The 144,179-nt window shown below is 42.4% G+C and overlaps 7 protein-coding genes across 7 annotated transcripts in view; 3 read left to right on the forward strand and 4 right to left on the reverse strand.

The window, feature by feature from the left end:
• Positions 1-3,201: 3,201 nt before the first annotated feature.
• Positions 3,202-13,911, reverse strand: arxa (aristaless related homeobox a; the record flags this gene model as incomplete). Its single annotated transcript, XM_080418068.1, has 5 exons — positions 13,644-13,911; positions 11,809-12,394; positions 9,417-9,462; positions 3,781-4,109; positions 3,202-3,487 (listed from the first exon to the last, which is right to left on the reverse strand). The coding sequence occupies exons 1-5, from the start codon at positions 13,858-13,860 to the stop codon at positions 3,202-3,204; spliced, it is 1,464 nt and encodes a 487-aa protein (XP_080274194.1). The 5' UTR covers positions 13,861-13,911.
• Positions 13,912-35,641: 21,730 nt separating this feature from the next.
• Positions 35,642-47,348, forward strand: hgd (homogentisate 1,2-dioxygenase). The gene is made up of 14 exons (XM_080417275.1): positions 35,642-35,780; positions 37,582-37,653; positions 39,035-39,123; positions 39,665-39,770; positions 40,345-40,404; positions 40,487-40,578; positions 40,689-40,723; positions 40,829-40,908; positions 41,080-41,179; positions 41,531-41,655; positions 45,085-45,189; positions 46,046-46,172; positions 46,426-46,607; positions 47,059-47,348. The coding sequence occupies exons 1-14, from the start codon at positions 35,766-35,768 to the stop codon at positions 47,188-47,190; spliced, it is 1,320 nt and encodes a 439-aa protein (XP_080273401.1). The 5' UTR covers positions 35,642-35,765; the 3' UTR covers positions 47,191-47,348.
• Positions 47,349-47,474: 126 nt separating this feature from the next.
• Positions 47,475-51,436, reverse strand: ndufb4 (NADH:ubiquinone oxidoreductase subunit B4). The gene is made up of 3 exons (XM_080417276.1): positions 51,259-51,436; positions 49,032-49,175; positions 47,475-47,628 (listed from the first exon to the last, which is right to left on the reverse strand). The coding sequence occupies exons 1-3, from the start codon at positions 51,433-51,435 to the stop codon at positions 47,566-47,568; spliced, it is 384 nt and encodes a 127-aa protein (XP_080273402.1). The 5' UTR covers position 51,436; the 3' UTR covers positions 47,475-47,565.
• A 1,299-nt stretch (positions 51,437-52,735) lies between these two features.
• On the forward strand, positions 52,736-62,418 carry spag16 (sperm associated antigen 16; the record flags this gene model as incomplete). Its single annotated transcript, XM_080417469.1, has 5 exons — positions 52,736-52,853; positions 53,535-53,782; positions 55,904-56,527; positions 61,095-61,430; positions 61,903-62,418. 5 exons carry the CDS (start codon positions 52,736-52,738, stop codon positions 62,416-62,418), a joined length of 1,842 nt encoding a protein of 613 aa, XP_080273595.1.
• Positions 62,419-72,796: 10,378 nt separating this feature from the next.
• On the reverse strand, positions 72,797-81,082 carry LOC308077170 (uncharacterized protein). Its single transcript, XM_080417764.1, has 6 exons — positions 80,805-81,082; positions 77,990-78,031; positions 76,396-76,506; positions 75,177-75,290; positions 74,338-74,409; positions 72,797-73,725 (listed from the first exon to the last, which is right to left on the reverse strand). Exons 1-6 carry the CDS (start codon positions 80,925-80,927, stop codon positions 73,621-73,623), a joined length of 567 nt encoding a protein of 188 aa, XP_080273890.1. The 5' UTR covers positions 80,928-81,082; the 3' UTR covers positions 72,797-73,620.
• A 14,035-nt stretch (positions 81,083-95,117) lies between these two features.
• LOC308076950 (protein NipSnap homolog 1-like) lies at positions 95,118-97,941 on the reverse strand (the record flags this gene model as incomplete). Its single annotated transcript, XM_080417470.1, has 2 exons — positions 95,118-95,218; positions 97,092-97,941. The coding sequence occupies 2 exons, from the start codon at positions 97,939-97,941 to the stop codon at positions 95,118-95,120; spliced, it is 951 nt and encodes a 316-aa protein (XP_080273596.1).
• Positions 97,942-115,811: 17,870 nt separating this feature from the next.
• myripb (myosin VIIA and Rab interacting protein b) overlaps positions 115,812-144,179 on the forward strand; it is a gene marked incomplete at both ends in the record, with an annotated part of 199,782 nt that continues 171,414 nt past the window's right edge. The window contains one exon of the mRNA XM_080417471.1: positions 115,812-115,921. Within this exon, the coding sequence (XP_080273597.1) occupies positions 115,812-115,921 (110 nt within the window). The remainder of the gene's footprint in view (positions 115,922-144,179) is intronic.

Here is a 144,179-nt window from a genome sequence, read left to right on the forward strand (position 1 = left end):
TGTTAGAAAATATTTCACGTTTTTCACTTTTTCTGCAAGATTGTTTTGAAATAGTTGATGAATTATAGATTTGGGCTTGTTTTCATAGACCTGGTTGCTTATTTCTCTCACACAATCTGGCAACACTGGAATTAAGTCTGCAAGGTGGGGGGGGGGGTGAGGAGAGGGGAGAGGGGGGGAGTCCACAGAAAGACTTTTTGATAAAGTGGTTTGTTACTTCATTAATGACAAAGGGACTCGCTTCCACCGACATGGCATTACAGATGTTAAGACCAATTTAGCGCCTTTAAAAGATGTTAAAGGAAGTTTTGTGAAGGGGCCCCCTTGCCTTCCCGGATAAAGTGGGCGATCTAATTGAAAACCCTCGCCTTTTGTCGCGCGTTTCGCATGTGGGGGATTAGGATTAGGCCATGAATATATGGGCTGTATTTTGTCAACTCCACACTAGAGAGTAGACGCACGCAGCGAGCGGAATTATATTTACCATTAGGAAGGACCCTAATACTTTTTCTCGCTTATTTATTCAAGGTGGCCCGTTTTACAATGAGCATAGGCTCATTGTAAAACGGACCACTCCCATATACCTCTCCCATGCTAAATTCATCCGGTATGTTTTCATTCCACCCCATTCATTGGCCTAAAGGCACAACAGTACAACCTTGTATTCAATCTAGACAAGCTAGCCTGTTTTACGAAAGTGTATTTTCGTAATTCTGTTATATACTTGTAATTATGTGCATAGCTCACTGAGAGCAGTGCCCTTATAAATTGTATTTGTATTTGGGCATGCCATTATATTAGAAATTGTTCAGAATCTTTCGAAAATAGCAGATCGAATTTTTGATTTATTTCATTTATTTATTTGACTATTTTGACTATAATGACATGCTCAAAATTATAGATCAGTGTTTTTAAATGTTTAAGTATAAAATAGGGCATACGTGGTTAAGAGTTGATAATGCAAGGTCAACATTATTCTTATGGCAATGTAAGACAAAAGACATAGGTTCTTTATAACAGTTTTTATTAATAGTTATATAATATTCTATTTCACATATTTTCCTGGTTTGGGCCTATGTCAGTCGTAATGGAATTTGAAATAAAGAATAAGTCATTTTACCAGTGTAATTTATTCAAATTAGCATTAATAAACCAGGAAATGTACAATCACTTTATAAGAAAACAAAACTGTCCTCATCACTCAGTTCCTCTGGAAAACAGATATGACATAAATAATTAATAATCTAAAAACCTAATATTTCATAAACACGGGAGAAATTCTACACAGGGTAAACACTGTCATAAAACACTACACCAAGTGCAACTGATCAAAACATGGTCTCTTCTCAAATATACATTGACCCTGTTCTGAAAATTAACCTTTTCTTTGTTGCCTCTTTTTGCCTCTTTTCCCCTTTTTTTTTCTTGTTTTGTTTTTACACAATATGTACAGTTTTTCTCTTGCACAGTTCAGCCAAAAGAGACACTGGTCAAATCCCAACTTGGCATGTTTGTCCTGTAGTCAAACTCAGTGGAAATTCAAATCCTTAGTTATTATTAAGTGCTGAACAACAAATTCAAACATAAGATACTAGGCCAGTATCGTTTTTAAAAAACAATGTCATAATCAGTTTAAGTATTTGGCGCAGAAATATTGTAGGTGGTATAACACCACCCCAAAATATATTTTGACGTGTAACGAAAGCTAACTTTTTTTTTAACCAATTAAACCCCATATACTGTACTTCGTTGACCGGAGTCCCCCAGGGATCTACGTTAGGCCCCCTCACTTTCCCCCCTCTACACCAAATATATTCACCACAAATAGCCGATATACAAGCTCACAACGCATCACGTTTGCAAAGCATTGCGTGTAGATCTGCTATTTCGCTCCAGAATATGAATGCTAGGGTTCAAGTGGTTAAGAATACAGTAGGGTTGAGTTTGACTAGCAGACAAACGAGAAGTGAAGACTTAGAAGCAGGCTTGTGAAAAGGCTATGGAAGGTCTATGGACAGTTTTCCTTTGGTTTCGGTTTTGTTTTAAGTAACAGTAATATGGTGAGCACTCATGTCCAGATTCAAAGTGGCAAGCTTTGTATCCCCTTTGGTTCCTGGGTCTTATCTCCCCGTGCATATAGGTGTATTTGTGATGTGTGCACACACGCACGTGAATAACCCCTCATGGGAATTTAGCTGTATAAAATAAAACAAAATATTGCGACCACTAAACATCTCAACCAACAAGTAACATTTTCAGTGAAGGTCATAAAACTCAATCTCAAAATTTCAACCTGATCCTGTTGCTTTTTTGTTTTGTTTTTTTACATTGGACATTGTAAATTAATTCAAATCACTGGAACCTACAACTCAGAGAGGTGTACAGCAGGTGCGTATGCGTGCATGTGTGTTGGTCGGATTGGTTTTAATCCTCTGGCGTCTGGCATTTTGTGGGTCATGGGTGGAATGGACGACTTGGTTTAAACCAGGTTTAGACTAGTGAGCAGTCATCCGACTTACACATTAGTTTAGGCAGCGCTCTGCCTGAATTTGGTCGTGCTATTTTGTTGGGGGGGGGGTGTATGACGTTTCGAGGGGTGCACAGCAAAATACTCTGTGTTAATTCAACAACATGAACCAATAGCATCCCTATTCTGGGGGCGAACATTTGCCAAAAATAGCCGATCTACAAGCTCACAATGCGTCACTCGCTTACTCGTGTTGTGAGCTTGTAGAACTGCTATTTTTGGCAAAGAGATTTGGTTCAGGGGGGGGGGAAAGGACTGGACCTAGTATAGAGCCCTGGAGGACACCGTTCAATTATGGTACAGTTTATAGGGTTTAAGTGGTTAAGAGTGTAAAAACATTTTACACCAGTAGAGTAAATGAACACCGAGGATTTTGCTGTGTTTTGGGGGCTCGTCCGGATGAGCTTACTGCTCTGACTCCAGGAGTATGAAGGGGTTTGGGTGTTAACCACATTAACCCCAGCATCCATATTCTTGTGGGAATTCATGTGAACCAAAAATAGCAGATATGCATGCTCACAACGTGACACGTTGGTGAAGAGATTTGGTGTAGATGGGGGGGGGTGGAAAGCGGTCCCAAGTACAGAGCCAACTCGGGGTCCAGTTTACTAAGTCTAGGGGGTTTAAGTGGTTAAATGTGGGTGGGTTGGGGGGGGCTAGCTGGTGTGAAGTGTTCAGCACACCTCCTTCCCCGGGGCTCCTGTAGGCAGCAGTATGTTGAGCTGGGTGAGCTGAGCCGAGTGTTCCTTGGCCTTGAGGCGCAGCGCGGCGATGCTGGACGCCCTGCGGTCGGCTGCACCCACCGTGGTGGTGGTGGAGGATGAGGAGGAGGAAGAAGAGGAGGACGGGTCGGACAGGATGGGGCCCGGGTGGGAGGGGCTCTCCACGGGAGGCATGGGCTGCCGGAGCAAGGCCGCGGCGGCGGAAGCACTCGTCAGTGGACCCATACTGGAGAAGAGTCTGATAGATGGAGCAAGCCAGGAAGGATGTTAAGGCATGAGAAAAAAATACCGTTGCTGTCAGTCAGAAACCTTGTCTCCTGTCCTATAATCTCCATATTTCAGCGTATGTTTTGTAAATTATGACATACTTCATCGTACAAATCAATCAATAAAATCTTAGTGATTTGCCAATTATTTTGGGGGCCCCCCTTGCAATGTCCTCACAGCCCACCAGACAGTGGACCCTGGCCCCACAGGTTGGGATTTTGCTGCGTCCCAGCGGGGGGGGAGGGATGTCTGGGATCGTCTCACCTGCCGAAGGTGGGTCCAATGAAAGCGGGATGGCGGAACATGGCGGCCGTGCCCAGAAAGGTGCTCAGTCCTAACGGAGTGGCCAGGGGTCCCGAGCCGTTGTGCGGCGGGTGTGCCAGTCCCGGGAAGGCGGCGGCCGCAGCTGCCGCGGCCGTCCAGGCGGATTCCAGGGCAGCGTGAGGATGAGGAGGGAAGGGACCTCCGTCGAGGTAGTGGCTGAGAGGGTGGGCCGCTGCCATGGGACCTGGGAATGGCAGGCCGGACGGGTGGACCTGCACCCCGGCTTTCTCTCGTTTCCGCCACTTGGCCCGGCGGTTCTGGAACCACACCTGAGAATGGACACCATCGCGCACAGGTGAGAGAGCAGCAGAAAAACACACTGATATACTACAAGTCCCGTTTGGCTCATGCAGGCTAGATTGTATGCACAGTGGTTCTCGAACATTTTCATGTCCCAGTATGTATTTGGCCACGGACCGCCATCGGAAAATATTTCCTGATAGGGGACCCCCATACAAGATTTGTGTTGTTAAAATGCCTCAAAAATATTCTATACACATTTTCAAAATATTTCAAGATTTTTTAAAATAGAATGTATAAGGTAAAGTGGTTAAACTGATTTCTGCTAGGGACCCCCTGGAAACCCCTCAAGGACCCCTGGGGGTCCCCGGACCCCACCAAATACAGGTCCCTGACATGAAAATGTTTGCGAACCACTGACTTAAAGCAAAAAAGGTTATTTGAGGTGCTGACATCAATGCAGCCATGTCCATGTCCCATTGTAGCCTAATGACCCCATGAGGAATACCCTGTGGTGGACCATGCATCCCGGTTTGGCCGGGATTGTCCCGGTTTCAAGCTGGGTGTCCCGAGAACAAATATCTCTAAAACACTCAAATGTCCTGGTTTTCAACACAGTTAAAATAATAACACTTGCTTTGAGTGCCTGCTTACATACAGATACAGTAGATGTTTAACATGTTTGTGTTCGGTTTAAAGGTGCAGTCAGGTGTGCTAAGCGCTAAAATAATTGTCCCCCATCCTGATGGAAACAATTGAAATAAAAAACGATGTCAAAGAAATTGTCAAAAGTAGATAAAGTAGACAATCTACATAATTTGTTTTGCCTACTATTATAGGCCTACACTTCTTATATGAGGGTACCTGCTACAAGATATTTTCAGATGGGTGTCTGTGGCCAAATAGCCTTGCATATCATTGATATGCAAATTGATCAATTTGGGGGTCCTTGACATGAAAATGTTTGAGAACCATGTTGAATAGGCTATAGCCCAGTGGTTCCCTAACTTTTTAGCTCAAGACCCAAAGGAGAAATTAGATGTTTGCCCAGTACCCAAACTAGTAAAAAATAGCAGGGCTTGTAGATCAGCTATTGTGAGTCCTACTTCTCAAACATTTGTTTTCTAATTTATGGAATTTCTTAGATTTTTATTCTTGTATTTATTCAAAAATGTAATTCATGAAAAATGTTGATTTTATTTTATTTTTTTATTTTTTTTGTTTGTTTATTATTTACTCGTGACCCCTACAAATGTGTCTGCGACACAAATGGGTCCCGACCCAGTGTTTGGGAAACAGTGGGCTAACCAGTGTCAATTGTTGACAGGTAGCCCTAACCGTTGCTGTGTTGCAGGTGGCGGCCACCAGACTGTGTACAGGTCAACAGTAATTACACGAGAGGGAAAGTCCTTTCGTCTAACGTTATAGCTAATTAAACCCGTTCGCTCCTTTCAGATCCGGCTTTGCCAGGGTGGGGAGAGATAATTAAGAGCGGCTGTTAACAAAAGCTGGATAAAACAGCCGCCGAACTGAACTGGCTCTAAAATGGCAATTAATGCGCTTTAAATTAAAATTCTTAGAATCGTAGAAACAAACTGAAAACTGACTTCCATCCGGGAGCGTTTATTTAACTTTCCCACGCATCCCCTTGTTGCAGCAGTTTGCACTGTAGAAACACTGTGTGTGTGTGTGTGTGTGTGTGTGTGTGTGTGTGTGTGTGTGTGTGTGTGTGTGTGTGTGTGTGTGTGTGTGTGTGTGTGTGTGTGTGTGTGTGTGTGTGTGTGTGTGTCTCACAATGAGCAAAATGTCAACACGAGCAGAGTGATTGAACGGGCAACTTGAGCGACAGTCAGTGACCACACACACCAGTGGTGTAAAGTAACTAAGTACATTTACTCAAGTAGGCCCAACTGTAGCCTACTTAAGCACAATTTTGAGGTTTTGGTTTAGTGGAGTATTATCAATTTTCAATACGTTTAGGAAAGTATTGTAGGCTACTTTACTCCACCATTTGAAAACTTTAGTTACTTTGTTGATTTTGATTATTATTACAAAACAATAAACATCCATTAATATATACTTTTGTACCTTTACTCAAGTAAATTCTGAATACCAAACTTTTACTTGTAACGGAGTATTTCTACATTGTGGTATTGATACTTTTACTCAAGTAAAAAAAGGAGAGTACTTTTCCCACCACTGAGACAGACACACACACACACACACACACACACACACACACTGTACACACACAGGCATTATTCCCGGAGGGGCTGTTTAGCATTACATGGCCCCTGGGGAATTTATGAGTTTTTATCACCTCCTGATGGCGCCCGTTAAGTGATTTGTTCACCTTACGGTCCCCTAAAAGCGACATCTGTTGTTTTACCGTCGGCCATAATAACCATCGTATGTTTGAACTGTCTCTTTGGTTATGAGCCCGGGGTTTGGACATGCAAGACACGCTCTCAATCAGGGTTGCCATGTCCGCTTATTATAAGCGACGTTGGGCTTGTTTTTCTGTAAAGTTGCATTGGTAGCTATAGTTGGTGGTTGCAGCTTTTAGCCTTAGGGCTTGTTTCTAAAGTATAGTTGCTTATTTATGGGCTTGCTTCGTGTTGTTTAAACCAGTGTTTCTTAAACATTTTCATGTCAAGGACCCCCAAATTAATATGTATTTGTATTTTGTCGCAGAAAACATGTTGTGCCAGAGACCCCCATACCAGGTTTGTGTAAATGGTGGTTAAAATGTTTATTTTGAAAATAATAAAATAAAAAAGAATAAAATAACCAATCTCTAGCTCACAACGCGTTGCGTTGCGTTGTGAGCTTGTAGATCTGCTATTTTCAATTAGCCGATAAGGAATACCAAAACGCTCGCCCCAAAACACAGTCGCCCCGGGGCAAATCCGGCGGTATTCACCTGGTATTTATAAACGTAACCTCAGTAAGCTATGCCTAAACCTAACCTTATTCCTAAACGTAACCTCAGTCAAACTATACGCCTAAACCTAACATTATTCCTAAACTTAACCTCAACTATGCCTAAAAACCATAACCTTATTCCTAAACGTAACCTCAGTAAAACGGTGCCAAAACCTAACCTTATTCCTAAACTTAACCTCAGTCAAACTATGTCTAACACTAAACTTATTTCTAACAAATGCAATAACACAAGAACCGCTGGCCTGCGAAAAAAATGGGGGTGAGCGTGTTTTGGGGCGAGGCTTCTGGTTACAGTTGAAAGTTCTTATGTGGCCTAAGTTGCTTCTTTTGGGCTTGTTTTCATAGACCAGGTTGCTTGTTTCTCTCGCAAAATCTGGCAACACTGCATGCAAGCCACGCTCTGAATGGAGTAGGGCGGAGGAGGGGGGAGCAAACACCTTTAATGGTCTCCCATTCGTTCCCAAGTGCAAAGCATCGGATCAATGCAGGCCTATTGCAATCACATAATGGGAAATCAAATAGCATTATCGTCCCGTCATCCCCCCTCTCTCTCTCGCTCTCTCTCTCTCTCTCTATCTACACCCCCCCTCTCTCTTTCTCTCTCTCTCTCCCTCCCTCGCTCTCTCTCTCTCTCTCTCTCCACCCCCCCGCGCTTTCCCTCCCCTCTCTCTCTCTCTCTCTCTCTCTACACCCCCATGCTTGCCCGCCCCACCTACCCCCCTCTCTCTCTCTCTCTCTCTCTCTCTCTCTCTCTCTCTCCTCTCTCTCTCTCTCTCTCTCTCTCTCTCCTCTCTCTCTCTCTCTCTCTCTCTCTCTCTCTCTCTCTCTCTCTCTCTCTCTCTCTCTTCTCTCTCTCTCGCTTTCACTAGTGGTGGACACAGAGTAAGTAACGTAGGCTACATTTAGTTGAGTAGGCCTACTGTACTTAAAGCACATTTTTTTGAGTATCTGTATGTCACGGACCACGGTGCGTCAAGAATTTAACCCAAGGGTGGAGCAGAGGCACACGATTAGTGGCAAACAGTCACATCAGCGACACAACAAGGCCGTGATCATCATGATCACTGTATTTTACTTGAGAGAATAGGCTATTTTTGGATACTTTTAGGCCTATACGACTTTCACATATTTCAAAGAGCAATTTTGTAGTTTTTACTACATATATGTTTTACTCCATTATATATAAAGTACATATATATCAACTTGTGAAAATAGAAGATCTACAAGCTCACAAAGTGTTGCGATGCCACTTGAGCTTGTGGATCTGCTATTTTCACTATACAGCATTTGAATACTTGAATAGTTTTTAAAAGCAAGTAGTAGGCCTACTTTAACTCAAGTAAGAATTTTGACTGAGGGGTATTTGACTCAAGGCTACTGAGGTTGAGTAGCCTACTTTGTCCAGTGTTGCCAGAGTTTGCGAGAGAAATAAGCAACCAGGTCAATGAAAACAAGCCCAAAGGAAGCAACTAGGGCACTATATGCCATTATAAGCACTTTAAACCTATATATACTCTATAGGCCTACATTGAAAATATCCGATCTACAAACAGAGCTTGTAGCAGATCTACAAGCTCACAACGCTGCTTTGTGAGCTTGTAGATCTGCTATTTTCAAGAAATCTTGAAATAGAATGTGGAATATTTGGCACAAAACCTTTCCAGATGGGGGTTAACAAATGCATATTAATTTGGGGATCCATGACATGAACCACTGGTTAAAATAATTTAAAAAATGGTGAAGCTCAAGTCCAAAAAAGCAACTACACTTTAGAAACAAGCCCAAAAAACCGCAACCACCAATATTTACAAGCAACCTCACAGAAAAATAAGCCCAAAGTCGTTTATAATAAGCAGACTTGGCAACACTGACCACCACTGCTCTCTCCTCTCCTCTCCTCTCCTCTCCTCTCCTCAGAGAGAGACCCCCCCCCCATCTGATGTGAATTCAAGCAACAGTCCTGTATCCCAGGAAATACAACAGTGTTTGTTCGGACTCGGAGGAGCCACTAAGTGAGCGTTTATGAATCTCCAGCGTTGGCTTAATTGCCACTAAAACGTCCCCAATCGCGCGGTAATAACATTCAATAACAGGAAAAAGGCTGCAGCAATTGGAGCCATTTAACACATTTCAGAGTCATAAATTACGGTCTCAAATAGGCCTATACCGTCGATTCAAGGCCAGAGACGCATTTTACCGTTTATCATCTATGGCAGCGTAGATTAGATAGAGAGCTGACGTTTTACAGGGGGATATAAAACATTAAGAGGATATATAGTTTCTGATTTCTCTGTTTACGAGAGTCATGGGTTAAGTTAAGCTTATTGTGTTTCAGCTTATTGTGTTTAAATAAATCTTTCAGTTAGAGCAATAAACAGAAGGCCACTTACTTGCACACGCGCCTCGGTGAGGTCCAGACGCATCGCCAACTCTTCTCTGAAGGAAAGAAATAAAGAAAGAAAAACGGATATACGTGGTTATAAGCCACAATTTGGTAGGGATGTAGAATTGCTGTTTCTTTCTCCACCTGGAAAAAGTCCAAGCAGAAATGCCCCCCCGAACGGTTTACTGTACATATTTTCTTTTTTATTATCGTATGATGTTTTTGCATATGTCTATTGTATATTTGGTTGTCATTAAATGTATCGATGAATAGAATACACAGGATCCCATGGAAACAAGCCATATAGTGCTTTCTTGGGTTTAATCCTTTTAGCATCCTTTTGTATAGAACTCTACTTTCTGTGCTTTTCCCCCCCCCGCAAACTGCTAAATAAAGTATAGGCTATTCAATCAATCAATCAATCAATCAAACAAACAAACACCTGTTCGCTGTCAACAATAGACGATGGAAATAGGTTTTTCCTGCCTGCACCAACCGCAGAAAGACGCCATATAGTAGCCTATTCTATGTCCTGCCTTGGATGTGTAGAATAGAAAGTGATTGTCACTGTAACAACATAATGGTTGAAATAATGACATCTGAACAAGGCAATTGACGTTCCCTGAAATAGCCTATATGGGCTGGTGTGGCGCAAATTAGACCATCAAGGCCCCTGGAAATAAATTAAATCAATTCAGTTCAAATTTGGGATAATACCAAATCAAATGGTGAAAAATAATACAACTCAAACGACAAATAGCTTTTTTTGGGGTGTATTTTTAGTAGCCTATGTTGGTTTTTAAAAATATCAGTGTGTGCATAACTGCCATGCTTTGCAGGCTGTAGTGTTTTGAAATAACATCAGCGATGTAGTTTAGCCTAGAATGTAATTATATAAAAAATAAATATAGTTATATAGAGAGTATATGAGTCTAAAATAGTTATACAGTGGCTACAGTACATTTTGTTGTGGTTGTGTGTTGTGGTTTGTCGAGCAACAAACTCCAGTGTGTGTGTGTGTGTGTGTGTGTGTGTGTGTGTGTGTGTGTGTGTGTGTGTGTGTGTGTGTGTGTGTAAGCGCCCTTGAGCTTGTGGAGGCCTCAAATTGGTAATGTGAGCCCGGCGGATCCGCTAATTCTTATGAGAATAACATGGATGCCATGTGTAACAATGGGGAGGGATAAATGTAGCTAAACGACCTTAGTGTTTCCACTTAGACCCAGTGGTTCTCAAACTGTGGGTCGGGACCCCCAGGGGGGTCCCCACCAGATTTTTGGGGGGTCCCCAGATGACAGTGAAGTGACATTTTAAGGACCTTTAAGACATATTCAACACCAAAGAAAAGCAAAAGACTGCATCAAAAGTCATCAACAAAATATAAAAACCGGTCAAATATTGGGCAAATTGTCAATATAAGAAAGAGGCAAACATTGAGAAAATAGCCGATCTACATACTCACTTGTGAGCTTGTAGATCTACTATTTTCACAATATTTATCTGTGGAACCGAGTCAAACTAAATTGAATGCCCCAATTCCTACATTCCAAGTGCTTGTCAGAGTGGGGGTTCCCCATGGTTCAAATAAATATGATGGTTTCTAGGGGGTCCCAGGCTTTAAAGGTTGAGAGCCACTGCGCTAATTCTTATGAGAATAATATGGATGCCATGTGTAACAATGGGGAGGGATAAATGTAGCTAAACGACCTTAGTGTTTCCACTTAGACGCATTGTGTTCCCTCATGCCAGGCACGGGCGCGTTTATGAGGTGCGAACTCCGCAGTGTCCAATTACGCATATGGAATGGGATTTATGCTCAGGCTTTTATGTAAGCCTGGTTTAATCAAACTTGATAATTTATTACATTTATTTAGGCCTATTTACAAATAATTATTTGTAAATAGGCCTAAATAAATGTAAGGAATTATTACGTTTAATTAAACCATTTATAGTCTTAGTGAAACGGACCTGAATTGTAACTATGGCCTATTTTGGACCGCTTTTTTTTTCCGTCTACAAAACTCAACACCAAATCTCTTTGCCAAAAATAGCCGATCTACAAGCTCACAACATGTTGTGTGTTTTTTTTTTCTTTTCTGGGAATTTTGTGTTAAATTGTTTAATAGACATTTTAAATTAGTAGGCCTACAGCCTAATTATTAATATTATTTTGTTCTGGAATCTGTATTATTAATAACATCATACACATTTCTTTTTAATAACATGCCTATTTGTCTAATAGGCTAATAATAATATTAATAATAATGCATTTTATTTATAGGCTAATATCTAAATCAAGAAAGGAAATATTATTTGAATGTCTAAGTTAAAAGTAAATGAATATCTGTGCGCTATAACACATGCTATCTAATACATCGGTATAATATGATAGTATGTCTGACCTAGTGAAGACGTCGGGGTAATGTGTCTTCTGGAAGGCTCTCTCCAGCTCCTCCAGCTGGTAGCTGGTGAAGGTAGTCCTGTATCTTCTCTGTTTGCGTTTCAACATGCCCTCCTCAGAGTCACTGCCCGCTGACAGACACACACTGTCCTCCCCGTCCCTCACGTCCCCGTCCCCGGCGGTCAAGCTCTCCCTCTCCCCCTCGTCCTTCGGAGAATGGCTGACCACCGCAGGGTTCCCGCAGTTCTCCTCCTCTTTCCCCGTCGTGTCCTCCTCGAACTTCAGCGGCCCCAGCTCCACCATGGAGCCACCGTCCTCCTCGGAGCCTTCCCCACCGGGGCTCTTGTTGCCCTCTCCCCGGCCCAGGGACGCGTTCTCCCGGTAGGACTTGCTACGGCTGATGCTGACCTGCGGCGCCTGGCTGATCTTCAGGTTGTCGCAGGCCTGGTCCACCAGCAGCAGTCGTTCCCTGTCCAGCTTCTCTCCTCCGTGGTCGTGGAGGTAGGACTTCCCTCCCGGGCCGTACAGCCTACGGAGCTTTGGGGGCATCAGGTGCATGTCGGTGTCGAGAGACCCTTTAGTTGTGCCTGAGTAGGATAATTAGTATACACCGTTATTTATGCGAAAAGGACAACAAATAAGGCAGCTCCTGCTGAAGGACCCCCAAATTAATATGTATTTGGCTGCGAGCTTGTAGATCTGCTATTTTTGAATAGCCATCGTATAAATGGGTAAAGTGGTTAAAATGATTGTGATGCTACATTAAATACTTTTGCTGTGCCCCCCCCCCCCCCTCAGAACCCCTGTTCTAGAAAGTTAAACATTTCAGGCCTGCTTTGCACACCTTTCATCAGCTCTAGAGCATGCAGCTATAGCCTATCCCTACACTTTTGGTCACAATATGCGATATATTATATTATTTTATATTATAGAACGCCTACTTTCTGTGCTTTTTTTTCAAACTGTTAATACAGTATTCAATCAATCAATCAATCAAAGCAGTTTGACGATTTTCGAAGTTATGAACTTGAAGAAGAGTAATGAATTAGGCAATACACACACATCACATAATTGGCCCATGATGCCACAGAAGTTTAATAATCACGTTTAGAACCCAAGACTCTAAAACTAGGCTACATCAGCTCTCCTAATATGTATTCTCGCTCTTGTTTTCTTTTCTTTTCTTTTCTGTGTATATTCAACCCACATTTGGTTCATAACATGGGTCATCAATGTGTCCGTACATGGACAAATGTTTCTGTGGCAAGACTTGTCCTTGTCTGTGGCAAATTTTCGTTTTTTAGTGTTTTTACATAACATTATATAATGTTCCTATTTTGATCATAAGACCCAATTACTGAGTGTCAGTCTCCAGGTTTTCTTCAGAATATGTATGACACTGATTTACTATGACCCATAAGGAGTCCACTATAGTGGTTCTCTAACTTTTTATTTTCAAGGACCCCCATAACTCTGAGAGTGCACACATTCTACCACTTTAACCATTATTTTATACTTTGGCTATTCAAAAATAGCAGATACAAGCTCATAGCGCGGAACCAAGTTGCACACTATGAGCTTTAGATCTGCTATTTTAGAAAAATGCATTTGTGCACTCTCAGAGTTAGGCCTACAGACCTGTAAAGGTCATTTAAGGCTATAGCTCTTTATGTGTTTCTGGTAACATTATTGTCAAATTGGGCCCTGGGTTTATAAACATAAATAACATAAACGAACAAAGAGCACTGCAACAACAGCGTTTACGCGTCAACAACTATATAAATCCAAATCCAAGTTATTATTATTATTATTAACAACTAACGGGCTTCTCTTTACCTTCAGCTGTCTTGTGGAGCAGACCCTCTCTGTCCGGCAGATGACCGGTCAGTGTCAAACTTGTCGCTCCTATGAGCCTGACTCTGCAGGGACTCCTTCGGCCCAGAATGCTGTCGATGCAGTAGGACGACAGCAGCGTGGGCGACCTGCTCTTCATCCGCTGCTGCTGCTCTCCCCGGATCTCCTGGATCTCCTCTTCTTCAAACTGACCGTTCATTTTGACGCGACGCGGCGGCTCGGTCTTTATTTTGACAGAGAGCAACTTAAAGGTGTCACTCTCTCTCTCTCGCTCTCGCGAAGTCCCACCACGCTCTCTCTTCACTTGTTGTCGTCGCGCTGCTGCCTCTGACTTGTTGGCTCCAGTCAGTCCTCTCTCTCTCTCTCTCTCTCTCTCTCTCTCTCTCTCTCACTCGTTCATTTTTTTCTCTCTCTCACTGGTTCTCTCTCTCTCTCTCACTCTCTCTCTCTCTCTCTCTCTCTCTCGTTCTCAGACTCTCACTCTCTCGGTTTCTCGTGGTTAATGACAGACGGCGTTCGGGTCCGCGCGCTCGCACCGACGGCGACGTGTCTAGGCTATTTACCGCGCACCTGATTGGCTCGTGTGTGTGTGTGTGTGTGTGTGTGTGTGTGTGTGTGTGTGTGTGTGTGTGTGTGTGTGTGTGTGTGTGTGTGTGTGTGTGTGTGTGTGTGTGTGTGTGTGTGTGTGTGTGTGTGTGTGTGTGTGTGTGTGTGTGTGTGTGTGTGTGTGTGTGTGTGTGTGTGTGTTTTAGCCATTAAAGTTAATTTGAAAGAAATGGAGGGGCAAAACTTGACATGGAGTTTTCATCCCTGTGGAATGAACTCGTTTGTCTGCAGCGACGTTGTATTATTATTAATATTATTATTATTTATTATTTTATTATCATTTTGCTGAGAGCGACGAGAACAGACTCATATTAAATACTACTGTGCGGCCTACACGTTTTTTACATATACATTTTAGTTAAATGAACCGCTCTATTGAAATACATTATTTAACAGCATGCAGAGGACATATAACTATAATTAGGATATACATTTGTCATACATACCCAAGATAAAAGGTAAGTATTAACATTAACAACAACAACCATAATAATAATATCAGCATAAATAATAATAGTATTGCAGAATGTTCCATTTCCAAGTTTTCAAATGTGTAAAAATCATTTGAAAATAGCTTGTAGATCGGCTATTTTCAAATGGCCAAAATGTATATATAGGGCTGAAGTGGTTAATGTATGTTTTGTAATAATAATCAAAATCTACAAAGTAACTAAGTTTCAAATAATTGTTGTGGAGGAAAAGTGTAATATTTAATAATAACAGTTTTTTTTCCAAATGTAATGAAATTATTCCTAACTTTGGTCCTAATAACCAAACCTTGTATTCTCTAATAATCCATTTAAATATGCAGTTGGATGTTTAGGGCCTATATAATATATAAGTCTTCCAATTAGAATAAGAAAAATGAATCTGGGCCAGAGTTTGTGTTTAACCGCGGGACAGCGCCTGCAAAACTATCTCAGCGATTAATATAATAATACATCTTAGAATATCTGTAATATCTGTGTAATTAACATTTTGCACATCAGCTTTCACGCTACTGAAAAACCAAAACAACAACAATTGTTTAGCTATAATGATATGGAAATATTTTAACAATTTGAGTCTGATGTTTTTTTTGTTGTGTAAATTAATGTTTTTTTGTTAATTTCAGACATTTAACCACTTAAACTCAATACTTGGTACTTGATTTGCTCCTTTCCCCCCTACATCAAACCTCTTTGCCGAAAATAGCCGATCTACAAGGCACAACTTGCGCTGCTTGTAGATCTGCTATTTTTGGCTAATGTTCCTCAGAGATGGGTTCAAGTGGTTTAAAAAAAGCCTATATCACAAAGATTTGGTGGACCCCCTGGAGTAACTCTGAGGGCCCCCTAGCTGTCCTGGACCCCCTGTTGAAGACCCCTAATCCTCTCTCTCTCTCTCTCTCTCTCTCTCTCTCTCTCTCTCTCTCTCTCTCTCTCTCTCTCTCTCTCTCTCTCTCTCTCTCTCTCTCTCTCTCTCTCTCTCTCTCTCTCTCTCTCTCTCTCTCTCTCTCTAATTGCCCGTCGCTCTGTCCTGGAATTGTGGAGGCGATCAACTGGCTGTTGTGTGATTGACTTCAAAGTGAAGGTGGGTATATAGAATATAGTGCTCAGACACCGGGCCTCCGCGCCGGGCTCGCTCTGTCTGGAGAGGGATGGATGGATCGAGAATGTAATTTTAAATGAAAGTCTATTTAACCTGCTGCTGAATGGCCTGACCCCTCGCATCAGAGCCCATCACTGTTAAAAGCATCATTTTCACAATTCGATCCAAAAAAAAACCTTCAACAAGCTGCAATTTACTCTATCGCCCCCCCCCCCTTTATGTATCAATCTGCCCGGTTAGGGCATCGCAACAAACGAATTTTTATTTTTTGTATTTTAAGTGATATAGCCTTATATCATCTTTTTGAGAGTCGTTTGTGGTCTTGGGATTGCTATAAGAGTGCAACTACTATGATGACTGATCTTAAAGGAGTAGTTCACCCAAAAAATACTTATTTTCTATATAAAACACCTATACACCCCATGAAGCCTTACATTTTATAGAATCTATAGAAAATAATTTTTGGGGTGAACTACTCCTTTAAAAAGGCTCAGGCCCAACCTATTTTGTCATCAACCAACAGTAGACCTTTTCAGTTTATTATTGTGATAGCTATACATTCCTGATTTACATTATAACATTGTGTCACTAGTCACACTCACACTGTAGCCCAGCGGTTCTCAAAGTGTGGTCCTTGAGGGGGTTTTATGGGGTCCCCAGCAAAATGACTCAATATAGCATCAACATTTGTTTATAATGTTTAACCACTTTAGGCTATTTGATGCTTTTTGAGCTTGTAGATCGGCAATTATCTAAAAAATCTGGAAAGGATTTGGGACATTTTGAATATTTTTAACAACACAAATCTTGTATGGGGGTCCCTGGCATACAATATTTTCAGAGGGGGTCCGTGGCCATAAATTACATGAATTTGGGGGTCATTGACATGAAGGTTTGAGAACCACCGGTGTCTAGCCTATGCTACAACAGTACTGCATATATTGGCTTTTAGGCCCATGCAGTGTATTGGCTAGGCTGCAATTAATCAGTGTTGCCATATCCACTTATTATAAGCGACTTTGTGCTTGTTTTTCTGTGAAGTTGCTTGTAAATATTGGTGGTTGCGTTTTTTGGGGCTTGTTTAGTGTTGTTTAAACCAGTGTTACTCAAACATTTTCAAGTCAAGGACCCCCAAATTAATATTTATTTTTCTGCGTACCCCCATCTGAAATTATTTGATGCCAGGGAGTGGGATAGATTTGTGTTTTTTTTTTTAGATAGCAGATCTACACGCTCACAACACGTTGCATAGCTTGTAGATCGGCTATTTTCAAAAAGGGGCGAAGGGCTCGCTTCTTTTGGGCTTGTTTTCATATACCTGTGTTACATGGGAGGGTTCTTTCTATTTCATTATATTATTTATTGCAAGGTTATTTGGTAGTCCATTTAGCATGCAGTGCATTCAGCTCAGGATCTGCATGGGAGAAGACCTGGCTGGGAGCAGACCTTCAATCAGGAGATGGACCAATCAGAGGACGCCTTCCTCCCTACTTAAGAGCTGGCAACCCTCTGTATTGTATGTGACACCTTGTTTGAGTTGTACCCTGTTTAAGTTGAACCTACTGAAGTAGTGTTGAGATGCATCGGTGTACCTATAGGGCATAGCAGTGGCGGCCATTTTCTGGTTCCACTTCAAAATACTCAATGCATTTTTCCCATTGACATTTCCAAAAATATTTATATCAATTCATTTAAGCCTAGAATCAAGCCATCCAGGGTCCTGGTGAATCATGACCATAAAACATTTGATTCTGTGAAAAAACTTTTTTGAAAACGGCAAAACAAAGGGTATTTATTAAATATAGTATATCATATAATTAAATATAAATTAAAAAAGATCACAGAAAAAATGTTGTTATGGTCATGATTCACCAGGACCCTGGATGGCTTGATTCTAGGCTTAAATGAATTGATATAAATATTTTTGGAAATGTCAATGGGAAAAATGCATTGAGTATTTTGAAGTGGAACCAGAAAATGGCCGCCACTGCTATGCCCTTCATTTCCCCAACCAACCAGAGTGCATTGGGCGTAGCTTGTAATGTTGTGTTGACGGGGCGGGGGCTGACGGACAGATCGGTGAACCAATGGGATCACACGCATTCTCTCGCCGGAGATGTTAAACCCGCCCCCCTAGGCACGAAAGCAGGAGGGCTAGTGCAGCCTAGTTTGACCACCAGTGCCAGCTTTTTGTCAACCAGCCACCTTTTTGGCTTCAGTTTAGATTAGGGAAATTAGTTTAGATTAGGGATTTAATATAATTTTGATTTGGTAGAGGTTAGGCTAGATAGCGGTTTAAAAATAATAGGTTAGCGTCTTATATTTGTTTATTGTTTTTTTTGCACTGGGGTCACTTTATAAGTTTGTATAATTTAAGTTCACTGTCACTCACCTGTATATCTGTATTATTTGTCACTTTCTGTACTTTAACCAAAAAAGGGTCAAAAATTATAAAGCTGCATTTCACTCACCGTCACCAACCTTATGTCATGGTCCTTCACTCCCTAGACCTAGGGATCGTAACAACCTGGTTGCTTGTTTCTCTCGCAAAACCTGGCAACACTGCTATTGCTGCACATTGCAAATCAAAGAGACGGGTTGAAGATGCCATAAAAGCACAATTAATTCCCTACATTTACGGTGTCAGAAACTTCTGGATTCGTTTATTTGCACTCAAGTCAACGTGGTATAATGAGAGTAATAACAATATAAAATGTTATGTATTTTCCTCACAAATAGACGTGAGTAATACAGAGGGTCTGTAGTCGCTCTGTGTAATTTGGGGGGGCCACAATTTGATTCATTTATTATCCGCGCACTGTTATTAACCCCGTGGAAAAAAGAGATGTCACGCAGGCATTTCTGCCAGCAGGACATCCGTTCTTTGTTTAAAACGTACTAATTACGTTACGTGCACTGCACATAGCCCACATTATAGGAGGAGCAGAAGGAATAAATTTCACATTTTCAACGTGACATTTGTTGAAAGTTGATCCTCGGGAAGCACCAGGAATGGATGTGTGAGTTGTGATCATCACTGGTGTCATAGGGTCTACAGGTTGGTGGAGATTGGGTCATCTGACAGAAAGTAACATAAATAAATCAAAGTTATAATTTAATTTAGGCTATTTAATTATTTATAATTAATTAAATAGTATTTCTTTGTTTGTTTTTTAGGTTATAGGGGAGAGCCGCCACGATTGTAACGCTTCATAGTTGTAACATGCAGGTTTTCTCTTGATTGGTCAATGCCATCATAACGTCATCACATCAGTATGTGACCAGTGCTGTAATGAACGTGCCCAGGAAGTACATAGTATTTTCTTCCAGGCCAGAAAAACTGATTTAGTAAGTTAGTAAAACATTTCACCTTGAGTATCTTTGGTCTACAAATCTTTCCTTTAATGTTGCTGAGCTAAAATGTTGTCTGCATGTGTCTGTTCTTCATCAGTTTACATAGTTTTATTACTCTATGCACGTTCGTTCTGTTCTGTAAACAAAGCCAAAGCAGTGGAGCGCAGAGCGCCCGATTGTAACACGCATCTGTTAGATGTAATCAATGGATTTTCCCATGGAATTCACTCAAACTGCCATCCGGTAAGATTTAATAAATTCCTTATGTTTGATACATCTTATCACATCCTTGGTATGAAAACAATGTAAAACAGTTGCTTGAAATAAATATAATTGATTTAAGCTGAAAACGATTTGTTTAATGCTGTTTTTTAGCAGTGTTACATTAGTAACTCATGCTGTTACAATTGGTCTCATATGCGCTTAAAATGTAACATTGGAACAGCGTCCACTTTACGTTTAATAACTCACAACCTGTTTTATCAATTGAAAAACTTTAAGTGGTTTATGATAGCAGACATGTGTAGGTCCTTTGCTTGAAAATATTACATATGTAGGTAAAACAATCCCTGCGTAAAAGAGTGAAACGTGAAAAACGTTACAATCGTGCAGGCTCTCCCCTACCGTGTGTGTCTTCGTTCAACAGGTTTTCCGTTACCTTTCAGGCTTTTCAGCTGGCGCCATCTCCTGGTCTGAGGTGTAACTGCAACGTCTGCCTATAGACTACCAAAATGATGGGCAATTAGCCCCGTTTGTGGGGTTGAGGTGAGCAGTAAATAGCGTATAGCCTAAATGGATTATGTCATGTCATGAACCTAATTTATACTCCTTACAACAGCGTCGCTTGTCAAAAAGAACAGAGCTTGTCAATCTGTTCTTTTTAGCAAGTGACACCCTAAACCAGTGGTTCTCAACCTGTGGGTAGGGACCCCCAGGGGGGTCCCCACATGATTTTTTGGGGGGTCCCCAGATAACAGTGAAGTGACAATTTAAGGACTTTTAAGACTTTTAATACCTCAACAATAAAAATAGATAAATAAAAAAGACCATTAGGCCTACTAGCCTGACACTTGAATTTTCATTTCGTGTCCCTGAATGCGAGGCTAGCGATTTCAGGGGCTGTAGCCAGGCTCGCTAGACCATTACTGCATCAAACTATAGGCCTACTATAAAAGCTGGTCAAACATTGGTCAAATTGTCAAATAATATAAGAAAGAGGCAACATTTTTGAAAGTGGACGATCTACAACTTGTAGATCGTCTATTTAAAAAAATGTTGCCTCTTTCTTATATTATTAGACTACAAGCTCACAACGGCCCACGTTGTGAGCTTGTAGATCAGCTATTTTCACAATATTTATCTGTGGAACCGAGTCAAAATTTAATGCCTCAACTCCTACATTCCAAATGCTTGTCAGACTGGGGGGTCCCCAGTTCAAATATGATCATTGTGGGGATCACGGCCTGAAAAGGTTGAGAATCACTGGTTTACACTGTAGGCCTCTGCCTTATATGCCCTGTTTGAACTTAAAGGTTCTATGACATTCATTTTCACTTTTTTTATTTTGTATGTTTTTTGGGGGTTTTATGACCTCAATTACACCCAAAAAATCTGAACTTTTAACATTCAGTGGATTTTCTGTGGTCTGGGGTTTTCTGAATAATTAGGCTGAAAAGTAATCTGAGCTTGGCCCTTGGGCAGTGAAGTCACAGGCCATTAATCCCGCCCACTCTCCTCCTTGCCCCTCCCCTCCCCTATCCTTTCCTTGGGGGGGGGGGGGGGGGGGAGCAGAGGTGATGATTGACAGGCAAAATCCCTCAACAGCGACACCCGCAGGCAAAGATTTATTTTTTCATTGCAGTTGAAAAGGCTTTAGAAATGTGAGAGAAAAACACCTGCCATGGATCAATGGAGTGGACTTTTTTGTAAAAACTTTTTATACGCGTTTGAAGGACCATGACAAAGACTTTTAATGTGTGGTAAAACTGAACGTCATGAAACCTTTAATGATCATTTTACTTGCATTAGACCCCTGACCCCTGGTCTAAGGCCTCTCTCCCTATTTTCAGTCATCTAAAATTGTCAGAATGCTTGCTTTGTAAAGAGAAGAGGCAAATCCGAATGTTTTATTGAATGTTGTTTAAAGTGTTGTTGTGTTATTGTGCACTGCACTGACGTGACGTCCAGATGTGTTCTATTGGGAAGTTCCACGTGCTTGTAGGAGTGGGAACTATACAATTCACTCTGATTTACTTCATTCAGGCGGCTATTGTGTGATCAATTGACAACAACAGGGTAATTTGAGCCATTAGCCACCCCTGCGTGTTTAAAGGAATCAAAAGCAAAATGCAGTACAGTGAATGAACTAGAATGAACCGAAATTTAGTTTTTGCCATGTGAATGTGGGAACACAATGAGCTTTTTTTGGCGTGATCAACTACTCCTACGCCAAACATATTTTCTCAGTGATCACTGTAAAGTAGGCTAGGCCACTCTAAGCAAAATGTTTTTGGTTCACAAGAAGTTGAAAGTTGTATTTTTCTGGCCGTGATAATGCAAAATACAAGAATGTGTGGTTCATCTTACCTCGTTGGGTAAGATGTCAGATGGGAACACATGCTAGTGGTTTTCAAAGTATACAGGGTCCCCCAGGGGTCCTTGAGGAAGTTCCAGGGGCTCCCCAAGTGTGTGTGTGTATGTATGTATGTATGTATGTATGTATGTATGTATGTATGTATGTATGTATGTATATATATATATATATATATTACTGCCCTATGCAATGGGTCTCTAATCAAACATGACCCTGTCTCCATGGCCTTCGACATGTCCTCCATCCTCCATCCTTGCTGCTGCTGCTGCTGCTGGGACATAATAATTGGATGCTGCTCTACAGGAACAAGAGGGGAGGGGGCGCGAGGCGGAGGGAGGGAGGTGGGGGGGGGCTTTTAAGACGCGCGTAAGCAAAGTTAATTAGCGGTTATTAACAGCCGGCATAATGAGAGCACGAGCGAGTCAATTTAATGACTTTGTTAGCGCGAGTTCAGAACGACAGGCGATGATCGGAACAACAAAGGCAGTCATCATCCGTAATCTCCAGCGGTAATGTGGTCTGATAAAAAACAAAGGGCTCTAATTTCGCTCAACGAACTCGGTAATTTGGCCTTATGTAAGTAAAATAATTAAGGACTGTGAATGCTTCAGCCGAAGTGTAGCTTTTTTTGGGGTTTCGCTGGCCTTCTTTGTTCCTGAAGGCCACATGGAAAGCAATCTTGCAAGCCTATAATCATTTATATCATGTATTTAAAATCTGCCTTTCCCTCACAACAACTAAGGAAAACATTAATGTGCAATGATTCTATTATACAAACGATTAGGATCAGATGTCTGATGTGTCTCCCAGTACTACTTCAGACCGATATGGGCCTAGTGGTCCTTAAACGTTTTCATATCAAGGACCCCCAAACTGATGTTTTTGGTTGAGAACCCCCATCTGAAAATATTTTAGGGGGAAAATCATTCAAAAATGTTCCACATCTTTCAAGGTTTTTCAAAAATGGGTTGATAGCAGATCTACAAGCTCGAAGAATGGCTATTTTCAAACAACCGAAGTATAAAATAGGGTTAAACTGTTCCTCATTTTGCTGCTGGGGACCCCCCCAAGGACTCCTGGGGGTCCCCGGACCCCACTTTGAGAGCCACAGGGGCAGGGCTATGTCACTGCCACTGGGGCTATTAAATGAACTCATTCTAGACCTAATACACGTCCATCCACTCCCACAGTATACTGTAATACTGGGTTATATCTGGCTATTGCGTCAAGAAATGATCGAAGGCGGCACGCACACGCATGATTTCACCATTCCACAGATGAGTTGAGTTGGAGGAAAACTGTGCGGCTTCTGTCGAGCGTTATTATCAATTTCGGGGGCCCATGAGCCGCGTTGGGGCCACTCATTACATTCAATGCAGGTGGATAGGTCACATTCCCATTGTCTCCAATCATAACTGCTTTGTCTGATCCCATGAATCAAGAGCTCGAGACACTCGTGTACGGTGTGCTGAAAAGATAGGTTACTTCACTGGTTCTGCAACGTCGGGTCCGGGGACCACCAGGGGGTCCCAAAGAGTTACAGACTCATAAGGGTCAATTATTTGGATCCCTGGTGGGCCCCGGACCAGATGTTGAGAAACAGTGGGCTACATCAGTGGTCCTCAACCTTTTAAGTCTGCGACCTGCTAAAACCATCATATTTGAACTGGGGACCCCCCACCCTGATGATAAGCACTTGGAATGTAGGAGTTGAGGCATTCAATTTAGCTTGACTCGGTTCCACAGATAAATAATTATTGTGAAAATAGCAGATCTACAAGCTCACAACGCCTCGCGTGAGCTTGTGAGCTTGTAGATCGTCTATTTTCAAAAACGTTGCCTCTTTCTTATATTATTTGGCAATTCTGCCAATGTTTGACGAGTTTTTATAGCATAGTTTGTTGATTACTCGATGCAGTAATGATGGTCTTCTTTTCTTTGTTTTTGAGGTATTAAAAAGGTCTTAAAAGTCCTTAAATTGTCATGTGGGGACCCCCCTGTGGGGCCCGACCCACAGGTTGAGGACCACTGGGCTACATCATCATTATCATCATCAGCATCACCACTGTCACTCTCGCCGGTTGACCGCACAAGCAGAGTGGCTTGTGTTTTCAAAGCCACGTTGCCCTTTTATTGATTGCGGGCCTTCGTTTTTAATTCGATTGCAGGAGGGACAAAAATCCACAAGAATCATCACGAGAGCTAATCAAAGTAGCTAAATATGCAAATCAGTGATCTTGCCAGCTTATCAAAACCAGAGAGCACTCCCCACACACCCCCACCCCCGAGACTGAAGAATTCCATTTATTCAGTTAGTGCAATACCTTGCTCAAATGGTGTGATGCAAATTACATTTGATTAGACTAAATTAAGAACCATGATTCCTCCCCTGACCTTGTCTGAATTTTATGTAAATTCCCCTTTCTTGATTTAATGTGATAAAATCAATTTCAGAACTAGGCCTCTATTAATCAGAACAATATTTTCCATGAGCTACCATGGTCAGACTCCCACCCCCCCCTCTCTCTCTCTCTCTCTCTATCTCTCCATCCCTCTCAGTCTAAAATTCCAGTATACTTTGACCCTACAATGCAACCCCTGCTGAGAGGGAGTGTGCCTTGAAGATAGACTAGGGGTGTGTGTGTGTGTGTGTGTGTGTGTGTGTGTGTGTGTGTGTGTGTGTGTGTGTGTGTGTGTGTGTGTGTGTGTGTGTGTGTGTGTGTGTGTGTGTGTGTGTGTGTGTGTGTGTGTGTGTGTGTGTGTGTGTGTGTGTGTGTGTGTGTGTGTGTGTGTGATAGAAATAGATATTGTTAGGACCATTTTCCTGGTCTTCACAAGAGAAAGATTCATTGTTTTAAGGGTAAATCTGACGCTTTACAAATCTGTTTACGTTCTCCGTGAATTCGGAGTGTTGTGATTGGTGGAAAATGATCGTTATACGTACGACGGAAGTCCCACCCCTATAGACACTCTCTGCTTTAGGTCGTGACCAGGCTTTTCTGAGGTTAGGTTTAGGAGTTAGGGTTAGATTTGTCCCTACTGTATACATACAGTACCTCAGACTCTGCATCTATGAATGTTTGTTTATAGGACTATGTGCTCATGTGTGTGTTATTGTAGGACAGAGAGAGCTGGAGCAGTTGAGACTTCCTCTCAGTGGGTTGTGTTGGGCCTGTAGATGGGAAAGGAATGAATCCAATATAGATTGCAGGGCTGCGCTGCCCCCCGCTGGGGAGCCTCACACTAGCAGGCCATGATCGAAGTGCTTTTCTCCCCCCAAATTGGCCTGAGAGACCAGGGGAACGACTGAGGAATCACCCCCCTGCGTACACATTGAGACTGCGTACGCTGCTGGATGCACACACACACACACACACACACACACACACACACACACACACACACACACACACACACACACACACACACACACACACACACACACACACACACACACACACACACACACAATAAATATATAATATCTGTACACACGCAAAGACATGCATGTACACACTACACATACACACATGCATGTACGCACACACGTTTTATAAATGTATGGCCAGACACACACTCCTAGTTTCAAAATTGCGGTGACATATTTGGGCCAAAAACAGACATAAACATGCAATGAACATGCAATGTTCTCCTGTGCTCATGTTCCCTCTCCACATCACACACTCTATCTGTATAGCCCACCTATCAAACTACCATTTCAGAGGCACCTTTTCTTGTCTGTCTGTCTGTCTGTCTGTCTGTCTGTCTGTCTGTCTGTCTGTCTGTCTGGCATGCCTCCTTGCTCCAGTCAGAGTGGAACAGGATAATACTTCATTTATGCTCTGTTGTGCGACAGTGTCAAAGTATAAATCAGGTTTAACTGGCACCCTCATTACGTGGGCTAATGCTCAATCCTATGATGGACATTACAGTTTTAGCACCAACAGGTCACTGCTCATACAAGTATGAGTATGTGACAAATAAAGCATTTGAATCTTGCTTCTACACCATATAATCCAGACTTTGAACGTAAACATTGATCCATAAGGGTTCATATTTGGTAGCCCAAGCTCTACCCAGCCGCTGCCATTTTGGACCCAGACAGGGAGATGATTCTAGTCGCTAAGATGCTGCACAGACAGTTCAACTGCTTGTCCCACGGGTGGCCATTGTGGCTCAACCTGCCTGTTACTGCAGCATGTCACCTCTCATCTCCAAAGGGCAATACATTGCAGAGACTACAATGGCATAGAGCTATGTATTGATATTCACAACCTACTTTGTCAAATTGACATAATTGTCTTTTTTTTTGCTGCTTCCTTAGAATAGAATAAGTGGTACCATATGCATTCTGGAATGATGCTCAATCCTACACAGTAAAATGGAGTTAATGGACCCTTATGGTCAATTTGTATACACTCAGAGTTAAAATTGACACTCCAGATTGTAGATCTGCTATTTTCATCATTATTGATATCTTTTGCAAATTTCTGGAAAATCTTAGAAAATGTCAGAATTTTAATACTGCAATGCTTTCATAATAAAAAAAGATGTAATTTGTACTTTTGAATACTTAAGTATTTTTTAAAAGCAAGTACTCCTTTGCTTTAGCTCAAATTTGACAGAGAAACTGTAAGAGTAATATTTGACAAGGAGTGTATATACTTTGACTCAAGTACTGGAGTTGAATATTTGTCTACCACTGGTTGAGAGGAATGGCTAGGATGCAGCCGTGCATCGGAACACTTGACCACATGCAGTACACTCTCCTACATTGCACCACCTCACCCTTTTAACTTTCGTTCCATCTTCTCTGCTGTGTTCTCCAACACCTTTGTCAGACCCTTTGCTGTCTCTCAGACCTGACACATTCATCACTCAATCATGGTTTCTTCTGCTTCCTCTCTATTAATGGCTGTGTTTGCCTGACATTGTCCAGACATATTATCATGTCTTATTTGGCTTAACATCTCAGCTGCAGCAGCATGTATAGACTAGAGCAAATGACGCACTTATACCTGCACTTATACCTGCTACAAGCTAAGCCAAGAGATCGTTAATGCCTGTAGAACACATGGACACACTGATGCTAACTAAAGAGAAATATGCACACTTGTAGGTACGGGTAAGAGAAATGCATGCATTTTCAAAGTGCATACAAATACATAGCAATATGCAATTGACAAGAAAAATCCCTTTTGACATCAATAATTGGTAAATTCTCTGATTAAGTTGTAAAATTCGTCCTAGGAGAGCTTAAGTAATTGTGTTTGTGTGCCTTTTTTTCTCCTTTTTTTTTTTGCATGCACCCCCCCTCCCTTTAAAGCACATCTTTATAACCAAGCAATTCCAAAGCAATTTTCTCTGTGGGAGGAGAGTGTAATTTTCTATTCTGTGACACTGTGATGTGTATAAGGAACTGGGAGCTGGTGCTAAAAGGCGTCTGTAGTGTGTGTCTTGGTGTGGGTGTGAGGAGCAGCTCTTAATGGCCAATGCGGGTTGTTGGTGAGGGGGTGCATGTCAGGAAGGCCATCATTTAATGACTCCCGAATAATGCCTTCGTCGCTCAATTATTGTTGTGGAAACGTAGAGGCCGTGAACCAGGAGAGCGCCGTCTTTATCTTCATATTAAACCATTTGCATATCATTAGTGGGGATACAATTCAAGGGATAGTCAACTGACGCAGAGAGGGACATGGACGGAGAGAGAGTAGTCACAGGAGACATGGAGCTGTTGTACTACATGTCCTTGCAAATCTAATCAGCCTTAAATGGAGCTGCCAGGCAAGTGTGTGTGTGTGTGTGTGTGTGTGTGTGTGCGAGCGCCTATGTGTGCACGCACGCACGCAAGCACGCACGCACGCACGCACGCACGCACGCACGCACGCACGCACGCACGCACGCACGCACGCACGCACGCACGCACGCACGCACACAAACACAAGTGTGCTTGTTTGTCTGTGTGTGGATATTGCGTGTGCACGCATATGTGCACAAACAACACAATTGGATAGCTTATGCCAAGGGTAATTTAACATTAAACTGCATTAGTGAGTAACAGGTCTGTAATTATAAAACCCAAGAATCCAGGCTACTTGCTCCCAAGGCGTCATATTTCGCCACTTGGTCAGTACTGTACCTTTAGTCTGATGCTGACACAGAGGGAACTAGAAAAGTGTGCTCCTCTGAGTGCAAATCTCTGCCAGGCCCAGGGCCTGAAAATTTGGAAGCCAATAATATCGCCACAGCCATAGCGCCACCATGAGGCCAATTAGAACAATTTGGGGAAGTTGTTCTTCCTTGGCCTAGTGGGAGTGTGCATGCAAAGTTTCATGGCAATCGGATGCTGATGATTTGTGGCAGTTTGCGCAAAACAGGCTATACTCACACAAAACTTAGAAGCCAGTGGTAGCCAATCGGAAGGGAATCTGAAAAATCAGACCTAATGTGTACCAATTTGCATGAGTTAGGGAAAAAATCTCTAGGACTATAGCAAAAAGTGTGTTTTGTAAAAAATGCTAAATGGTGGAAAATCTTGCCAGGTGGAAATATGGGGAGTTTTTTGGCTGCTGTAGATTATCATTATCTCAACTCACATTAAGTATAATTACGTAAAATTATGAACTATAACATACAGTAGCTGATATAAATGCACTGACCTGAAGAGACAATGACATTGGATTGTGTTAAATTACTGGTAAACCATACTGTACATATGGATTATAACACTATCACACTCATCTCTCTGCTTAACATATTATGGACCCTCCTAATAGTCTACTCACGCTAATCTTCCCATTGATTTAAATGAGAAAATTAGCAAAGGCAATTATTTCTGATTAATGTTTCATCATCAGTGTTAGACTGACAGTGCGTAAGTTGGTAGCCTCTGAGACTAATGTTTGAGTTCATAAACGGGAAGAAAAAGTGTGCCTTGTTGGAAGCCTTTTTACATTACTGCTGTGAGCATGCACGTATAGCATGCATGCATTCAGCGTGTCTGTTAAGTGTAAGTGTAATGCGCTGTGCTGTATGCAAAGACTATTGACGATGAACATACAACAGATACATTGTGTCTCTGTTTGACTCTGAGACAGTAAAGGCAGCTGCATGCTCCAAATTAATCCATTCTCACTTATCCAGTTTGGTGGGTGGATGGATTGATTTGGAGCATGTAGCTGCCTTATAAGGTATCCCTTTTATGGACTCCAACTACACAAAGAGTATGATGTTGTCCTGCAATCAGGTCATAGATCAGGAAGAAAATATAAGGCGTGCGTGCGTGCGTGCGTGTGTGTTTTTGGAGGGAGGGCAAAATAATGTCATCTCACAGAATGATGGATGCTATGCTCTCTCTCTGTGTGTGTGTGTGTGTGTGGTTGTGTCATTGCTTGTTTATGCATATATATGTGGATCGACTGTGCCAGGTGAGTTCAAGAACACCATTTCAAACCACTCCAGTCCAGCAGGCATCTAATAACAAAGCATTTATGGCCCACTCATGCATGCATAGATATAAGTGTCAGTATGCAGTAGGCTCCTTTCTCCCATCTACAACCGCTTTTGCCCTTTAAAGCACACGGACCCCATTCGGACAGCAGCCCAAAAAAAATCTAAAATTCTATCAGTCAAGTCGAGAACGAAATTAAATTCACTCATTTTCTGCCTCCATACAAGGAGCAGATCAATTTCCTCAGACTGGGTCGTGATATTTTCTTCCTCGTCTTTGGCACAGCACCCTAACTGCCTGCCAGCGGGGGGTCCGGGTTGTGCTGTACGCTCTACTGGAGAACAGTTACTTCTGCTGCGCCGAGTTTATTTGCGCCTCCACTATGAGAATTGCCATCATTTACCCCTTTCCAACACCTCCCCAAGAGAAAAGAAAGACAAAAAGGGAATAGAAGGAAGAATGAGAAAGGGAAATTGATTATTTTTTATGGTACCGCTGGGAATATTAGACACCCCTCTGGTCCTCTTTAAAAAGAAAAGAAAAGACAAAGAACTGAATAGTCTACATTTTACGTAACTGTCTACAGTCTTTTGGCCATGCTGTTGTTAACTAAAGCAGGACTCATGGTGATTTAATGCGTGAATTAATGGAGAATCTATAATGAATTCCCGTTGCTCACCATTAACAAATGATTAAGTCACTATGACTTTATGTGATTAGTTTGTACATTAATTGATATACTACCAAATTAACGAAAAACATCACATGGATGCACCTGGGACGTATCATCAGTGTTGTAGCCTGGGGTCATAGGATGTTTCGGGTCTCGCAACATACACCCTCACCCAGGTGACCCAGCCAGGGTTGATCAAGCCCCGACTTACGTCCCAGTAGCTACCCACGGTCAGTCCTATAGGGCAAGACAGGGCCACTCAGTCCGCTTCTCCGGAAATACTCTGCCGGGACTCGGGGAGGCTCTGGCACGTGGAGGGACTAGGCTCTGTGGGTTGTCTCCTGGCCGGGCTCCTCCTTCGTCTCACCAGGTCCAGGACCTGAGCGTTGCACCAGACTCCCCTGCTCCAAACATTTCATTCTGGTGTGATGGTGTCTTGGCCCGTGACACCATCACATTGGTGGTACTGCAGGCTGGTGGTACTGCAGGCTCCCTTGCGTCTTACTTGAATGGTCCTCCCAAAGGCCTCACCGTGGATTTGTTGGGCTTCTTCCTCACGGAAGACACAGACTGGGGCGCCAACCCAAACTGCTCCCGGATGCCGTCTACATTCCGGCTGTCACCCGTCTCTCCGGTGGTCACCAATCTATTCCTGGTTGTCACGTAGTCTATAAATTCCTATGAGCCACTATAAATAGAATAACTATAACGAAAAACATCACATGGATGCACCTGGGACGTATCATCAGTGTTGTAGCCTGGGGTCATAGGATGTTTCGGGTCTCGCAACATACACCCTCACCCAGGTGACCCAGCCAGGGTTGATCAAGCCCCGACTTACGTCCCAGTAGCTACCCACGGTCAGTCCTATAGGGCAAGACAGGGCCACTCAGTCCGCTTCTCCGGAAATACTCTGCCGGGACTCGGGGAGGCTCTGGCACGTGGAGGGACTAGGCTCTGTGGGTTGTCTCCTGGCCGGGCTCCTCCTTCGTCTCACCAGGTCCAGGACCTGAGCGTTGCACCAGACTCCCCTGCTCCAAACATTTCATTCTGGTGTGATGGTGTCTTGGCCCGTGACACCATCACATTGGTGGTACTGCAGGCTGGTGGTACTGCAGGCTCCCTTGCGTCTTACTTGAATGGTCCTCCCAAAGGCCTCACCGTGGATTTGTTGGGCTTCTTCCTCACGGAAGACACAGACTGGGGCGCCAACCCAAACTGCTCCCGGATGCCGTCTACATTCCGGCTGTCACCCGTCTCTCCGGTGGTCACCAATCTATTCCTGGTTGTCACAAATTAGCTCTTACATAAAAGCTTATTTCAAGAGATGAAGACCAATTAGGGAATGATCAGACATGTTTAAGCTCAACAGAAGTGCCATAGGGCCTGACAAACTGACAATAGCTTAAAATGTATAATGTATGAATGGTTACTTAACATTAGTTCTGTCAAACTAAGCAAAAGAAAAAGGACTCAACCCAGGAGAAACGTAATAGTATCGTTATAGTAGTATATTTTATTGGTCCTAATCATCATATAGTACAAGTTTACCATCATGAATTTAGTGGAACATGGTGGCACGGTCTTGGTAATATTGTGTTAAATATTGCAGGGTCTATGTACAATCAAGTGTCAAGTTTTTTAGGTCAATCATTTCAACAAAACACAAAGAAAATCCAGAAATGGTCATTTTGCGTTGCATGTGAGGGGTCAAACTAGAGTTGTTTAATGATTCTGAATCCACTGCCAGCCTTTATTTTGCACCATAACCACTCCTTGGTTGAATAACAGCCTGTAGAGGGCGTGGAGGTCAATGCAGAGCTATCACAATGTAAGTGTCTACTGGGTGTCTTGGCAGGGGTGGTGTCACTGGTGGAGGAGTGTAGCGGTAGGGATTACGGTTCACTTTTGCTTGTCGTAAGGTTGTATATCCAACAGACAAGCATTGCTTTCTGCATACATCTGCTGGTCAGACTCTGTCTTTCTGTTCTGGAGCTTTTTAACTATGGAGAGGGGAACAGCCAGGGCCCTTTGGGCCATAATGATAAGTCACTGGGGACCCCTGGGAATATCTATTGCTCCTATAACTTTGCTCTTTCCATCCATCCATCAATCCATCCATCCATCCTGTTTAGCTTAATGATCATGTCTGATTCATTCTCTAATTGTCTCCAACAGGCCGAAGTTGTGGCCGAGACTATGTATTCGCCCCTGTCAGTCTGTGCGTCCTTGTGTGTGTGTGTTCGTCCGTCTGTCTGTGAGCAGCTAATCTCCGGCCCAGTTGGACCGATCGGTGTGAAACTGTGCACGTACACTCCCTGGAGGCCAGAGCAGAACCAGTGGCCCAGAATTTTCACATCGGCCCGTTATAGTGCCACCAGAAACTTTGCGCGCAAGGAAAAACCTCTGCCCTGCATTTTTCACATCAACCTTTTATAGCACCACCAGGAAGCCGATTTTTGTTTGTAGGAGTGGCTCGTTTTGAGCAAAAGGCCTCAAATCATGAACGCAGCGACGGATTGCTGTGAAACTTTGCACGCACATTCCCACTAGGCCGAGGAAGAAATGCCACCCTTTTCACATTGGCCTATTATAGCGCCACCAGGCCAATTTTTGCAAAACAAATACACATTATCTCTATAGCCATGTGATCATGACGGATCTGTCAGATTTTTTATATTCCATTCTGATTGCTAAGAATGGCAGTTTGCAGGAGTGGTCCGTTTTGAACAAAATGCCTCATATCATGAACGCAGTGTCCGATTGCCATGAAACTTCACATTGGACTGTTAAAGTGCCACCAGGAGGCCGATTGTCTTGTCATGTCATCAAGACGGACCGTCCGATTTGTCATATTTCATCCTGATTGGCTGAAATCTTTTTTATTTACTTTTTCTACCTGGCCTGGCAGAGACCTGTGCTCCGAGGACCACATTTTTCCAGTTGGTCCTGAAATAAAGTGTTAAATGTATGAAGATCAGTCACAAATCAATGAATTTATGTAGTAACTGTGAGTTAACATTAGGCCTATGATCTTGAAGCGTGTGAACTAATCACATATGGGATAAAGTCATAGTAATGTGTTAATGGTGAGCAACGACAATTCATGAGCCTACATCCTGCATTAATTCATGCAGGATCATCATTATTCTTAGTCTACTAGTTATATGAATAGGCTATACTTTATCGTTTAGTGCATGCGTTTATGATGCACAATGACTGACAATTGTTTTTGGGAGATGGAATCAATTAATGAATTACAGCAGCATGATTGATAAGCACACAAATAACTAGAAAAAGTGCTCCTCGGAGCACAGGTCTCCGCCAGGTCAGGTAAGTTATTGTGGCCTCCTGGTGGCGCTATAATAGGCCAATGTGAAAAGGGTGGCATTTCTTCCTCTGCCTAGTGGGAATGTGCGTGCAAATTTTCACGGAAATCGCACGCCGCGTTCATGATTTGAGTCAACCTTAGCCAATCAGGATGGAATATGAAATATCGGACAGATGCGTCTTGATCACATGACTATAGAGATACTGTGTACCGATTTGCGTGATGTTTGGATCAAATCTGAAGGATTAATATCCAAAAATGTATTTGACATAAGTCGGCCTCCTGGTGGCGCTGTAAAAAGCAGATGTGAAAAATGCAGTGCAGATGTTTTTCCTTGGCCTCTAGGGAGTAGGCGTGCAAAGTTTCACGCATATCGGTGCAGTTATAGTTAAAAATGCAAAACGGCCTGTTATAGCGCCACCATGAGGCTGATGTGAAAAGTTTTAAGTGCCATTTATTCCTCGGCCTAGTGGGAATGTGTGTGTGCAATTTTATGGAAATGGCAAGCTGCGTTCATGATTTGAGGCAGTTTGTTCAAAACGGACCAATCCTGCAAACTTTGGATGGTAACCTTAGCCAATGAGGATGGAATATGGGAAATCGGACAGATCAGGGTTGATCACATGACTATAGAGATACTGTGTACCGATTTGCATGAGGTTTGGTTAAAAACTGTAGGAGTAAAGGGAAAAAATGGGTTTTGCACAAATCGGCCTCCTGGTGGCGCTATGAAAAGCCCATGTGAATAATTTGAGGCAGAGGTTCTGAATTGGCATCCAGGGAGTGTGTGTGCACACTTTCGCAGCGACCGGGCCAACGGTGCCGGAGATTTGGTGCTAACACACAGACAGGACACACGGACGGACGGACGGACACACGGACGGACAGGGGCGAAAACATACTCTCTCGCCATGCCTTTCGGCCTGGCGGAGACAATTAAAGCTATCACTACTATTACAATGATATGAAGTGAAACGAAATGGAAATTCAGGCTGTAGGTGACAACGGCCAAAGGAGCAGCAAATTGTTGGAGGCTAATGAAATGAGGCTAATGAAATCTTGGTGACACGTTTTTGTTTGTTTTTTTGTTTGCACACAAGACTTAACAACTTGCAATGGGCCTGGTCTTCAAGATATGCAAGAAAGCAGGGATACCCATTGTCAGGATCTGTCTGTGTTTTAGTTTGTAGTGACACGGCTTCCTGTTCTGTGGTGTTTTTAGGTTTTACCTTACTGTTGTGGAATTAACAGTCACACTTTTGTGGATTACAGTACACTTGTAATGACAATCACATTCACAATCACTTAATTCTGAAGTGCACTCTGCGGCCGCACTGAGGCACTTAAAACGTTGGAAAAAAAACAACAACAAAAAAACTACACCCAACGTTTGCTTCATACGCTCTAGCCTTTGATTGTCTTTCAATAAAACCATGTTTGATAGACGTAAGTATCACCTATGTTACTGATTGTAGAGAATATTAAAATATTGTAATCTGTTCTATATTTCCTGCACAATGGATTGATTAATGAAGATGAATAGACTATCATCTTATATAAACACAATTGACACAAGGAATTCACACTTTCACTTATGCTGATTATAGGAAAATTAGAATCACAGACATTCGCTGAGAATTAGGAGAGAGGGAGCGTCTGAATGTTGTGCCGTTGTGCGCCCGGCCCGCCTCTCGACAGTGCAGTCCAGTGCAGGCGCGCTCTACCAAACAAATTTGGCATAGCGGTTGGTTTTAGAAACCGCTATGCGCTTTCCCAAACGTGTGTGAGCAAGATAGCAATTTTAGGGATAATGTAACAACACGCCCACGGCCACACCTCCAGGCGCAAATAATGGAGTCGGCATGATGTATAGCGCGTAGTGCGGCCGTAAGATATACCGTTTAGGGACATGCAGTGCCAGCTGCCTTGTGCGAAATTCACGGGTAGTGGGTAGTGGGTAGTGCGAAGGGGTAAGGCACCGGCCAAGATAGGGCCCAGTGTATAAAATAAAGTATTCAACCAATCAATCAAAAAACTTGTATTTCTATTTTCATCCATTATGTAATCATATTATATAAGGTGACACGTTTTTAATTGATGTTCTTTATTATTTATTTATTTTATTCTTGGGATCCACATTCATCACTTTGTAATACCTTTTGATTCACGTGGTTTTAAAAACAGCTGCTGTGCTGGTCTTGTTGACACTAGGGGACTTTGTTGACCTACTGGGTTAGATTCGACCTCATGCACCCTGCCCCTTCTGTGCAAGAGAACCCCATGCTGACGTCACGGACGAGGTCTGTACTTAATTAAACCCATATTGAGAAAGTCTATAAATCCATCCCCCGGCCCCCTTCCCTTCCCTTCCCTCTTCCCTTCACCCAGTTGTGTGTTGGACGTTGGTCGAAGAGCACTCATCTATAAGGACATAAGTAACAATTTAACCAGCAACCATAATAACAGAAACCTTTTTTGGTGGAGAAAAGCACACAGCCAGCAGCACCATGGCCGGACTGAAGGTAATCAATCAGTATGTTTTCTTTGTTTGCGTCCTTCAAACCTTTTTTCTCTAGCCTGCTCATTTCATGAAGAATAGCCTAACTTGGCTGCACGGTGCATGACAATGCAAAAGTATGTATATAGCCTGTGCTTTGTAATATGTTAAAAGTTTATCAACTCTGTACGAGTTGAAGTTGTTATTGTACATGTTGTTCGCATAGCAGTGGATGATCATCATTTGACAGTGGCATGCTGGCTTGCTGAGGGGTGTTCCCTAACAGGCCAATCACAGTGCAGTATTCAGCAGCTGCCCAGATGTGGTCGGCTGCCTTGAAAAAGTTTGTACACTGGTAGTTCAGAACTTCAGTAGGTAGGCAGTGGTGGAAAATAACTATGTACATTTACTTAAGTACTGTATTTAAGTACATGTTTGAGGTACTTTTACTTTACTGGAGTAGGTTATTTCCAATTTTGTATACTTTTACTTTTACTCCACTACAATTATTTGAAAACTTTAGTTACTTTGTAGATTTTGATCATTATTACAAAACATACATTAACCACTTCAGCCTTATATACATTTTGGCCATTTGAAAATAGCTGATCTGCTATTTTCAAAAGATTTTTATACATTTTAAAACTTGAGTACTTTCTACTTTTGGTACTTTAAGTACATTTTGATACCAATCCTTTTGTACTTTTACTCAAGTAATTTTTTAATACGGGACTTCTACTTGTATCAGAGTATATCTACATTGCAGTATTGATACTTTTACTTAAGTAAAACCTTTGAGTACCTTTTCCACCACTAACACTGGTAGTTCAAAATGCAAATGCATTTAAGAGATTAAATTATTATTATGTGTGGTCATTACTGTTACTGTTACTGTTTATGTCTCTTTGTACACATGATTCAGTTCAGAGTCCCCTGGCCTTGGCGTGGCATTATGGGACTTTGTATTATGATGATTATGATTTTATATATGTTTTTGTCTAATAGCCTATCACAAAATCAATATGAAATGGAACAGGAGAGGATTACCCTATTTGATTTATCAACAGGTTTACGCATGTCCGGTATAGGCTATAGTACAACAGGACAGCACACAGTCTGTGCTTTTTGCAGAGCAGGAATGACTCAGCAACATTTATTTGGTTTGTGCATGGGCCAGTTTGTTGGTGTTCAGTCATAAAGAGGGGAGGGCGACATATCAGTGCAAGTCCACTGACTGACAATTTTGGAGAATAGCATAATAATAATTGTACCTTAACTGAGATTCCAGTTGCACCAAAAGTTGTTTTGGCAGAAAAAACATATTTCCCACATAATGCCATTGGCAAAAATGCAATCAGCCCATTCCCAGGGTGAGGTTCTCTCTCTTTTTATTGAATAAAATGTAATTTTGTCCAATCTGTATGTTAGAGTATGTTAATCCAGTATAATGTATACAATTGGGATGGTGGTATTTTGTCTCCCTGCTCTTCTATTGAAACATTTAGATTGTGTCAAAAGGTCATGTCTCACCTAGACACAGGATCTGACACAAATTTTGACCTGATGGTCAAGATTCAATGTATCCCCTGAGTAAGCATGCAGGCTCTATTAGTTCAATGGTAAAAACTTTCAGCACTTCTACAGGAAACCGGGTTCAAATCCGGGGTAGAAGAGGAAAGTTACTGTAGTGCAGCTTTAATAACACGCCTTCAGATTTGATCATAATAACCAACATGAACACACATCCTGACAGAAATGAAGCTGCACGGGTTGCACATTATTTATCATTTAAAGTGAAATACATCAACATCTTCTCTGTATTTCAGTACATAAGTGGTTTTGGGAACGAGTTCTCATCTGAAGATCCTCGCTGTCCGGGTTCACTACCTGAAGGACAGGTAACTCTCTCTGCTAGTCTGCATCTCTGTCTGTCTGTCTGTCTGTCTGTCTGTCTGTCTCTCTCTCCCCTATTCCCCCATTCTCTTTTTCTTTCTCCGCCAGTGGTGGAAAGTAAGGTACGTTTACTCAAGCAATGTACTTTTGTACAACTTTGATGTATTTCGTTTGACTTTACTTGCAAATTTCCGTTTTTCAACTTTTTTGCTTTATTGTTTTAATTACGGGACAGTGCACGCTAATATACATTCAATACATGTACAAGAATTCAATCAATACTTATACCCCATTACATCTTAGAGGCAAATATTTTACTCCTCCTCCTACAATTATCTTTAAACTTTAGTTACAAGTTACTTTGTAGATAGATTTTTTTAAATTCTTTTATTAAACCCTATTTTTCGTCTATTCAAAAATAGTGTCTGAGTAAATCTGAGTAATTCTTCTAAATCAACACTGCTTTCCTTTCGTCTCTTTCACGTACCCACGAGTGCATGTACACATTAGCTAATTCACAACGCTCAATTGGTTTGTTAATTTGTATCATCTTGCCCTTCATCTCATCACCAGTGAATTACATTAAACACAAATTGATTAACAAAACAGCCACGTACAGTAGAAGTAAGCTGTGACAGAGCAAACTGACTGACTCAAACGGACTGTTTCTACATAGATCTGTGGTTAACCACTTAAATAGCTACAATATAGGATGATGTTAAAGGAATAGTTCACCCAAAACATTACTTATTTTCTATCAATTACACACCCCATGAAGCCTTGAATTCATGGAGATTTTTTTAGTTTTTGTCGCATTCCTAAGCCAATAACGTTATTACCGGCGGTCTCTCCGGTAGGAGACTCAAAGAGACTCCTTACCGGATACATTAGCATTTTTCTGCCAATAATCAAATTATTGGCTTAGGAATGCGACAAAAATCTCCATGAATTCAAGGCTTTGTGGGGTGTGGATTTGATAGAAAATAAGTCGTTTTTTTGGTTGAACTACTCCTTTAAACCATGTAAAAAGGTCATACTACATATTAAACCAGGTAAAAAGATCATACTATAGTATGACGTTAAACCATGTAAAAAGGTCATACTATAGCATAATGTTAAACCATGTAACAAGTCAATACTATAGCATACTGTTAAACCATATAAAAAGGTCATACTATAGTATGATGTTAAACCATAGGTTGCAGCTGTACTTGGTACGCTCTTGTTTGACTCTACACCAAATCTCTTCGGCAAAAATAGCAGATCTAGAAGTGAGCTTGTAGATCGTCTATTTTAACGTTGAGGTGCCCACAAGGTTTATGTGTCCACTGGACCTGTATCCCTACATTCTGTCTAAAAGTCTTGTACTTTTCTGTGTCCCCCCAGAACAATCCTCAGGTGTGTCCCTATGGCCTCTATGCTGAGCAGCTCTCTGGCTCCGCCTTCACCTGCCCACGGCCAGCCAATAAGAGGAGGTAATGTGAACCATCTCTGTCTGTCATTGTGATTAGACCAAGCCTCCAGGACCGCAGGGATTATTGAAGCAAGCCTGAATTAGTGGCCAAATCTGGTATTGCAATAAACGACACTACAAAACTGTAGTGTGCATGCTTCCAAATTGTGACACCTTAGTGCGCCTGCTCTAATGACGCCAACATTGGTGTCAATCCTGGAAGGAGAGTGTACTTCCGGGGGAGCATGCGCTGGGTGAGCAACTTTCATTGAAATTAATAGGTGGGGTGGGGCTGTACGTACTCTAGGTTTTATTTTAACTCTATGGATTAGTCTGAACACTGTGTTCCCTAGAATAAGCATGATTCCTTCTCTTGCAATCTTTGTGAATTTTTTTTTGCAAGTGGGTTCGTTCTGTTAACAATTTCAGTTGGCCCTGGACAATTCTGTAGCAGCAAGATGGCTATTCTTTTATTTTTTTCAGTTAGTTATTTTAATTCATGTTTTACATGACGTTCATCTCGTACGTGTTATTGTTTTTTTTGGGGGGGGTTTTGTGTCCAGCTGGTTCTATCGCATCCTGCCCTCTGCCAAACACAAGCCTTTCACCTCAGTGCCCTGCGGAGACTTAACGGAGAACTGGAATGAAGTGGAGCCTGATCCTAACCAGGTACTTGGATGGATGGGTGGATGGATGGATGGATGGGTGGGTGAGTGAATGGATGGATGGATGGATGGATGGGACAGAAACATATGCACATACGTTGATCTTGCATCATGTGTCATTGTGTACCGTGGTGGATAAACACATGCACACATCACACCTTGACCTTGTTGTTCTTACAGTTTGCACTCAGGGACCTACCAAGTGCAATGTCTATACATATCTAATAGGTGCCATAGTTAATATGTACAACATCTGTGCAATGCCATTATTATATTTCTAACTGGTTTGATTGATTGAATACTTTATTAGCAGTTTGCAAAACAAGCACAAAGTCTGATGATGATACAGAACATTATGTCTTGTTTCAGCCCAGCTTACAGTTCCAATACTGTTCATACTGCTCACACCTGGCCTGACCCTATGCTCCTTCTAAACTATACAATGTTACAAGTGTCTTGGCAGCAATGCTTGTGAACATACTTGGCCAATTAAATCGATTCAGTCTGGTTGTGTACTGCCACCACAACAAGGTCCTGTCCTTGTTAAATAACATGATTATGTGATTCCTGTCATATAGATGCGGTGGCTGCCATTCACCATCCCTAAATCCTCTGAGAAGAAAGTGGACTTTGTGTCTGTAAGTGTCACAGTTACAGAAGTAGTTATAAATGGTGTCGTTGCAAATTTGTTGATTGAGACTCTTTGTCTGCATGTCTCAGGGACTGCGCACTGTCTGTGGCGCTGGGGACAGCAAATCTCGCAATGGCATTGGCATTCACGTGTACACTTGCAACACTTCCATGGTTGACAGGTCTGTGTTCGCTACGTGTGTGCCTGTGTGTGCCTGTGTGTTTTTGGCTGTAGGACCCCATGGTTCTGATGTTGCGTCCCCTGATTATCACACATTCTTTGTCTTTACAGGTGTTTCAATAACTCCGATGGAGACTTCCTCATTGGTCAGTCCAACAATGAGGATTTTTTTTTACCTCTACAAAGACTTACAAACTTATATTTTGTGATGATGGTATTGCTCAAAGCCTCTCTCTCTGTCCCCCATCCAGTACCCCAGAAGGGTGAGATCCTGATTACCACCGAGTTTGGGAAGATGCTGGTTGAGCCCAACGAGATCTGTGTCATCCAGGTGATTTCTGTTTTCCACTGTCTGTGTGAAGAGAAATCTAATATTGTAGCCTGAGCTATGGATAAGCGTGATCCACTGTACCAACCTACAGTTAAAGCGCATTGATATTTATACAAGAGAACAGGAGACCTCATCTCATCTGTGCCTCGACCTCTTATATGTGTGTTTTAGCAAGGGATGCGGTTCAGTGTCGATGTGTTTGGAGAGACCAGAGGCTACATACTGGAGGTGTACGGGGCCCATTTTGAACTCCCAGACCTTGGACCCATAGGTATGTGTGTTTATGTAAAGTAATGTGTATGGATACACATCATTATGTGTATGACATGATGGTGTGTGTGTGTGTGTGTGTGTGTGTGTGTGTGTGTGTGTGTGTGTGTGTGTGTGTGTGTGTGTGTGTGTGTGTGTGTGTGTGTGTGTGTGTGTGTGTGTGTGTGTGTGTGTGTGTGTGTGTGTGTGTGTGTGTGTGGGTGTTTGTGAAGATCCACTGTCTCCTATATTGCCGTGCACCTTGATCCACACAGCTGGTTCATTTGATTGTACTTTATTTAATTTGACCACTTGATGATAGTCGTGTGTGTGTGTATATGAAGGCCTATGAGTTGGTGTGTAATTTTTGCAGGAGCCAATGGCCTGGCCAATCCACGGGACTTCCAGTGTCCAGTTGCATGGTACGAAGATCGTGAAGTGGCCACAGGTTACACCATCATCAACAAGTACCAGGGAAAGCTCTTTGCCTGCCAACAGGTGGTCTGCCAATTATTCACTTTATTTATGAGTGTTTGAATATATGAATGTAAAAAAACCTGCACTCTCTGTTGATACATCTTGAAATATTAACCACTTAAACCATATACGTATACTTAGTTGAGCGCGGTCCCCCAGGGCTCTATACTTGGTCCACTCCTTTTTTTACCTTCTACACCAAATATTTTCTTTTTGAGATTGTAGATCTGATATTTTCGCCAAATGTTCACCCCAGAATAGGGACATGTGGATGTGGATAAGTGCAGCATGCAAACGGACGTGTATTGTCCGTAAACCTTCATCAGCCTCCATTTGCTCTCTATTACAATTAACAATTTTAGGCATTTAGCAGACACTCTTGACCAGAGTGACTTTCAATAAGCAAGGTAAACACATACATCAAATGCAGAGAGACAGTGTTGTGCCTCAGTAAACCAGGATCACGAGTAAACCTAGCATCGGTCTAGACAATATACTATCAAAAACCTAATCTGTACATTGAAACTATAGGATACCAGGGAAACAACAGACCTAGCATCTGATTAAATAACCTGCTATCTAAATGTTAACATTGTGGTCAGGAAAAACAAGCCTAAGTAACAAAAACATGAGAACAAATGACCACGGTAAGTCTGCATGGACGCCATAACTAGGTCAAACTGCATCCAAATCAGGTGGACGTGGAGTCTGAGGAGTTGAGTTTTCAGATTACGGCGGAATATTGGGGGTGAGTCTGCTGTTCTAACTGCAGACTGGACTATCGCCTTGTCCACTATTAAGTCACTCTGAAGGGGAGGTGATTGAAAACACCTCCTCCTATTGAGGGAGGTATGTAACACTCTATTTTAGGGCAAACATTCAGCAGCAAAAATAGCAGATCTACATGCTCACAACGCAACACACATACCTTGTAGATTGTCCACTTCCCTGAGGAGATTTGGTGTAGAGGGAAAAAGGAGGGGGCCAAGGGTGTGACACTGGTCAACTAAGTAAATAGCATTCAAAATACCTTGTAGGTAATGCAACCAAAGTCCCTTTTGAAGGGTTCTCATTATATGCACTTATGTTTTCAATTTTGTATTTTCATATTATCATATGCTAATTGAATGTATTGAGGTCCACGTTAGGCAGGTACTGTAACGGCTGGGCTTAATGTACACTGTACTTGCGTTTAGAAATATCTTAGTCCTTTCATGTAGTTAATTTGTAGTACCTCACACCCTTCTTAGTTGACTCATTTTCTCAGTTGTGTGTTTCAGCACATCCCACACTTATGACATTTGTGGGCCATTATCATAAAGACCACAGCACTACTAGCAGGAGACCGTGTCCGTCCACGTGAGGCCTATTAGCCTAACAGTTGTTGTCGATGATTTAACGTGAAATCGTTAGCCGTTTTTCCATTCAGCATGCCTTCCGCCTCGGTTCCCTCATACGGCTTAATCACTCATAATTAGTTAACGCATCTCCGAGTTACAGACAGCGTACCTGCATAGCTTTGCATAGTCAAATAAAAAAAACCTTGCCCGAATTAAACATTAATCTCGGCATGTTTCACTCAGAGAATGATTTCCCCCTGAAACGTCCTGTCGGGCGTGTAATTGACTCGCCTCATAATGTATGACAGGGACAGGGGGGGTTTGTGTGTGTGTCTGTGTGTCTGTGTGTGTGTGTGTGTGTGTGTGTGTGTGTGTGTGTGTGTGTGTGTGTGTGTGTGTGTGGGGGGGGACAATGTCCTTATATACTGCAGGGAAAGACAACATCAACACAAGGGTGGGGTATCGCCTTTGTTAGCACAACAAATCTCCCTGCTCTGTCCTTCTCAGTCTCTACCTGTATGTTCTGTCTTTCCGTGGAGGTGGTGGTGGGGGGGGGGGGGGTTAGCAGCTGCACCTGACCCTCTCCACCTGGAGTTCACCAGAGCCTGGAGGAGGCTGGAAGCAACTTGAAAGAACTGTGTAGAAGCAGTGGTGGAAAAAGTACTCACATTTTCTACCTAAGTAAAAGTATCAATATTGCAATGTAGAAATACTCTGTTACAAGTTGTGTGTGAGCTTGAAGATCTGCTATTTTCAAATGGCCGAAATGTATATAGGGCTGAAGTCGGTAATGTATGTTTTGTAATAATAAACAAAATCTACAAAGTAACTAGTAACTAAAGTTGTCAAATAATTGTAGTGGAGTAAAAAATATAATATTTGCCTCTGAGATATGTAGTGGAGTAGAAGTAAAAGTATTGAAATTTGTAAATACTCCAGTAAAGTAAAGTGCAGTACTTGAGTAAATGTACTTAGTTACTTTCCACCACCGTGTAGAAGGGGTAGGGGGGTCTGTTCAGAGGGGGAGGAAGCTGCTGCTGTCATATCCTGCTGTTTGGCTCCCCCACAGTGCAGTGAAATTGCTCAAATTAACTTATTATTTGCTTGACTGGACCAATATGTTTGTGTTTTGTATGTCCGTGTGTGTGCAAGTGTTTCCTCTACTCCCCCATCTCTCCGTTTATTTTAATCGAGTGTTACTGGAGTTCTTACAACTGAAATGTCCAAACATTACTACCTGCCTTGGGGTCCACAAAGCCCGCTCAATGTTTAAGACAAGTTAATTGTGTGTGTGTGTGTGTGTGTGTGTGTGTGTGTGTGTGTGTGTGTGTGTGTGTGTGTGTGTGTGTGTGTGTGTGTGTGTGTGTGTGTGTGTGTGTGTGTGTGTGTGTGTGTGTGTGTGTGTGTGCGCGCACATGCTTTTGTAAGTGTATATTACTGTACATCATGGGTGTGATTGTATACTCATATGTGGGGATATGCTACAGAAGCGTGTGTCTCTGCACATGTATAGGTGTAATTGTGAGCTTTTATCATGAGTGTATATTAGTTGTGAAGAGTGTGTGTGCTTGTGTGCTTGTGTGGGTCACACCGAAGGTAGCTCAAGTTGTAATGAATTATATCGATTTTAGAGCTGCCATTGAATGTCTCTTTGAAAGTGCCATTATCGGAACAGAGAAGCTATATAAAATTGCTGTGGTTTTAACAATTGAGATGAAGAAATATCTCTGTCGCCCACTGTGGCTGCCCCTCACTCCCCTCACCCCCGCTCCGCTGTGTGAGTCATAACGCCCCGAAGTTTGGGAAAGTTTGATTGTAAAGCCAATTACCCCATAATACCTGAAGCCTGGTATCTTGAAGAATGAGGGGTACGAGAGATTTCAAAAGCAAGCACACCCTATTTCAAAAATACAATCCTTATCATTATCATCAGCATTCTCTCTCTCGCTCCCTGTGTCACGAAGTGCTTGTTCTGGGAATTCAAGATTACAAAGACATAATTCGTTGTTTCTTTTCCCCCCCCCTCGCACCTGAACAACTCAATTTGTGTCCTTTTATGTTTGTGCCGTCTGGTAGACGTTTGTGATTTGTGTTTGTTTTGTTTGTATAGGATTTCTCTCCCTTCAACGTGGTGGCCTGGCATGGAAACTACACACCGTACAAATACAACCTGGATAACTTCATGGTCATCAACTGTGTGGCCTTCGACCATGCGGTGAGTAACTGTATTCAGAAATATACATCAACATGCCATCACTGTCGGGTGGAAACCTTGTATGATCAAAAATGTTACTTTTCAGGATATGGAGGAAAAAAAGAACCTATTCCGATGGATCAAATGTAGTTATGTGCAGTATAGTTACAAGCTTGTGTTAATACTTTTCATTGGTTACCCACTTTTCATTTGTTAAACCCTATATACCAGGGTCCCCCAGGGCTCTATATAAAATACTATAGTATTTCTATTCTCTTTGCCAAAGATAGCCAGTCTATGAGCTCACACGCGGTAGGTAGGGTTCAAGTGGTTAAATATTTATTGAACACAGACAGATTTAACCACTTTCAACCTGGTGTCCATATTTTGGGCATATTTTAGGCAAAAAACTGTTTTCTGATCAGCTATTTTCACTACTTTTGCATGAAACAACAAAGAATGATTGTTAATTTATCCTATCTGTCAATACAACAAAGAAAAAACTGTCCGACAGTGATGATTCAGACTTGAATCAATACACAGGAATATCCTACACATCAGGAATAAGAGTGACTGGTCATTTTCTTCGGAATGAACTTAAAGGGATACTTCACTTTCGGGCCGGGGAAACATTTAAAAAATATATTAAAAATAAATGAAAAAAGTTATGGAAAATTCATGGCCCCCTCACGCATTAGAGTGTCCTACTAATGCGTGAGGGGGCCATGAATTTTCCATAACTTTTTTCATTTATTTTTAATATATTTTTTAAATGTTTCCCCGGCCCTAAAGTGAAGTATCCCTTTAAATGTGAATTGATGACAGAATTCAGGTCTAGACAAACCACCCTGCATTGACCTGTGTGATTCACCTGCAGGACCCGTCCATCTTCACCGTGCTGACAGCCAAGTCCACTCGTCCAGGTGTGGCCATCGCTGACTTTGTCATCTTCCCGCCTCGCTGGGGTGTGACGAACAACACCTTCCGTCCACCATACTATCACCGTAAGACCACAATGTCTCATATCATATGCACGTACACGCACACACGTTGGTGATTGATTGCAAAATGTATGTCCACCTGTCGGTGGCCCATACAATATAAGCATATCCCTAATCCATGTAGCTTGTAAACCCGAAGTGTTTTTTTAGGTTAAGGCCCTTGGACACAACTGCATTTTGCCTCTAAGCAATGTTAAGTTGAGTAGACCTGGTCTAACGTGTAGTGTTGTCATACCTCCCCCTGTTGGTGCTTTAGGGAACTGCATGAGTGAATTCATGGGTCTGATCAAGGGCCACTATGAGGCCAAAGAAGAGGGCTTCCAGCCCGGAGGAGGCAGCCTCCACAGCATCATGACCCCACACGGCCCTGACGGAGAATGCTTTGAGAAGAACAGCACCACCGACCTCCAACCAGAGAGAGTGGCCGAGGGAACCATGGTAACGACAATGTCTTATGAGAAAAGTTGTAGGGGTGCAACAGTTAATCAAACAAATCTATTAAATAGACTATTCGAAAAAATATTTTGATAAATTGATTTTCAAAACTAGTGAAAATGGCACATCCACAAGCTAACAATGCATCACATTGTAGATCAGCTATTTTCATCTGACACTGTTGTACGACAAAGTATAAAATAGGGATTAAGTGGTAAATCAAACTTTAGTTGTTTATTAAAAATATTTGAATTTTATTGTTGATAAAAAAAATATATGGCCTGCACACATGCTCCCAATGTTTATCGCAAGCTCAGTCCAACTTTTCCATCTTGTCTGGACCTGATAACTGTGTTACTCACTGGAAATAGCTTTTTTTGGGTTGAAAATACACAAACGCTTGTTTTGACATAAATGAGTATTCAACAAACATTTTCCCCATTTCTTTCTCCAGGCCTTCATGTTTGAGTCCTCGTTCAGTATGGCCGTGACCAAATGGGGTCTAGAAACCTGCCAGAGACTGGACAAGAGCTACTACCAGTGCTGGGAGACACTTCGCAGTCACTTTAATCCCAACAAAAAGTAAATGGACATAAAAGCTGTATACAAGCTGTCCTATATACAGTATATATAGTTGACACATACAGTATAGCATTAACAATAAATAGCCTCATACATGTGTTATCATCAACTTTCATGCAATGAAATATCTTGTGTCCTAAATTTGACTTCCTGTGTTTCATTTGGTGATAGGAGAAAAATAAACTGATGACCTTTTGAGTTAATTACATCAAATCCAAATGATCACAGATGGAGTGTTTTAACGATGTTTACAAGTCCAATAAAGCCTTTTCAACAATAACAATAAAGTTTTCAACAACATACGATTTTATTAATTTAACAGTAATTACACAACTCTGACATTATCAGAATATAATAGTCCTTCTACAGAGATTGGAGCTCAGTATGCCAACTTGAACTTGCGCTCGAGGGTCCCGTTTTTGATCTGCTCATCTCTGTTATCCTGTAGACATAGGAGCAGAATGGGGGGGGGGGTCAGTGCTGTTGCTGTGGCAACAAAATCACCTAAACCCTCTTCACCTTCCAGACATTTCCCCACTGCATGTTTTATGAATGAGCATTTTATGATTCGCTTGCTGCCTATTTTCTCTAAGAGTGAACGTGATAGCCTAGCAGTGTAACAATTGCAGCTGGGTCTCGCTGACATTTCTCTTGGGTGATTATTTAGATGGAAACCTCTGAATAGAGGCAAGTGGTGCCTCAAATGAAACCGTCACTTCTAACATGAATAGAACAGTAGAATGGTAAAGAACAGGGTGTACCATCCTGTAACAGCCATGTACCAGTGTTATTAGTATGTCATAAAACAGACTGTTCCATTGGCTTGATTGAGACCTATTCTAAAATGCTTGTAAACATTCACATTGACCGTATGAATCATTGCATGAATCATCAACATCTTCTTTTACAAGATTCAATGTACTGTTCTGTACTGTTCTTCCTATGGCAAAGTAAGAGGATCACTCCTTTTCGTAAGTGCAAGGTTTTAAAAATCACTTAGAACAAGGTAGCGCAACGCGTAGCATTCGGTACCGTCGGTGTATTCGCACAGCAACTATCTTGTTTGTGCAACCAACAATTACTTTTTTGTAGAATTCTTTCTAGCAGTGAAATTGTTATTAAAACGGTTTTAACTGGGATATGTCTATGATTTTCATGTTGCCATATATAGTAACACATTTATGAAAGTAATAAGCCAAGCGAGGCAGCGCCTCATGTCTCCCCATAGCTGTTCTAGAATCCACAGTAAACCACTGCCTCTTGTGGCTTATTGCTTTAATAGTATCTGTATACTAACAGTACTTGTACCACACTTCATCTAAAAAGTCACTAATGAGGATAGTCTTTAAGGGTACAATGCAACGATTAATCAAACTAATCGATAAGTTAATAAAATAATCCATATTTTGGGCATGTCATTATTGGCAAAGATAGTAATAAATATTTTTGCACAACGCTGTTATGTGACAAAGACTTCACGAAGTATAAAACAAGGCCTAGGTTGATCGATTATTTTACAAAACGCACTTCTCGGTTATTTGATTAATTGAAAACGTAATCGATAGAATAATCGCTAAGATGAAATTGATAGTTGCATTGTAATTAACAAGAAGTTTCAAAGAAAAAGGATAGTCCGCATAGACAGCTTATGCTCCGAGTAGCAAAGATAACGTTTCGAACAACAAATGGTCTTGGTCTCTGAAGAACTTTTTGTCCTGCACCTGCGGCATCAACCTATTTGGAAGTGCATAACATTTCATTTTGAATCAATTAATGAGAAGTTCCAACCAATGAACGAGCCCTGAGGTATCAAGCAAACATAATGCAGTGCATCTGGTCTCGTACCCTGTCGGTCTTGAAGGTGTAGTAGAGAACAAAAAGAGGGACAATGCCAAAGAGCGCGCCCAGCAGAGACGTCTTGTTTGTGGGTCTGAAGTGCGGGTAGGGGTTGGTCCGTGCGTACACCCAACGGGTCAGGGCAGGGTCTTCCTGCACAGACAAAAAGCATATTGACAAATGAACCAGGTGAGAATAACCACAGGCGACAAATGGGGGGCGTGTGAGAGATGCAGCAACGTTCAACATACTGCTGTGTGTACATACAGTAGATAATTAACAAATATGTATTTATTTCTAAGGGTGAGTAATTAGGAATGGGTAATGTTGTATGCGCTATTCCAGTGGTTCTCAAAGGAAAATTGATAATATGGTATACATCAGTGGTGGTACAAGTATCAATACTGCAATGTAGAAATAAAAGTCAGGAATTCAAAATGTACTTGAGTAAAAGTACAAAAGTATTGGTATCAGAAGTAGAAAGTCCTCATTATGCTTTTGAAAATAGCAGATCTACAAGCTCACAATGCATTGCAATGCGACGCATTGTGAGCTTGTAGATGTAAATGTATATATAGGGCTGTAGTGGTTAATGTATGTTTTGCAATAATAATCAAAATCTAACAAAGTAACTAGTAACTCAAGTTTTCAAATAATTGTAGTGGAGTAAAAGCACAATATTTACCTCTGAGATGTAGTGGAGTAGAGGTAAAAGAATAGAATTTTGAAATATTCCAGTAAAGTAAAAAATACAGTACAGTACTTGAGTAAATGTACTTGGTTACTAAGGTTTACACCACTGGTATACATTGGCTACTACAATCTTTAGGTATTTTTACTTTACTTACTTTACAATTTTTCCAATTGTCAGTACTTTTACTTCTACTCCACTACATCTTAGGGGCAAATATTGTACTTTTACTCCACTACAATTATTTGAAAACTTTAGTTACTAGTTACTTTGCAGATTTTTATTATCATTAAAAAGCATACAGTAACAACTTCTTCAGCCTTATTATATATACATTTCGGCCATTTGAAAATAGCCAATCTACAAGCTCACAATGCGTCGCATCGCAATGCATTGTGAGCTTACAAGCTCACATTTGTGAGCTTGTAGATCTGCTATTTTCAAAAGGTTTTTATAAATTTGAAAACTTGTGAAATGGGACATTCTGCATAATGAGTACTTTCTACTTTTGGTACTTCAAGTACATTGATAACAATACTTTTGTACTTTTACTCAAGTACATTTTGAATTCCAGACTTTTACTTAACAGTAAACAATAACAGAGTTTTTCTACAATGAAGTATTCATACTTTTACTTAAGTAAAACATTTGAGTACTTTTTCCACCGCTGCCAAAATGAAACCACACACAATCAATGTGATGATTACCTTCAGCTGTGTTTACCTGTCAGACTCAGAAATGAATGTCTGCTGTTAAAGTGGACTGGTCTGACTGCGAGAGACTGTATTTTTCACCTTAAGAATGAATTCCAAGTTCAGCTAATAAGGTGAGCAAAGAAGCGTTTCGTACCCGCATTCAGATGCAATACCACTGACACGTTTTAAATAAGAACTATAATATGTTTGGTCATGTGTTGTATGCGGCCAGCACTAGCAGCATCATGAAGGGGGCTCTGACATTGCTAGCTAGCTAGCCTTGATACAAGACTGTCATATTATATGAGACTTGGATGATCTTCAAAATAGTGTTTGCTGTTTCTCCCTTTTTGGCCTGTACATCTACATAAATGTTCAGATTTCAAATATAAAGTGCTTGCCCCATGACCACGGATGTTGCAATTATGTACGGGCCCTCAGAAGTACCTGTATCTCCCGTATTGTTCATTAAAAAGCATTTTAATCCGATCGATGGCCATTTTCTCATAGTTATTATGTATCAGGGTGCAATACACCTCCCAACCGATAGGGTCGCGTAGTTGAAAGCATATGGAGGAAATGCAGAGAAAATGGCCACCGATCGGATTAAAATGCTATTTTAATGAACAATACGGAAGATACGGGTACTTCTGAGGGGACGTACATAATTTTAACATCCGTGGCCATGAGGTAAGCACTTTATATCTGAAATCTGAACGTTTAAGTAGATGTGCGGGCCAAAAAGGGAGAAAGTGCAAACACTATGTTGAAGTTCATCCATGACTGATAGTCATGCATCGGGGCTCTGACATTGCTAGCTAGCATCATGCTAACGTGTAGCTACACTTACAATCAGCTCTTTCCTGTGCGGGTTGTTGAGCTGCAGCTGGTACTGTCTCTTCAGATTGGCCCTCAGGGCCGCTCTCTCCTCCTCGGCACGTCGCAGGTCCGGCGACAGGTTAAAATACTCGTTGGGGTCCAACGTTTTTGGCCGAGTGGCCAAGGGCGCCTCTCGGTAGTCCGCCATGTTTGTTGTGTGTGATGATATTGGCGATCGACTCCTCGACTTGAGCAGCAGTGTTGCCAGATTGTGGGAGAGAAATAAGGAACCAGGTCTAGGAAAATCAGCCCAAAAGAAGCAACAGTGGTTCTCAACCTGTGGGGTCCCGGTCCCCGCATGCTTTTGGGGGGGTCCCCAGATGACAGTGAAGTCAAGAAAGAAAGAATGAAAGAAAGGGGAAAGAAAGTAAGAAAAAGACCATTACTGCATCTAAAGTAATCATCAAATGATAAAAATGGTTCAAACATTGGCCAAATTGTCAAATAATATAAGAAAGAGGAAACATTAATTTCTTTTTACCAGATCTACAAACTCACTCACAACGCCTCGCAACTGCTATATTCATAATATTTATCTGGGAACCAAGTCATACTAAATTGAATGCCTCAACTCTTGCATTCCAGTGCTTATCAGGGTGGGGGATAATTACCCATGCAGTTCAAATATTATTATTTTGGGGGGTCGCGGCCTGAAAAGGTTAAAAACCACTGAACTAGGGCTCTAGGCCATGAGCACTTAAACCTACACTGTCTGTGTATGCATTGAAAATAGCCGATATACAAGCTCACAACGAATATTTGTAATATTTGTTAAACAACATCACAAATCTGGTACGGGGCTTCCTGTCACAAAACATTTTTAGATGGGGGTTAGGGGGACAAATACATTTTTGGGGTCCTTCATGGACACTAGTTAAAATATTTTTTGAAAAAATGTGAAGCAAGACCAAATAAGCAACTGCACTTTAGAAACGAGCTTAAAAAACCGCAACCACCAATATTTACAAGCAACTTTACAGGAGAAAAAAAGCCCAAAGTTGCTTATAATAAGTGGACATGGCAACACTGTGTGAGCAGCACGATAAAATCTCGCGTTAAAGTCCTGACGTCATCTACAAGCGCACGGGGGAAGTGGGGAGGGAGGATGGCGTCTGGTATCCATAGCAACGTCGAGCTTTTCATCCACTAGCTCTGACAGCTTCAGCTTGTTTGTATTAACTTTGTTCTTATAACTTCGTTGTAGATTCGTTCTTATAACTTAGTTGTAAATTTGTTCTTATAACTTCGTTGTAAATTCGTTCTTATAACTTTGTTGTAAATTTGTTCTTATAACTTTGTTGTAAATTCGTTCTTACAACTTCGTTGTAAATTCGTTCTTATAACTTTGTTGTAAATTCGTTCTTATAACTTTGTTGTAAATTCGTTCTTATATACTTCGTTGTAAATTCGTTCTTATATACTTCCACGATCATTCCTTCGCTCACACAATGACCACAGCAGCGTCCAAACAGCAGGACATCCTCCTCATCGACACCGATGATGATGACTTTTTTCAATACGAGGAGGTGGCTGTTGATGATGGCGACTGGAGTTTGACGGATGGAGGTAGGCCTGTCACAATTATTATATTATCGTCTAATCGCAATTAGACCTATTTGAAATAATCGCAAATATTTTTGCATAATCGTTTCCAAGTACATTCAAGTATACAACGAAGCTGAAATAGCAGCTCTACAAGCAATTTTTTATGTATAAAATTATTAAATATACAATAATTTATTTGTATATAAGTTATTTGACATGTCCAGGGACGCTGGAAGTGGGGTGCTGAGGGTGCTGCAGCACCCCTGGTGGTGGGGAAGAGAAAGAAAAAAATTGGAAAACATTTAGATGTTTTTTGTTTTGTAAATTAAACAAATATATATCCTTTTTAAAGTCTATATACACACTTATATATTAAAACAATGATGTATTTACCTTAAGGGAATAAAATATTTGTTGAAAAAGGTGAAAAAACGTGAAAAATGAGAAAAAAATCACGGGACAAATGTGAAAAAAAATCGTGTCCCCCGCCAAGCCCAGCCCCCCTTGGAATAAATGACTTCCAGCGCTCCTGGACATGTCTGCCGTGTGCAATTTTTGATTATGAAGCCTAAAAGTCAAAAAGAAATTAAATTTGTATTCATATGTTTCAAACGTTCAACAATGCCAAACGCACAATTAAATCTTTAATCGCAATTATTTGAGTGACAATGCATCGTCAACTTAAATTTGCAATCGTGACAGCCCTAGATGGAGGAGAAGAGGATTTGGAGGCGACGGTGAGAGCGATCAGGGGGGACCGGGGGGACGGCGGCGCCCCCATCATCGCTGTCCCCCCAAAACTACTCCAGACAACCAGGGCCAGGGCAGAACAGCCCGTGGATGACTTTGTGCGCAGCTTTCTTCTCAAGATGGGCATGACGCAAACGCTCGACTGCTTCCAAAGGGAATGGCACGAGATGGCACAGAAGGGCTTACTGAAGCCAAAACAGGTTGGTGTGGTGTCAGACCACTGGCAGTGGTGTAAAGTAACTAAGTACATTTACTCAAGTACTGTACTTAAGTACAATTTTGAGGTATTTTTTCACTTTCTTCAGTATTTCAATACTTTTACTTCTACCCCACTGCATTTCAGAGGAAAATATTGTACTTTTACTCCACTACAATTATATGAAAACTTTAGTTACTAGCAGTGTTGGAATAGTTACTACAACATAGTAATATGTTACTTATTACATATCACTTGTTTAAAAAGTAATGCAGTTACTTTACTTATTACTCCCTGCCAAAAGTAACTAGTTACTTATTACTTAGTTACTTTTTTTTTCTCGCCCCCAGTAATTGCATCCTTTCTCCCCAAAAGACTGACTTTGCATTTTCAACATTAGCAGTTGTTTTTTTTTCTCTTTTCTGCAGCCTACATTGTAAAATCCTCATTGTTGATTTAACTCTGAAAAGTGTTCTTTACACATGACGGGTCCATTTGGTTCTATTTGTACACTCATTTCAATTATATTAACACTAAGACTTTTACTGTGTATGAATTCATAACTTACAGACTAAATGAAAACCATTTGACTATGAATTGAATACTAAGGATCTCAATGGAAACAAGACCGCAAGGACTTTTTTGGAAGTATTTTAAATGTATTTCATGTATTTTTTGCCTAAAAAAATATTCAAATTCAAACACCTGGGCTCAAACAGATAATGACTCATCATGAGACACAATCTTTGAACAACTTCTGTTGTTTATTAAACAAAATGTATTCTAATAAAATACAAAAATAAAAAGGCTCCCATAGCAACACATATCATCGTGGCAGAATGTAGGAGCAAATGCAAGTAAAAAAAAATCAATCATTCTGTATGACTGCTGAAAAAAAATATATATATATATATATATATTGAAAATAGCCAACCTACAAGCTTACGGCGCGTCTTCATTGGTTAACAAGTCGCTTATAATAAGCAGACATGGCAACACTGTTTGATCCGGTTTAAGGCCCGCCCTTCCGCAGCTGATAATTCACACATAGACAAGTGCGCAACGTTTCCGTATCCGCTCTAGACCGGATCAGCAAGCAGCCTGCATAGCAACTGGATCCCAACCAGTCTACCATTATATCAATTGACCAAAAACAACACAGGATCAAATAAACACACTCAAACCCAGAGTACCACCAAGGCTCGTGAAAAAAAGTAATAAATTACTTTTTGAAAAAAAGTAAAGGTAATAATATTACTCAAAACGTGAAAGTAATTAGTTACGTTACTAGTTACTGGGAAAAAGTAATAATATTACTTTAAGTTACATATTACTTTAGTTACTTTCCAACACTGGTTACTAGTTACTTTGTAGATTTTTATTATTATTACAATACACACTAACACTTCAGCCGTATATATATTTCAGCCATTTGAAAATAGCAGATCAACTAGCTCACAATGTTTCGCGATGCGACGCATTATGAGCTTGTAGATCGTCTATTTTCAAAAGATTTTTTATACATTTTGAACTTGTGAAATGGGACATTCTGCACAATGAGTACTTTTACTTTTGGTACTTTAAGTATATTTTGATGCCGATACTTTTGTACTTTTACTCAAGTACATTTTGAATACGGTGACTTCTACTGGTAACAGAGTATATCTACATTGCAGTATTGATACTTTTACTTAAGTAAAACATGTGAGCACTACTGCACACCACTGGTGTGTAAACTACATAGATGTATTTACTCACTCACTCAGGTACAGTTTCACAGTACTTTTACTTGATTGAGTATTTAATCAAGTTATTGTACATTTTCCTCTACTATATTTATTGGACAGTTTTACAATGCGTCACGATGTGACACGTTGTGAGCTTGTACATGGCGGTTAATAATCAATAATTATAGATAGACCAATGACACGATATACGATTCTTAAATGGCTATTTTGTCTAATGAGTACTTTAACTTTTTATTAATAAGTATATTTTAATGCTATTCTTTTTGCATTTCGACCTAAGTAAGATTTTTAATGCAGGACTTTCACTTGTAACAACGTATTCTTCACACTTGGTGGTGGTATTGCTGCTTTCCTGAGTGCTTCTTCCACCCCTGCAGGTTGGTGTGGTGCCAGACGTGTACACACAAACCCAGCGTCTGGACGAGGAGCTGAGGAACACGCAGACGGAGAGGAATGAGTACAGACTGGTGTCCTCGGCGGCAGCAGAGACACTGGTGAAGCTCCAGAAAGAAAGGGATTTCCACCGCATGCACCACGAGCGAGTTGTCCAGGAAAAGAACAGGCTGATCGAAGATCTGAGAAGGCTAAAGGTCCACTGTTCCAAATATGAACCCGCGGTAACGCAGATGAATGAAAAATACCAGGCGGCTTTGAGGCAGAAGATGTTGGTCGGTTTGGAAAGGGACAAGGCGCTGGCGCAAGCGAACAGCTTCCAAGCTGCTCTGCACAGCATTGTCTCTCCTCCTCTACCGTCTACTCTGAGCACAGGGTGGGAAGAAGCACAAAGTCCCAAATCAAATAGGAGAGCTGGGTGTCTGACGGACGTCCCGTCCAAAGACCCTGCAGCCAAGACCTCTTCTAACGTCTCCAAACACGCCAAGGATTCTGAGTTCCCTGTGAACTTTCAAGCCTACAACAACCCACAGAAGCACCAGTCCGTGGATGCAAATGTTCCTACCAAGACCAAGGCAGATAGCTTCCACCTTACCAACACACTCAAGGTCATTTGCTTTGGGCCGATTACTATATACTGAAAATGTATAATCATTTTATGATACTCATTGTTATTATCCTTCTAATTATCCTTGCAAATTTGGGCCTGGTGCAAATTTGGCCATCAACCAGAATCAGATTCAACTTTATTGTCACATCACAGTTTTACAGGTGTAAAACAGTGAGTGAAATTCATTTTTGTTATTTTAGAGAGAGAGAGAGAGAGAGAGAGAGAGAGAGAGATGACCGGAAGCGCCATGAAGGACGGCCGCATTCGTACGAGCTCCGTAGCATCGCAACGTTTTTCCATCTTTTTAGTATTTTTTAGCCTTCTCTTTTTTCCCTACACCGTCGCGTGTCTAAGGAGTTATGACAGACAAGCACTTATGGACATCAGCACAGCGATTACACACAGAATTCCGGACTTTTTTGCCGAAAACCTCCCGCTCGGCTGGGTGGGGGGTGGGGTCCCCTTTGTTCCGGCCGGATCAACAACATACCCCCGACGAAAAAGACCGTGGCGGCGAGGCACTAGAGCGGGTCTTCTCGTAAGAACAACAAAACGTGGATATAAACCTGCACTGCCTTCAATCCTGCTAGCGAACGTTAGATCTCTGTGTGAATCAAGAACAGTGACCACTATGGACGACTTACTGGCGCGCGTTAAATACAACGCAGAGACGAGGAGGACCTGTATTGTTGTGCTAACAGAGACGTGGCTAACGGAGTTAGCATCTGATTCTTCTATCACTCCTCCTGGCTTCACCGCGTATAGGAAAGACAGAGACCCTGTACTGAGCGGTAAGCAACGTGGGGGGGGAGTTTGTGCCTTGATCAACAACAACTGGTGCAAAGATGTTAAAATCCTAGACAGTCACTGCTCACCAGACCTTGAACTTTTAATCATAGCCTGCCGTCCTTTCTACCTACCACGCGACTTCAGCATCGTGATTGTAGCCGTTGTTTACATTCATCCTGGAGCTAATAAGGACACAGCTATGAGGGAATTACACCAGGCGATCAGTGCACAAGAAAATCGCCACCCGGACTGCGCAGTCATCTGCCTAGGCGACTTCAACCGGACAGACTTAAAAAAGGTCTTTCCCAAATTCCACCAGCATGTCGCCTGCAGTACCCGTGGTGACAATATTCTTGACCACTGCTACACGCCCTTCAAGGATGGATACAAAGCTCTCCGCCGCCCACCGCTAGGAAGCTCTGACCACGACGCCATCCAGCTGCTACCTGCCTACAAACGGAGGCTAAAAAGGGAGCCGGTCGTTGAGAAGGAAATCCGAATCTGGTCTGAGGACACAGACGCTATGCTACAATCCTGCTTCTACCAGACTGACTGGGGGATGTTTAAGAACGCCGCTGGGAATAACATCAACGAACTCTCAGACTCAGTCACTGGCTTTATCAGCAAGTGCATAGATGACATAGTCCCAAAAAAGACAGTTCGGATCTATCCCAATCAGAAACCATGGATGGACAGCGGAGTACGTGCACATCTGCATGAACGGGACGCTGGTTTCAAATCTGGCGACGTGGAAACGCGCAACACGACGCGCGCGGCCCTAAACAGCGCCATCAGGAAGGCGAAAAAGGCCTACACAAAAAAGATGCAAGACAAACTCAGCAGTGGCGACATCAGGAGCACATGGCAGGCAGTACACACCTTGACAGACTGCAAAACAAGAACCAGAAGCGAGGTGAACCCGCCTGCCTCCCTCCCCAACGAACTGAACACTTTCTACGGCCGGTTTGAGATCAGCTCCAACCGCGGCAGCCAAGCGGGGCCATCAGCAGCACCAGCAGAGGAGAACCCTCCTCTAACCATCTCGGAGAGAGAAGTGCGTACAGCCTTCACACGGGTCAACATCCACAAGGCAGCCGGACCTGATGGGATTCCAGGCCGGGTCCTTAAGACATGTGCAGACCAGCTGGCGGGTGTCTTCGCTGACATCTTTAACCTCTCCCTCTCCCTGGCTGTGGTCCCTGCAGGGTTCAAAATGTCAACCATTGTGCCCATTCCCAAAAAGGCCAAAGTGACATGCCTGAACGACTGGAGACCTGTTGCTCTCACCCCGATCGTCAGCAAGTGTTTCGAGAAACTGGTGAGGGAATACATCAGCTCCACGCTACCTGCCTCGCTGGATCCGTGGCAGTATGCATACCGCAAAAACAGATCCACCGACGACGCTATTGCCATGGCTCTCCACACCGTCCTCTCGCACATGGACAACAAGCTGCTGAAGGACAAATATGTACGTATGCTGTTCGTGGACTACAGCTCAGCATTCAACACCATTGTCCCAGCAATACTTGACAAAAAGCTCAGACACCTAGGGCTACACCCAAGCATGTGCGACTGGATACAGGACTTCTTGTCCAACCGACATCAGGTGGTGAGAATGGGCAGCATCACATCCGACCCCCTGACCCTCAACACCGGAGCACCCCAGGGATGCGTGCTGAGCCCTCTCCTCTACTCCCTGTACACGTATGACTGCATAGCCACACATGTCTCCAACACCATCATAAAGTACGCGGACGACACGACAGTGATAGGCCGAATCGTCAACAACGACGAGTCTGACTACAGAGAGGAGATCAAATCACTGGCACACTGGTGCCGTGAGAACAACCTCTCTCTTAACGTCGACAAGACCAAAGAACTGATCGTGGACTTCAGGAGGCCGCGGAGAGACCATGCGCCCATCCTCATCGACGGTGCTGCAGTGGAAAGGGTCAGCGAGTTCAAGTTCCTCGGAGTACACATCGAGGAGGACCTCAAATGGGAGACGCACTCCACACACGTGAGGAAAAAGGCTCAGCAGCGACTGTACTGGCTCCGCCGCCTGAAGAAGCTCGGAGTAGGACGTCGCATCCTCAGGCTGTACTACAACAGTTCTGTCGAAGGCATCCTAACAGGCTGTGTCACGGCCTGGTACGGGAACTGCACTGCCCGAGAAAAGGTCAGCCTACAACGAGTAGTGCGATCGGCAGAGCGGATAATGGGAATCGAGCTCCCAGCGCTCCAGGAACTGTACAAAAAGCGGTGCGTGGTCAAAGCCAAGCGCATCATCAAGGACAAGCACCACCCAAGTCATAGACTGTTCAACCCCCTACAACGACCGCGACCGGGCAAGGGGCTCTACCGCAGTATCAAGAGTTCCACCACCAGATTTTGGTGTAGTTTCAATCCAGCCGCTGTCAGAATGCTGAATGGGGCATAAGCCTGGATGAGTTCAGCAGCCTGACAGCAGGCGGCGCAGACTTTTCTGGCTCTTCCTGAACACACCTGTGGATTATACCAGGGACAATGACTTGGACTTTAGCCCCCCTCGGACACACCTGTGGACTACACCAGGTACAAATGACTTTTTGTTGCACTCCCTCATGGAGCTACATGCGGATTATACTAGGGTCAGTCCACTCTAGGTGGACACGCACTGACCTTTTGCACCTTAATCCCTTGTATAACGCACTGACTTTTTTTGGGTCTTTTTATTGTGCTCCTTAAGCACCTTAACGTCCTTTGTCTATCATGCACAGTATAAGTATAACATGCACAGTACAATACATTGCTGCTATGCTCAGGCACCTTAGTTTAGTTTTTTTAGTTTTTATTTATTATCTCAGGTAATTTGTAAATATGTAGATAACTTGTCTGGCCTTCTGTTGCTCTCTTGTTTTTGATCTCCTTCCCACCTGCCCCCCACCCTCTTCTTCTCCCCCCCCCCTCTTCTTTCTATGGAAACTAACGTTGCGATGGGAACGATGTACAAAAAAGAATTTCACCCACTTTTTACCTTGTAAACCTGTGATGTGACAATAAAACTGATTCTGATTAGAGAGAGAGAGAGAGAGAGAGAGAGAGAGAGAGAGAGAGAGAGAGAGAGAGAGAGAGAGAGAGAGAGAGAGAGAGAGAGAGAGAGAGAGAGAGAGAGAGAGAGAGAGAGAGAGAGAGAGAGAGAGAGAGAGAGAGAGAGAGAGAGAGAGAGAGAGAGAGAGAGAGAGAGAGAGAGAGAGAGAGAGAGAGAGAGAGAGAGAGATAAAAAAAAAATTATCTACATATTTACACATAGTATACTGTATCTATCCGGTGCGGTAAGTGGCCTACCTGAGGTAAGACATGCTACACATGGTACTTACCGCACTGGATAGATATCGTTGCTGTCGGGCAGAAACCTCTTATCTCCATATTCTAACTTTTTGTGTTTTTCGTAAATTAATGCCCTACCTGTTCATACTACAGCGTCACACAAAAGTAGCAGATCCACAAGCTCGAAACACGGCGCGAAGCGACACGTTTTGAGCTTGTAGATCTGCTACTTATGCTACTTGTGGATTCGAATCCTGAAACGTAACAGTTTTGGACGTATGAGGTTTCCACCCGACAGAGACGATATACTAAATCAGTGACAGGTTGTTCAAACATCACCAAACTTGCGGGATATTTTAAATCAAGCTGTTGAAACGTGTGCCCAAAACGTTTTTGAAATTGATATTGTGTTGATATATATTATTATGATCATTATGTTGCTTCATTCTGTATGCCTTACTATGCAGGCACACAGTCAGTCAGTCAGCTGCCTCGCGGCACATCCCACAAAACCCATTATGGCTTCCTCTAGCGATGACCAGCTATGGAGGGTTTGGGGTCTTCCAGAAGGAGATCTGATAGCCACGGGGGAGGGCCACACCGATTGGCTGTCTGGAATCAGCTTCCACCCGGATGAGACCAAACTGGGCACCACGGGGGGTGACGGGGGCCTCCGTATCTGGGACCTCTCCCTAGGCGTCCTGGTCCTCACCCTAGAGGGCCACACTGGAGCCACCTGGGGCTGCTCCTTCCACTCCTGTGGTAACTTCGTGGCATCCTGTTCAAGGGATTGCACCATCAAGGTTTGCTGTTATTTCATTTAATTGACAGTGCATCCAAAGCCCTTTAATATCATTGCTGTCCGGCGGAAACTCAAGTTTTCTTTTCAAATCATGCCTGTTGAACAAGAGTGTCATGCAAAAGTCCCAATGCGTCGCACTGAGACATGTTATGAGATGTGCTATTTGATGCTATTTACATGTGTGTAGTTGTGCCATTTTCATATTGTCGATAAATGTTTTAGTGGAAGTGAAACTGGTATTAACAATAAGTGAAGTAAATAAAGTATTAACAATAAATAATTACACTGGATCTCAGGTTATTTTTTCCATTTCCTGAACAGTAACGGTTTTAGACAAGGTTTCTGCCCGACAGTGACGATATGTTTTTCTCTGTGTTCTGACACATCAGTCTTAACACAAATATGAATTCTTATTGGGTGTAGCAGGCAGTTATTTATTTATATCTTCTTGCTCTCTGTGTATATATCTGCAGGTGTGGGACCTTCAGAGCGAGCGCTGTCGAGCCACCCTGCGTGGACACACCGCCTCCGTCAACAGTGTGGCGTTCCTGTCGTTCTCCAACACCCTGCTGAGCTCCTCGGCTGACAAAACCCTGGCCATGTGGGATGCTAGGACGGCCATTTGTGCTCAGACTGTCTGCGGTCACACCAGCTCCTGTAATCATGCCACTTTCAGCCCGTCGGGCCAGACCATCGCCTCCTGTGATTCCCGTGGCATCGTCATGCTGTGGGACGTCAGGAATCTGGTGGCCCCGGCCGTCATCGTGGAGACGGGACCTCAACCCAGCAACCAGGTGGCCTTTAGTCCCGTGGGGCAGATGCTGGCTGTTGCTGGGGGAGACGGATTGTTGAGAGTGGTTGACCTGTCCACAAACAAGGTAGCCTGCACTCTGAGCCACGAGGACGCAGTGCAGAGTGTCGTCTTTGACCGTAAGGGGGAGCACTTGCTGTCAGGAGCGTCTGATGGGCAGATTTATGTGTGGACGTGATAGAGAAGAATGTTGTCTGGATTGGTTCATCCTCGTCAGGCAGTTAAGACTTTCCTTACAACCCCCATCCCAAAATATTATTCTATGAAACCCTGTCACTGTCATTGCTTCCAAAATAAATGTTTAACCATGAGGTTTAAACAAGATGGTGGTTGACTTTTTTTTTGATCCTTGCCAAAATAAAAATGAAAATGAAAAGACATGAATGGACTTTTATTTTTTCAAAGCTTTTAAAAATCTAGCAGTGTAAAATGTTAACCACATGAGGGCGATATTGGTCTGTTTGGTTAGAGAACCATCACTTGTGAGGAGTCAGCTAGAAGACTAACATTTTATTGAAGATGATTAGATTAAGGAATATGTATTACAAAATAGACCTTGATCACATTTCGGTTCAAGGACAATTCAGCACTGTTATACATGTACTACACTGAAAGGAAAAATAAACATTATGTACTTTGGAGGAGGCCAATGGAAAAAAAACAACTGAAGACTCGGTTGTAATTTAAGATGCTTGAAAATCTATTTCCCAAGAATAAAGAAATCATCATCTTGATTGTATGATAAACGACTATCTATTAGGCAGCAACAATGTCATCACCAGCCCAGTGGGTATTTCTGTTGGAATGGAACATTCTAAAGAACTTTTAATGAGCAAACAACAGGCTGTTTCAACTAATTGAATGTACAGTGTGTACTACTGGAACTTGGCAAGAAGCCAATACGTAAAAAGAAAAGGAAAAACTAATCTTAAAGTGTCCCTGTATGTGGTCTGAAATAATACTCACTTGAACTGCCTTATAGCTTAACAGCGGGTAATGCACAAATTACCACAGTCAGTGCACAGAAATGCTAGCCTCGAAACCAGACAAATCTGCCAGAGCTAAAATGCAGTGATATTAGTCTGGCCATGCCAGGCTACAGAAATGCAGCATTATTTATTTATTCACTCTAGCAGGGCTATCTATTGACTGGTTAATTCTTTATTCACTCCAGCAGGGCTATCGACTGGTGATGGGGTTGATATTATTGTTTTACTTCTTAAATGGAAGTAGGAGTTTATAGTGTTGCTTTTTTTCCTCTCTTATTCACCAGTAAAGCAGTGCAGTGAGGCCAAACAATGAGACATCCTGTCCTTTGAGCCATCATCAGTTATTGGTCAACATCACGCAGTCACATTCTGTCTGTCTCTCTCTCCACACACACTCACACATTCACATTATTCAAAATGCTACACTTGCATTCTAAGCTCTGATAGGTGGAGGGCCAGGCATAACTACAGCACGTGTGACCGAGGGATTTCTCATCCCCCCTGGACTTCTAAAGCACCACCCCTTGTGCACCATGTCCCTTTATGACTTTTAATATAATATACCACCGCTCGCCAGTCAACCAACCAACCTCTCTCTCTCTCTCTCTCTCTCTCTCTCTCTCTCTCTCTCTCTCTCTCTCTCTCCTTCCATAATGTTCAATAAGAGATCAAGCTTTAAATGAAATATTTATGTGTTTCTGCCCAGGCGCCTATCTGCCTATAAGACCCTCAGGCTTGGAAGTTCAAGCCAATGAAGGCTCCAGTTTTCTGGGCATATAAGTCATAAAAGGTAGGCAACATAAAACATTTTTCTTCCTCCTCCTATACCACAACTATGCCCCTTTCTCTTACTTTGTCGAGGTAGATGCTGGGAGGGACACAGTCTTTGTCTTTGTGTTGAAAACCTCATGTTCCCCATAATACCCAGAACGATAATGCCCCCCCCCCATTGACAAAAGTATGTTCCATTCTGAGTTTTATGAGCCAGCAAGTCATTTGGCAACCATTTTGGTCTGCCATGTGCCTTCTTTTATGTAACATTATTATTTTCAAAATCACCATCATCATCTTTAATGCCCCAACTTACTCACTTAACATATAAACCCCACCCCTTTCCCCCTTAATGCAAAAATGGTTAAAGACCCCCCTTTCAGGGGTCCAAAAAAGCCCTGCTTGAGGCCCAAACCATGCATGCATCTACACTGTAGATTCCACAGTATATTGAGATTGAGCCCTCCATACAGCATTTGGCATTTGTTTTTTTTATCATCCATCGGTGACATAACCAATCCAATCTATCCATCTATATGTGTGCCTCCTTGCAACACTGCAAAGCTCCAATCATCCCGGTAATCAGAAGTGATTTGGTATTCTTTTTATCTCCCAAAATGACTTCTACAATGTGTTTGAAGTGGAAGCAGGGCTCTTTCTCCTGATGCAAGCTAAAAAGGGGCCTTTCTTCTCGCCTCTTTGCCGAAGTCCTCCAAGTTAATGTGGTGGTGACTTTAACAAGTGTTAGGCTACTTTTTTATATTATACTTTATATTTTAATCATAGACCCCCGCTAACTTACCACTTGGGAAGCATTACATTCGAGGAATGTTGTGTTCCTTTCCCACCACTGTACAATGCATTTAAAGTTTAATTTGCACACAGTTAATGAGGTGATGGGGTGTGTCAGGAATTTCAGAATTTTATAGCCAACTCTTATTGTAGTAGACTACACAAGCCCCTACACATTCATATCTACAGTGTTAATTTAACTACCCTACTCTGTACGGGTGCTATACCAAGTGTATCAGAGAAGATACTGTAGCTGTCAGGAGAATTGGTCACTGCCATCGACACCAGGAACTCCCCGCCAAAAAGATGGTACTGTGGGAACCAACACACGGGCATCGATCAAGAGGACGTCCCACACCTACCTATGTGGTTGTGCTAAAGAAAGGTGGTGCGGAAAGCACAAACGAGCTGGTCAGATGTATGGAGAATCCAGATGACTGGAGACGCCATTGGAGGGCTGGTCTGAGGACGACATAGAGAGATCAGTTAACCCATTAAGACCGGGAATGTATCAGCTTGTATATCTGCAATTTTTGAATAGCCCAAAGAAATCTAAAAATGACATAGATGCGTTCCTGGTCTTAATGGGTTAATTAAACACTGAGGATTGGACTACCTCTCACGTCCTTCGCCCCTCCCTCCCTCCCTCCTGCCAGTCCTTGAGATGTAGGGACGTGACACACACTCCACTTCCAAAGCTCCTATTACTTGTTGAAAGGCTGTGGTTTTATTAGGATTAATTCCCTGCTTCAGCGCTGCCCCCTGAGCTCTACTCACCGCTGACAGCCCCATCTGCATCCCAGCCAGTTATGACCTTCATGTCACAGAGACACGAAGCAGAGGGAAAAGAGAAAAGTCACTCACATTTTAATCCCACTTTGCTCCGGCTGAGCACCACTGTCCATGTCTCCCCCTTGGCCTGTCTTTCTGTATCTCTCTCTCTCTTTATTTTTCTTCTGTCTGTTTCTCTAGTCTCTTTCTCGTACTCTTGTTTGCCCGATAATAACAATGATTTACCTTGTGCTTTGAGTATGAGCTCGGAAGAGTCAGAGTGATTGCTTTAGTTTTCCTACCACGCATCAGTCAGCCATCAAGATGGCGCCTCAGCTCTACTCCCCGGGACAGGCTCTTCAGAAGAGCCACTGTCTTCATTCTCCCTTCAATTCTCCACACCATCTTATTCTAATCCACAGCTATGAGATTGATTCACCCTGTCTGGGCGTATTCCCTTCTTAATAAATCAGTTTTCTCTGGGCCTCATATAGCGTGCAGCGGGTCAGCAGTATTTTCTGCTTTAATGCACTGAGCAGGGCAGAGATTGGCTTGTTGCAGTGACTCAGCAGGTATCAATCATCTTCAAAGAGGGAACACTCTGATGAACTCCCCACAGATGAGATGCAATTGCCCATATATGGTTATAGTATCTGCTCAGATATGCTAATCGCAGAGTTTAGCATTTAGGTGAAGCCCCAAACGTTTATCATAATAGTCTGCATTTTGCACTAAGCCGGAAAAATGTGTGTTGCTAAGGGTTTAATAGGCTGATATTGAAGGTCAGCATCCAAAATGTCAGCCTGCATAAATGTGTAGCCTGCATAAATCTTGTAGGGGTATTCAGAGCAACTCGCCACCGTGTGGTGACGGTTTCTGGTGCCAAACGCTCTGCGTCTAGTCCGACATCTGTTGATGTCAGACCAGAGCTCGATCAGAGCTAGATCAGCGAGAGAGAGACAGAAACAGATAGGAAAGGGGGGAGGGACAGAGAGAGTGGGAGAGGGAGAAGAGGAGGGACAGGGAGAGATTGAGAAGGGGGAGGTGAGAGTGAGAGAGAGCCCATTTCACCCATGCAATAACCTGGCCAATGCATTGGTACCGAAACCTGAACAGGCTGATCAACTGTTGTTACCGCAATAACCCTGGCAACGTCAGGCAAGGAGATGTTTTCAGCTTGTACTGTATATACAGGTATAGGAGAAAGTATATACCCACCTGTGTGAGTAGTTATGCAGTCGTTGATACTTATACATTTTTTATCATGGCAGATAATTCCCATTAGAGTGCTCCTGAAATACTACTGCAATGGGTCATGTTGAACATTTCATCTGTGACAAAATGAGGACATTGCGGCTGGCAGACTGTCAGGGTGTGCAGACCGAAGCTTTACTGATAATTAGAGCTGGACACAGTGCCAGGAGAAGTCAATGAGTTCTGTGAGCAAATAAGCCTCCCTCTGCCGTCGATGCTGAAAGGTCAGCGGGCTACTGGGCTCACGTCATAACATTGTTATCCCACAGTTACACACATCACAGACTCTAGTCTATACTCTCACTCCCGCTCTCACGTTACTATACCTGTAGTTGAATGTTTTAGGATGGTAATTTTATATATGCCATTTGGCCCGCAAGTACACACGCATGCATGCGAAGTTGCACACACACACACACACACACACACACACACACACACACACACACACACACACACACACACACACACACACACACACACACACACAATCGTGCGTGCGGACACACACAGACACAAGGATCCATTGAATGTCACTCTTTCCCCTTCATTAGGACAGGTGTGCTGAGGGAAGAGAGGTTGAGGAAGTTATGACAGGAGAGTTAGAAGAGACGGTCCGGGAGGTGATGTCAGGGACCAGGGAGGAGAGGTCGGCTCTTTTTGATCTGACAGGAGATCTGACAGGAGAAAGACAAAGGGGAGAAGAGAAATTCAGCATAGAAGAGCAGCCATTGCAGAAAGTCAGAGGCATGGCTTGCCTAGCCTCACCTTGTCAAACAAATACATACGATATCTCACCTTATAGTCTAAGGTGAGATATCATATCTATTTGTTAGACGAAGTGCTGCAGTGCACGGTTCTGTAAGATCTAATAAGATACGATAACATAACGTATAACGTATGTTTGAAACTGAACATGGTGGAACTTTTTATTGTAATTCCTTTTTCTGTTATTTTGGTATGGTGTTTTTATTGTGATATGGATCTCCCTTGAAATAAAGATTTAATTGAATTGGATAAGGTAAAACATCATTGGTCTCTTTGGGGAAATCCAGGTATCGTAGCAGCAACAGTAGTAAGCATGAAACACAGGATAGGCACCGAGTGCCGCGCTACGAGCTTGTAGATCTGCTATTTTTGAAAAATCGTGAAAATGTGGGCAAATCTTTGAATATGTATATTCTTTTAAAGTGAAAATTTTTAACTAAAATCTTTGCTTCTGGGGGGTCCCTGGAACAAAATATTTTGAGATGGGGGTCGGCCAAATACATATCATTTTGGGGGTCCTTGACATGAAAAGGTTTGAGCACCACTGATATAGAAACGGAAGTTTTTCAGAAAACTGTTAGGATTTAGAATACATTTGTAGAATCGGCTTCAGGTCTTAATGGGTTAACAGGCATCTGTCAAGTCATGGTTCAGTAGTGTACTGTACATCCCAGTAGTCCATGTGCGAATGTGCCAGTGTCAAAGCATATTGCCAGGGTCAAAGCAGGAGTCAGTAAGTCCCAGACAACTTAATGGACAGTGGAGGTCTTACGTTCTCATATGGGGTCAAGCTTGGCTGTGGAGCCTGATGGCTACTGGTACAAAGTACTGTCCAGTTTGCTTTGTGGTGTGCCAATTGGAGGGATGAGGGTCTGCTGAATGTGCTCCTTATCCCTGCTAGCACGCCACAGCGGGGATGAAAGGGTTTCTCCAGGATAGCATCCAGCTTGCTTCTAATCCTCCCCTCCGGAGACACCTCAATATTTTCCAGTTTATGTCCAACTATGGAGCTATAGCCTTCCTCACCAGCTTGTTCAATTTGTTGCCATCCCTCGTGTTGATGTTATCCCCCCCAACAGACCATGGCAAAGAAGAGGACACTACAGACTGGTAGAACATCTGCCGCATCCTGTTGCTCGCATTGAAGGACCTGAAGGACTCAGGAAGAACAGCTTGCTCTGTTTCTTCATGTAGAGTGCCTTAGAGTGGTCAGTCTAGTCCAGTTTGTTGTTCATGTGTGCTCCCAGGAACGTGTAGGTGTCCACCACCCCCACCTCCTCCCCTGAGATGTTAATGTTAGGCTCTCTTCTTGCTCTGTCTGTGGTCCACTACCAGCTCCTTGGTCTTTCCAATGTTGAGTTGGAGGTGATTGTTGTCACATCAGGGCTCAGTTACTCCTCGTCATCGTCCACCGTGACGCAGAGTCATCTGAGAACCGCAATAGGTGGCACATACCCGAGTTGAAGCAGAAGTCTGAGGTGTAGAGGGAAAACAGGAAAGGCGACACATCTGACAGGCTGCCCTGCAGTCTGAAGCACTGAGGTCTGCTCTGACCTATTCTCACGCCAGCCATGTACCGCCTCATCATACTCGGCACTGGTGGGGAATTATGGAACCGCTTACAGTACATACAGGTTGTGGTAAAAAAATAAAATAATTTGGGCCTTCAAGCTGGAGGCCAGGAAGGACATGCAACACGTCTGTACTTCCCATCAGTTTCCTCTCTCTTTGTTGACCTGTCTAAATTAAGCAAAAAGAAGCTGAAATTAAATATAAAAGCAAATAATGGAAATACTGATGTAACGTACTGCCATGGGGTTCTGGGGTTTGGTTGGGGTGTGTGATGGGGGGGTTTGGGAGAATTATAATCACTACTAACAGATGTTTTTGTGGTTCTCTTCATCGCTTTCTCAGTGTCTTTCAAGATGACAATGCTCTTTGTCAGCTAGGCATGAGCAGGTCACGCAAATGGTTCAGAGCACGACAGCGATGATGTTCCCCATATGCCAAACATATGGAGAACGTATCAACAACATTGTTGTTTTCTAGATGGCGACATGCAGTATACGAACCCAACGGAGTCTTTATGGTAAATTCAGGGATGGCATGCGAGAAGGTAATTTCAGCCACAGTTATAATACTGTAGATGGAAGGTCCAGATGGTGCCGCAACATAATTTTGTTAGTAGTGATTATATCGTCAAATTTGCCCTCTGCTAGGAGATGAGTGAAGCAGGATTCATGGTCGAAAAAGCACTCCATACCCGTATAGAGTCACCATCGAGAGAAGCCTGTGTTTCCTTTATTTTGATCATACACTGCAAATGCCAGATGTCCAGACTGTTTAAAAACCGAGCTAAAATGCTGTCTTGAACATCGCTGTAGGAAATGTCAAGTGCGAGCCCAGTCTGTGGTTTATTCAGCCAGCATGGTTTCAGTATGTTGGTATAAGGTTCCAGGTGGATGCTGGCTGCTGTTTAATAAACCCTCTCTCTACACTTTTTCCTCTACACCAAATCACTTCGCCAAAAATAGCCTATTCAAGGTTACAACACGTCGCAACCCGACCCGTTTTCTTTTTCAATCATGTGATCATCAATCACCGGTTCTCCCAGGATGCATTTACCCAAGGGTACTGTCAGACAGTGGTACCCTGCTGTCAATTGTCACAGCAGCTTCTGTGTGTATGTGTGTGTGTGTGTGTGTGTGTGTGTGTGTGTGTGTGTGTGTGTGTGTGTGTGTGTGTGTGTGTGTGTGTGTGTGTGTGTGTGTGTGTGTGTGTGTGTGTGTGTGTGCGTGTGCTGTCTCAGCAGCAGTGGTGACAGCAGTCCACAGGGACCGATTCTCTCGCTGAGCATGAATGCTAAGATCCTGCGCAACATCTAAGTGACTAAGTCTGATATAAATATTATCAGGTGCAACCTAAACTAAAAAGGGGGGATTGTCATAGAGACGTATTTCTGTATTCAGAAGGTAAGATATTGACAGTTCAGCTATGTAGTATAGTTAGCTCATATGCATCACCTGTATGTGTTCTGCTCAGTTCTGTCTGAGGGAGCTCAGCTGTTGATATATTAGTTACGTTAGATAACATCGTATTATGTTTTGTTGATTGTTTTTTTGCCTTTTGAGTGTATGCGTCTGTGTGAAACCATAACAATGGCGCAATTAGTGTGTCATGAGCAGAAAGCTTTGCAAAGCTGAGCGAACGTAAGATGAGTCATGATACTTTATTTAGATTGTGGCTCACCTTTACAGAGACCAGATAATCAACTGATCCCCTGGAGTTTCTGTTGGATTCCTTGTGGATGGCCTTTAAAGCTGCTATTATTATTATTTGTTAAAATAAGTGTTAAATTCCCTTAGAAATAATTGCTATAGACTAGAGTGTGTGGTTTATAACAGGGGTCTCCGTATATCTCAAGCTCTTTAGTAAACAGAACAGAATTTATTTTCAGGTTGGGATACCAATTTCATCCAATCAGGAGAGAGAACTCATGAGCAGACAGAATTGGAACTGGAACACATGGTGTTTTCTGTTATTGTGGGGAAAGCTTTCGCAGAAAATAGTCGATCTGCTATTTTCTGTGAAAGCTTTCTCCATAATACGGCTGCTGGGGTTTAAGTGGATATTCTCTGAAATGTTTTAGGTCAGTGGTTCTCAACCAGTGGTCCGGGGACCACCAGTGGTCCTTGAGGGGGTTCCAGGTGGTCCCCAGCTAGCTGATGGAGAGTTGGTAACCAACCCTTCTAGATCTTTAACTCTTGAGTGTAAAATGAAACCTTTACGGGTGCATTTGGTTTCATTTTACGCTCTCAAGAGTTAAAGTATTGTTTAACATCTGCTTTTTTTTATTTACAAGAAGTCTACACAATTAGAGAATGTAGAATAATTGTTATTTTGATCTAATGGTGGCCTGTTATATCTCCTCTATGGCACCACATCAATGCAGCATGGATGGAATTGTGGACAAAATCGTATCCAACGATAACAAAATATTCTAAGTTTTGGGTCTGAGAGTCTAAAATCTCATCAAATGGTGGTCCCACTGGTCCGTGGCTCAAATGCCCAATAAATAATGGACCTTGATATGAAAAGGGTTGAAAACCACTGCTTTAGGTACAGTAGGTATACTGGCAGGCCCACATACTCACCAAAAAGTGCCTTCACCAGAGCTCCTGTTTTCCTCTCTACCCACAAAGAAGTGAGTCTGTGCAAAGAGCTGAGGTCATTGCCCTGCAGAAATACTCAAACAACCCATTTGGTCCCAGACCCATGCTGCAAGTTTCCAGTTCTGGACAAATGCACCCAAAATGACAGGGGGGGTTTTAAATAGACACGCTTTTGACTCCTGAAACAGATTGTCTGCACTATATTTTAATTCTATTTTCTTTCCTTCTCTTTCCCACTAGCTAATTGCCCTCAGTCTGTTAACCACTTTAACCCTGCATGTCGTCTCAATTTTGGACATGTCATTATAATAAATAAAGAAATATATTGGAAGATAGAGTTGTTTTTTCTTCTTCGAAAATAGCAAATCTACAAGCTCACAATGTGTCGGTGAGACGTGTTGTGAGCTTGTAGATCTGTTATTTTCGAAATAATTTAGACCATTTTTGTGGTTAAACGTTTAAGTGGTTAAGTGGCTAATGGATTACTGGGCATGGTTCCTGCTGGTTTACCCTGCCCGTCTGTCAGCCAAGCACTGGGCATTCGCTATACCTGCACCACTTTTCCATCTGTTATTTGCTCAGTGCTATTTACACCCTCTCTAATCCTTCATTTTCTGAATCAAAGTCCTGGCACGTTCGTCGACCCATGCGTGGGAAACGTATGGTGTGATTCTGGGAGAGAGGGAGGGAAAATGTGTTAAGCTGCTACTGAGACAGGCATGCAGTTTCTAAATCGCCTCAAATAAAATGGTAGAACAGTGGTTCTCAAAGTGGGCTCCAGGGACCCCCAGTGGTCCTTGACGGGGCTCCACGGGGTACCCAGCAAAATGTGTTAATGTAGCATCAACATCAGTTTAATGCATTGGCTATTTGAAAATAGCCAATCTACAAGCTCACAACATGTCACATTGCGACACATTGTGTGCGATGCGATTTGAAAAAATTATTGAAATAATTTTGAATACTTTTGAAACATTTTAACACAAATCTTGTATGGGGTCCCTGATACAAATTATTGAGAACCACTGTTTTTCCCCCAATACTGTTATACAATTTAAGTGCTAATATCTTAAAATTTAAAGACAGTACAATATTTTTCCACCAGTCGCCTTGACTAAAACTTTATTGAGATCTGATACAAACAAACTTCTCATAAAAGAAATATTTCTGCAAAAATATACCCTCAATCTTAAATCATGAGTTCATAGAAGAGGAAAAAAAGTTCTCTGATAAAATATTTTAAAACAAGTTCGTTGAGTCCAAGAAATGGAATCCTTTGAGGTGTAGAAGTACATACATGCAGGTATATATTAGACGCTTGAAATAATATGTAAAAAAGTATCAATATGTTTCCAGACTGGCTTATAAATGTTAGCTTGCATACAGTTGAAACAGTAAGAGCGGACACACATGGCAAGATGTTTTGAACCGATCAAACTCCAACATTTCTACCGTATCATTTTAAAGTAATAGCCTTTGAAAAAAGAAAATGTGCACATCACTCTTTAATAGGTTCAGGTTGTTTGGTCAATAGGTTTGGATTGCTCTACAGTTTACAGGTAGTACTTGTAATCTTGACAGAATCCAGTTGTGAACATACAAACAAACCAGGCTTTGTTTGGGTTCGATTTGCTCGATGATGATTTCCCCATCAGACTGAATTAAATACGCGCATTTCCTTTTGGGAAATGTCGACTGTAAATGTTGGATATTTTTGTTTGTCAAAATTCGTAATTATTTGTAAATGCAAAAATAGCAGTTCTACAAGCCCATTTGGGATCCCTCTGTTATTTTTACATTCAATTTGATTTATTTTAGAACCCAGCTGGGCTTTGCCCAATTAAATAAAACAAACAGTTATTGTTAACAAACATCCTTCTTGACAGGTCTCCTTCGCCCTTTTCCTCCTCTTCTTGTACTCCTCTTGGGTCTGTCGTTCAGCGTCCCATCGTTCTGCGTAACATCTCCCTGGAGAGCATTCGACATGTCAGTTAGATACTGAACAGAAGTCTGGCTCATTTCATTGGACTCGGGCTAATCAAAACAGATTGCTACCATTTTCCTGCATGAGAGGTAGGGTCTCAAACCAGTTTAGGTCCCCATCCATAGTTGGAAGTCCATATTTTAACTGCTTAAACCAAGACCTGAGGCCGATTCTAAAAATGTCTTCTAAATCCTGACAGCCTTCTGAACAACTTATGTTGCTAAATCAGTGGTGCTCAAACATTTTCATGTGAACACCCCCAAAATGATATGCTTTCCCGGTTTTAATTGATTAAACCCTACACCTACAGTATATACTTAGTTGACCGGGGTCCCTCAGGGCTCTATACTAGTCGGTCCGCTACTATTTCCCTCTGCTTCAAATCTCTTCGCTAAAAATAGCTGATCTATAAGCACATTATAAGCTTATAGATTTTCTATTTTTGGCAAATATTTGCCCCATAATAGAGATGCTAGTCCAAGTGGTTAACTACATTGGTGACAACATTTTGAATGGAATCCTCCAAACCATGAAAGTGGACTTTGTGTAACAAACAGATGTGACCCAATGGAAAGAGATAACTTAGGATGTCTCACCAGTATAGAGTACGCCCCGGCATGCGCCTTTTTAGGCGGCTGGCTCTTCACCTGTCTTCTGGCTCGGACGACCTAGAAGGATATTCCGATGCAATGTCAGACCAGCAAAATACACTTACAGTATGTGACAATTCTGTCAGATGAGTAAAGCAACGGTAGTCACTCACAGACTTTACAGATCAGAACTCACACAGCACAGCACGTCAAATTGCCTACTCACACTGCTGGCTTGCACGCTGAATGAGAACATGTTTTCTCAAACATATTCTAGTCGTCAAGCACAGTCGGCGAGCACAGAAAACACAACACTTCCTTCACATTCACACAGTAAAATCCTCTGTTTTTTTTATGCTCTGAGAGCATAAAACATTTACCCAAATGGTTGGTCCGTTTTACGTTCCATTTCACGGGTCATCAACTTCAAATGTGTCCGGGACAAGGCTTGTCCATGTCCTTGGCAAAATATTTATTTTAGAAATAAATAAATGAATAATGAAGAACTATAATGTTCTTAATTTGTTCAAGTAGTGTGAGATGAAAGCACTGACTGTGCTGATAAGATTTTCTTTTTAAAATGCCAGTCGCCAGGTTTTCTTCAGAATAGCTAGGACACAGATTGAATTACTGCAGAAAGTATAGCATTTTAAAATGTGTAGCACCTAATGTGCCATAGACACTATGGCACATTAGGAGTCCCCTTGTATATGATAGGTCTATGTGTGTGACGAAACCCCTGCAATGACCCCTGGTCCATTTGTAACACCCCCCCCCCCCCATACACACAATTGCAGCTGTCCCCTAGCTGTACCCGTACGTATGGCGTTACCATAGGAACCCACCTGTAGGGGGGTGCTTTTATCGTTGCTAAGGAGAGAGAAGGAGCCCACACGGGATTTGCGCTTGTGCTTCCTCTTATTGATGGACTGCGGCAGATGTCTTCTGGCCCTCTCCGCCTGAAACGCCACAGACACACACACACACACACACACACACACACACACACACACACACACACACACACACACACACACACACACACACACACACACACACACACACCCTTAGACGGTGGACGTGCAGTGCACACGTTGTGAAAACCATCAGTATAAAAATTCATATTTTATTGGGAGATCTCCTCGAACATATACACTCGCACGCACGCAGGCACGCATGCAGGTATGCACGCACGGACGCACGGACGCACGCTGAATTAGAATGAAAGCTACAGTATTAGTTAGAGGGCATGTGCTCTTATAAGATCACCACCATATACATAGTGTAATTGGGATCCATTTATGTATTTCACGTAATCCCATGGTGTTTTGTCATATCAAAATGGACCAACTGTACTTTCTGTCTTTCATATCTGTCCCCTGTTGCTCTCCACTCTTCTTTCTGATTGTCCCTTTTCTCTTTCCATCTTTCCCCCTTTCTGCATTGCTTCAGTACAACTGGCGGTGCGTGTGTATCTGAACCGTATTGCGTCGACCATTTACAGATATCACAATGTCACTGGTTTAATTCCATCTGCAGGCCTGTATTGTCTTTCCCCATCCCTGATCTCACTTCATTTCTTATTCTTTTCAAAATGTTGGTGTACAACTCACATCAATGGGCAAGTGAACATAGCCGATCTACAAGCTCACAGCACATCACAATGTGAAGCGTTGTGAACATGTACTGTAGATCTCCTATTTTCCCTTTTGAAAATTTGTGTGAAAAAAACCCCCCAAAAAACATTTAATTAAAATGGAAAATTTTCACCTATGACATGCCCAAAATAGGGGCGCCATGAGTTGAAAGAGGTGGATATATATATTGTATTGGGTAAAATCAGTACGCACAAAGGATAATGTGTTTGTCACAATATCCCAAGGCCATGTGTTTGGCCCAATATCCCAGTGTGCCTCGCCTCACCGTTTGAGAAGCACTGTGAGATATACACACAATTTGGGAACTTTGACGTTAGCCAACGATCTACCGGTATACTGTATGTATGTATGCGGTTTCTCCCCAGCTCTGCCTCCTGCCCTGGCTATGTGTCTGCAGCTGTCTTACCTGGATGAGCGTGTTGGGGAATCCTTTGGCAGAGAACGACCCAGGAAGGTTGAACTGGCTCAGGTGGGTGGGACCCCTCCGCTCCACATGCCTCTTAATTCTGAATGGACTCTACAAAACGAAAAGCACAGAATGAAACAACCTGTGGCTAAATATTCCATTAACTCTCATTCTCATTAACACCTTTTATGCATCTCTTTTGTGTAAATCCTTAATTCACTCATTAGACAGGGGTTGTTTTCCCTTCCATTCCTTTCTGTTCCCTACTGTTCTATTGAAAATGGCAGAATTACTATTGCTAGTGGCCCAGCCCTTTCCCTGCGCCTGTCATCGATCTAGGCATAAATGGGTTGCTGCTATCGACCCACATAATAAATGTATTGTCACTGTGAGAAAGAATAAGTGTCACGTTGCCAATTAGGGCATTGTAGTAAATGTATTGTGGTAGCTGTCTGCAGGGTCCTAGCCAGCTCAATCAATGGCTCTCAAGATACAGTGTAGGGGCATATAGCTCAATTAATGGCTCTCAAGATACAGTTCATTACTGTAACTGGAGAAATAACAGCTATTTTCCTCTCATGTTGATAACAGAGAGGTTTGCGTCTGTTATAAATAGTTGCCATAATTACTAAATGAATGCATGTTTTAGTAGCCCCGGCCCAGCAGTAGTTTACACACGATACAACATTATTCAGTATCTGACAGGAAAACACTTGAAACCAATCAGGTGACTCTTGTGGCCAACATGGTACAGCAGTACAGTGGTTCTCAACCTTAAATGGATCATTCAGGCCCACTTGAACATCTCCAAAGCGTTCGTGGCCCACCCATCTGACCACTTAACACGGCAGCAGTGTTGAGTGGTCAGGTGGGTGGGCCGTGCGCATTTTCAATTAGTTTATTTTAATGGTCAATCAATTGACTGTGTTGTGGCTTAGATCAAATGGAACTATAATGTAGTTTAAGTTCCTATTTATCGGCATCACAAAGAAAACTCAAGAAAAAATACTGTGACATTTTTTCTCCTCCTTTTATATTAATGTTATATTATCATTAAAATTGTAGTGTTTCGTCAATTATTATACAGTGGTTCTCAACCTTTTCAGGCCGCGACCCCCCAAAATAATCATATTTGAGTTGAGGTATTACATTTAGTTTGACTCGGTTCCACAGACAAATATTATGAAGATAGCCGATCTACAAGCTCACAACGCCTCACAGCGCGAGGTGGTGTGAGCTTGTAGATCAACTATTTTCAAAATGTTTGGCCAACGTTTGACCAGTTTTTATAGTAAAGTTTGTTGATTACTTTTGACGCAGTAATGGTCTTTTTTCATTTAATTTCTTATATATTTTTTATATTAAAAAGGTCTTAAAAGTCCTTAAATTGTCACTTCACTGTCATCTGGAGACCCCCCCCAAAATCATGTGGGGGCCCCCCCGGGGGGTCCCGACCCACAGGTTGAGAACCACTATACTAATATACACTGGGATGACTTCCCGGTGAAAAAGTGTAAAAATGGACTTTGAGTGTCAGTAGTGTGAAGGATGTCCTCGTGCACAGTAAACATTACTGGTACCACTAACCACGTACCAGGGGAGACGACGCCCTCTGTGGATTCAGGTCATCATCAGGCTGAGCAAAGAGAAAGAAGAAAGTGTCAGTAGAGTGACAGTATACACCACCAGTATACGGCTTGTATTCCCATACAGAATTATGATTCATTTAATCTACATCAGTGGTTCTCAAACTTTTTCATGTCAAGGACATACAAAATGTATTTGGCTGCGGACCCCCCCCATCTCAAAAATATTTTGTGCCAGGGATTTTTCAAAAATAGCTGATCTACAAGCTCATAGCGCGGCACGAAGTGCCGCGCTATGAGCTTGTATATCTGCTATTTTTGAATAGCTAAAGTATAAAAGAATGGTTCAAGTGGTTAAAATGATTGTGACGCTATATTAACTAATTTTGCTGGGGACCCCCTGGTACCCCCCCCCCCAGCCCACTTTGAGAACCAATGATTTTACATGACATGATGAATATCCGCATACTGCAATGGTGTCCCAATTGTGCTCGTATTGTGAAATGAGAAATTGCCGGTGTCAGTTGTTACAACAAAGGTCTGCCGTGTATATGGAACCTCGTGGCGCTGGCCTAGATATTTCACAATTCAGTAACTATTCATATAAATAGTTTCGATTCCACAGAATGAAAAGCTTCCTGACAGACGGGTCTAAATGGTGTCCATTTTCCCTGTAGGCCCACATAGATCTGTTCATATTGTCCTCTCTGACATGTCCCAACAGTACAAGTGAGTACACAAGGAACTGTATTTCTTCTGCACTGAGCAAACACAGCAACATTATATTATAAACTAGTTCTCTTTCCTTAATTACATTGAGCCACACACAGCATGTTCTTTTTTTTTCACCAGCTTATTATGCGAAACAACTCTCATCAAAACTTGCCACAGTCCATTTGTTTTTTCTGCTGTAGTAGGCGTTATGTGTTGACGAGTGCCATAAATTACTCCCTTAATGTATTCTGTTCCATTATTACAAGTGACCTTCGTGGGAAAAAGTGCAAAGACAAAATAAACTTGGCGTTGAATTAAACCAAAATGCAGGGAATGACAGCTTTTGGGAAGATGCTGCCTGCCCCGGGGTATCAGTTAGTTCCAACCACATCTGAAGTGCATAATTGTGCATGCTATAATACAATTACAAATAAACATAGGAGAGAAAAACACATGCTGCCGCCCAAACGCCTCGCAGAGTTCCCTCGGATGGAACAGAGTTCCCACACCATACTCTTTCATGTGTGCGTGGAATTGCTCCTCTCGCCTCCTACAGCTGTCGGGCTCTGTTGTCCATATGAGGATGATTACTTTGGACAGAACACGAAGTCCTGTCCGCAGAAAAATGTCCACCGCAAGTATAAAGTATAACAGGCCCGGCGGCCACATGAAAAGCTAAAAGGGAGCAGAAAGGAGTTTGTTCCACAGAGGGCTTTATTTTTGGTGCGGTGGCATCGTGGCTGCAAAACCCATTACAATGAGACTTTGTTTCTTCTGACCGGAAAGGAAATGATACTTCTCTGTGTTTGTTGGTTAAGAAATAAATAGTTAGACCAGTGGTTCTCAACCTTTTCTGGATTAGCTAGGGCCCTCTTGAAAATCTTGAAAATGTCGGCTGGCCCACATATCTGATGACCACTTAACTCCTAAGTGAAGTATTATAGTTAATTTGAGCGTACAGTATCAGTAACTCACAATGGAAGGTCAAGTTGCTGTGGCTGCTTCCAAGAGGTCAGTTGTGACCACAGCAGACGTCAAGTGCAAATGGGAAGATGTCTGTATAGTCTAACTCAGTGGTTCTCAGCCCGACACGTGAAATTTTATTCAATCAATCGATTGCGTTCCGGCTTGGATCGATGGAACCAACATAGTATAAATTAAGTTGCTATTTATCTGTATCACAATGAAAACACATTTTTAAGGTTTTACAGCAAAAATACCAGGTCATATTATTATTATTATTTTTAAATATTAACCCATTCAAACCGGATTTTAGCGTTGGCTATTCAAAAATAACAGATATACAAGGTCGTAGCTTGTACATCTGCTATTTTTGAATTTTCTTGAAAAATCTTGAAAGTGTTTGAACTTTGAATAATAATAATTTTGAATTATGAAAAAATTTGAAGGCATTTGTAGAATCGGCCTCAGGTCTTAATGAGTTAACGTTATATTAACATAAAAATCTTGTTTGGCAAGTATTTGGGGGCCCACTTGCAATGCCCTCGTGGCCCACCAGTGGGACCCGGCCCACAGGTTGAGAACCTTTTTTTTTTTTTTTTGCACTAGACGTCTGCTGTGTGGTCACAACTGACCTCTCGGAAGCAGCCACAGCAACTTGACCCTCCCGTTGTGAGTTTTACTGATACGCTCAAATTAACTATAAAATACTTGCTCCATAAAATTTAAAATCAACTTCACTTTCCACTCTCGGACTCCAGGGCCAAGTCTAACATCAGCGCAGCTCAGCTAAACTGATGACAGCAGTCATAACTTACTGCGTTCTGCCCACTTGCATTACAGAAATTGCTTTTTAGCTTTTCATAGCTTTCATCATTCAGATTTGGTTCTTTTTCAAGCGTGATGGAGTCATACTGTACAGGTTTAATAGCCTGTCCACTGGCACAAGTCAGTGGTATATGTAACATGTAACCATTATGATAGTTCAAATTACCTGTGCTGTATCAGGTTCAAATGAGAAAACCCAGCAGCAGTGTCTCTTGCAATAACTTTGACGCAGCGTCGATAGGATAGGATACTTCACTGCCATCACATTATACAACCATTACAATTTAAACCACGTATGTAAAAAAAAAGTACACTCTTTACCTGTCCACCTGTGGTCTGTTTACTGACACAGTCCTCCCCTGCGGTGGGCCCAGAACAGTCCAGGGCGTGTGACAGCAGGCCAGCCTGCAGGCAAAGCACACACAACCATATAGTAAGCCCCATGATCCAAGCAGTCAATGCAGTGGTCCCGGGCCCCCGTCGCCTCCTTGCTTTATACTCTCGGCTCGGCTAATGGGGACCAGATGCACGGGAATGGGAGGCCATGCCAGCATCACACAGACAAACAGCCCACCGCAAGCTAGTGCTCTGCGCCAGCACGCGGCCTGCGGTCCTGCAGAAACATGTCAGACATCTGAAGGGCCTCCCCCAAAAACCGCCCCAAATCCACCCCCTCCACCCCCACATTAACGCAGGATGGGGTATGAGGGTCATTTTCCACTTTATGCCTGCGCCGTAACTGCTGCCAGAGCCTGTGAACGTGTGTGTGTGTGTGTGTGTGTGTGTCTACAGTATGTGTGTAAGAGAGGGAGAGAGATAGAGATAGAGATAGAGAGAGAAATGAGTGTGCGTGCGTGCGTGCGTGCGTGCGTGCGTGCGTGCGTGCGTGCGTGCGTGTGTGTGTGTGTGTGTGTGTGAGAGAGAGAGAGAGAGTGTGAGAGAGAGAGATGGGAGGGGGCTTGAAAGAGATGTTATGTGAACAGTGATTGAAAATGTAAACCTCTGTTGACAATAAATGAAACAAAATTGGCAGTTTGTGTTTCCGTAGTACCCTGAAGAAGTGTTGCATAATGCATGCAGCTCATTTGCCCCTTAATGTCCCTGAGCTTGATGCTGGAGATGAGTGCCTCTTTCAATGTTCACGTGCAGTACCTGTTTACCCTTCAGCTCTTCCACTGATGCAAACACTTTAGCAGTCAGCACTTTTACAATTATAGTAATTATACCTTTTCGAGTAAACTTAGAATACAAGAGCAACTCTCACTGTTCATCCAGTGCAGTAATGCTGAGTGAGCCATGGCACACTTGTGTAATACGTCTCAACTCAAATTTCCAGATGTCAGCTACTGTACCCAAATCAAGTCAGACGCACAGTGTGCTGCTCTGTGCATGCTACGATATGTACCAAGCTGCCGGTGAATAGCTGAGAAAAGTCAATATTTTGTAGGACATTTGTGCATTGTTTTGACAGGCCGATTCGAGGCTCCAGATCGAGAGTGAACAAGTCTGTGTGAACATTTATTTGGCCCGTAAAACAAAACATGCCGTGACTAATACATCTCCTGACGAGGGAAGTAGGCGATGAATAGGCATCCTGTGCAAAGGTGTATTACTGGATGGAAAGAGTGAGAGAGAGACTCAGAGAGAGGGAGAGAGAGAGCGAGAGAGAGAGAGAGAGAGATAGAGAGAGACTCAGAGAGAGGGAGAGAGAGAGAGAGAGAGAGAGAGAGAGAGAGAGAGAGAGAGAGAGAGAGAGATAGAGAGAGAAAGGGAGGGAGAGAGGGAGAGAGAGACTCAGAGAGAGAGAGAGAGGGAGAGAGACTCAGAGAGAGAGAGAGAGAGAGAGAGAGGGGGAGACAGACTAAGAGACAGAGAAAGGGAGAGAGAGAGAGAGAGAGAGAGAGAGAGAGAGAGACAGAGAGACAGAGAGACAGAGAGAGAGAGAGAGAGAGAGAGAGAGAGAGAGAGAGAGAGAGAGAGAGAGAGAGAGACTACAGCCTAATGTCTTTGAGCCTCAAGGAATTGTCTTCCACCAGGATTAAAAACATCTGCTGCTGTGAAAAAGCAAATATTGTGGGAAATTATAAAATGCTTTAATTTCCGGTTCAGTCCAAACTCATAGCGTATACAGTACCATACATTTTACTGTCCCCTATTCACCATCTTACGTGACAAAATTTGGAAAAAAGAGCTACAAAAGGATCTTAAATGATTCACAACGTGTGCAGGGGAGGGGAGGGTAGCAGACAGTGGTTAGTCATCTCACATAGGCGAGAACATTCCACTTCTGGATGTGAATGGGCTGTTGTTGTTGCACATGTGGAGTTTCACCAAGACTACTGGCAAGATGGCTGGAGGCTGACGTTCCATTTGGACTGATGCACTTTGTTTATTCACAAGGAGCTTACGGAGACTTAAGTGAGAGAAAGAAAAACGGCTGTAATTCAGGAAGCCCTGCTTTCCTTGGCAGGACACCCGAATGGACCGGAGTCTACGAAATGGACAAACAAGTTGGATGTTTTATTTAACAAACCAAAGCTATTTATTTTATGATGACATTCCTCTTGAGGATGTCTTTTTTTGTTGTTGTTTTTACTCAAACAAAGACTTTATATGCATCAATTTCATGGAGGTTTGGGTGACCTCTTAATTCAAAATAGTTACATGTTTACATGAGCCTAATAATAATCTACTTCCTGACCACAGCAATAACAGGCCTACTTCTGCAGCTTATTTGAAATGCATCTTATTTACTCAAGTCCTTCAAGTCACAGTATAAGAGCAACTTTCAACATGTTGTCCACAGTAGTTAATTTAACTCTGAGAGTGTAAATGATCTAATTAAACCCTATTGACCGATACCCTCCAGGGTTCTATACTAGTTCTATAGGCATGTGGTTAGAACATTGAGCATTCGGTGGTGGACATAAAATTGACATGCAGTGTCTTTCTCAATGGTTCCGGCTCCCTATCGGCAGCTGTGCCTTGAGCGTCCGTCACCACGTCTGACGCTGATTCTCTGTGACAGCCAGCTCGTTGACCTTGTGGAAAAAAATGGAAGTCCTTTCTCCTCCTCATAACATCCCATCTGCTCTAACTGCAGTGTAGATGTTGTCACACTGTGTGCGTGAGAAAGACAGGTCATTTGTGACGCGGTGATGCTCATGGGTCCATTTTTACACTCTCTGGGTAAAATGAAACAGCCAGGATATTGGTTTGTGTGAGTGTGTGTGTGTGTGTGTGTGTGTGTGTGTGTGTGTGTGTGTGTGTGTGTGTGTGTGTGTGTGTGTGTGTGTGTGTGTGTGTGTGTGTGTGTGTGTGCGTGTGCTTGTGTGTGTGTGTGTGTGCGCGCGTGTGTGTGTGCGCGTGTGCTTGTGTGTGTGTGTGTGCGCGCGTGTGTGCGTGTGCGTGTGCGTGTGTGTGATTTGAGGAGCCCCCCGCAGCCCCGGCTGTGAATGATTATCTAGATTATGACACGCCGGCTAAATGACTCGTAGCTCAAATTGATGAATGCGGTTGGATAATAAATCCAACAATTGTGAACATCGGATCCCACCATTGGCTCCCTGGCTAATTCCCCCCCCCCCCCTCGCCTAATTGAAACATATTCCTGTCTGCAGGGCATGGATGTAATGGGATTTGTACATTGCCATCTCAAAAGTGAGTCACAGAGGAAAAGCCATACACGTGCCGTATCCCCAACCCGTGTCAAATGGATAGTGGTGGCTCATAAGTGACTATGGCAGGATGTGGGTTTACAGTGCAATCTCACTGAAAATGGAAAACAAGTGGATATTAATCTGCCACTTACAGTATGGAGAGATGGTTCCCATATCGTATGTGTGTGCATGTTAGGGCCTGGGCAATTAACTGAAAATATATCGAAACCGGCATTTTGAACAAATAACGGACTTAATCTTGCTCATGTAGGTTAATTGAATAATTGAAGCAGTTTTTTTAAACAATTATCTTTTATTTCTTATATATCAACTAATCGATGCGAAAAAAAATTGAATAGATTTTGTATAATCGACTAGATCGATTAGTCTGATGAACCTATTAACCCTGTATTATGCTTCGTTGTAGAACAATAGCGAAAACGGCCGATCTACAAGCTTTTTATTATTACGACACGTTAACCGTAATCGAGACAAACGTTTGAAATAATCTTGATTTATTTGAAGTTTATATCGCCCGGCCCTAGTTTATGTGGATGTGTGTTTAGGCTGTAAGTGTGTGCTAAGTAACCAAGCTCGATTAAGCCAGTTATGTGGCTGTATTTACTTAGCAGTTTGAGGCCATAAATATGAGAGGGCTGCTGATGGAAAGTGAGCTTGTGTTGTCACAGCCAATGGGCTCCCTGGTGCGTCTGTGTGAACGCTTTGCCATCCAGCTCTCTGTTTGGCACGCCAGGCTGCCCGACACTGAAGAGCACCAGCCATCTGCTCTGTTTATGTCTGTGTGTGCTACATGATGTGTGTGTACACATGTGTTGATGTATGAGCGTGTATTCTTGTACACATGGTAATTATGCATGTGTGTGTGTGTGTGTGTGTGTGTGTGTGTGTGTGTGTGTGTGTGTGTGTGTGTGTGTGTGTGTGTGTGTGTGTGTGTGTGTGTGTGTGTGTGTGTGTGTGTGTGTGTGTGTGTGTGTGTGTGTGTGTGTGTGTGTGTGCGTGCGTGCGTGCGTACTTGAATTACTATACTTGTGAGGACAATTATGTCCCCACAAATATAGTAAAATTGGACAAAATAGACATTGAGAAGACCCTTTTCCTGAGAAATTGATGTTTTTAAGGTTAAAAAGATGGGGAGAGTTAGATTCACAATTAGGAAAAGATTCAGGTTAGGATTAGTCAATTAGAGGTTAGGTTTAGGGTTTAGTAGAGTTAGAGTTATGCCCGATTTATACTTAGTTGCTGTTGTCGTGCCCCGAAACCTTTTTCGGTTTTAGGCGAATGTAAAATTGACATCCTTAAATGTTGCCAAAGTGCGGGGAGGAGCTCATCCCCCTGTCCGTGCATGCACCCGGGTCGTGTAGATCATTGGTTCTCAAAGTGGGGACCCCAGGGGTCCTTAGGGGGGTTTCTGGGGGTCCCCAGCGAAAGTAGTTAATATAGCATCACAATCATTTTAACAACTTTATCCATATATACGTTTTCTATTAAAAAATAGCAGATCTACAAGCTCGCAGCGCGGGAGCTTGTACATCTGCTATTTCTGAAGATTTTTTTTCTGAAGAAAAATATCGAAAATGTTTGGAATCGGTGGATTTTTTTTTTTTTTTTAACATGAATCTTCTCTTTTGGGGGTCCCTGGCACAAACTATTTTCAGATGTGGGTCCGCAGCCAAATACATATCAATTTGGGGGTCCTTGACTTGAAAAAGTTTGAGAACCACTGGTGTAGATAATGGTTTCTCAACCAGTGCTCCACAGACTAACAGCGTAACCACAGGTGGTCCAAAAATACATACCCTTTGATTGTTGTCTCATTTGCATACATGTTGTTTGTACCAGCTTCTAAATATACAAATGACTGTTGTACTAAATACTGTATAGGCTGCTGTTGTGGTGAGGTGGGTGGGGTGAGGTGGTGGTCCTTGAGAATTGTTTGAAATAGGGTTCAAATAAGGCAAAATAAAATAAAAGGTTTGAGAACCCTGGTGTAGATAATAATCCCCATCTGAGAATTTCAGACACAGAATGTCTCCCCCGACCGCATTGATGCATCCATGTGCAGGCAGAGGGGTCCGATTCCAAATCAATACCTCCTCTAAAGTGCTTTATCACTTTTCTTTCCCCCCCTCCCCGAGCTCGGCCGCTTTGTTAACATTTTATTGAAGTGAGGCAGGGAGACGTGAGCCTCAGACAGTGGCCGTTCATTCTTTCCACTCAGGTGGAAAAAGAGAAGACAGCGGATGGGAAAAATCTGGAATAAGCAGAGATGCAATTTGTGCATCTTGTCATTGACGAAGGAGAGTTTGTTGTCTGTCTGGCCTCTTCCATTTCAACTTCGATTTCCGTCAGTGCCTCTGAGCTTGTTGGAAGAACTAGTATGCTCAGGCTGAGGGAGTGCTCATTAGACTTAAGTCTTGGAGTGAATCTTAAATACGTCATCAATTACCCGTGTTCATTCATGTTTAATCTAGTGTCTGCATCAGCCACACGGCCCCCAGAGCGTTTAGCAGAATTAAAGGTCGTCTGCAAATCATAAAACTCTTGCCGTCTTAAAACAGACAGAAATTCAGCTGAGCTCCAAATCTAGTCTTTTTGATGAGTCCACTAATCGTTTTGTAATTTAGACATGAATTAAAAATGTATTCACAGCAGACATGGCGTTGATGTCCTCTCTCTGGTAACAGCGGTCGTTAAAGAATGAGATATATTCACACTCTCGCTCTCTCTCTAGAACACGCACAATCACAACAGTCCTGACTTTCATCTCACTCAACAAAGGGAAGAATATATAATTGCAGAGCGACGCGCTGTCGCAGCCGTCACAACATTGGCTGACTTTGTTTACAAGGTGATTCTACAGGTTCAAAGATTTTTATTCTGGCTTTGAAATCCCTAGTCTGTCTGAACCACTAAACAAATACACAAGAGCGTGTCTGTAAACACTGGAGTCAAGCAGACATGTATTTTGAGTTATCATAGGCTGCGACAAAAAGGTTTCCATGTCTGAGTCAAACCCTTTTAGGAATAGGCTACAATGTGAAAACACCCGTAATACTGTACCATGGCTAACTTACATTGTATGGGACGGTATCTTTAAGCAGACAATCATAATGAGTTAATTATTCTGTATAAAGAATGTTGGTCTCTGTTCATTCATCCAGAATGCTATGAGAATGGCAGGCATAGTGTGCGTCACGCCCTTTCACTATCTCTCATTTATAACCCATCCTCTCTCCACTCTCGTCGCCATGGCAGCTGGAGTTGAAGGAAAACAATGACACTGAAGGTGGAAGCCTTTGACGAGAGAGAGAGAAGAGAGAGAGAGAGAAAGAGAGAGAGAGTGTAATATCTTGTCTCCTTGGATAGTCAGGGTGTGAGCAATGGGCGAAGAATACCAAAAGTATCGTGTGTGTGTGTGTGTGTGTGTGTGTGTGTGTGTGTGTGTGTGTGTGTGTGTGTGTGTGTGTGTGTGTGTGTGTGTGTGTGTGTGTGTGTGTGTGTGTGTGTGCGTGCGTGCGTGCGTGCGTGCGTGCGTGCGTGCGTGCGTGCGTGCGTGCGTGCGTGCGTGCGTGCGTGCGTGCGTGCGTGCGTGCGTGCGTGCGTGCGTGCGTGCGCATGCATACGTGTGTGTGTGAGACGGTGTTCACACCCATTTGTACAATAACGGATGAGAGCAGTGGGTGAAGAATATCAACAATATCTTTGTGTGTGAATGTGTGCAAAGGCTTTTTGTGTGTGTGTGTGTGTGTGTGTGTGTGTGTGTGTGTGTGTGTGTGTGTGTGTGTGTGTGTGTGTGTGTGTGTGTGTGTGTGTGTGTGTGTGTGTGTGTGTGTGTGTGTGTGCATACATGTGTTTGCTGTGTGCAATTGTGGGCATCAGCCAGAAAGGAAATGTAATTGCTTGCGCTCTTCGAGGACATGTTTGTGGAATGAATGGAATCTGAAATGACATTGTAGAATTTCACTGGAAAAGGGAGCTCATAGGAACAGTGTCACATGTCAACATGTCTTTGTGTCGTGCTGATGTCTCCACAGTCATCCTGACCTGGCTGCAGCTTTGTCTTCATGTTAAGCACAGTGCAAGTCTTATTCTCTGCCTTTGGTAATCAGCAGATCTCACGAGAATGAGTTCTTCCTTCTAAACAACTGGTTCCAATACTTGTATGGGTTGTGGGTAAATATCAGGGGTTTTTTTTACCTTTCCTGAAAAAAATAACGGTATAACTTTTTTTCCCCCCAAATGTAAGACCAGCAGTATTTAAAGTCCGATTCCACCACAAATCATGTTTTTGTATGGTAAATCTGTTTTTGAAGCTTAACCATGAAAACCCCAGTGGTTTCTTGCACTCTGCATATCGCTAAAGCATACTCAGGGCACTTAACAGAAGGTGTTTGCGTGTTGTGATGTCATACAATCAAAGCCTCATCAAAGACCAGCGTAAACACCGGGTATGCATGCATATTACTCAGCCTCTGATTGGACAACAGACCAGCTTGGGACAGCCACATACAGTAACTGCAGTACCAGGTTTATGCTTGTCTTTGATGAGGCTTTGCTTGTGTGACATCACACCATGCAAACACCCCCTGTTAGTGTGCCCTGAGTCAAATAGTTTTCAGTGAGTGCTCATCTGAAAACATAATATTGGTTCTCGTTTTCCCCCCTTTATTTTAGAGCAATATTATTGCTTTAGAGATATGCAGAGTGCAAGAATTAGTCAAATTCTTTATGTGCAAGCTTCAAAACACATTAACCACACATTTTTAGTGGAGTGAGCTTTTACTGCAATTGTTTTAAACAAAAAAATGTTCTTGTTTTGCTTTTGGCTGCATAACAATGAGTGTCTCTCCCTTTAAAACAAAGGTTTGGTTTCCGATTTCCCAATACAATTTGGAAAGGCAAAACCAAAAACTGCAAAATGATAGCAAGTGCTGAAAGTGAAGAATATTGTATTTTGAAACGTTGATTTAGATGAACTGCTATTTGCATTTACTTGTCTCTCTCAGCTCTTTGGCTGGAGCATTATGAACATCTGTTGGGTGACTGATGAAAATACAGAATGTCAGAGAACAGGATACTGGACAGCCGGGTGTAGATAATGAGACAAGTCTGTTTAGTATCGTTTGATACAGGCAAAACCCCATGGTCCTGTCAGGTTTCAGCTACAGTGTAGATCATGCTAACATGCATGTCTTCGGACCACACGATAATAATTGTGATGTTTTACCTACAGTAGCTCACCTACATTCATTCATTGATTCATACATTCATTCTCTTAATTTGTTCATGCTTTCATTTGATTATTCTTAGTTCGTATAATCATGCAGATTTCCACTTGCAAGCACTAAAGGACCATACCGCTGTTAAGCCATTTATCTTACCAAAACATCTCCCCTTTAATTACTTCATATTTGGCATTTGTTTACATTTTCTCCATGGTCATTAAAAAGTTACCACGCTTAACTGAATATTTGAGTCAATGTTGGTTAAAACCACTTGAACCCTAGCATTCCTATTCTGGGGAACATTTCCCGAAAATAGCCTGTGGGATTTCCCTAAAGAGATTTGATGTAGAGGGAAGATTAGCAGACCAAATGCAGAGCCAATGGTCAAATTAATCTTGAATGTTGAAGAAATTACTAGTTTATCAATAGAATATCGTTGGGTTGACTTTTCAAATGAATCCCCTCTTTTAAATGTATTAAGGCAACAATATCATAATTTTGACTATAAAAAATTAAGTTGTTGTAAAGTTCACCAGGTTGGATTACTGTCTGTGAGTTGATATTCTTACTGTACTGAAATGAATGGAAACTAAGGGCTTCCTCAAAAATCGAACAAACCGAGGAACACTTTGTATAATTGTTGACAGTGATGTCAACTGTACCGTGACTTGTAATCAATGGGCTAAACATGCCAGACTAGCTTGATGGCTAGTACGTAGGTAGAGGTAATGGTCAATAACAAAAAATGGGTTGCTATCAAAGCCGTAATTGGAATGTCATGTGCAGTGAGCTGTGCGACTGTGTGGTTAGACTTGGCTAGAGGAACTATTGGCAGGCGAACTTGGAAGTAGAATGCTTGGCAAATTTGTTCTCACTCATCCACATTTGTGGCATAAACAGAGGGGGGTGAGGGTGGGCTCAGTGGGGGCTTTGCTGTGACTAACAGTCTGAAAAGAGACCGACTGTCAGTAGTTGTTTGCAAACATTGCTAGGGACAAGAATTAGACTGAGCATGTATTTTAACACCATATCTTTCACTTTTTCATTCGTTATAAAATACAATGTTCTTAACGATATTTAGGAGGGGGCCGTGTCTGATCAATTGAATATCAACATCTACAAAAAGCAACTTCAAAAACTGTCTGGCGTGCAAACTAAAGTCTGAGTAGATGTTCAAATGACCCCAGAAGTGTTTTTAAAGAGAAATTCCCCTTTAAGGTATTAAAAACAAATTGTTAGAAGGGGCCAGGGTCAGTGATTCTCGAGTAGCATTCCTTCAGTAGGTTACTCTGAGAGGCTTATTAAGCACAGACCAGACGTCCCCACAGGAATGTCTGACTGCATGACCACTGGCCGCCGGACATTCAGACATGACCAAATTTCCCATCCATATTCTGCAAAGTAGACGACCCTGAGATGTAGCTACACTGCCTTGTTTATTGCTCAGTAAGCCCACCAGTCTCTAAAAGTAGAAACTACAGAAACATGTGGAATTGAGGAATGTTGATGCATGCAGTTGACCAGTCGGAATTTGCGTCTCCCCCCACAACAATTTTTAATGACTATAGCTGAGTTTTGAGTGTAGCGTAGCGGAACTAGAGAGGGCATAAGATAGTTGTTTGGCATAATGCGTACGATTTTCCCCCTGCTCCTGCTTTAACTCATTACCCAGCCTGGAGGACTATTAGCCCTTGTTTATTAGCTGTAACAGGGGAAATGGCTGCCCCACTCCCTTCCGCCGCGGAGGCTCCATCCACCCCAGGGATTATCTCAAAACACAATTATCAAACCTAAAAACACCAAAATGTGAAACAGGTTTCTCTCTCTCTCTCTCTCTCCCTCCCTCCCTCCCTCTCAGGGCCCCTGTGAAGTTCAGCGTAATGCTCGACATGACTCACAGCTTTTGTTTAGCATTTGTTGATGTTTTTATTCCAACGGTGCAGTGGCCACTTGTGGGATAATCAGTCATGTTGAGTAGGCAGCAGGCTTCACCTCCTCTTCTATCGTCAAACAAACCCCAAGTACGCAAATGTGTGTCTCACAGGAATAGGTAGAGCATTTGGCAGACTGAGCATATAGACAGTTGTGTGGGAGAGATGCATTGCTCATCATGGGGGGGAGGGAGAGAGAGAGAGAGAGAGAGAGAGAGAGAGAGAGAGAGAGAGAGAGAGAGAGAGAGAGAGAGAGAGAGAGAGAGAGAGATGCTTAACACACATCATGGAGAGCTTACAGAAGGAATCCAAAATCAATACAGTGATTACATCTCCTCTGAGGATATTTCAAACCAGTCATGTATTTTTCTAATTGTATGCTAATAATGTGTGTGGGAGAGAACAAGACAGAGTATTTAGCAAGAATGTGTTGTGGGCTGAAGTTAAACTTCTTACTCATTGCAGCATAACCACTTGTGGTTTACAGGGTTAATCCTGGATCATTCAACTCAATGGAGGTCAGTCTTTCGCTGCTATGAAAACACAGTTCTTTACCATATGTGCGCTCTCTCTCTCTCTCTCTCTCTCTCTCTCTCTCTCTCTCTCTCTCTCTCTCTCTCTCTCTCTCTCTCTCTCTCTCTCTCTCTCTCTCTCTCTCTCTCTCTCTCTCACACACACACACACATACAAACACGCACACACGCGTGTGCATGAAGAGAATTATGTTTCAAAAGTCAGTCATGCTCTGTTGACCTGTGGTGTGCCCCAGGGTTATTATAGGCACTGAGAGCAAGTCTAATTTTTTTAGACTGACAAGTGACAATTTATTGGTCGTTTAGCAGCTAATCTTAAGCAAGCCCCAAAAAACCTAGGAGTCTTCTTTGACCACCATACAGTATGCATTTTGAGTCGCATACAGAAGGTATTTTTTCTTTAAATTGATAAACATTCTGTATTACCTGTTCAAGACCTGGAAAGAAATCATGGAGCAAGGCTCTGTGCCTTGCTCCAGTTGGTCCAACATGAGGCTGCTAGACTTTTAACCATTACACCTGTTCTCAAAGTGAGGTCCCGGATCCCCTATAGACCATATTCACACGGCGGCCATATTGCCATTAAGTCAATGAAATGCCACCCCAGTTGCCACCCCAGTTGCCACAGCAACGCAATGTTAAATTCCAAAATGGCCGCCCTGTGAATATGGACTATACTTTTGCCATGGAGCAGAAAGTGGATGAAGATGGACAGACAGACAGACAGACAGACAGACAGACAGACAGACAGACAGACAGACAGAGTTTTCTTCATTTTATTGTACTGTAGGATAGGATTTCATAGTAGGACAGGTCTTCTGTCCAAGACAGTCTCAAATCTTGGCTAAAAAACTAAGGGTGATGGAGCCTAAAACAATCCTTCCTTAGTTATAAGAAACTCAGTGTGATAGTGTGATTTTAAGAAGCCGCACTTAAAAGCACTTTCTTTTGTGATGTCTCTGTAGTTTTTTTGTTTTTATATTGTTTTATTATTGTTATTATTATCATGTAATGTGTTTCAATGTACAGCACCTTGTAACTCATATTTCGAGTGGGGCCTAGCGCAACCGATGCAGTTTTCACACCCAGCGTCCCCACGTTGTGTAGCAAATGTTCTGTACTTGCAGCCATCTGTGTGACTTTGGCCGTGTTGGTCTTATGCTTAATTTATACACGGTTGCGTGTCGGATTCATGCTCCAAACATAGCAGATCTACAAGCTCACAGGACTATTTTGATCACAATCAAGTACTGTAGGTATAGTATAATCAGGCTTCAAAATGAGTTGTGGTCAGATGGATTGTTGACTCATTGCTAAAGGGATAGTGTCATCAAATGGTGGTCCGTGACTCAAATGGCGAATAAACAATGGACCTTGATGTGAAAAGGGTTGAAAACCACTGACTCAGTATGCCTTGCAATTTTCTATGTCCTCAAATTGTGATTATTCATTTCCAGAGTTGGAGATCAAGGTGACATCAGCCTTCATCAGAGCAAATGAGAGTTTCATTATCACTGCCATATTTTGGTCTAATGAAGAGCACTACGGTTCGGTTCATTCTCATTTCATTATGAGTCAACTCAATTCCAAAGCAGCCCATGAGGATAATTGTTTTGATTAGAGACAGTCATTTGCGATATGAACAATAATGTTTCGATGCTGGAGCAGGGACAGAAGGTTCTGTGATGGAAATATCCTTGCCTTAAATAAACATGGTTTTCTGCACTGTAAGTCTGCATGGTTGTTTTTCAAACTGTTAGTGCCACACTAGATAGATAGACAGACAGACAGACAGACAGACAGAAAGACAGACAGACAGACTGGTAATTCTGAGAGTGTACAAATGATACCAACCCATTTGTACACTCTCAGAGTTATGGGGGTCTGTGGCCTATAATGCATTGTAAACTGAGGGTCCTTGAAAAAGGTTTGAGAATCACTCACCTAATAAAGGGTATGGAACACTCATACTTTCAGGACACCATGCACCCCTACACTCTTTCCCACACACTTAAGGTGACTCTCCACCAAACAGACTACTTCAGACTACAACAGACTCAGTGGCGCGGGAAGGGGGGGCTATGGTGGCTGCAGCCCCCCTGGTGTTTTTTTTTGTAAATTAAAAGTCTATACACACACACATATATATATTAAAACAATGATGTATTTAACTTTGGGGAATAAAATATTTGCTGAAAAAACGTGCGTGCGCATTCCCCCGCCCAGCCCAGCCCCCCTTGGAATACATGACTTCCAGCGCCCCTGAACAGACTACAACGGACTGGCAGTCTGTTGGCAAAAGTTGGCATTTAGTTCAGCACAAACTGTCTGCCGACGTTAATGAGGTCTCATTATTACAGGCAGCGTTGCCATATTTTGTGAGAGAAATAAGCAACCAGGTCTAGGAAAACAAGCCCAAAAGAAGCAACTTAGGCCTCATGAGCACTTTAAACCTATATGCATTGGCTATTTGAAAATAGCAGCTCTACAAGCTCACAACGTGTCGCATCGGCTATTTTCAAAAACTCTTGCAATAAAATGTGGAATATTTGGAATATTTTTGAAACATTCTAACAACACAAATGCACAAAAAATGTCATGAAAATATTTGAGAACCACTGCTTTAAATAATAATGAAAAAATTTGGAAACAAGCCTAAATAAGCAATGTACACTTTAGAAACAAGCCCAAAAAAACTACCAATTATTACAAGCAACTTATCAAAGTGGGGTCCGGGGATCCCCAGGGGTCTTTGAGGGTTCCAGGCAGTCCCCAACAAAATTAGTTAACATAGCATACAAATCAGTTTAACCACTTTTAACCCCATTTTATACTTTGGCTATTCAAAAATAACCGATCTACAAGCAAAAAAAATGGAATTACCCCTCCAAAAATGTACAACACAAATCTTATGGGGGTCCCTGGCACAAAAAAGAACAACTTTCAAATGAGGGTCTGTGGCCAAATATGCATCAATTTGGGGGTCCCTGACATGAAAAGGTTTGGGAATCCCTAAGTTCAGACAGGTAGGTTTGACGTTTAACTGTTGTCCTAATTACTTTGTAGCACTTCATTGTTTTCTTTGCTCTCTAATTACATGTCATTCTGTAACTCACCTTGGATAATATAGCATCTGCTAAATGCCTAAAGTCAAGTGTAAACTGTAATTGTAAATTGGTGCAACTTGGCACGGCTTCTCTTCTGGGAATCAGTGGTGGAGCAGGAATATTGCTGGTGTTGCCAGCAGACAGCTATATGTGGGTCATTATGGATCGCAGGGGAGTGACTCAAATGGCGAGTGCCTCAGGTGCATGGAGCCATGGTGTGTCCCTTCAGTTAATCCATCACACCTGCTGCCCTTTCTCTCTGGGATGGGAGAGAACGCTGCAAATGCATCGTGAATAACATAGAAATCAGTGACGGAAGGAAGGAGTACTCATATCTTTTACTTAAGTAAAAGTACTGCAGCAATATAAAAATAAAAATAAAAATCTAAACCGACAAAGTAAATTGTAACTAAACTTTCCCAATAATTGCCCTGGAGTAAAAAAAGTACAATATTTGTCTCTGAGATATATTGGAGTAGACGTATAGAGTATTGAAAAAGGTAAATACTCAAGTAAAATAAAGTATTCCTACCTAAAAATTTGACTTAAGTACAGTACTTGAGTAAATGTACTTAGTTACTTGTTTCCACCACTGATGGAAATACATGTGGATCTGTGTGTCCAAATGCACCGCTTTATAGCTTTCATAGACTTTTATTCACAAAGGCATCTATTATAACAAGTTATTTCTGAGTGGTGAAGACTATTCCGTCCTTCTGAGTAACATGTCCTTTAGGAAAATATTTGGGAATACTCTCTTTAATACTGGATCTCTTTTAAATACTGGAACTGGGTTAGTTTAACAGTTCCAGTGACATGCTAATGATTAGATTGTGTATAATCACTGGCCAAACAAATTACTAACTAATTACTGTAATAATTGCTGAGAGCGAAATGAAGCAGGGACCGCCCACTGCATATTGTATAACAGATTAAACTTTTTCATAGATTTCATAGATAGCTTCATAGACTTGTTTGACAGCACTGTCATGTTTGTTTGTTGACTTATCTTTTCTAATAATATGTTGGATTCATGTTAATGTGTATTTTCAGACTTTTTTTTGTTTGTTTGTTCTTTTGATCTAGGAAGACAATTTATTTTTTACACAAGAAGAGGTAGTCTAGTCTAGACAAATGGACAGAAAGGCATACAGCTGCTCAGTCAATATGTTTTCCAAACTGTATGATTCATAAACGTGCGTTCATGATAGGCCAATTTGTAGCTACAACAAATGACTAATTAATTCACAATTAATAATAGTAATCTGCTGCTGTACATCACATTGGCTGAAACAATCAAAACGCAATCAGAACACCAACTTGACCTATTATATGGTTCCTGACACACACACACACACACACACACACACACACACACACACACACACACACACACACACACACACACACACACACACACACACACACACACACACACACACACACACACACACACACACACTATATTACAGTAGATCTGATGGTCATACAGGCCTTTTAAGGAGGTCTCAGTTTAATTGAAATTTAAGTTCCAAGAAACTGTTGCAATGGTCATTGGCTTCATGATAACGCTCATTCACACACTGCTCTCTTATTCAATATTTCTTGGTAGAAAAAGGAATATTCCTGTGATACCACACCGTCTGTATTCATCTGATTTCGCCCTGTGTAATTATCTTTCTATTACCCGAAATCTAAATTAAGCTCAAAGGAAAGAGATTTGACGGAATTCCAACCAACCATAATGATGTGTTACGGCAGATCTTTGACACTACAGTTGAAGACAATAGACTTGCTTCCGACAGTGGCAGAAACATTGGCATAAATGCATATCATTTGAGGGAGATTACTTTGAAAGGGAAACCACATAATGACACATATTTGTTATGATACATTATTATACGTCTCAGAACAGTTTTTGATCGGCCAGCTACTGTGTGTGTATACAGTATATCACATTATCACAGTTTTAAATGTTACACTGCTGGGGTTAAACTATCAGCAACAATCAGAATGCTTCCTTAACCACAGCGTCCCTATTCTCGAGTGAACATTACGTGAAAATAGCTCACGTTGTGATCGGCTATTTTCGCCGGTGAAGAGATTTGGTGGAGAGGGAAAAAGGAACAGACCTAGTATAGTAGTGGACTCCATATCTCTGCAATGCAACGGTGAGCTCTTGGTGGGTATCATTATCCTGGACTCCATGCTTCTAATCAAAGGTACTATGTTATACACATTAGAAGCCCATCCTTCCTTTAGCCACGACAACTTCCTGGTGTCCTCCCGGGACTGGAGGCTCTCGTAAGCCCACAGGTGATGCACAACGTACAGGTCACCAATCTGAGAAAAGAACCCGCCCACTGCTTCTTGATTCTCTCGTCTGTGTTTGATGGCCCTCGCCCAGTGATTGCCCCATTCAATCATGGTCCCTGGCTTGAGTTTGTATGAGCGCATTTCATAGATATTGGGCCCTGGTCTGGGCAGGGGTTCATTCCAGAAGCTGAACTCCAGAAGGAGCTGGTTCTGTCTGGAAATCAACATCTTGGCCCTCTCTTTACGAAACTCCAAATACTCCTCGTTATTGTTCAGTTTGTTCAGGCACTCAGTCAAGGCTGGGTAGCCTCCTCTGTAGCGCCAAAGGTGCACAGCTTGGTCTTGCTCTCCATCCCAGGTATTCCAGCTTCCTACCACCTCACAAGGGTAGTCCTGGTCAACATGAAGCTTGTTTTGCACCTCTGCCTCTAGACTGTTATATGCTTCCAAACACTCTGGTTTGACATTGTGAAATTGTATTTTGTACAGGTTGCTGGTCTCCCTCTTTGAAAGCAGGTTGGAGTGGGCATCTGTCCTGGCATCTGCTTTGTGGACAAACAGGGAGTGAAACCAGCCCCTGTCACTGCTCTCTGAAAGCCTCCTTGTTGTGACCTTCAGCAGATCCAGGGAACATCTGTTTCTGACCCACGCAGAACTCGCCACCATTGTTCTCCTTATATTTTCAGACTTGTAACCACTTAAACCCTCTATACTAAGTAAACTTGACTGTTGGCTCTGTACTTTTTTCCCTATTGTCTACACCAAACCTCTTTGCCGAAAATATCCAATCTACAAGCTCCCAACGGTGGGTGGACCACAGCCACGCCACTCTGACTCATAACCATGAACAAACCCGATACGCCCATATATAGGCAGGACCACGACTACGTCACTCTGACTCAGACATAACCATAAACAAACCCATAGGCAGGATATAAATGTATGGGCATACACGTATACTGATGACATCAGGGATCTCCATATATCGGCATAAAAGGGACAAGGACTGATGGATGAATCTCCATATATGGCCATATATGGACATGATCTCCATATATTGGCCTGAACCTCTAGTTACATTATAATCAACTCCCCAAAAGATGCCCCCTCACATAAAATTTGACCTAAAGTAAGCTATTTAACATGATCCTATACCTACAGTATACTCTATCCATGCCAGTGGTTCTCTACGATTTTCATGTCATAAGGACCCCCATCCATGGACCCCCATCTGAAAAGATTTTGTGCCAGGGAGCCCCATACAAGTTGTGTGTTAAAATGTTTCAAAAATGTATGTATATATATTACTTTTCAAGATTTTGTGAAAATAGCAGATCTACAAGCTCACAACTACATTAACTAATTTTGCTGGGGACCCCCTGGAAGGAACCCTGGGAGTCCCCAGACCCCACTTTGAGAACCACTGTGCTATGCACAGTGTGCAGACTATATTTTATTGAAGGCAGCAAGATTAACAAGTAATATTATTAACACATAAGGACTTATTTAGGGCTGAGTACCCGGGAAAGATTCATTACTGCTGCTTGATCAATATATACATACATTAATTATCTGTATAGTTAATTGGGATGCAGCGTTATTGAGGACGCAGACACACACACGCACGCGCACGCACGCACGCACGCACGCACGCACGCACGCACGCACGCACGCACGCACGCACGCACGCACGCACGCACGCACGCACGCACGCACGCACGCACACACACACACACACAGACACACACACACACACACACACACACACACACACACACACACACACACACACACACACACACACACACACACACACACACACACACACACGCAGGGGTGAAAACATAATCTACGTCCCCGGCCTTAAGCCTGCTGGAGATAATTAGGCATTACATGGGTTGTTGTCGGACAGACCTAAGAGCAAAAAACATAGACTCACACAAGCACACTGTAACTCCTGCAGCATGTGACAGGGATAAAGGCACCAGAATGCGTTGCTCTCCTTATTCACAATAATAATCCCACTTTAGCAATCGTGGTTCCCCAGTAGGCTTTGAGGGCTGTGGAAATACGTCAAGTAGATACAGTACATGTAAAGGCATGACCTGTTGACTCTGTGATTACACTTTCATGCAGCTGCTACCGTGGGATGACCGCATGAATATTCCCTTTGTTCCAAGCAGCTAGCTTGATTGGAAGTTGTAAAATGGATGTAAGCGCAATTGCATGTTCATTTGTAATGCACTAATTGTGAGAGATGTCCAGGATCCGCAGCTATTGTAAAACATCAATTAAACCTTATTTTTGGTAATCAATCAATGACACACATCTTACAAGTTCAAACGGCTCTCAAACAGACTTAAGAAAACTGGACCTGAGTTGTCTCTGTACTTGGACCGCTTGTTTCTGTCTACACCAAATATCTTTGCCAAAAATATCCAATCTACAAGCTTGGAGATCTACTATTTTTGGCTAAAGTTCCCCCCAGACTATGGATGCTGGTGTTCAAGTGGTTAATATATAATTTGAATTTCAGGTGGTTGGCAACATTATGTTATTTCTTTGCAGAGTTAATTTGTATCCATGAAACACAATATAGGCTACGCACTACGCCGGACCATTTAGACCCACACTACCCACCATTGTGAACAGTGAGCACACACATGCACATAATAGTAGGTCTACACACAAGCATGCGTGTTAGGGATGTTAACAATTAATCTATAATCGATTAACTGCCGCTAAGAATTTACTCGATAAAATGTATTGATTTTCAATTAATTGGGCTAGTGAAAGTTGCAGGTATGGTGTGTGTGATATCAAATGTGATTTTACCATATTCACAGTAATCCTTATTTAAGGGCTTTTGGAGAGAAATGAGACTACATAGAGCACTGCAGAGGGGAGGTGTGTGTGTCTGTGTCCAGCTGATGCTCGATGACGCTCGTTAGTGTTATATACATCGAGGTAATTGATTGAATTGCACTCATTTTCGGTTTCGGACAAGAATTTTCCCTTTGGTCTTAAAAAACGCTAACCTGACTCCGCCAGATGGAGGCGGTATTGACTTCACAGGTTCACAATACAACCTCCATCTGGGCTCGCTCAGAGAGTAGAGATACTCCGCACCACGGCTGGTGCTGACCAAACAGTGGCTGCAAGGGGCGGGATCTTGGCGAGACCGGATGTGACGCCATCGAGAAGCGCTTATTGCGTTGTAGTTCTTTCACGTTCTTCATTCATCATGGTTGAATAGTATACAAAAGAACTACTGCTGAAGCAGGTACTATACGTCATGTAGACACGTCAATATGATTGGCTGATAGACGGTGATAGACAGACGGTCCCATCCAATCACCTGCCAAGTAGCTTGAAAAAAGGGATCGCCGTCTTGCAACGATTCTGCTACCGGGGTCCCAGATGGAAGTAACGTGTGAAACAAATGTGACGCAAGCTTGTTCCATCTGGCGGAGTCAGGTTAAAAAAAACGCCGCTTATTAATAAATCGGTTAATCGGTCGATAAGGTTATCAACTATCAATTAATGAATTAATCGATCATTTGCATCCCTAATACATTTGTAGCAGAGAGGGTCCGCTCATAATTCTGACTCCCTTTATTCTGAACGTCTGGAGGTTAGGTTTAGGGTTAGTTATAATGGGGGACAGTCCAACGGACCAACGGGACGTCGGAATAATGGGCCGTCTGAATAATGACATGGCACCTAGCTGAGTCCTATTGAATCCCAGAAGCCTCGGCTAACGTCGTATTCCCCTTTGAATGAGCAGTAGATGTTTGATTTCCCATGCGGGAGACCTGGGTTCAAATGCAAGTGGCCACATTGGGGGCTCATCCTGATTTTTTTTCCCAGAGCGGTGGAGGTTGGAGGTGTAGGGGGGGTTGAATGTAGAAGAGTAGCCCTGCCTGTAGCCCAGAAGCCTAATATCCCCCTTGGCCAGGGGTTTTCTCATGCGGGAGACCAGAGTTAGAATCCAGCTGGTTACACATACACACACAGATACATACTACATACTAGCTGCAAAATGATTCAAATTTGTAATCAAATTAATAATTAATTATGATTAATTATCATTCGTAACTATGCCCGAAATATCTAAATTTTCTCCGTATATTTTTGTGGGAACAGAAAGATAAATGACTCGCTCTCTCTCTCTGTCTCTCTCATTCTACACATGCATTAATTGCGTTAAAACTTTTAATGCGTGAATTCCATAAATGAATTAACTCAGTTAATCAACTAATTTTGACAGCCCTAATACATTCACAGGCGAATGTCCATGGAAATGTAACATCATCCTTGCTGGGTCTGAGATGTGCAGGTGCAGGGTCTGCAAGTGACCAAAGCTTTTAATACTCTTTGCTTAAATAAAGCTGTTCACTTAAAGGTTACAGAAGCAGCTTGTGACCAACAGATTGTTGTCAAGAGTGCTCAGAGTGACTGTGAGAGTTAATGAGTAACACCCCAACTGATGCCATCATCATGCCCATGAGCAAGGCACTTAAGCTCTATAGCTGCAGTGGACAGAGCACAGTGGCTGCTGTGTGGTCAAAATGACTATAGTATATACTGGGTACTGCTGAAAATGAACAGCGTACTCAAGTGCTTCCTTTGGGTAAATACATTCACATTCCTTCTTCCTGTATGGTTAATTTGGATCAGTGATCAGTATTTGAATTTTTTAAATAAAAGTTGTCCCCTTAACTGGAGCAAATTAAACTGTATAGTTTAACAGGGCAGACATCCATTTGACTCGCTATACCGAGTCTGAGCATTGAACCATAATAAGTACATGCTTGTTAATATGCACCATTGAACATCCGCTATGCCGCCCTATTGGAGAAAGTTAAAGATTTGAATAATCCTTGACATAGATTACTACCTTCTAACAATAATTGTCAAAGACATATATTTTATGTTCCATAGCAGGCTGATGTAGACCATAAAACAATGTATTCTCTGTCTGGATACATTTCCATCCCTGTATAGCTTTAACTTTACCAATAGCCGGAATATCATTTCTGTCCGTCATTCGTAATAGCGAACTGAAATTATTTCAAAGATTGCTGCTACATTACCACAGATTGTTGCATGACAGTGTTGGCGCAGATCTTTGCCTAAAATGACATGGCCAAAATATGGACGCAAGGTTGAAAGTGATTAAGTCTGTCTGTGGGTTTTGTACATAATTTAACTAATGACAAGTATCCACAAGAGCTTGTGACTAAATACGTTTCTTGTTTCTATTTCATGAAAACATGGTTTTGGACATACAAGGTTTACGTCTGACAGCGATGATATAATTTTTTCTTGACAATAATCGATAAAATCCCCTGCCATTGGCATCAGAACAATATGAACACTAGAAATGTGCGCACCTCGGAGAGCAGATCTCCGCCGGGCCGGGTTGTCTACCCACGGCTGTGTTGCGAACTGTTATAGCATGAAAGGTTAAAGGGTGGCATTTCTTCCTTGGCCTTGTGTGATTGAGAGAGCAAAGTGACCACCATATTGACCCTTCATGATCACGGATGTTATTCTTACAATATCCTTGCTTTTGGGCCATTGAAGTAGTATCCTCATAGGAAATGTTTAGTTATTAACTTTCTTTGCGTATCACAAAGTGCAATTGGATGAGCTACACTAAGACATAACTTTACTTATGCTAATTAGAATGAACATGATGTGTAATCTTTGTAAATCAGCCAACTATCGCTGTCAGGTTTATCACTAACATTCTCTGAAGCGTTGAAGCAGCTACAAAAAGTGCTTTGCTGGATGCTTGCCCTCCGCCGCCTACTCAGCACTTTTCCTCAGGGTGACGAACACTGATAAAGACAACAAGCTGTGGGCTGGGCCTCTTATGTGCTTTTGCAGACTACATTAGGCCTGGGCCTCTGCCAGACCACAAGTGATGTAGCGTCCTCAGGCCTTCAAGAACAATTAAAGGTCAAGTTCAATCGTTTATTGTACCATTAGCAGCACAACGAAATTGAGTTTAGCAGCTGTCCATGAAAATAGATTCAACAGTAATATTCTGTTCTTTTCTATTGTATATGTGTCATGATATTGTGTGTCTATCTAGCCACCGGTTAACGACAACTATGTCATTTTTGTGAATTCATGGGAGAGAGAAATCATGCAGGATACAGGACACAAAGAAATGAGCAGACAAATTTGAAACTGGAACACTAAAATTTAAGCTGATAAATGTGGGTACTTTATCCTGATTGGTTGAAATTGTCAACCCACCTGGAAATATTTCTGTTTATTAAATATCTAGAGAGACGGGGAGACCCCTGTTACTGAATAAACACTCTATATTACTATCAGAATATAAACCTTTTAACAAAACACTTTTTGTTTTAACCAAGAGAGATCACTTACACTACCTTTAGCAGCCATTCATTGGAAACACCTGTTACTATTGTAAGTATTATATGGAAATAGGCATAGCTATTTCCAAAATAGCTGCCATGAAAATAGTCTATTGTGGATGTGTTGGCTTTCCTTTCATCGCTTGCTGGCTCAATTAATTGGGTGTGTGATGTGATGTGAGTGAATGGTTCTTTGTGAATGAATGAAATATAGTCTGTGCACTGTCAGTTTGTAGAGCGCCCATTGGCTGGTCGGCAGAATGCCCAGGTGCCATCATCAGCATCCTGCTGCAGCAACGTGGAGCTGCATGAGCACAGGGAGGAGAGACAGAGGAGAGAGAGCATTGCAGTAATCTGCCTGTCTCCATACTGCCTGTCTGTCTGTCTGTCTGTCTGTATACTGCCTGCCTGTCTGTCTGTCTGTCTGTCTGTCTGCATACTGTCTGTCTGCATACTGTCTGTCTGCATACTGTCTGTCTGTCTGTCTGTCTGTCTGTCTGTCTGTCTGTCTGTCTGTCTGTCTGTTTTCCTGCCTGTCTCTGTCTGTCTGTCTGTCTGTCTGTCTGTTTGCCTGCCTGTCTCTGTCTGTCTGTCTGTCTGTCTGTCTGTCTGTTTTCCTGCCTGTCTCTGTCTGTCTGTCTGTCTGTCTGTCTGTTTGTTTGCCTGTCTGTCTGTCTGTCTGTCTGTCAGGAAAGCAACAGCCAGGAGGAGAACAACTAAAAGGTCTTTCTCTCATCTGTCACCTCAGCCGCTCCACGCGTCTTTAGCTCGGCTCCCTCCCTCCCCGTCATGTGTAATACAAACCCCGTGACCACCTTCAATGGTGCCTCATGCCTGCGTTCTCTGTTTGTTTTGGGGGTTCAATCGTAAATAACAGAACAGCAAGGGAAGGAAGGGGGGAAAAGTACCGAGGAGACAGACAGACAGACAGACAGACAGGTGTCACGGAGGAAGTTGACCAATTAAGAAGCAGCGCACCGGCACCACATCAGTCCGGCTTTTGGATCTTGTGTTTGGGGTAGAGCGTTATTTCAAGAGACTGTCTGTCACTGGCGGTCATCCTGCGCCCACTGACTCTGTGTAAGTGACTGTCATAATGATCAACTTGTTGTTTAGGCTTCAACTACCTACCGTATTTGCGAATATCCTACTAGGCTACTATGTGAGTTGTGTTATGTGATAGCCATGAACAAAACGCTCATACAACCTGTTGCTTACAATATTAAGAATGCCAGCTTGGTGTCCAATTGTGGTTTAATAGACAGGCTGATATTTCTAGAATTTAAATGCATACATGTGCTAGACCGCTTAGCCTTGGATCAAGACTATCATATATGTATTTTTTATCGAGTCTTGACTTTTACTTTCGTATCTACGATAGTCTTGGCTAGCACCACCCAGTGCATCCTGCACTTTCACCAGTAAATCCCGTACTCCTCCGTACATGTACAAACAAAATATATAAGGTGCTTACCCGGCTGCCCCAAATGTTAACTCGCGCTTCGGAGTCTTTGTGCAATGTATTAGTCCGTATTTTTCAATAAAGAAGTGTTTTAATCCCGTCTGTCGGAACAAGTTCCCTGTATTCCTTAATGGGCGGTAGTGACGGAGCGCATCCGTTGAAAGCCGGAATTACACTCAATGTAAACAGGAAGTAAACGAGGGGGGGAAATGGCGTTCAGGCTCAGACGGGATTAAAACACTTCTTAAATGAGAAATACGGACTAATACATTGCACAAAGACTCCGAATGTCAAGTTAACATTTGGGGTAACCGGGTAAGCACCTTATATGTATATTATTTGTACATGTACGGGAAGTATGGGCTTTACTGGTGAAAGTGCAGGACGTACGGGGGGGGGTGCTAGCCAAGACTATCGTAGATATACAAATGTCAAAATCGATCAAATACACCTATGATAGTCTTCATCCGAGGCTAGATGCAAATATACATGTGCTAGACTGCTAGTCATGATTTGTTCAGTAACATTAAATGATCATGGATATGCAGATGCCTTTCCCGACAGACGTGGCTGCAGGATTTCTCCATCATGATGTTTTTCAAACTGTCAACCGTTTGACCGTTAAACGTGCTATTATTATGAATGAACGGGATTCATGCAGCGACGGTTTAATGGTCTCAGCTCAGGACATTGCGGTATTTTACGCAGAGCTTGTCGCCATATACCTTTCTTTCCCCTATATAGCTATAAAGACAATGCCGAAAGCACAGCTGCCTTCATGTTGGCTATAACTGAGCTTTTGTGTTCAGTTCAGACCTGTGTGTGACTCATCTTTCCCATTATTACCCCCACCATGCTGCAGAGGGAAAGGAGTCACTGGCAGGTGCATTAGGGCTATTTGCTATTGATTTATGATTTTTGGCAGTGGTGTACATTTACTCAAGTACTGTACTTAAGTAAAATGTTGAGGTATTTTTTACTTTACTGGAGTATTTAAAATGTTCAGTACTTTTACTTCTGCCCCACTATACATCTCAAAGGCAAATATTGTACTTTTTACTCCACTACAATTACATGAAAACTTCAGTTACTTTGTGAACTTGTAGATCTGCTATTTTCAAAATATTTTAATACATTTTATACATTTGAAAACTTGTGAAATGGGGACATTCTGTATAATTAGTATATTTTGATACCAATACTTTTGTACTATTGCTCAAGAAAAAATGTAATTCCGGACTTTTACTTGTAACAGAGTATTTCTACATTGCAGTACTGATACTTTTACTTAAGTGAAAATTGTGAGTATTTTTTTTCCACCACTGTTGATTTAAGATTTTTTTAGTTGGTAGAATAGTCATTAAAAGCGTACAATTTTGGTTCTCAGCACCTGTGGGGAGCCTGGGAGAGGTCTCACAGCCTCCATCAGTGTGAATAAACAGGGGAGTTTGCCTCTTCTAGTGCTCTATATAGAGTGCTAATTGGCCAAGGTGGTGCAAGGGTGTGTGATACAGGAGATAGACCTGAGACAGTGAGAAATGATCTGGTGGGTGTGAAAGTGGGTGGGTTGGGTTTAACACACTACAGTACATTCAGTCTAAATGTTGTGACATAATCCATGCAGCAGAGAATCGTAAGAGTCGATTGTGTTGGCTCAGTGGAACTTAGTATACTTTGAAGTTCCTATTTATCGGTATCACAATGCAAACAAATTTGTCAACATTTTAAAGATAAAACACATTTTCTTTAATGTATTAGCGTTGTGTTATCGTTTAAAATCGTAGTGTTTTGCCAATTATTTGGGGGCCCACTGGCAAACAATATTGTCACAAACACCATAGTTGGGGAATCGCTGCTGTAGTGGTGTGTCGTGTGCTGTGCTCTTTTCTCCTCATAAGTCAGAATTGAAACAATAGGATGAAGTATAAGGTGGACAGGGCTCTATATTCATTCTTAAGTTGTCATATGGACTTGGACACTTCTGAACTACATGCTGACAATGTACAAACCTTCATGACCGGCTCATAATTTCCCTCTGTTGTTTTATCTGTATCTCTGTGACCACTCACTCCTGTCAGCAGATGATTGGTGTTTCCTGGCCCCCAGGAGAGTTCTGTAATACTTATCGGCTGTCTCTTGTGTCTAGGAAGACAAACAATCCAATAGACACAAAGATAGGTGATCCCACACACAGTCGTCCGTCATTTAAAGAAAAAAGAAAAAACTAGAGGGTGGCAAAGAAAGTGATCACTTAAGCCCCATTTAAAAAAAAGCAAAATAGCACAAACTTGTGAGCTTGTAGAAGCTCCCAAATGACACCCCTGATCCCACAAGACAAAGGAACTCTACAAGGCACTTGTTATATCAATGAATTACAAACATAACTCTGGATTCAGCGGTCTTTGTTCATTTTGATCATTGGATGCATTTGTCATAGTTGGCAGAGCATGCAGGGCAACATTTGTGATGTATGTATTCAATTTCTCCACATATTGCCTGTATCTAATGGCAATAGTTCTCACTCAGCTTGTTTTGTGTCAAGGACCCCCAAATTGATATGCATTAGTCCAGCGGTTTTCAACCCTTTTCATATCAAGATCCATTATTTATTCGGAATTTGAGCCACAGACCAGCATTTGATGAGATTTAGACTCTCAGACCCAAAACTTAGAATATTTTGTTATTGTTGGATACGATTTTGTCCACAATTCCATGCTGTATTGATGTTGGTACCATAGGAGAGATAACAGGCAAACGTTGATCAAAATAACAATTCTTTAATTAATTCTTTCATTTTACGCTCTCGAGAGTTAAAGATACCTAATAAGGGTCCATTTGGTTACCAATTCTCCATCATTTAGCGGACCACCTGGAACCACCTGAAGGACCACTGGTGGTCCCCGGACCACTGGTTGAGAACCACTGCTTTAGGCCATGGACTCCCATTTGTTAAGGTTTTTTCTCTGGGACCCAGTCCAAGAAGATTTCTATTGTTGGTAACGTGGGTATATTTTGGTCTAGAATTACATAAATACTGCTGGTAGAAAGTCACTGATCAAAATAGCCATTCTTGACTTATAGGTTCTCTAATTGTATTTACTTGTAAATGTAATAATCGGTAGCGCTGTCGCCTCACAGCTACAAGGTCCTGGGTTTTATTCCCGCCGGGAACGCTGTGGGCACTGGGGGCGTGTCTTCTCCTCCGCGTCACCAGCACCCATACCCTAGGTGGGGTTGGCGAAAGGGCCTACTCTGTGTGGAGTTTGCATGTTCTCCCCGTGTCTCCTAGGGTAGTTAATACCCTCACAAAAACATGTTGTAATCCTGGTCACTATACTGCCTCCCCCTGGTCAGCCGGGGCGCCTGATGGAGGGGAAGGGAACTGGTTGGAATAACGTGTTCCTTCCACGCGCTACGTCCAACCAGGGAAACTCCCCACTGTCAGGTGACAAGAAGGTCAGTTGGCTCTCATGCATTGAAGGAGGCATGAGCTCGGCCCTGGCCTCCCTAGGCTGGTGGGGGGAGTGTAGTGCCCAGGATCACTTAGCAAATTGGCACCGGGTGAAAAAAGGGTTACAAAATCGAGGGATAAAAATTATTTAAAAAAAAGTAAATGTAATAATGGTGAAGTTTAACTATCAATCATTTCACCGGGGACCCCCCTCCACCGACCCCTGTGGGTCCCTGGACCCCCTATTTAGAACCAATACTGATGTGTTATTCAGCCTCACTGACAGACTTACTGTAGGTCAGTGGATCATGTGAATGTTCCCTCAGCGGCCAGTGAATAGCCAGAGTCCATTCATCCATGCCCTCTCTTCATAGGTTTCATCTTCAAAACGGCACAGTTATGACTACAATAAAAAAAATAAAAGTAAATGGTGCATTTATATAGCTTTATCCGAAGCACTTAGTACACAATGTGCATTACATTCACCCATTCTTCACACACAGACACACGGTGGAGGAAACCATGCAAGGCGTTTTGCACAGTGCGAAGGAGGGTAAGGTGCAGCAGCTGGCAAAATAACATTTTTGAATGAACTGCCCAGTTTTACGATTATATATTATAAAACATAAAATCATGATTTTCAATTAGTTTCAATTAATTGTGCAGCTGTGCTTCAAATCCAAATAGTGTGAATAGGAATGAAAGGACCTGGCTCTGTCCCTCTGGCTGCGGACCAGGTGCGCCGTCAGTGGCAAGCCTAGGGTTGTAATTGTAACTATTGATTATTTTCTTTGATAATTGAGAAATTAAATCCCCCCCCCACCCATTCAGAAATCGATTAAATCGATTGTTTTGAATAAGCCCCTTTCCTTTTTCTCAACACCTTTTCCTCAGCCAAGATCCACTGGCACATATAGTGCAGCAGGGCTAGATGTTAGTGGTATTCGGTTTTTAAGTCCGACGTCATTTTGTAGTCCGACGTCACTCCGGGTCCAAGAGGCACCAAGCGCCGTCCACTCGTCCATGTCGGAACCCGTAAATCTTTGCCAGACCCAAGGGGTCGGGCTTACATGAGGCTTTGTATCTGTTTCGTCCATACATGGGCAGGGGTCATTTGTCCTCCGGCCCCAGCCAAAAAAGTCTGTCCCCCTTTCGTCCATACATGGGTATCTGTTTCGTCCATACATGGGCAGGGGCCATTTGTCCTCCGGCCCCAGCCAAAAAAGTCTGTCCCCCTTTCGTCCTGTGTATGCCCATACATGGGCATACACAGGCTGACACGTCATGTGAAGTCCGGCTTAGCCGTGACGTAGTGCATGTTTTGTACCTGTTTCCTCCATGTATGGAGGCTTTGTACCATGAGGCTTTGTACCTGTTTCGTCCATACATGGGCAGGGGCCATTTGTCCTCCGGCCCCAGCCAAAAAAAAGTTTGTGACGTCCCCTTTCGTCACGAACTATTCATGACATCATGAACTTCAGTTATAAAGTGGTTTGTAGGTGTGTTACATACTAGGACTTCATTCTGGGTCTGGCAGAACCAGGTCTCCTGGCCTTGTTTTACAATAACCTCCTTTTTCAGAAAGGAACCATTGAGGGTTAAAAAGGGTCTTAATGCTAATATCACAGACAGTAAAAAGTAGTTTAATATATGTATATACATATTTATTATTTAATATATATTATTATTTATTATTTATATTTATTTATAAAAAAAATAACCATTTCCTCTTCTCTTTGTCGTTGCCAGGAAGGCAGTAGACTGACAATTTAGTTGTTATTTTAGTCTCAGATCTGTTAAAACAGTGAGGGACACAGCACTGCGGCATATTGGCAAAACACACACTTGGACCCGGAAGTTGTTCTGACGGGGCGCATACGTCACGGCTTAACAACAGAATAGGATGGTGTGGTGTGTGTGTGTGTGTGTGTGTGTGTGTGTGTGTGTGTGTGTGTGTGTGTGTGTGTGTGTGTGTGTCATTATGTGCAGATGTGTAAGACTAAGAGCATATTGTGTGTGTATATGGTATATGATTTAGTATTCAGGTTCAGGTTCAAGGTTCAGGTTCAAGGTTTATCGATCACACATGGCAGTGAGATTCATTGTTCCCATAATACACACAATACTGTGTGCGTGTGCATGTGCGTGTGACCCATTTTCACTCTCCTCTTGAGCCTCCTTCTATCTCTCAGTATTGATCTTTCTGTCACTCTTTTCAACATGTTGCTTGTGTAGCTGGACAACGTTACCACAGTATTCCTGTGTTTTAAATGTTTCATTGTGTTACCACATCGCACTGTGGCAAAATGTGTTTGCATCCAGGAAGCAGTGCATTATACAGTATATTCATGCAAACACAAAGAACATTACTTTAGTGAAAATAATAAATCTTTGTCTGATGTTCACAAAATACATTACATTTGTACAAACATGATTGAACTACCCACTTCACTCATGAAGCTGGTCATCTTGAAATGATGATTTTTAGAGTTTCAATGATTGAACTCTTTATTGAAAATGAATTGAAAAGGATAAAAACATAAAGCCCAGTAGCTTGTTTGTGTTCGTGTGTGTATGTGTGCGTGTGCGTGCGATATCTTCTCCTGAGTGATTGTTTGACGGTCATCACTTGGCAGAGTACACTGGGATTGACATAATGAGGGTAATGATATTGAAGGAACAGTGCAATCTCCTGTCTGGTAGGGTAGGACAGTAGTATTCGCCACAGGGAATTGGTAAGAATTCACAGGGAGACAGGATGGAGTGTTGCACATACTGTAGGCAAAGTCTTAGTTGAAGGTAGCACAGTTATACACACAGGCTCTGATTATTTGTCTTGCCATACTGTGCTGTTTGTGTGGTTCTAAGGAGGGAGGGAAACAAAAGGAGGATACTCAATATTTAGTAGGCTTCAATCATAACTAGAAAAAGTGCTCCTCGGAGCACAGGTCTCCACCAGGTCAGGTAGGTTATTGTGGGCCAGCAATGTTCGGAATTCGCCAATCAGGATGGAATATGAAAAATCAGACGAAACCATCTTGATCACTTGACTATAGAGATAATTTGTAGGAGTAATATAAAAAATTGGTGGCGCTATAACAGGGAAATGTTAAAAGGGTGGCATTTGTTCCTCAACGTAGTGCGAATGTGCGTGCAAAGTTTCAGCGCAATCGGACAGCATTTTGTTGAAAACGGGCCACTCCTGCAAACTTGAGATGTCAATCTTAGCCAATCAGGATGGAATATGAAAAATCCATTTTGACTCACATGACTATAGAGATCATGTGTACCGATTTGCGTAAAATTTGGATAAAATCTGAAGGCTTAATATCAAAAAATGGGTTTTACATAAGTCGGCTTCCTGGTCTCTAGAGAGTGTGCAGTACAACGTTTTACACAGATCGGTGCAGTTATAGGTAGAGAACATAGAACATACTCTCGCCATGCCTTTCAAAATGTTCAAATAATTAGTCTGTCATTTACATGAATCAAAACATAAATAACAAATATGTGGGTGACTTACTTTGAGTCAATGACGCACACAACTTAAACATTTGACAGGTAGTGAACTGGTAACTTGGTAACAAACGAAAGAAAATACAAATGTTCAGCTCTGTTGCTGCCATTCATTCCTCTTCTCTCCTTGTTCTGCACTGAAAGGAAAATTCTCATCAAGGGCATCTGTGTTGTTAATAATCACACCTGCACTGGATGTGACTTAATTGTCCAATTAAATGAGGGCATCTTGTACAGTGTCAGTGGAGGAGCAGCTTTTGTGTTTCCCCACATAGAGCTACAGTGTGTCTACAAGACCTGCACTTTTGTCTTCGTGTTGTTAGACAACTACTACAAATGCCAGTGTCAAACCTAGAATCGGCACGTCAATTGTGCATGAAATGCCAGTGAAAATGACACCAGTAGTCCAATTACATACATTTTTTATTTCAAATCTTAGTTGCAGCTCTCTACTCTTACCTGTTTCTACCTTGCGCTTCATGCTTACTGCTGTACTGCTACAATGCCTGAAGTTATCCATGGGGATCGATAAAGATCTGTCTGTCTGTCTGTCAGTCTGTCTGTCTGTCTGTCCTTTTAAATCACTTCTGAAAACAGTCCCTTTATCAATGTATTTAGCTTTTATCTGTCATTATTGTTTTAATTAATATTATTTTATTCTCAGATTTTACTTTGCTGTTCTATCGTTTTATGGTTAGTTCTGTAAAGCACTTTGTTTGGAAAAGTGCTGTACAAAATAAATGCATTCGTTATCTGTCTGTCTATCTGTACATTGGCTACAGGCCGATAGCGAATGTGTGATGATGTGCAGGGACTATACGGATGTATGAGTGTACATGCATACTGTGCATGTGTGCATTTGTGTGTGTATTTGTGCACATACATCATGGATATAGCAAAAGTCAACGGGTTTGCCATGTGCCATGTCTGTCCCTGAGTTTCTGAGTCACTGAATGGTTCCTGCTCAGGAAAAAGACATCGGAGTAATTGAAGCCCCATCCTGTCCTTGACACCACTAGCTATAAAAAGCAGGACTGAATAATTTCTCTTTCTTGTGGCTGTAGGTATTGTATGTACATACCGTACATGCAGCGGTGCATTTTACTTAAGTACCTTAAGACAGTGGTTCTCAAACTTTTTTAGGCCGCGACCCCCCAAAATAATCATATTTGAACTGGGGTTCCCCGCCCCACCCTGACAAGCACTTGGAATTGTAGGAGTTGAGTCATTACATTTTATTTGACTCGGTTCCACAGATAAATATTGTGAAAATAGCCGATCTACAAGCTCACAACGCCTCACAATGCGAGGCGTTGTGAGCTTGTAGATCGGCTATTTTGCCGGCTAAATTTAGCCTCTTTCTTATGTTATTTGACAATTTGGCCAATGTTTGACCAGTTTTTATCCACAAGTTTCCTAGGGCGTTGTGGGCATCACTTCCTGTCGATTTGATCCAATGAAATCCAACGAAATCCAATGATATCCAATGAAATCGACAGGAAGTGATGCCCACAACGCCCTAGGAAACTTGTGGATAGAATAGTTTGTTGATTACTTTTGATGCAGCAACGGTCTTTTTCATTTCTTAAAAGTCCTTAAATTGTCTCTTTACTGTCATCTGGGGACCCCCCCCCAAAATCATGTGGGGACCCCCCCTGGGGGTCGAAACCCACAGGTTGAGAACCACTGCCTTAAGACAGCGGCAAGAAGCAAACATCCACTGACTGACCAATGAAAGATTGTCTGTGCTTTAATTATGTTTCCTCTGTTGGAAAGGTCAGCTTGATTTGCCAGCAGATTAGTATTAGTGTCTCGTTGGATTATTAGGCAGTTGAGATGTGGAGAGAAGTTACAACTTACGTCTGTATTATCAGTCACAAAATGATTGATAGTCCAGAACCGAATTGACCCTTATTACCGCTCTGTAACTCTGAAAGGGTACAAGATCACCCCACCATGATGAGTTTGTAGGTACCTTTTGACCTCAGTGTATGGATGTGTTCTGTTTGTGAATGAAAGTGTGTTATTGCAGTGGTAAAAATGTGGATTTGAATAACGTGTATAGTGACATCAGACTGTGTTAGTCGTCATCTCTGTGGAGGGGAAAGCCAATGTCCACTATCCCTCTGCTTGAATGAAGGGCCTTTGTGAGCACCGCGGCACTGCAATGTACTGTAAGCTGTGTTGATAGCAGATTGCTGTTGGATTTCACAGCTTTTCACTGATTTAGCTGAGACTGTGAGAAAAGTTGGGTGTGCTTGTGTGTGTGTGTGCGGAAGCCTCTGTGTGCTTGTGCTTGCCTAGCACACTGGCTAATTGTTGTCTCGTTTCTGTGTTAGTAGTTGCCAGTGGAAACTGGAAACAACTGACTCAGAAAAAGCAATTTTGGAGATTACTGTTACTGTACCTGCACCAACGACTGAAAAAGAAATACTCACACAAGGCTTCGAACCCGTTAACACTGAGTTTACACCCGAAAAAGCTTAACTCACTAATATTAGCGTTTTCCAAGCTTATTTTTCTTTTTACTGGCTTGTTCATTCATAAGCCTGAATGTCCGGGGGAAGTAGCTATTTAGCAATCTACTGCTCTTGATAGCATCTGAAACAGTGTGTGCTTGGGATGGTTAGGATCTTTGATAAGCCTGTGAGCTTTGCTGACACAACGTCCGTCGCATATGTCCATGGATGGAGGGAGCTCTCATCCACTGATTAACTTGGCTGACCGCACAACCCTCTACATTGATTTGCCGGTGAGGTCAGTACAGTTACCATGCCAGGCAGTGATCCAGGATGCTCTTGACAGTGGTACCTCTGTAGAAGGCCTGTTGGCCAAAACGTTCTTTTTGGCACCTTAATATAATATGAGGCATGACGGCTTTGGGAAGAAGCATTGTGAGCCGTGCAGCCTCTTGCTAGAGAATGGAGATAATTGTACACCCTTGTGTGAGTCACTGCTGCTCATTTCACTGCTGGTGCACTCCCGTCTCGTTTCAGACGACCACTTTAATGGACCTTCTCCTTCTGTCTTTCACTCACCAACCCCTCTCTACCGCCATCGTCTGTTCCCCCCTCCCCTGGACTCACTTAAAGAAAGCCACCCCGATGTGGCTCTCGTTAAGACCCCCATCTATGTAGAGCAGTGGTTCTCAACCGTTTTCATGTCAAGGACCCCCAAATTGACGCTTATTAGCCCGCGGACCCCCATTTGAAAAGATATGGCAGGGACCCCCATAAGAGAAGATCTTTACGGCTCTAGCTGTGATTCTCAACCATTTTAATTTCAAGGCCCCCCAGTTTGACATGCATTAGGCTACGGACCCCCATTTAATGGCATTTCTATCTCTGGGACCCCAATTTATATTGCAAAATCAATGTTCATTTAACTCTGAGAGTGTACAACTCTCAGAGTTCTCGGGTCAACTCTCGGGTCCATTTGGTTCCATTTTGAAATCAAAATTGAAATCAGGTCTCAAGTCATCGGCAGGGAAGTCCAAACTTGTGACACAAGTGTGAGTCGATTCTTAGTCAGTGAAATGATTCCACACAAACACATAGATTTCTCACTCGTCTCCCCCCCCCCCCCCACCTCCCGCTTCTCTGTTCTTAACCAGGGTTGTCCCAGCCTCGGCCCCCGGAGCGCCGCCATCTGTATCTCTCCTCCTCCCCTCCGGGACCACCAGCTGCAGAGCGCCGTGGCGACGCCAAGGGGGATGGGCCGCAAGCTGGACCTGTCGGGCCTGACGGAGGACGAGGCGGAGCACGTCCTGAAGGTGGTGCAGCGGGACATGAAGCTCAGGAAGGCCGAGGAGGAACGGCTCAGGTGAGACAAAGAGTTTAAAAATAGTTTCTTCATCGTGTTAGTTTGAGATGACGTACATACGAGGGTCCATCTCTCCGGACAACCTGTAATCTCATCTCAATGAAGCTCTGCCAAGATATCACAAATAAATCACAGCCAGTGGATCGCCAAGCCATTATTGCCACCATTTACTGTGAGGATATGAATAGATTTCATGTTGTCAAAAACAGAGATGTTTTCAATGAATGCTGTGCCTTGATGATGATAAAAATCCCTCTCTGGTTTGGAACCTTGTGGGATTAATTATGAATGATTGGAAAAACGATGCAAAGTGCTAAGCCTTGCGAAATTGATGTTAAATGCAAACAGACATGTTCGCTTGTTTGTCTTCTCTGTTGCTGTGATTTCACTTACGTCCTTGTTAGATCAGATGTATTGACTCTTTTTTCCAAGCAAACATAGAGGAAGAGGGACGCTTTACGTTACCTTTGTTGGCCCAAATTGTGAAATACAGAGGCGTAACAGTTGTCCATCTGGAAAATGTAAGTGTCTAGGATTGAAATTCGGCTCACAGTCTGGGTCTCATTTCTCCCTACTTTACAGCCCCCCTCGCCCAGCACACTTTCTGCTCCCCTCCACTGCGTCTGTCTAATGAAGCAGAAATGCATTGAAAAGACAGGAGCCATGGGACTTGTAAGATGGGGAAGGAGTAAAAGCTCAACTGCCCCTGCAATTGTTATTCGATCACAAACTGCGCACATAGTAACTTATTGACAGGGTGGCCATGCTGTTATTAGACAATGTCTCGTTTAGATGCACATTTTATTGACATTTATGATCTGCCTCATTTCATCTCCAGATTAGAGACTTTAAGGCTATGCTGTAATGAAGGATCCAGAAAAAGTGGCCACCTGAGAAGTTTGTGCACCTCAATGTGAATTTCATGGCATATCTGTACTATACTGTAGTAATGTGTTGCTGTGAGGCTACCGTTTTAGATTAGATTATATTTTCAAACATTTTCAAATCGGCTTCATGGTGGTGCTATAACAGGTCAGTTCACGTTTTGGCGTATAACTCTTGAACCGTAGCTCGTACGCATTTTTCTAATGGATTCCTTGGATCGTGACAGAACTACCCATGTAATTGTGCCAAATTTGGCCCATTTGTGCATGACTAGATTTTCCGTCATTTTGCATTTTCTTCCAAAAATACTTTTTGATTCTTCTACAGATTTTGTCCTAAACTCTTATCTCTGGAGTCGTGATTAAGACGTATCGGTCAGATCTTTCATATTCTGTTACGATTGGCTATGATTGACTTACACAATGTTTGGACTCTGGATAGCCAGCCCGGCCTGGCGAAGGTCTGCGCTGCGAGGAGCACACTTTTATAGTTAACACTCTCCATTGACGTTAATGATTTTACAGTGTGGCCTCAGAAAATCTACTTGCGAAAGGAGGAGTTACAATTTCAGTGATGGAATGTATGACAGCATGGTTTACGGAGGCTACTTCTGCTTACTAGGTCTGGTGTTTTGAGAAAGCACTGTTTGCCTTTGCTTCATTTATTATCTCCTGTTTGAGGGCTGCTAGGTCCACAGGTCAGGGCCTCAGGGCTCTGCTGTGATGCTGCAAACCGCTTTTGCAAGCTCTGAAAGACAGCTTCTTTTTTGCGATGTGACAGCCACTGACCCTCCTCTCCCTCCCTCATTTTTGTCCCTGTGACAGCTCGATGTCAAGGGAGACGTTCCCTGTCTGTGACAGGCTCCCATGGGGGTATGGCCATCAGATAGAGAGTTAAGTAAGTCTATCTGCTTTGTGATGTTTCAGCAAGACAGGCGGAGGGAGATTCTATTAGAGAAGCCTTGCAACAGAATGGAAAACATATTTACCAGCTTTGAGTGTGAGAGGACCCTATAATTTTGTAAATACAATTATGTTACCCAATGTTGACCGTGAGCCCAGAAGATTTCTCCGACTGTCTACCAGCTAGGCCTCGAAATGTAGCGTCTCACTCGAGACTTCACTGGTGAACCTCAGTGGTTTCATGTTCTTGAAAGGATGCCACGAGCATTTAGACTGCTTTACCAGCACCAAAGAATATTAAGAAACTCGCTTCACAAACACTGTTCAAGAGTCTACTCCCTTAGCCCTGAACCACTTATCCGGAAAATGTAGAGCTAAATAAATGTGCTGGGGTATACAGTTATCTTTTCTGCAGAACTGTCCTGAATGATCAAAAAGAAATCATTGCCTTGAAATGCTATTATTACAGCTGTTTATTGCAACAAGATGAATGGCTTGGTGCTGTTGTAAAAACACACATTTTCATTGGATGCAGTGCCTTGGATTAGAAAGTAGATCGGTTTGGAACCTTATTGCCTTAATTATGAATTGTTGTAAAGCTGCTTACAAGTGCTATAAAATAGATATTAGATGCAAACAGACAAGACAAGTGTGCTTGTTTCTTCAAGCAGCTAAAATGACTTCACTGTTGTTGTTTTAATGTCAAGTTAGGTCTCTGTCAAGTTGTCTCTGTCTGTGTCAGTATTGTATTGAGGTCCCCCCCTTTAGTCATTTGTGTCTTGTTGTGTGCTTTCATGTGTTCCTTATTCCTTCAGATGGTGATTCCTGACAAGAATCTTTTTTTTGTTGCTTCAACAGCAATGCAGGCAGGGACAAATGTATGCACGGCTCTTGCCTCCTTTTGAACACGCGTGCACAAATGCACGCACGCACACATAGTCATCATAGCCCATTTAACTCTGTTGGTGATACATTGTGATCGAGGGTGAACCCTCAGGGTCCAACTCAACACTAAACTCACCCCATGTCATCTCGAGAAGAGAGACACATTGACAGTGAATGTCCCGGGGTTTAAGATGACCATCCCTGTGTGCACACTGTATTGAACTGGTGTTCTGTGAAAGGCACCACTGGAAATAAGATAATGTATTTCGTGGTAGAACGACTTTCGTCTCAGAAGCATCTGCTTGCATTGCATGGTGTTCTGTCTATTGCCGGTCCAGGTGCATTTATGCTGCACACGTGTGTGCAATTGTGTCTGAATGTACATGCACAGCTTCGTGAGGGTACTATTGTATTCAATCTATTATGTGTCACTCTGGCTCATGTAAAATGCCTTTTTATCAGACAATGCCTTTGTGCTTCTGAATAAAACAGCTAATGTTCTGCTGTCACTTAGCGATCAGGAATAAGACTATTTAAATGTGTTCTTGGCTGAGCGCCAGATGCTGAAATGAGTTTTTCAGCAGGTAAATCTGTCTCCCGTGGGTTTCCTCCTACATGCATGGCTGACGTTTGTTTTTCTTCCCCAAGTAGCTTGACTGTCAAGCCAGCCGTGCAGAGTTATAAAGTATTCCCATGAATCCATCTGTAAGCTCATTTGCGAGTCTCAGCTGGCACTTAATAAATGCTGCCTTTTAATTCCCCCTCCACTCGCATAATAAGGAACATTGAATTACTTCATTGATATTACCCTGAATACCCTCTGTTGCATACTGTACATACTGGGCTCATATCATAGGTACATAACCTTAAAGGTTCACATAAAGCCCAGTTGATACTCTTTGTCCAAGTTTAAAGTTTGACAATTGTTTTGCTGATTACAAACTGCAGGTAATTTACAGGTGTCTGAGAGGTCTCTATTCTTGGGAGGAACATTTGCCAAAAATAGCAGATCTAAGCTCACAACGCATCACAACGTGACCTTGTAGATTGTCTATTTTTGGCAAAAGGATTTGGTATAGAGGGAGTGCACCAAGTACAGAGTTGACCCCAATCGAGTTTACTAAGTTCAGAGGGTATACTGTAAGTGGTTAATTACTTTTCAATTTGAATTATTAACATCAAGTACACCAAGTGGTAAACTGTGAACAATCTACTGTCCTGTACAAAGCCATTATTAATTTCCATTTCCTTGCAACAGCAACAGCAACACTGCTCGAGAGATGGCGGTAGACATCTACTACATTGGCTCCATAGTCCTGAAAGAGTGAGGTGAGACAAGGCAAGTGCGACTGTATTACAGTGCGTGCGTTTCCTAGAAAGTTATCTCTAATGTGAACCGATAGCATATAAAATGACAAAGAACAGTATGGTTCCGGAGGTGCTTGTGACTGTGTTTTTACAACACACCAGAACTCAAGGCGAACACCGTGTCTGGTACTGATAATAATGAGTGGACAGTGGTGGAAAAAGTACTCAAATGTTTTACTTAAGTAAAAGTATCAATACTGCAATGTAGAAGTACTCTGTTACAAGTAAAAGTCTGGAATTCAAAATTTACTTGAGTAAAAGTACAGAAGTATTGCTATCAATATGTACATATAAAATAGGTATAAAATAGGGCTAAAGTGGTTAATGTATGTTTTATAATATAATAATTTATATCTGCAAAGTAACTAGTAACTAAAGTTTTCAAATAATTGTAGTGGAGTAAAAGTACAACATTTGCCTCTGAGATGTAGTGGGGTCGAAGTAAAAGTAGAGACAATTGGAAATACTCCTGTAAAGTAGAAGTACAGTACCTCCAAATTGTACTTAAGTACAGTACTTGAGTAAATGTACTTTCGTTACTTTCCACCACTGGCTGTTCGGTACCGTCTGCCGAGAGTGTCATTCTGCCAATTATGATACTCTAGGTGAGCCGGCTCAACCTCTGGCCTCCTCCATCTCAGCAGCCATCCAGCCAGAGAGACTCATTATACAGGACAGGATGAGAACTAGCATGGGTGTTACTGAACAAACAGCGCTGTAAGCTCTCCTCAAGGGGAGAGGCCGGTAGACTATTTCAAACGGAAATAACTATCCACTATTCGGCTACCGGTGGCGTTTACTGGTAATCTTCCAGCGCAAGGTACAGTACAGAGGACCTACAGTAGCACCTGACTGTTCCACGTATCGATATGCCAGTTGTTATTCGCACAGACCGCACACTTCTCTCTTTTGCTGTTAAAAAAAAAGTATTTATTGGACTATGTTAGTATAATAACCAACATATTTCGGTGGCCTCTGCCTTTGAGGATTCTTAATTTGTGGCTATTCTGTCTTAAATGTTGAACGACATGGCTGCATGTGATGTCAGCTTGCCTGTGAAGTACTGTTAAGTGGGTCATATAAGTTAAAAATAGCGTGGTAATTTAACAATGTTCAGTGAATAACTGAACATTATTTGTGGAGCCGTGGGCCAGTGCACTTCAGTATTCACACTGGTTTCTCTCTCTCTGTCTCTGTCTCACTCTCTGTCTCTCTCTCTCTCTCTCTCTCTCTCTCTCTCTCTCTCTCTAGTAATTGTATACTCAGGGGGACCCCCTCTGTGTGATTATGGTCAATAGCAATTCTAACTCTGACTATCCAGCAGTGAGATAATAGTAGCAGTCACAGTTTTAACTAGAAAATGTGCTCCTCGGAGCACAGGTCGGGTAGGTTATTGTGGGCCAGCAATGTTCAGAATTCAGTCATTATAGAGGTAGGTGAGTGGAATCTGTAGAAGTTCAGGGATTAATGTTGTTATTGCCAATCAAGATGAAATCTGACTGGTTTGTCTTGATGCCATGACTATAGACATAATGTGGACCAATTTGCGTGATGTTTGGACAAAATGTGTAGGAGTAATATAAAACAATTTGTTTTGCAAAAATAGGCCTCCTGGTGGCGCTAAAATAGGCCAATGTCAAAAGGGTGGAATTTCTTCCTCGGGCCTTTCATGGCAATCGCACGTTGTGTTCATGATTTGAGGCATTTGCATGGACCACTGGTGGTCCCCGGACCACTGGTTGAGAACCACTGCTATAGAGACAGAGCTCTGCTGTCACAGGGAACACTGACCTCTATTTCCCCTTGTTCCCCTTCCATTCATCTATTTCACTCTGTCTCTCTCACTCTCACCCACTGGAGGCATGCACGCACACACACACACACACACACACACACACACACACACACACACACACACACACACACACACACACACACACACACACACACACACACACACACACACACACACACACACACACACACACACACACACACACACACACACACACACACATCGATGTGAGCAACAGGCTGCTGCAGATGTTCTACTAGTCTGTGGCAGCCAGTGTCCTTGTCTTTGCCATGGTCTGTGGGTGGGGGGGGGGGGACCATCATCATCACAAGGAAAGCTAACAAACTGAACAAGCTGGTGAGGAAGGCTAGCTCTAAATGGTGCATTTATATAGCACCTTTATCCAAAGCGCTATACAGTGTGCATTACACATTCGCACTCCCACTCACACATGGATGGCAGAAGAAACCTTGCAAGGCACCAAACTGCTCATGGGGAGCACTTAGGGGTCCAGGGTCTTGCTCAAGGACACTTCGACACTAACCCAGGGTACACCAAATGACACAAAACTTGTTCTCATTAACCAAGACAAAAGTCTCTCCGTTTGTGTTTGTCCCAAAAGTCTCACTGTAGCTGAGCGTCAGTGGGTTCTGTGTGATTGGATTTCAAAGTGCAGGTGGTTGGGGAAATTACTACCCTTCATTTCTGGACATTTGGCTGCAGTGCCTTCCCTTTTTATTAAAGCAGCATTGAAGGGGACAGTGCTGGAAGAAGTTCTCCAATTTTCTTTTTTTTACGAAATACCAAAATGAGGAAATACTAGGTATACTAAGTAAAAGTCCTGCATTTAAAATTTCACTTGAATAAAATTATAAAAGTAAATATACTTATTTATCAAATCAACAGAATTTCAAATTTCAAATTTTTCTTGAACATTTTCGAAAATAGCAGGGGGGGGGCCATAGCTGAGTGGTTAGTGAGCCCGCCTGGGCAGCCAGAGGCCCTGTTTGTCCCAGGTTCGATTTCAGGCCAGGCCAGCAATGTGTCGATGTGTGTCCCTGAGCAAGACTCTTAACCCCTAATTGCTCCCCGACCGCCGTAGAATGGCTGCTCACTGCTCCTAGTAGTTATAGGATGGGTAAATGCAGAGGACAAATTTCACACATGTGCTAATAATATACTGTAGTGGATAAAATTCATATAACAGTCATTGTGGTATGGATTAATTGAATGTATTAGTAGATGCAACAATCATCACCTGTTCTTCCTTGTTAAACTCCTCTCCCTAACAAAGTCTTTAAGAAACAGTCGACTCATGCTAACCTATTTCAAACGTGCCGACTATGTGCGAGTCAGTTATAGAATAAAGCCCATTTAAGGAATGACCATCTGTTGTTATACCTCTGTGTACCATCCTGCCAAGTATAAATATGTGGAAGACATTGGTGTTGGGGAGTGATGGGGGAAGCCCTGGAGGGAGACACTAGTCTCTCTCTGCTGTGATGAGATCTACAATAAACATGGAGTTTGGTTCCTGACAACTGAGTCCTGCATCTTCCTGATCTGTTTAATTTACATAAAGTAACATGTAAAAGCTGCCATTACAATTGGCGCTGCGAGCAGGGTGGATGCTTTGCTGTTATAGCAAACACTCCACTTAGAATCTTAAGAAGATGGGAGCAAAACCGAGCAGAAAGAAAATGCAGCGACAACTTGACGACCAACAGAAGGCCTTGGAAGATCAACGTGACAAAGCGAAGAGAATGCAACAACAACTCAATGACCAGCGTGACAAAGCTAAGAGGGCCGCAACGCTACAGCAAGAACAACTCAACGACCAACGGAAAGAAGTGACATTACTGCGAGAACACCTTGACAGAACTATGGTGACATTAGCAGATCTACAAGCCAATACTTCTCCTGATGACTACAATGTGAGGCAGAAGGAGCCAAACTGCAGGAGAGACACACAACTGACTGCTACTACACCCAAGGAACACGCAGATGTCACAGCGACGCTCTGTCCAAGTAACCTATTCCCATTAATTCCATATCCAAACCCTCATCCCCGTCCGGGGGCTGGGGCACAGCAAGCAGAGATAGATGCGTACTCTGCAACAGTACATGTTAAGCGAAACTGGACACCTGATGAATTCAATGACATTGTGAAGGACCTTCCAGACCCCATAATTGACGCGGTACGTTGGTGTACGGCTGTGTTAGATTTGATCGAGATGTATGGGCCATCGACAAGAGAGCTGGAATCAGTATTTCGCAAAGTTTTTGGATTAAGGTGGCTACGTCTCAGGGGAAACTTTGATGTGACTGGAGAAAGAGATGACATCATCACTGGACAGCTGCAGAATCGATATGGTCTTTTTGACAGGGTGAAAGCAGCTTTTCCAGCACACACTGATTGGCCGAAAATTCACAGCACTAAGCAATGGGCTGATGAAACCTGTGACACCTACAGAAATACAATGGAGGACTGCTTTCAGAAGCATTGTGGTGTGACACTAGACAACCCGGCTTACAGTGACTTGCTAAAAACTGCCGTGATCAATGGCTTGCGCCCGTCCATCCATAACCGGGTTATGACTTCCTGTATTGGATGGGAAAGTCGGAACCTCACTGAGGTGTGGGGACATGCACAGCACGCTGAGAGGCACATGCTCTCACAAGAAGACGGGAGGAAGAAGAAATTGGAAAGAGCACAGTTGATGTTCTATGAGAACCACCGGCAGCCACCACAGGGAGAACAACAGTGGCAGCAACCAAATCAGGAGTCACATAGGAAGAAAAGGAGCCGTGAATGGAGGCAAAGAAGAGGAGGAAACAGTGAGCCATATGACATAGTGGTCTTATGTCATTACTGTGCCTCAGATGACCACATGGAGAGGGAGTGTCCTGTCAAAAGGACGGCATGGCTGCACCAGCAGCACCCAGACCAGGATCACAAACAATATGGTGCAGGGTCTGTTCCATGCAACTATGGGCCAGGTGGAAATGCTGTGGCCAACTATCCAGAACAGGGTGGACCACATCCACTGCCTTGCCCCACATCGGGCTCCACAGGCTCCATGGCAATACGGACCAGGTGACAATGTTAATACAACAGGCACCAATTCACTACATGCGGAGCAGGCTCCATGAAAGGGTGAGGGTCATGTCCTGAGTTATGTTCTGAACGGTTTAATTTACTTTGCAAGTTCTATTCATTGTCATACTAAAAATAGGTTGAGAGTGATAAAATGAATTTATTTGAGATAACCTCCTTAAAAAATTGCAGTACAGTCCAATCCAAAATTGAAAATTATATTCTACTAAATTAATGTAAGAAAAATATTGTTTAATGGTACTTCCTTAAAAATCGCAGTACAATCCGATCCAAAATTGAGAATTATATTCTACTAATTAATGTAAGAACAATATTGTTTAATGGTGGGGTAATATGCATAAAAGAAAAGACAATAATGTCATAGAACTTGAGTAAGTCAGTATTGTAATCTATTTCCACACACATGAACTAAATTGTTCACTTATCAGTCTGGTTCCCCCATTTCTATTCCTCTCCCCAGAATAGCTGACAGGGGGGAAGGGGGGTGGCAGGTGCGATAGGGGCCGTGTGTGTCTGTGTGTGAGTGAAGATAGACCAAACACTGGAACAGGAATACATTTGAGTTTTAAAATGTATCAAAGTAATTATTCAAAATGTAGTGTTTCAAGGCGCTCAATCAATAATGTGAAACGGGTAATTTAAAACAGATTTTATTTGTCTCCAGTCCACTTATTGTGCTCTTGCTAGATAAATGTTAAGTAAAACTCGGATTAAAATAAACACACCACGTGTAGGCAAATTCCCATGTGGCAAGAAATTTTACATAATTCTATATTTTTTATTCCATGTAGTGAAAATGCCCGAGTGAAGAAAATTCCATGCTGTGTTGATAATGCCATACGTGATGAAAAATCCATTCGGTAGCAAATTCCACGTGTTGATATAATTTAAAATAAAAGAACAAAAAAATGTAATAATAATCCTAGTAGGCTAGAATTTAGGGGTTATCAAGCAAATTGTTACAGCAATTTTTGAGTGATTGATGGAGATAGTATAAAGACAGGTTAAACTGTACCTCGGTTGAGTATTACATTTTACTGTATAGCAAAAAGTTTGTGTGCAGCTTTCCGGATCATGGGTCCGGCCGATGGTTTCTGCAGAACCATTGGTCAGTCCATTATTCCCTGAAAGTTATTCACAAACTATGGGGGGTAAGGGAACATTTATTTCCGTCCATTATTTCCGACCATTGGTCAACGGTCAGTCCATTATTCCGTGAAAGTTACTCACAAACTTTGGGGGGTAAGGGAACATTTTTATTAAAATTGTATTCAATCAATTTTTGTTTTGATTATCATATGTCTAAAACAGAGACCGGTGACAGGCCGAGATAGTTCTATTTTTCAAAGGATCAATTACCTGAACTGATGGGTACATTTAGGTCTTAACTAGCTACTAAATAGGTAATACAATAAAGCTAGGAGGTTTGTAGTGTGGAACTACACCACCATAATAGTATTTAAAAGAAGCAATGGCAATCTTTCCCAAAAATGGCAGATCTACAAGCTGCAGATCAGATATAACATTTCCAAAAAAAATTATAAATCTACAAGCTGCATCAGTTGTTTAACAAATGTCAAAGAGCATAGCATTATCAAAGATACAGTATGCCAAAAGGTCCTATGATTTTTAAATACATAAGTGAAGTGTGGGGAAAAATTGTTATTGGTGTTGACTTTCTCTGTAACCATTACTGTAGAATTGTTGAATACACTGTTTGAGGATACGTGACCAGTAGCATATGCGCAATGCTTGCTTGTCACTGCCATCACACGTGTATCTAACAATACAGTTTTGTTTTGAATATTTGTACATGATTGTATCCCATTGAATTAGCATAATGTCCTGTCATTCTATGAATTTTCTCTATTTTTATAGGACATAAATACTTTATATTTATGCCCTAAGGGCTGGAATGTAGTGGATAAAATTCATATAACAGTCATTGTGGTATGGATTAATTGAATGTATTAGTAGATGCAACAATCATCACCTGTTCTTCCTTGTTAAACTCCTCTCCCTAACAAAGTCTTTAAGAAACAGTCGACTCATGCTAACCTATTTCAAACGTGCCGACTATGTGCGAGTCAGTTATAGAATAAAGCCCATTTAAGGAATGACCATCTGTTGTTATACCTCTGTGTACCATCCTGCCAAGTATAAATATGTGGAAGACATTGGTGTTGGGGAGTGATGGGGGAAGCCCTGGAGGGAGACACTAGTCTCTCTCTGCTGTGATGAGATCTACAATAAACATGGAGTTTGGTTCCTGACAACTGAGTCCTGCATCTTCCTGATCTGTTTAATTTACATAAAGTAACATGTAAAAGCTGCCATTACAATACAGTGACAAAAAAACACCCCATGGAGTGGGGACTATTCTTCTATTATAGAGTATAAAATAGGGCGTAGGTGGTGAATGTTTGTATTAATGATCTACATCTTCAAAGTAACTAGTAATTAAAGATGCCAAATAATTGTAGTGGAGTACAACTGGCAGAAAAAGACTCGCTCGCTGCATAAAATATTAAGGAAGACTCCTTAGACAGAGACTAAGAAAATAGTATTTCTGGAGTGAAAAGAACAATATTTGCCTCTCAGATGTATTGCAGTAGAAGTATAAACTATTAAAAAATTTAAATACTGAAGTAGATTAAAAGTACCGCACAATTGTACAGTTCTTGTGTAAATGTTCCTAGTTACTTTCCACCACTGCAAAGGGGAAAGATGAACCTCTTGACTGAGACATTCAGGACCATTCAGGTCATGTCCTTTCACAGCATCCGCTCGTATCTGATTTTCGAGCCACATAATAACAGCACATTTTTCTTCTGTAAGCCACATCACACTGCAGAATGGGAAATTGCTCTATGGTGGGTTTGGTGTTTTTATAGATTTTTATAGATCCGTGGTTCTCAAAAAATGTTCATGTCAAGGACCTCAAAATGTATGTGTATTTGGTCGCGGAGCACTCATCCGAAAATATTTTGTGTCTCCCGGACCCCCATAAGAGAAGATATGTGTTAAACTTTTTCTTAATGATTCTTCATAATTTTTCAAGATTTTTCTAAATAGTTTCAGAAATAGACGTCGATCTACAAGCTCACAACGTGTTGTGATGCGACACGCCTTATTATCCAAAGTATAAAAGGGGCAACAGACCAGCGTAAATCTTCCATTTTATAGGAATGTTAGGTTTAACTTTAGTAACTAAGTACTGTAGGTTGGAGGGGCTTATTGTCTGTATCAGTTGAGAACGCCAGAGTCTATATCCCCGTCTATCTTTGTGCTAGACCCCTGGGAGATGGATTGCTGAGTAAACTCGCACTGATTTCCCACACTAGTGAACTAATGACCTACGGTAAGACTGTAGTCTCTCTTTAAGCTAAATCCGGCCGTAGTGTTTTGCTAGCCCAGTGCAGCACCCATGGGTGCTTAAATAGTGCTGTTGTGCAACACAGACGTATTATTCCTTTCGTTCCCCCCTGTCAAAGGTGTTTATTCTGTCTTTTAATCACTTAAACCCTGTTTTACACTTTGTCATACAACGATGTTGTAAAGCAAAAATATCCAATCTACAAGCTCTGCTCATAAGGCTGTGACCTTCTATGCTATTTTTGTGGAAATATATATTTTTTATCATTCTTTTTGGAAATCTTTGAAACTTTTGGCCCAATAATGACATTCCCAAAATTAGGGTTGTGATCCTTTAGAATTTTCCTTCTTAATGGTCTAATTTCTTAACGGTTCCCTTTAATGATTCCTGTAGGGTAGGGGGTCTGTAACTCTGAGAGTGTACAAATGGAATCAAATGGACCCGTAAGGGTCCATTTGATTCCATTTGTGATGGAACCGATTCCGGTTCCTCAATGTTGGATCCGGTTCCCCCTCTGGTTCTGGATCCAACCCCTATCCAAAATAGTGACGCCATGGGGTTAATGTGGTTAATCCAATGTTGCGGCCTACTCTAACATGTGACATTGTTTGAAGCCTTGAGGCTCAGAGTGGTGTGTGTGTGTGTGTGTGTGTGTGTGTGTGTGTGTGTGTGTGTGTGTGTGTGTGTGTGTGTGTGTGTGTGTGTGTGTGTGTGTGTGTGTGTGTGTGTGTGTGTGTGTGTGTGTGTGTGTGTGTGTGTGTGTGTGTGTGTGTGTGTGTGTGTGTGTGTGTGTGTGGGTCTAACCGCACACATTCACTGAAAACACTTCAGCAACTCAGCTTTACCAGACTAATCGTATCATGCCCCTCTCTCCCATTTATAGAACTCATTCATTTTTATGCAATAAAACAAACAAAAAAACAGTCTAGGGTTTGGGTAGAGTTCATTTCAATATGACTCTCATTATGGCAGTGGTGGAAGAAGTACTGTACTTAAGTAAAAGTACCAATACCACAGTATAAAAATACTCTGTTAAGAGTAAAAGGCCTCTATTCAAACTTTCACTTGAGTAAAAGTGCAAAACTATTGGCATCAAAATATACTTACAGTAAGTAAAAGTAAAATATTTCCTAATATAGTATAATAGTATAAAAACACTCAAGTAAAGTCAAAGTACCTCAAAATTGTACTTGAGTATTCTGCATTCTGGCAGTCATGTTCTCTACGGTCGCGGTTGTCTTGGTTTGGTTTGAGTTTCATGAGTCATGTTGATGTTCTTGTGTGTGTGTGTGTGTGTGTGTGTGTGCGCGTGCGTGCGTGTGCTCATGAATGCCCTCAGAACTCGTGTGTTGATGCTAATCTTTAAACGGTTAAACTCTATACTTAGTTGAACGGGGTCCCCCAGAGTTCTATCCGTGGCCCCCCTCCTTTTTATCCTCTACACCAAATCTCTTTGCCAAATATAGGCGATCTACAAACTGCGGTGAACGAAATGCGGTGTGTCACAAACTATGCTTAAACTCGAAACCACGCCTATCTGGGGGAAACACCGGGAAAAGAGAGAGTCCGAGTCAGTGGTACTGGTACACACACATAAGACCTCGGGCATAAACATTGTGTGCACACGCACGAGAAAAAACCCACAAACAAACGAGGAAAAACAACAGACACACACACACACACACACTCACACTCACACTCACACTCACACACAGCACAGCATGCTTACAATAACCGGAGGTTATGTTTTCACAGGACACGTTTATCTTATGATGCACGCTGCCTCATTTGAACTTGTGTCAAACCTTGCCTTTAATTATATTCTTGAAATATGACTTGTTATGGCGACTCAGACTACATGTACTGTCAGAATGATCAATGCTTTGATTTTATGTAACTACAGGATAGAACATTAAGCGACTCACAGATTATTGTAATCCTTAAAAAAGTGGAGGCTTAATGTCCTCTGCCAGGACATTTATTCATTATCTTCTTCAGAAACCCTAAGAATGTCAATCACACAAAACGGTCACACGACAGTGTGTACTCAATAAGTCAACCAGCAGGATTTTGCATTATAGCTATGTGAGTATTTACATAAAAGGGGGGGTTTTGCAGCATATGAACAATGGCAAACATGTACAAACTCACTGGCACCGACCAGAGCAGCATACTAAACAGATATGAAGAATTTAAACAAGATACAGACTCAAAGCATCACAATTGCAGCTGCCAAATGCAGGAAGGACTGCTGGAAGAAAAGCTGTGTCAAAGCATATATCACTGTAAATAAGAAATTGTAAAAGAATACATGCACATCCCAACAAATAAATGGATGCCGAACAAACATACCTGTACATATCTGTGAAGTTATACTTATATTTAATAGAATACATACAGTATGTTAACTCAGTCAGACTAGTACCAGACTCCCATAAGTCTATATCTATTTTATTTTTAATTTAATCTCATTAAAATCTCATGCAATACGGACCCCCTTTAAAATGAGATGATACACACTGGTAGCCAAAGTGACAATACTTTATTTGTGGACACAAAAAAAGAAACCAAATGTTTTGGCAGGTAACTGCCGCCTTCAGGGTATGAAGACTACTCTTGAAATAGACAAACCCTCTTGCCTGTACGTGACAGAACAGCAGTGTTGTAATTTGCAGGTGTTTTAGTGCTGTGGCACAACTCGAATTATCACATTTCATGCTCTGCCTCACATTCTAATTGAGTCACAGTTAACCTCTTTGCACGGCAACGGTGCCTGCCTGTAAATGAGAGATGGGCCACACACTAGGCGGCTGGCTGTTATTAATTTCAGTTTTACTTGTTCTTCTCTTCAATCCACCAGAACAAACACAATTATTTTTTAGCAGCAACAGCATAATTTTTTTATAAATGTCACGGTATAAATATCTAACAGGATCTCTTTGTTAGTTGACCTGCATGTAGTGAGTGCAGAACTATTGTGATGTGTATATGTACAGCGTGTCACTGTGTCTGCAAATCTGTCCACCAGAGGGTGCTGAAAAAGCCAAAGCAAACTTGGGCTGAAATACACTACCAATATACAGTACAATTTAGGCATATAGCAGAAGCTTTTATCTCGATATTTGAAATGTTCAAAACATTGTAAAAAAAATTGAAAATAGCTGATCTACAAGCAAACAACGCGCCAACCCGCCAAGTTATAGATCGGCTATTTTCCCAATCCTTGTACGTTTGGGTCCCGGGGAGACACCAAATATCTCTTTTGGGTCTCAAGCTGAAAAAGGTTGGGAAACCCTGTGCAACAGGATGAGGTGTTTGAAGAGGGGAGTTTTCAGACTGAAAATGGGAGGCTGTGAGCTCAACTATGCACACCTCTAGCTTGGCCTTGGCAGTGTGATTTGCAATCACGGTGCATTTTCTTCTCCACTGATTACGTCACAATTTGCCGTCTTAATGACATTGAAAGCTGTCATTTAACGGAAAAGAAAAATGTTGATGAAGGAACAATTGTGAGCTAAATAGTTCTTGTGATCAGTATTGTTCTGTTTTAATTTGCCTGCTTGTGTTCAGGGCTGTTAAGGTGATCTATAAGTCTGCTCCAGACTCCAGATTTCCAATTAGGCTTTAATATGATACAGCCAACGTTTAATTAGCAGACAGACGTACTGTATAGGCCCCCTGAACATGGTCAATTATACAGGAGCACACTCACACACACCTTATTAATTTTCTCTATTGTCTCTGTCTCTTATCAGTCTTCCTACACACACACACACACACACACACACACACACACACACACACACACACACACACACACACTGTGTGTGTGTATACTGTATATATAATATATGTTAAGGCTGTCATGATAATCGATACGTATACCGAAAATGAATAAAAATTGACAATTGATACTTTTACCGAAATTACAAGCCGTATCGCGATTCTGGCGCTATTTCATTAGCTTGTAGATCTGTTCTTTTTGTCACGTGACACCTTCGCTCAACTCTGTCTTGGGGCACACTGGAGTGAGAGCCTCATTATTGCACCATATGATTGCTATAGGCCTGGAAATGGAGTAAAATATTTAGAAAAAGTTATGGATAATATTTGAAAATTCATTGGTAAAAATGTGTGGGAACCCTGTATTAGCCTGCTACCACAGAGTCTGGGCTTTGAATCCACCGCGGTGCATCTGGCTTTGTCGAGCGTCTTTACAAACAGAATTAGCTACACAGTGTATATAGCCTAGCCTTAATCCATATGTGGGTGTTTGATGATACGCCTGAGACAACCTGTCAGTGCCAGCCTGCTCTTGGAAAGGTAATCCCCAGCTACTGCTTTTTTACCTTTGCTCGCCTGAGGTGCATTGCATCCATCCAGTCTTTCTCTCCTCTTCACTTTGCCTCTCGTTTCCCATTCATCTGTCCTATCATGTCTGTCGTCGGTCCGCATCCCTCTCCCTCTCTCTCTCTCTCTCCTTATGGATCATCATTAGTAATGCGGTGGATGGGGACAGATGCAATGAGCTATGCCCAGAGTGAGTGATTGATGTGCGTCGAGACAGCATGCCAGACATCCCCTGTCTGAGTGAGCACCATCGTTCACTCAGGCCAAGTTCTGGACCTTTCATTCATGGTGTCCATGCTGACAGAGGGAAGGCTCATTTGCCTTCCTGATGCCACTCGTGGAGTCTTGGGGCCTTATAGCTCTGCCTCTTACAGTATAGGCGATATCGAGACAGTTACATTCACACCAGGCAGCCTCATTAATTGGAAGGTTTTGTGCTTTTCGCTGTGTCGTGACGTTCAACTGACAGGACACGGTTTATTACTGAAGGGTTTAAAATGCTTTAGGATTTTTGATGCTCTAGTCTACAGGATGTATAATAGGGAAGATTCATAATAATACTGCTGATGAATGAAGAGGAGAGACGGTCAATTCTCCTGCGTATCTCTCTGTATGCCGGTAATGTCTTGTCTCTCTTCCTCTACTCAGGAGGTGTCTTGTGCCATTACACACTATAGCCATATGCATGTCATCCACGGTAGTGGACCCACATCCGAGAGACTAGAATTATTACTAGCAAGAGACCTAAAAGCATGGCAGAATAAGTCCATCCATCGGTCTGACTAAACACTTTGGTCCTAAACATATCTCGAAACTTACCGGCTGGATCGCAATGGAATTTGCTGCACACCTTCATGCTGATGAACCCTGCTCATTTTGGTGACCCCATGGCCTTCCTAGTACCACCCTTAGACCACACATGGGCAAAATTCGGACCCGGCCCTTTGACCATCTCATTCCAGTCCTCAAAGTCCTCAAAGAAGAACAAAATGACCCCACAAAAATCTACATCTTAAAAGGCAGCATTTTATGTTAACGGTTTTACCATTGAGAGTACGTACCTGCATTCCACATTCCATCAGTATGTACGCAAATTTTAAAGGTTTATAATGTGACAGAGTCTTGAGTCCATTTGTATAACATAATGCAATGTGTTTGATAATGTGAGTGATGCAATACAGAGCTCTGTGTAAAACAAAAAGTATAGACTACTATACAGTAGTCTGTAGTTTCTACCAAAATTCATGCAGTTTTCACATAATTCAGCACTGTGTGTTTGAAGTTTCAATCCAATAGTCCAATGTGTGGCCCCTCACTCACTTTATCGAAGTCAGTATGGCCCCCGGAAGCATATACTGCCTTAGACCATAATTTCCACTTCTACCCAAGATATCTCCAAATATATATCTGATACTAATTATAATTTAAATTCATATGTTTTATATTTGAGCTCTAAGCATGGGAATGTCAGTTGATTCAAACGCCTTTTTTCCATTCTTGGCATAATGAGCAGCACAGTCTCAAGACACTGCTCGCATTTTACATTCTTAGCCTTGTTTTAGGAAGGGTGTAATGGAAAGATTGTGGTCCAGTATATTGATGTTTAGAGCTCATTTTGGAGCTTATGTGCCATGGCTTTAAAAAGATGAATAACCTCTCTTCTGGGGCGCAGGACTTATCTGGGTTTGTAGACCAATTAAGTGCATAATTCCTTATGAATGCTCTTGAAGCACTACATCAACCAAGAGCCTCGTTAGTGGGCCTATTGACAGCTGAGGGAATCTGTATACAAGAACGGCATGGACGTACCATGCTGTATGAATGCATTGTTTGTTTGGCAAATATGGACCAACAGTAATTTAGAAAAAAGGGGGAGCGTACAATTTACAATTTAGGCATTTAGCAGACGCTCTAGAGCAACTTACAATAATAAGCAAGCAGCACATACATCAAATGCAGAGAGACAGTGTAATGCCTCTAAACTAGGATCACAGGTAAACCAAGAACCTAGCATCAGTTACTCTAAACAATATACTATCTAAATAATAACCTGTACATTGAAACTATAGGATACCAGGTAAACAATGAATCTAGCATCTGTCTAAATAACGTGCGATTTAAATGACGTTTTAACCTTTGCATGGTCGTCAAAAAGCCATATATATACTATACATTTACACAGTATACAGTTCACACATATACAGTGTGTTTGGGGCGTGCACTCTCTCCATCTCTCTCTCTGTTTTTTTTAAAGGATGCACACACAAATCATCAAATCAAATTAGAGGCTGAGCTTTCACCATAGCTCTGCTGTCCTCCATGCGCTGTCTCTCCACCAATTAGATGAGGAGCTGTCCGTCTCTCTAAGAATCTCAGACCATGCCAAACCACCAAACTGATTGGTGAGACGGCCATAATCAGATTAACCCCTGCATACCCCTGTAACAGTATGTAATACACATTTACCTGCCACACACACACACACACACACACACACACACACACACACACACACACACACACACACACACACACACACACACACACACACACACACACACACACACACACACACACACACACACACACACACATATATATCTCTGGCCGGCAGGGAGCAGCTAAATGGAATACAAAGAGCAATGACGGGATGGATCCAACACAGGGACCACTGACTGCATACAGATGGACATTTTGTGCGTGTATTGAGTGCGGTATGGTGGGTTAGAACAGTGGTTGTCAAACTTTCTCATGTCAATGATCCCCCTATTAATATGAATTTGGCCGTGGAACTCCTGTTTCTACAGTATATCAGTGGTGCTCAAACTTTTTCATGTCAAGGACCCTCAAAGTTATATGTATTTGGCTGCTGACCCCAACCCCCCCCATCCCAAAATATTTAGTTCCAGGGACCCCCGCAGAAGCAAAGATTTGAGTTAAAACAAAGTAAAAAAATATATATGTTCAAAGATTTGCACACATTTTCACGATTTTTCAAAAAAGATGGCAGATCTACAAGCTCATAGTGCGGCACTCGGTGCCGCGCTATGAGCTTGTATATCTGCTATTTTTGAATAGCCAAAGTATAAAATAATGGTTATAGCTAAAATCCAAAATGACTCGGATGCGTTCCCGGATTGAATGGGTTAAAATGTAAACGGACCCCACTGTGTGTGTGTGTGTGTGTGTGTGTGTGTGTGTGTGTGTGTGTGTGTGTGTGTGTGTGTGTGTGTGTGTGTGTGTGTGTGTTTGGACTCCAATTGATTCTTATTTTCTCCTCCACTGGCTGTGATAATGGCAGTGGTAGTTAGGGTGGCGGTGTGGTTTCAGTTGTGCGTGCGTGCGTGTGTGTGTGTGGGGGGCATGGTGAGTGGGTTTCCTGGCCTCCAGAGAGAGAACCAGGAGGCTAAATGTGATCAAGAGCTCTCCCGGGAGGGACTGTCCTCCAGTCATTCCATCACTCACTACAACAGCACAACACAAGCTCAGTGCAGACATCACCGAGCTTCTCTTCTCCCCTGGAACGTCCTGCCCCCCCTGGAGGATCTTTTCCATTTCCTTCGCCAACAACACCCTGGTGGCTCCTGTTCCAATTGCCAAGAACCTGGAGTGGTCCAGCTGTCCCTCAAGGCACTCGTTGTCCGCGATCATTCCATCCTGTATAGATTTGCACTTTACAAAGAGCAGACTGCCGAACATAATATAGTCACCACCTGTCCTCTGTACAGACCACCTTCGGAGGCCGGCCTCTTCCAAGGGGGACCCGAGACGAGGGTGTGGCTGCACGACACTGAGTTGGACATTTGAGGATGATACTGTACACCAGGGGTCTATAACAGGGAGTCTTGGTCCCCTAGGGGGTCCTCAGAGTTACTATAGGCAGGGGGTCCGCCAAATTAATGTGTGATATTTTATATTTTTTACATTAACCACTTGAACCCTAGCATCCCTTTTCTTTAGCAAAAAATAGCAGATCTACAAGCTCACAACGCCTCGCAGTGCGAGGCGTTGTGTGCTTGTAGATCTGCTATTTTTGTCAAAGAGGTAAAATTGGTGTAGAGGGAAAAAAGAGCAGACCAAGTAAAAAAAATAAGTTTAATCTGAAACACCATTTCATACAATAGAGGGGGTCCCTGCTTCATCTCTCTCTCTCAGCCAGGGGGTCCTTGGCCTGAAAAACGTTGAAAGACCCCTGCTGGACACGAAAGAAGAAGAAGCACTTTGCAACAGCTGGTGGATCAGACCCCTCCTCACCAAGGTGTCTGTCCAACTTCTTACCTAGGCCAAGTCATTTCCAGGCTTGACTACTGCAACTGCTTCCTTGCTGCTCCCTCACACCCCTACAACTGATCCAGAATTTTCACATCTTTCCCCAATTCTGCGTTCCCATCCCTTCTGGTTGCTGCCTTCATCCAATTCACAACGCTGGTGATGACATACCCTTCCTGCACAGATCAGCTACAGTAACACAGGTCATCTGTCCCTTCCTTCCCTATGAAACCATGGCCATCGTTCCAAGCATCCAAGTGTCTTCTCCCTCCTGGCTACCAGGCCGTGGAATAACCTCCCCTATTTTCCACCGCAGCTGAAAACTCACCATCAGAATCTACTCCACTCCTCAGTCCTTATATCACTTTGTGTTGCCTATTTTATTTTTTTATCCCACGATTTTGTAACCCATTTTTCACCCAGTGCCAATTGCCTAAGCTTGTAATTCTGAGCGCTACTCTCCCTCTGCCAGCCTGGGGCGAGCCCCGAACTGAGATCATGCTTCCTTCAATGCATGAGGAGTGAGCAGGCCGCTTCTTATCACCTGACAGGGGGGAGTTTCCCCGGTAGGACGTAGCATGTGGAAGGAACACGTTATTCCAACCAGTTCCTTTCCCCTCCATCAGGCGCCCCGGCTGACCAGGGGGAGGCAGTATAGAGACCAGGATTACTGCATGTTTTTTGTGAGGGTACCACTACCTACCCTAGGGGACACGGGGAGAACATGCAAACTCCACAAAGAAAGGCCTTTTCACCAACCCCACCTAGGGCACTAATGACGCGGATATATATGCTATACAAATGTTTGTTACTTGTTCACATTATCTGTTATATATATATGTTATAGATAGACATATGCTTGACCACATGCAAAGATTGTTATATACTGTACATAGCGTTTTGTTTAGACAGATGCTAGGTTTGATGTTTACCTGATTTATGATAGTTACTTTGTAGTACTTAATTGTTGTCTTTGCACTCTATTTACATCACCATTTACCCCGTGTCCTTTGTTGACTCGAGTTCATGCTGATCTTGTACTTTGTACGTTTACTCTGGATAAGAGACCATCAGCTAAATGTCTAGATTGTAAATTGCAAGAACACAACACACACACCCAGGAAGTGCATTTAACCTCAGTCCCACTCTACCTCTCTCCTTCTCTATCCGTCATATCCTATTATCCTTACTCTGTCTAACAGAACTCTCTCTCTCTCTCTCATATACCCCTCCCTATCTTGAAATGTTGTGTATTATCTCTATTGATCAATGCGTCTACTTCATCTTACAGTGGCAACACTGGCTCTGACAGGAAGCCTCCTGCCAGTCTGATTATAATGTGTGGCAATAAGCCAGACTGGCCCAGACTTTGACCCGCCTAAACGGATGGTCATAGACTGCAGTTACTGTAGGCTTGCACTGGTATCAGGTTTATTATGCGTGCTCATTAACGTTAACGTTAAACCAACAGGTTTTAGAGGCAAAGGGAAAGTGATTCGTCTCCCTTTCATGCCAACTTCCATTTAAAAGAACAAATCTGAATAGTATACAAGACATGGCTATCAATTATAGTGCTAGTGTCTTGCATCTATAATTCATTGTGCTCTTCAATCATTGATGCAGCCCCACAAATAACAATGTTAGGAATGTTGACGTCTCCCTGTGTCTTTTGGTGTTTGTTTTGTGTGCGTGTGTGTGTGTGTGTGTGTGTGTGTGTGCCTTTTGGAGGGTCGGAGGTCTAACCCATATTTCTGAAAGCCTAGAATTCCCAGATTATCAGAGATCTTTGCCTATGCATCGGGGGACACTTCAGGGGACAAGCGTTCGTGGCCCACCCATCTGACCTCTTATCTCGTAAGTGGTCTGATGGGTGGGCTGCGTGCCTTTTCAGAGCATATTTATTTATTTTAATGATCATTAAATTGATTGTGTTCCGGCTTAGATCAATAGAACTATAACGTAGCATAAGTTCCTATTTATCGGTATCACAAAGAAAGGTTTTTAACTCATTCTGTGCCAAAGGCGTGTACACGTCCAATTTTTTCATTTGCCCAGGGCGCCAAAGACTTGTGCACGTCCAAAACTGTGTTTTCAGTGTTTACCACTAAATGGCGGTCTTGCGCTTCCTATGAGCCACCGTTGCAGGCTCTGAGGCAGAGAGATCTAGAGATCATGTGATCACAACATTTGATGCTCCATCTGCTTCCTGGTTAGCGTGTGCAGTAAATCGGCTGTTACTTGAGTTGCTTTCCCCCCCTGCATTTTTGGCCCAGACATGCTGTGGAGAGTTTCCCTGGTTGGACGTAGCGTGTGGAAGGAACACGTTATTCCAACCAGTTCCTTTCCCCTCCATCAGGCGCCCCGGCTGGCCAGGGGGAGGCAGTATAGTGACCAGGATTACTGCATGTTTTTGTGAGGGTACCTACCCTAGGGAGAACATGCAAACTCCACACAGAGAGGCCCTTTTGCCAACCCCACCTGATGGTGCACTGATGACGCGAAGGAGAGGACACGCCCCCAGCACCCACAGCGTCCCCCTGTGGGAATCGAACCCAGGACCTTCTAGCTGTGAGGCGACAGCGCTACCGACTGTGCAACCATGCCCGTAGATCTTTAACTCTTGAGAGTGTAAAATGAAACCAAATAGACCCTTACGGGTCCATTTGGTTTCATTTTACGCTCTCAAGAGTTGAATTGTTAAACATCTGCATTACTTAATTAAAGAATTGTTATTTTGATCAACGTTTGCCTGTTATCTCTCCTATTGGTACCACATCAATATGGAGTCTTGGTTCTGAGAGTCGAAATCTCATCAAATGGTGAATCCGTGGCTCAAATGCCGAATAAATAGTGGACCTTGATATGAGAAGGGTTGAAAACCAGTGCCGTAGCTGAGACGGTCCCGCTGAAAAGGTCATATCCTGAGGAAACGCATGCACACTGTTACATCCCATGGTATGTACTGTGTGTAATGTGTCCTGTCCTCTGCAAGTTTAGTGTGTGATGCCAGACAACTGACTGTGTCCTGTTCTATGCAAATCTAGTGTGCCATTCCCGACCTATGATTGGCTGATGGCATCCAGTTCTCTGTCCATTCCATTGGTCTGTGGCTCTCCAGCGTGGTGGGCCAATCAAAGAGCACCTTCAGTTACCAGTGGTCGATTGGTGGGGACATCTCAAGCTACTGTGGACTTGTCTGATTCACTATATAAGCTGGCTGTTGTTCACATGTAGTCTGACTCTCTCTCGCTGTCTTTGCACTAGGCATGTCCAGGCTTGGACAAGCTATTCCTTTAGACCATGTTTGACCTTTATGACAAGGGTAGGCAAGGTAAGAATGGGGAGGCTACATTCTGCACACATGTAGGGTACCTATGCTGTCTAGAAACATTAGTAAGAGGGTATGTGCCAATTCTGTATTTTGTATTTTCTGTATTAGATTAGTTAGGTAAGATTTAACACACCTGAGTTAGTTTAAAGTTTTTTTTTGTAATCACTGGCACTGCCCTGCCTCCCTACGTCTTGGTCCTTTCTGAAATTCAATTATTTGTTAAAATGTAATGTAAATAAATCACTTTTCTTTGCACCATACCACCGTGTTTTGTTACTCCCTGTGCCCTAGACTCATAACAGGGTCGTAACACACACATACACACACGGACCAGCATGCTGCTCAATATGCTGCCACGCAACTGTCAAAAAACAGCTGTCGTTTTATCCCCAATTACAGCTTGCTTCAGTGAAGCGCTGCTAAAACAGTTCATGCTATAAAAAGATATAATTTACAGGTGTAATCAGTCCTCCTTGTGATGAATGTGATACTCTTGTGCTGAGAGGATAGGATGGGGTCTTTAGGCAAACGGCATACTACTAGACCAGAAACCTGATTTGCAGCAGCAGAAACAAATCATAACATTACACCAGTGGTTCTCAAACATTTTCATGTCAAGGACCCCCAAATTGATATATATTTGGTCGCGGACCCCCCCCCCCCCCATCTGTTTTGTGCCAGGGACCCCCCAGAAGAGAAGATTTGTGTCAAAAGTATTCAAAAATGTTAAAACACTTTCAAGATTGTTCAAAAATGTTCACAAATATTGTGATTGTGATGCTATATTAACTACTTTTGCTGGGGACCCCCTGGAACACCCCCAAGGACCCCTGGGGGTCCCTGGACCCCACTTTGATAACCAGTGCAGTACACGCAGCACCAGTGGTGGAAGAAGTACCACCACCACCACCACAGTACTTAAGTATTGGCATCAACATATACTTAAAGTACAAAAGTACTTAGATTTGTCAGAATTTGTCAAAAGTTTTTTGAAAAGCATATCTACAGTTCTAAGCTCACAACGCGTGTAGATCCGCTATTTTTTGAATAAATGAAGTACAAAATAGTGTTCAAGTGGTTAATGTATGTTTTGTATTAATAATTGAAATCTCAAAGGTAACTAGTAACTAATGCTGTAAAATAATTGTAGTGGAGTAAAAAGTATTAATATTTGCCTCTGAGATATGGTGGAGTAGAAGTAAATGGAGACACTCAAGTAAAGTAAAAGTCCCTCAACATTTTACTCCAGTAAATGTACTTTCCAGGTGAACCCATATTCACCTGAACCCCCTATTGATGTTTGTAAACTTTCCAACTGAGTGTTGAGGATGTTTGCTGTGTCACAGCTCTGAAGGGGGTGAAGGGCGTTGGAGTGGCGTTGAGTTCCACGTCCTCATCCATCTGTCTGAACATGGCACCGGGAGACGGAAGCTAAAAGCTCTAAAGCATCGAAACCCTGAAGACTGTGTCTGATGATGCGTGACTCATATGGAGGAGAGAGGGAGGACATATAAAGGGAGGGGGGAGGGGGGATAGGAGGATAGATGGTGACTGAGGATAGAGAAGAGGAGAATAGAAGAAGATGCAGAGAGAGGGATGGAGGAGAAGGATGGAGGACAAGGGAGACAAACGACTTCCTCCTCTGTCCCATTAGTAGACTGGCAGCTGTGTGTGTGTGTGTGTGTGTGTGTGTGTGTGTGTGTGTGTGTGTGTGTGTGTGTGTGTGTGTGTGTGTGTGTGTGTGTGTGTGTGTGTGTGTGTGTGTGTGTGTGTGTGTGTGTGTGTGTGTGTGTGTGTGTGTGTGTGTGTGTGTGTGTGTGTGTGTGTGTGCGTGCGCGCGTTCTGCACAAGCATATCTGTGAAACTTCGAATTTTTGTCAAGTGAATGGGCTACAGATTTTGGTCTGCATGCAATAAATTGCCAACTTCCTGAAATTCAGATAAAGGACACCCGGCCGAGCATCCCTTATTTCCAAGAAAAATAAGAGACGTTCAGAAAAATACAATCTTATACACTAGTCCGTATACCCGGTGATGTGCGCACCCAAACTATATGCAGACCTCTTTCTGGTTTGCGCTTGGTGTTATCATTTGATCCTGTTGGTGTGTGGTGTGGTGTGGGGTGACAACCTAGAGCCTAGACATTTACGACTCGACACCAAATCGTTGTCAAAATGCCACCCACAACCATGAGAAGTTCACGTTGTTTCAGCTACTCTCTGTGCTAATAACACAACGTTCATGCGAACATTGCGCGTGTCAATCTGCGTCCAAGTGCTAGTATAGACCAAAGCGCCCCTTTCGCTAATTTTTTGTGTTATTTCAAGGCACGGTTGGCAGCCCTACATGGCGCTCATGATTGATGCTGTGGCTGAGTGGGGGTGGGGGGGTGTACTCATCCACCCTGTGATTCATGGGATGTGTGTTTTAGAGGGTGGAACTTCAACATACACACACACACACACACACACACACACACACACACACACACACACACACACACACACACACACACACACACACACACACACACACACACACACACACAAAACGTCTGCTATTTCGCTCTGCCGTTTTAATCCATTAAGACCGGGAACGCATCTGTGTCATTTTAAGATTTCTTTGGGCTATTCAAAAATAGCAGATCTACAAGCTCATAGCGCTGCACTGAGTGCCGCGCTACAAGCGTGTAGATCTGCTATTTATTGTAATTTGTGCAAATCTTTGAAAATATATTTTTTAAAGCGAACATTTGTAAAATATTTTGTTCCAGGGACCCCCAGAAGCAAAGACTTGAGTTCGCTTTAAAATGTATATATTCAAAGATTAGCACAATTTTACACGATATTTTTTTTGTTGCAGATCTACAAGCTCATACCGCTGCACTCGATGCCGCGCTATGAGATTGTATATCTGCTATTTTTGGAATAGCCAAAGAATTCTAAAAATGACACAGATGCGTTCCCGGTCTTAATAGGTTAATTCATCCACTCTCATCTGTCCCGATGTCCCACCTTGTCTGAGTCGGTCGCTCAGCTTCTCTCCGAGGCGGTGAGACGTACAGTATACCGGTACAAGCGAAATATCCCAGTAACAAGCAGTTTGTGATAGATGTCTCGGCAACGTCCGGTAATTCAAGCCACTCTTGTTGACAGAGCATCATAGATATATTATTAAAAGAGCTCTGCTCGGTTAACGGACCGTCAGCACTCACCTTCCATTGCTCACTGCGTCAAACTGTCAGAGAGCCTGATTGGAAAAGTTTGGGTCTAACTTACTGCTGGGCCTGCATGGGCATCTCTTTTTTTTCTGATGACTCTAAAAAAAAACGAATGACTGCAGGTAGTCTGCTAGCATCGCCTTTGGCTTTTAACATGTTTAGTCTCTCGCTCTCTTCACTCCTCCTTACACACAGAAAAATAAAGGTGCCAATTGGAACCAAAACTTCTGCCATATAAGAACCATTTTTGGTTCCAGAAAGAACCTTTCAGACCATTTATTTGAATGGTTCTATAAAGAACCCAAACCCCTTAAACCGTATAAACTTTATCAACCGGCTGAAATGTGTTTGTCGGAAAAAGCAAATCTACAAGCTCGCACGCGATGCGTTGTGAGCTTGTATATCTGCTATTTTCGATGAATGTCTGCCTATTAAGATAGGTTCTAGAACTAGATGAGGAACATGAAGAACCATTCACTAGATCAAATGGTTCTCTAGTAGTTGATGGTTCTTTGTGGAACCCTGGCCTTTTAAAGAACCATTTAAGAACCAGTATTTTCCTGTGTGTATGCCGGATTTCTACTTCGTTGTTGACAGAGTATAAATCAGACTTTAGTGGCATGCATGCTCTTTCTAAATCATTTTCAGTGTTTCTGTCTCACTCCCTTTCTTCGTTTCGATGTTCTGCTTTGTACCTCAGAATTGTAAAAAATAGCCTATTTTCACTGGACATTTTCACTCTTTATCGCGGCCCAAGTA

The sequence above is a fragment of the Gymnoscopelus braueri genome (genome assembly GCF_963280865.1).
Source record: "Gymnoscopelus braueri genome assembly, chromosome: 21".
Classification (NCBI taxonomy): domain Eukaryota; kingdom Metazoa; phylum Chordata; class Actinopteri; order Myctophiformes; family Myctophidae; genus Gymnoscopelus; species Gymnoscopelus braueri.

Excerpts from the sequence above, each read along its gene's own strand:
- hgd (XM_080417275.1), top strand. Across the intron at positions 37,654-39,034 it reads GTTCACTACCTGAAGGACAG|AACAATCCTCAGGTGTGTCC; the intron begins GTAACTCTCTCT and ends GTGTCCCCCCAG. Across the intron at positions 40,405-40,486 it reads AGAAAGTGGACTTTGTGTCT|GGACTGCGCACTGTCTGTGG; the intron begins GTAAGTGTCACA and ends TGCATGTCTCAG.
- ndufb4 (XM_080417276.1), bottom strand. The coding sequence starts at position 51,435 with ATGGCGGACTACCGAGAGGCGCCCTTGGCCACTCGGCCAAAAACGTTG. Across the intron at positions 49,176-51,258 it reads CGCACAGGAAAGAGCTGATT|GAAGACCCTGCCCTGACCCG; the intron begins GTAAGTGTAGCT and ends TTGTCTGTGCAG. Across the intron at positions 47,629-49,031 it reads ACACCTTCAAGACCGACAGG|GATAACAGAGATGAGCAGAT; the intron begins GTACGAGACCAG and ends CTATGTCTACAG.
- LOC308077170 (XM_080417764.1), bottom strand. The coding sequence starts at position 80,927 with ATGGGGCTTACTATATGGTTGTGTGTGCTTTGCCTGCAGGCTGGCCTG. Across the intron at positions 76,507-77,989 it reads AGAGGGCGTCGTCTCCCCTG|AGTCCATTCAGAATTAAGAG; the intron begins GTACGTGGTTAG and ends TTCGTTTTGTAG. Across the intron at positions 73,726-74,337 it reads CCGGGGCGTACTCTATACTG|GGAGATGTTACGCAGAACGA; the intron begins GTGAGACATCCT and ends AATGCTCTCCAG.